The sequence below is a fragment of the Schistocerca gregaria genome, chromosome 2 (genome assembly GCF_023897955.1).
Source record: "Schistocerca gregaria isolate iqSchGreg1 chromosome 2, iqSchGreg1.2, whole genome shotgun sequence".
Taxonomy (NCBI): domain Eukaryota; kingdom Metazoa; phylum Arthropoda; class Insecta; order Orthoptera; family Acrididae; genus Schistocerca; species Schistocerca gregaria.
Window position 1 is genome coordinate 891103130 of NC_064921.1, and position 144179 is coordinate 891247308.

At 40.5% G+C, this 144179-nt stretch overlaps 1 protein-coding gene across 1 annotated transcript; it reads left to right on the top strand.

Moving 5' to 3' along the window:
* Positions 1 to 13118: 13118 nt before the first annotated feature.
* On the top strand, positions 13119 to 94094 carry LOC126335333 (tetratricopeptide repeat protein 39C-like). The gene is made up of 10 exons (XM_049998490.1): positions 13119 to 13808; positions 22107 to 22244; positions 40570 to 40774; positions 41035 to 41221; positions 41447 to 41650; positions 42239 to 42407; positions 63550 to 63748; positions 70313 to 70564; positions 83108 to 83328; positions 92387 to 94094. The coding sequence occupies exons 1-10, from the start codon at positions 13653 to 13655 to the stop codon at positions 92498 to 92500; spliced, it is 1845 nt and encodes a 614-aa protein (XP_049854447.1). The 5' UTR covers positions 13119 to 13652; the 3' UTR covers positions 92501 to 94094.
* The last annotated feature ends 50085 nt before the right edge of the window (positions 94095 to 144179 follow it).

The window sequence follows — 144179 nt, forward strand, 5'->3', positions numbered from 1 at the left end:
TATGGGAAGTGGATTACTGTGGAATCATTGAAATTCTCTTTCAATCTTCAGAGTGAATTCCACAAAAGTTTCAGTTTCATTAAAGACTCACTTTCTTTCCTGAAATAGTTATTTGAACAATTAGTTTACAAATGTGCTAATTTTGGGTGTTTGCATTTACTTCTATAAGCAACATATCCTGCTCGTACCTCTAACTGCTCGATATTTTGCGTCAAATCTGCAACATTTTCTCCTACATATTCAGTGTAATTCTCAAAAATTTCTTCCATCTCTGAAACAATCTCTTCAACTTCCTTGCTGTCGCATCCATTTTCCTGTAGAAAATAGGTGTCTTCCTTCTCAGATGGTTACAGTTCCAGAATCGTAGCTCAAGTTTCTGCCAATATGTTAGCACTTAAAAGTATAAAATTATTTGCAAATCTCGCATGTACAAACTGGTAGGATTCGCTCGCATTATGGCTCAAAAATGTCACAATTCTTTGGGGAATGATACGTAGGCAAAGAGTGGTCGTAGTTAGGTAATGTAAAGTCACTGCCTTTGCAGTTTCTTAGATAACTAGTTAGTACATAATCCTTTCATAGCTGCTTGTTGTTGACAGTCAGAATAAGAGCCATAAATCACTTTTTGAAGCGTTTTAATTTTAGTAACTGAGTACTAAATCGAGAGTCGATCCTGTAAACCTGCATTATTTTGCCTAAGGTCTTTTATTTCGGTTCTTGTAATTTCTAATTTGTAATTATGGCATGACCACACATTGTAACATTTACAACAATGTTTATGTTAATTTTTAACGTTTTGTCTACCAGTAATTTCTACATTAGATGGGAATATATTACCTGTTAAATATTTTCTTCATAACAATAGCTTCATTCTTGTGCCTGTATATTTCTTTCACTATTATGCTCATTACTATGCCCTAAATCAGCACCAGGGGATGACAGATTTAGAAGTGAAACAACATTTGTCTTCAACATGTGTTTAGAGGGAATATTTAACAGTTCACTTTTCAAAACCATTTTTTTATCCGAATCGGTAAATGTATTGAGCAGACACGAGCATTTTCAGCTGAAGACAACTCTGTGTATTTACAAGCATTTATCTATTTTCATTTTGTCTCACTGTTTTTAGGAAATCCAAAAAACCCTCATTTCTACCTTACTTGTCTGCTGTGGTTAGTACAACTGCCAATAGTGCAGAAAACCATTACTTTACATTTAAATACTTACTCTAAAAATCCGTCAATAAATTGATAATTACGACATAATCTGTACTCTGTAGCCAGTCACTAACAAAACTTCACACTGCCATAAACAAAATATCGTTTCCGCTCGTAAATGCAATTACAACACAATGCACTGCAGCAGTTGTGGGCTACAGAGCTCTAATTGGGTTTATTCTAATGTCAGTAGCGTGACCTGTTACTATGTGATCCCTACTATGTATTCTGATATCTGTGGGGAGACATATTGCAGAACATCTACATGCACCAAAACCATCCAGTAGTTATCAACCACTCTGATGGAGGAATGGAATGCCCTACCACAAGAACTCTATTGGACCCTCAAGACCAGCAAATCATGTATCGTTGTTTGTGGTGATCTCACACCATATCAAACATCATGTCTCGTTTTCTGTAATGTCCAGGAGACCATCATAAATCATAGTGTCAATATTCCCTTTTAATAAAAGTGTTAGTGTGTATTTATTTCAGTTACCTTCTGTACTAAACTGCAGCAGTTCTTTCTATGTATGGTCTACGTTCCATCAAGCTATATCACATGAGAGTGACACTTCATGCAAAAGTTAAATTAGTTCTTAAGTTTTGCACACTAGAGTATTTATGGAAGTAGGACTTTGTGTGAAATACTTTAGGTATTTTCAGCTGTTTTTTATAGTGTGAATAGTAAGGTTTCCTAATTTTTAGGAACAAAATAATTTTCAGATTTTCTATTTTTTAAATATTTTGTACCAAAAAATATTGTAAAAACTTAACTTTTATGCTGTGAGGAGAGATATGATATGTAGCTTTATCTTCTACATTGTTGACACAGCAACAGTTACTTCCTACATTGTAGATAAAAATGAATATACTGTCCTGCACTCTACTGTATGGACAAATTTGTGAATGCATTTTTGACAGCTGATTGATGTTATTGTACTAGAATATAATGTCTGCTCACATAGTGTGTGCAATAGTGAGTAGACTTGTACTACTAAATGTATTTGTTTTCAGACTGCTGGGAACTACGTTTCAGCAAGCTACAACTTCGTACAGTGGGCTTTAACATGCCACATTGCTTGGCAATGACAAAATGTAGAAATTGCAATAGCAACAAATACTTATAACAACCAGGGTGTGGAATGCCCTAATTATACTAAGTCTGTCCTCATCAAAATGGCTATAACATTATCCTCACAAGGAATGTGAAGCTATAATTGTAGGACTTCATTGGAGGAAGGAGGACTATATATATACATCCCATTTTTATTTTCGTACTAACATGTTCGATTACTGATGCTAAGCTTTTTGTTACCCTTATTGCACACTTGACCAGTTGTTACATAGCAAGACTGCGAAGAATGTGTATGAGACTACTATTGGTTACATCCATGTTATTTATTTTTTTCACTTAAGATTATCTTGTTCTTCCACATTGAAAATTTGCCCTGAACTTCAGTGAATTTATTACGAAATGTGTCTGTATTTCCACTAGGTGATTGCTACAAGCAAAGAATGATTATTCACTTTTTTATAACTGTCAACACTTGTTTGTTCAAAACCTGATATTTCAAACTGTCTCACATCACTAAGGCCATGAATTAGTTTAATATATATATAAGACAGATTGATGAATTACTTGAATAAATACACTGTACAATCACAGTGAAGTGACGAGCTGTCAAATGCCTGAATAACCATCTTTTGCAGCACATACCACTGGGAGGTGTTACATAGAGAGCCAGTGAGGTTCTGGGAGGTACTGAAGGGATGATGAGCCAGCGCCGTGGCCAGCTACGCTAGGTTTCGCAACTGAGGGTAGCACAAACTGCTTGATCTAGATGGTCCCATAGATTATCGATTAGGTTTCAACTCGGGGAGTTTGGTGGCCACAGCAGTACAGTAAACTCATCCAGGTGTTCTTCGAGGCATACACATACCTTGTGAGCTGTGTGAACAATGTAGTATCTTGCTAGAAGATGCCATTGTGCCGAGGAAAAGCAAACTGCATGAAGAAGTGGACATGGTCCGCAAGGATAGAAGCATACTTGTACTGATCCATTATACCTTCCAGAACGACGACATCACTCAGAGAATGCCACAAAAACATTCCCCAGACCATAACACACCTTCCATTAGCCTGGAACCTTCTGACAATTGTTGCAGCGTGTTTGCTTTTAGACATTTCACTTATCCGGTAGAGCATAAAACGAGTCATCTGAAAAGGTCACCTGTTGCCCCTCAGTGGACGTCCAGTTTCGGTATTGGCGTGCAAATTTCAGCCTTCATCGCTGATGAATAGCAATCAGCATGGGCACATGAACCAGATGCCTGCTGCAGAAACAGCAACAAGATTTGAATCGTCATTGAGGAGACACTTGTGGCAGCCCTGTGGTTCATCTGGACAGTCAGCTGCTCAACAGTTGCACATCTGTTCGCCCATACACATCTCCACAGCCATCGTTCAACCCTGTCATCTGTGGCCCACAATACACAACAGTGGCCTTGGTGCCATTTTACCATATATGGTTTACTTTAACCATGGTGGCATTCGAACAATTTTCAAACTTAGCCATTTTGGAAATGCTTTCATCCTTGACCTGAAAGTCAGTGATCATGCCCTTTTGGATGTCAGAGACAAATCGCTCAGTACCTGCTTTACAACAAATGCACTGCTTAGACATCCCAGCAACATGCTTTATACACCCTCCAATGCTAGTGCTGCCACCTGCCGTCTTATTGCTTGTTGACGCTGAACATAGGTGGTAGTCACATTACTGTGAAAGAGAGTTGGGTTTCCAGAGTAGGAAAAGTGTCAAATCAGCCTTACTTTTACAAGACTGGTACTTGATGCTGTAAACAAGGATTAATGTGCCACAAGTATATGTTTAGATCTACCAAAGGCCTTTCATACTGACAGCCATAAAATTTTACTAAAAAACTAGGATCTTTAGGAATAAGAGGAACCAGCAGTGACTGGTTGCAATCGTATCTGAAATACAAGTTGAAAAAGTTAGAGGTAACACAGGTTTCAAATAAAGCAAACTTTTTAGTACAACATTTAGCAGATCCTAAGTACACACATCAAAAAAGTTTTGCATGACCCCTGTTCTCAGAACTCCCGAAGATAGAGGTTGACTGTGGATTTTGTATCACAAACACAGTGCCTCTGACTGTTCAGAGATATCACTAAACCGACCCAAAGATGTAAACAACCATGACTGAGCAGCGCCTATTAGATGGAGGGGGTTAGACAGCTGATCGGTTCCAGTCATTCCACCAAGAAGGAGGTATACAGCTCGTGTTGTGTGTAGTTCAACCATTCCTAGACGTTCAATACCGCGGTTCGATCGCGTCCGCATTGTTACTTTGTGCCATGAAGGTCTCTTAACAAGGTAAGTGTCCCAGCATCTCAGAGTGAAGCAAAGCGATGTTGTTCGGACATGGAGGAGATACAGAGAGACAGCAACTGTCGATGACATGCCTCGCTCAGGCAGCCCAAGGGCTACTACTTGCAGTGGATGACCGCTGCCTACAGATTATGGCTCAGAGGAACCCTTACAGCAATGCCACCATGTTGAATAATGCTTTTCGTGCAGCCACTGGACGTCATGGTATGACTCAAACTGTGCACAATAGGCTGCATGATACGCAACTTCATTCCCAGCGTCCATGGCGAGGTCCATCTTTGCAAACATGACACTATGCAGTGCAGTACAGATGGGCCCAACATCATACCGAATGAACCGCTCAGGATTGGCATCACGTTCTCTTCACTAATGAGTGTCACATATGCCTTCAACCAGACAATTGTCAGAGACGTGTTTGGCGGCAACCCGGTCAGGCTGAACGCCTTAGATGCACTGTCCAGTGAGTTCAGCAAGGTGGAGGTTCCCTGCTGTTTTGGGGTGGCATTATGTGGGGCCGACGTACGCCGTTGCTGGTCATGGAAGGCGCCGTAATGGCAGCACAATAGGTGAATGCCATCCTCCATACGAAAGTTCAGCCATGTAGGCGGCATATTAGGGAGGCATTCGTCTTCATGGACGACAATTCGCGCTCCCATCGTGCACATCTTGTGAATGACTACCATCAGCATAACGACATCTTTCGACTAGAGAGGCCAGCAGGTTCTCCAGACATGAACACTATCGAACATGCCTGAGATAGAGTGAAAAGGGTTGTTTATGGATAACATGACCCACCAACCGCTCTGAGGGATCTACGCCGAATCGCCGTTGAGGAGAGGAACAATCTGGACCAACAGTGCCTTCATGAACTTGTGGATAGTATGCCACAAGGAATACAGGCTTGCAGCAATTCAAGAGGATGTGCTACTGGGTATTAGCGGTACCAGTGTGTACAGCAATCTGGACCACCACCTCTGAAGTCTCGCTGTATGGTGGTACAACATGCAATGTGTGGTTTTCGTGACCAATAAAAAGAGCAGAAATGATGTTTGTGTTTATCACTATTCCAATTTTCTCTACAGGTTCCGGAAATCTCGGAACTGATGTGATGCAAAACTTTTTTTATGTGTATATATCAACATAGAGTCCCTCGGGACAGTATCTTAGGACCTATATTGTTTATGATGTACATAAATGACTTTGCAGATAGACATTTGGAAAAAAATTCTTTTAGCTGATGTCAGAAACATTGGAATTTCAGATAAAAAAAACCTGAATCCCTAGTAAGGAAGGAATATGAAACCCTAAAGGATATTTATAAGTGGTCGTTGTACAACAAATCTATACTGAACACAAAGAAAACAAACGACATAAATTCCTGCTGAAAGAAAGAAAATAAATCGGTAAAATTAAATGCAGATGAAAACTACATAGGTTGTATAAAAAACACAAAAATTGCTAGGAACCAATGTTGATTGTAACCTGAAGTGGGATGAACTCAAAAGTACGCTAACAAAGAAAGTATTATCTGCCCTTAGTGTCATGGCATCAGTGTGTAACAGACACTGCATTATTGCTACATTCTATTCTTATATGGAGCTACAAGCTGGATTTAGGCACTGAAGAAGCAGCTGCGAGCAAGTGCTCACACAGACACTGGTTACCAGAAAAAAACAAGTTTTGGGTAGTTTTCGTCGACCTGTCAGCAATATCTTATAGTGAGGGGCTTATACTCAAGTTTTTGAAAACAGTACCTTGTAAGACTAAAGGTAAACTCTCAAGCAGCTCATAGAGCAATTGGTGATTTAAAGTGCACCATGGCGAAAAGAAGAGAAGATGGCATGCACTCGGTGTGGCTTTCCTCAAGGCTCCATTCTTTCTCTGGTGATGTTCAGTCTCTGTCACATCAGACCTGCTGAACTTGACCAGGCAGAAATTTCAGTGTACAAATGACAAGGTAATGTCATGTCAGAGTGAAGTTCTATCCGAATGTCAAGAACACCTAAACTCTTACTAAACTCTATGAATATTTTAAGATTGGGACTTGATATATTATGCTCATACAACAGAAGTACATTTGTTCCACCTTTCTAACAGTATAGAATCAGCAAAGATCAACGCATGATAAGCCAAAATGTTTTGGTGTGACATCAGACAGTATACCAACACAGCAAAAATACCTTTACAACACAGCTAAGGTTCAACTATGAGTAAACTTAGTGAGGAAGCTGGCAGGTAGTACATGGTTAGGAAATACATCAGTTTGTGAAGAATCCCTTCTGTTGGAGTATTCTGCATCAGGATATTTGCACACCTGTTTGGCTCTGCAGCTCTCATGTGAAGAGACCTGGTGTTCATTCGAATCTAGCTATGGTAACTATCAGTGGCAGCATCAGAACCACACATACATGCTGGCTGCCAATAATATGAAACATATATCCAGCTCATATTGGTCGAAATTTAGTCCTGTTACCTAAATCCATAATACCAGTATGTGAAGAAGGAGTCCATATGCCCTCCAGTAGATTCAATTGGGATGCTGAATAGAAATGTGAGTGGCAAACCACGAAAAACCAGAGTAGCAAATGTATTGGCAACCCAACTGTTATATACTAGGGAGGTACAGGTCCTGCTTAACAGAAGATCGAGTAGAGAATGTATGTGTAAATGCAACACTGACAAGTGGGGCTTTACACTTATAGTACATGTGGCTGTCGTCATATTCAGACAATGAGCCACATTTTACTGAGTGCCCTAATAAAAACTACCCTGGTGATATCAAGAGTCTATATGAAGTATACAGCAGTGTACTACATTGGTTCTTCCAGCAATTGTGTGTAGTTTCAGCCATTGAATGTTTATACAATGCGAATAGCTGCACATATATATTTGGTATTGGTCTAATACATATGGAATTTGTTGTTGTAATTGATGCATACTGTAACAATAATAGTTCTTGTATGCACTCCATCTTTAGCTCCTGTATGAAATTACTTTGGTGGTCACATACACAGACTATGGATGCAGTCTTTAAACTACAGGAAAGAGCCATTAGAATAATAACTAAAAATAAATAGTAAGTGTGTTCACTCTAAAGATCTGTTTAAACAGTTGGGGATTCTAACTGCACCAATCTGTTATACACATGTAGAAGAACATCACAGTTTTCTAACAAACAACAGCATTCATGATGATAGTACAGTGTCAGACTAAACTTACATTTAGCAAGAGCAAACAGATAAAAAACAAAGCAATATTTTCTACAAAGGAAGAATACTGTACAATAAATTGTCCAAGGAGATGAAAGAGACAACTGAAATTCAAATATTTAAAAAGACAGTTAAAGCTCATCTCTTAAATCATTCATACTACATAATCAAACATAAGTTAGACAATACAGAGCAAAGAATGGTAAGAAATAATATTACTTAATAATAAAGAAATTGTTATTTAATTGTCATCGATCAGTAGTTCTTAGTGTAAAATCATATGCCCAGGATCTGTAACAGAAACTTCTATCTTCTTTCCATTTTCTTGAGCTCAGCATCTTGTGACAGTGATACATCTTTGTACTTGAAAAATGTCATGAGAATATCAAGATGTACATGTGAAGTCTGTGGCATGCTTAGTTTTGTTACCTTCGAGAAAATGTTGAAGTCTGGAATCATTCACCAGTCTGACAACCCTAGATTTTCGCCCTTACATGTTGCCCACAAGAAAGATGGCTTATGTGGCCATATGGCGGTTACTGAGCCTTAAATGCAAGAACAATGCCATACAGGTATCTGGTGCCCAATATACAGGATTGCACACGAGCAAAGGTTTTTAGTGCCCTCGTCTGTAAAAAAGCATATAAACAGATAGCAATGCCAACTAATGATATTCCGAAGATTGTGATAATCACTCCATTCGGTTTATTTGTATTTTATTCATGTTCTTTGGCCTAAAAAGCACCACCCGGACAAATAAACTTTTGTGGATAGGGTACTCAAAGGATTTTCATTTTGTTTCACTTGCTTTGACTACATCTTGGTGTCCTCCTCTTGAGCTCAAATGTGTGAATAACACTTGTGCAAGATACAACAATGACTGTTTGACGGCGAAATAGTGTTAACAGAAAACAAATGCGTCATTGGAAAGACTCAAGTAACTTACCTAGCCCATACTGTTTTGCCTGACGGCATTCACCAATTGGCAGAGAAGATTACAGCACTACAATCTCTGCCAAAGCTAGCAGACGACAGCAACTGAGATTATCCCTGGATATGGTAAATGTTTACTGCTGTCACTTCCCAGCAATTGTTGCTGTATACAGAACACTCGTAGATGCATTCATGGGCTATGAGATCATTAAATACAGACCTGTTAAGTGAACACCCAAAATGGGCAAGGCATTTCCTGACCTGCTGGTGAGTTTATGTGAATCAGCATTACTCACCCACCTGATATCTCATGCACACCTGGCCATAACCGTCGACCACAAGTCAGTTGGAAATCATCAACAACTGTCCACCAGCTGACAACATTGGCAGCCACACAAGTTTTGCTCTAAGAAGTTGTCGCCAGTCCAACAGAAGAGATTTGCATACAATACAGACTTGTTATTAATTAACAAGACTGTCAGATACTTCTGACCACAAATAGAAACTCGACCAAAGACTATTTTTACAGGTCACAAACCCATTACTTTGGCATTCAAGAACATTAGTGACAATTGCTCACATAGCTAGTTTTACATATTGACTTTATAAGCCAGTTTATGGCAGACATTTGACATTTAAAAGGTGTTGAAAATTTAGTGGCTGACTACATTTCTCATACACAGGGTGAAGGGAAAATGCCATACTTGGTGGTCAGCAAGCGATTACTCATCCCAATTCAAGACAAAAATATATTTAACAAAATCTAGTCCCGCCAATAATTTTAATAAAAATTCGATCTGAAATAATGAGGCTGAGGGAATGCTGTAACTGCATACAGCATGGCCAAGAACAGGTAGCAGAAAATGTGCACTATAGCCAGAGCTATCTCATTAGCTCAGTGAAACGAGGCAACGCTGTGAGGTATGATATGCAGAGACTCGCTGATGATCGAGCCTAGTTCACATCAAAGATATTTTTTTCTCAGTTAACGTATCAAATTGTATCCAAGTTATGCCTCCACAATGCAGTACCTCGTGTGTTTATTTCCATTATTGTTACATTTATGTAAATATTAAGATGTAACATAAACTTCTTAGAGATGTAAATGACCACTTTGTTCTGTCCATGACACAAATAAAGCCAATAAAAAATAATAGTGGATACAGTAACATGGTCTATACCCAATGAGGTACAAAAACACAATAGGTAAGCTAAGCTAAATTGCACCTTACGCTATGCACAATAATTCCATTCTGTATGCTTTACACCCAGGCTTATCTTCACAGAGCCGGTACATACATGTACGAGCAACGTTTGCTTAAGAAAAGCTGTTGAAACTGACCACATTGCATCTGTAAACACTTCGGCTCTCGCTGGATGATACTTTGCTCGACCCCATGCCACATAGCTGCATCCACCATTGTTTGAGCGGCATGCACGTTAGCTATTAGGTCGTTTTCATCCATGGGTGAAGTACTACAATCTTATTTCTTTAATTGTTCCTAAATAAAAGTCTAATGGGTTAAGATCTGGGGAAAAGGGAAACCAGTACAGAGGACCTACACAACCAATCCATTTACCTGGAAATGCTTCATTTAAATAGTTACACGCATTCATTCCAAAGTCTCGGAATGCATCATCATGCTGAAACCATAATCATCACCAAACACCAAGTGGTACGTTCCCTAGCGTTTCAGGTAAAATGTAGCAGAGAAACATACAATACAGGAGTGCATTCAATTTGTCCAGCTATAGGTAATGACCCGAAAGCACCCCTCCCACGATTCCAGCCCACAGGTCTATGCCAAAGCATCCCTGAAAGCCACATTTACAGGTAACATGTCGTTTGTGCTCAGACAAAGAACAGCTGATGTGGAGATTTTAAATATCTTCAGGAGTTAAGCTAGATTCGTCAGTACATGTCACGTTATTTACAGAATGTTTGTTATATTCCATTTGGTGCAAAAGACATTCACAAAACTGTACTCATCAAATATGGTCCTCTGGCAGCTGGAATTGAGTTAATGTGCAATCAGATGGGTGCAGTTCTTCATTGCACAACACTTCAATAATCAGTCTCTGAGATATCTGAAACTGCCTTACAATATCAAGGGTACTTTGCCGAGGTGACTGGTGAATGGTTTCAAGAGTCACATCCCTTATTTGTGGAGTACATCTAGTGTTGGAGGACCTCTGTGCATTATTTGTGGATGAGGATTACTGGTTTCCCAAAGGCGTTGCTCCAGGTGGATGGGGCCTTTGAAGGTACCCTGTAGCATACGTACAAGCAGCAGCAGCTGCTCGTTTATCGGATACGCCCAGCACCAAAAGGATATCAACGTATTAATTGTTTATACTCCATGTAGAAGTCACCCTACATTAAGTTGACAGGACCAATTATAGTCGTGCTCTGTGTGGTCAGTAGACACATGCATACAGTTTAATGGATCTCACTGACATGTGATAGGCTATTGGCATGTGACAAAACGATGTCGCGCTCATAAAAGACGAGAAGTAGGGAACAGACGTCTAAGAAGTAAAAAAGGATCCTGAGGAGGATTCGAACAACAAACTCACATCCATGGTGGATGTGGGTTTGATGTCTCAGACGTCAACGTATTGTGCTGCGATAGGTAGTACAACAGTGTGGGGTGATGAACGTTCCTTTGTACATTCCGATGCGCTCCACAGTGTGACATAGTTGCCAGCTCCTCGTTTTCATATGGTTGTTTTCAAAATGCACCCAGTCTGATTTTGCTTGATAAACTTTTGTCTTGAATCTGGATGAGGAATCACATGCCAGCCTCTACGTCCAGCATTATCTTCTTCATCCTGTATGTGGTGTGGCAGAGTTTATAGATTACAAAGAATACACTTGAAAGCAGGCCACAGAACCACCGCTATGACAGTTGTCGAACAACTGATTTATGGGGTTACACCAGACCAGACACCTTTGCTCAACTCTAAGTTGAAACTGCTGTGTTACATCTCTCGGAATAAACCATGCCCATACATTTCACAGAACTTTTACAAATCAGCTTTCGACAGCATCAATTGCTTATCCCATCCAGTGGCCAACGCTTTGGGCAGATTGCTTACAGACAATTTTGTGTGGCCTTCCATGGAGAAAGACATGCACACACGTGCACATTCTTGCAAACTGTGCCAAAAGAGTAAATTATATTGCCACATACTTGTTGACGCCAATAACTTTCAAGGGCCACCAGACAGACTCGCACACATTCGCAACGACCTGGTCGTCCTCTTCCACTATCAGACGGGTACATATACATGTTCATAGTCACAGACAGATGTGCACAGTGAGCAGAGGCACCCTGATCACTGACATCTTTGCCAAAACTACCCCAAAGACTGTTATGGGTACTGTACATGGGTTGCTGCCATCTCCATGTTATAGCTGATCAAAGTAGCCAGTTAGAATCCACTGTGTTGCAAGAATTGGTCAAATTGTGCAGCTTTAAGCCACACCACACAATCAGCTATCACCACACTAGTAATGATGCGGTGAAATGGTGGAACGGAACATTAAGGGCGTTGCTAATGTGTCACCAAGAAAAATGGACGGAAGCATTTTCTTTACTCAGCTTAGACCTCTGAGTGACATACAACCCTGGTATTGGTGCATAAATGGCTAAAATGGTTTATAGGGAGTCTCTATGCATTCCAGTGGAATGCGTAGAGCTGGCATCACTATCTGACACAGCCAAACTTCCACAGTTGGTGAGCAGTTACTAAACCCTTGCACCAATATCCACTGCCCGTACACTTCATACGACGGCAATCATCAGGTGTTTGTGTACAGACTTGCACAGCTGTTCACGTCAGATTGCCACTATAGCCGCCGTACACTCACTCTTTTCCAGTGTTGGAGATCACACAGGGGATGGCCTATACAATGGCACACGCTTGGAAGTATCCATCCAACATGTCCTACTGATATCTATTTTACCCTTACAGTTACCAGGTACCTCATTGACACGTCACATCACAACAAGTTGAAATTCACTAGATCATACTTCCCAAACACCAATCAATCTTGCCTCACAAACTTGTGGACGTACATGTGAACTCTCTGTAAGGCTTAGTTTTGTTATCTTTACCACAATAATTTAAGCTCAGTACGACCCCTTTTAGTTTCTTCCGGAGATCGTTCTTGTTTGCATTCATGAAGAATAAGAAGTTAATTCTGTATGTTCTAAAGCTATATGCATATTCGTCGGTGTAAACTAAGATACCACACTCTCGGCTTTTTCTCAAACGAACCAAGGGGACAACATAGAACTTATATAGAACGGTGGAACTATCGTCAAGGTCCTGTAGCTAGCCGAAGGAGACAATGTGTACGTGTGTATAAGAGTAAGATTTTGTAAAGGATCTACTGATAAATAATGAACTAAAATATTCTGATAGTGATCGATAGTATCAAAGTTATAGTCTTACTGTTCTCCAATGGTTTTATCTACGTTTGAATAGCTTTGGCAAGTTTATGTTACTTTGGCTTGTTTGACAGAAGAGTATGTCAGGCTAAGTAAACAAACGTCGTTGGAATATGTCACCGTAGTGTGATACATGGTTATGTTCACAAGTTTGAGGTCATACATCGCACAGTACGACATAAATTCTATGTTTGTTGACCAGCAGAAATTAAATGCTATTATGAGTTGAAGACCACTTGCCGAAATGATCAACGTCTATGTAGATTTTATTGGTGAACCTCATGCAGTATACTAATATTGTATTCATATTATTAAGAGTACCATTTAACACAGAAAACAGTTAGCGCTACCAATGTCTTAATCAAATCTATATAGTTTGACAATAATTCGATCCCCGTAGCTGGTAAAATACAACGGTGCAGAATGCAGGTGAATGGTAGGAGTGATTACAACTGGAATTTGGCGAGGGAAGGCATTCAGTTGCTTCTAAATAATCGAATTACAGAAGCTGAACAGTTGTTTGGTGAAAGGAAAGACAATGTGCAGATGGCAGCGGGCTATTGTTTCGTTACTTTCATGGTGAGTACTGATCTGTAAAAGAAGCCTGCCTCTGGCCTTAATTTTTTTTGTAGATGTCATAGCAGCAGCGTTCCGTCGTGTAGTCGATGTTCATCGAATAATTAATAAACATCTGATTTAGTGACACAGTTCATCCAGTCGTGACTGGCCAGTGACGTATCATTTGCCATAAACAGTAGCAATAGAGTTCAGGTACATGCGTATACGTAGACTTTGATATTGTGACACTAGTGCAGTTACTTAAGTTATCACGTTTACAGTTGATTCAAGACTATCTTGATTTCATTGTAAGAATTTTTGCTAAGAAGAGGTTGAAATCTTAATCCAAGCTCATTCGAACCATGAATATTAGTCCCCACGCCAGTACGAATTAAATAAGAGGTTGTGTTAATAGAATGACAGAGATAAAGATGCATTTGGGACGATTAAATGAACATTTGCATTATGTTGCTGTGGTAGATGATTTAGAAGGAACAGATCTGTAGAAACAATTAAATTAAATTAGGTACATGTGTGTTTCCAGGTGTTCATTGTACAATAGGTAATGAAATAAATCTTTGAACAATTGGATTTTAGTGCTATAAGGGCATATAAGACACTTTTGCAGCCATCACCAGAGCTTTTTGGCGTTTTTCTGGATAAGTTTGTTCCAGTCCATGAATAGGAGATCGTTATGTCTGAATAACTACAATGAAAGCTGCTTAGAATAACACAGTAGGATTTATATCAAAGTGTTAAATTGTGCCACACTGTAAACCTACAAAGTATTTAATGCAACTGCATACAAGGACACTTTTATATTATGAGACAGTGTGGATAAAATTACCAAAACAGCACTGGGAAGATTTTATCAAATAGATGAAAAATAAAATTAGCATGGGAATTCCAACTTACGGATGCTGTAGAAAAGAATTTTAATTCCTGTAGCATTTTGAAAGAAAGAGTTGCCTTAAGACAATTGAGTTTAAGTATATGATGGGGGGTGGGTAGAAATGCAGGAAGCTTGTCACACATGATTACAATATTGAATGGCAGGAAAAAGAGAGACTGTGTTTAACAAAGATGATTAAGTTCTAAATTGTGTAATTACACACAGACCAACATTATAAAAAGCAGTGTAAAACCATAAACTCTTTATTTGAAGGGGAAGAACACTTTCTTTTGATCTCATTTAAATACATCCAAATTTTATTTTTTCTCCTTGCATCAGGAAAGAAATAAAGGGTATTGATATTAATTTGGAAGGTAAGACAGTTTTCTTAATCAATTTTTGTTTTGCACCACACTTAACAAAATGCAATGAAAGGTTTTATTATGAAGCCCTAATGAGGAAGTATTGTATAGGATCGGGGAGAAGAGAAGTTTGTGGCACAACTTGACCAGAAGAAGGGATCGGTTGGTAGGACATGTTCTGAGGCATCAAGGGATCACCAATTTAGTATTGGAGGGCAACGTGGAGGGTAAAAATCGTAGAGGGAGACGAAGAGATGAATACACTAAACAGATTCAGAAGGATGTAGGTTGCAGTAGGTATTGGGAGATGAAGAAGCTTGCACAGGATACAGTAGCATGGAGAGCTGCATCAAACCAGTCTCAGGACTGAAGACCACAACAACAACAACAACATTATTGATCACCAAGTTTCTCAAGTCTAAATATTCTTAGTTAGTACCTGACCAAACTGTATTATAGGGAGAACTTTTCTAAGGTTCCTGTTGTTTATAAATTAAGAACTTTCAAAAATCTGTGTCAGCCATAACACAGCAAATGACAGCGACTAATAATCCACAAGAATTACTTTATCATCATTGTGTTTGGTTTCTTCTTTGCTAAAATCAAATATATAACAATTCATTTTGATAATATTGGTGATAGATATTAATAAAACAATAATCTTTTCAAATTTAAAGATGAGTTCATCATCGCATGTGGCTGCATACTGACCGACTGAACCAGATCCTGGGAGGTATCAAGAGTATCTGAAAAATGAAAGACACATGCCGAAAAAAGACAACAATGAAAAATTAATCTTGGAAAGAACACCCCACAAAGCAAACAGCAAAAGGTAAAATTGTATGAAAGGGGGAAAAAAACGTAAACATCGGGAGAGGAAGAAATAATCCATGATTAAAGTCAATGATAATGAATCTCCTAACAAAGTTTACCCACGCTGACAATCATTAGACAAACAGTGAAAAAAAGTCACGAAAGCTTTACCTAAGAGCCTTAGTAAATGGGGAGCTGTGGTCAGTCAGTTAAATTTAGAAATGGTACGAGATGCAAAGAAATTTTTAAAGAAAAAAGTAATTGTGACATCAAGTTGCAAAGAAATAGATGTGAAAATGATAAATTTGTATCAGAGAGATGACATTAGTCATCAAGAACCAGCGAAACATGGTTTGTGTTCAGTCAAGGCTTCTGCATTAGCATCAGTGAAGAAGCATTCTCCTTATGCATATCTCAGAAGCACTCTCTCTTTTCATTGAAGATATCCCTGGAGTTACAAAGTGACGAAATCCACATTCTTTACATGAAGTTCTAAGCATGTTTCGCCATATTCAAAAATGCCTCACAGTGTCTCTGAAAATATCATGCAAACATGGAATTTTTCCTTTCATGCATTTATTGTGCATTAACAGAAAAAACATATTCCAAATAGTTGCAATGAACTTAGTGCTGGAATATGTGATCCAGCAAATAAAGATTTTATTGATGATCATTGTGAATATTGTGCTACATGTGTATTTCAAACAATTTTTGAAGAAAGCAGCTTGGGAAAGCCTACAACTTTATGCCAGTGGGAAGCAAATGATACAGGTTACCTGGAAAATCCTCAAATGTGAGGCATCCAGTGCTAGAAGTCTCGAAACAACTTCCTTTCTTTAAAAGACATGTTGTCATAAAAAAAGTAAATTAAATTTGATGAATAATGAAGTAGTTTTGCAAGTGGACTTTGCAGAAAATTATTGATTTCTCAAGGTGATATCCAGACTGTTCACTAGTCCGATGACCAACTTACTGTTTTCACTGCAGATGCTTGGCATAAGAAATTATCCTGTTGTAGCTGATGATTTGGAACATGGTAAAGTAGCAATTTGGGTATATCTGCAAGTAATTCTTTCTTCCTTAAAAGAAGAGTATCCTTGTCTCAGAACAGTGAAAATTTTTTGAAGCAGTGCAGCTGTAGGAAATGTGGTACCAGTGGCAGTGAATATGTTATAAATGGTACACAGAGCACGATAGACAAACCTTTACTTTATGTGCTGGATGGAATTACATTGTGATCTACACTGGTCAGAGGTTTGATGATACTAAAATGGTCACAGATACTATAATTCGCTCTACTGCACAGGGCAGCGATGTCTTTTTCTTCAATCAGAGATGACGTATAGTCACCACATTGCCATAGATCCCCCCTTTGACCGTAGTGCAGAGCACAGGAGAAGGGAAAGTGTTGCAAAGAGATGAGGTGTCGGTGTTGATCTGTTGTGGGGCCATGATGCCCGAGACCGTGTAATCTCTGAGGCAGACAGGAGGCCTCCTGCGGAAGGGATCATCAGACAGGTTGTGCAAAGTGTTAGCCAGGGGGCAATGATCCATGTAAACAGTAACGGGTGTATACCCTGTACTCATCTTGAAATTAGTGGACAAACTCGTACATGGCAAGTAGCTCACAGTCAAAGGTTCATCACTTATACTGTGTGTCTGAAAGTTAACAAGAGAAAACTGCAGACGTTGGGAAATGCTGGTTACTTCCTGTTGTAACGTGGCACTGATAGTGAGGTCACCCGCATCCACTGTTACAGCAAGGTGGGCACTGGGAGACAGATGAGTCAGTGTAATAGTGTGTAGTAATTCATCCTTGATTTTCTCAAAGGTGGATTGCATAGGAAATGTATACTCGAGGTGGAGTCTGGCATTGAGGGGTTCGTCCTTGTGTGATAGCAATACAGTCTGGGTGTATGTGGGAAGTTTCAATGGCCACAGTGTCCAGAATATGCAGTCAGGCATCAGTGTAGGATCAATCTGGATTTGTAGACATCACCAGAGTGAGGATGGCGGTTTTTCTCCGAAGGTTTCTTCGTGCATAACTACATGTTGCTGCTGTTCCGGGGCGCATGAGAGGCACTGGAGCAGCAAAGCCTTAGTCATCTCGTATTTGTTGTGAATGGGTGCTGCCAGGAATAGGTCGCTGTTGAGGTGGCCAAGTGAGGTAATAAATCTTGCGTCATCACCATCAATCTCGTGGGCAGACATCAAGAACTTGCATATAGCAAACCATACTTCCTGACAGTTGGTATAGAACGGAGGCAATTAAAAATGAGGCAATGAGGCCGAATGGTGTGGAGATTGTCCATGGTCTGTACAAGCAAGACTGGCCAGAGCTGACTAACACAGCCAGCCTAGGAGTGACAGAGCATCTAATATGCAATTGCTGCATCTTCGTTCAAATGCCTGTCTGGTGGCGATGTGGATGGCACGGACGTCACATCATACAGAGCATAGACCTTGGGCAACATGCCATACTGATGAATGGGTTGCAGAAGCACTGCTTCCCTTTTATGCATGCCCCTCAACTATGTTTGTAACTATGAATACAAAAAGAGAGAGTGAGAGATTCTGATGAAACATTTTTTCCCTTGGAACTCCAACCAAAACTGTCAACTTCGAATCTAACCCAGGCAGTAGCTTATGCTATAGGACAGTATGTCAATACAAATATTTTTTAACAACAAAAGCTTTTTGCTGTGATAAATATGATGGCATTAACGACCATCAAACTTAGTTTTAACTTACATTGCTTCTCTCAATGATCACTATCTCCACAAAACCTCTTTAGGTGTAATAAACAATGACACCATTATGTCAACTCGCAACCAAACTGTCACCTTTAAACCTAAATTAGTTCTTGGTTACAGTACAGGTTAGTACAGCATGGCAACTGAGATTACGTGTTCACATTCTTTGGTGATTTTCTAATTGAATTCATTGGCTTTTTACTAATGAATTCATTGGCTTCACCAAACTGTGGTCTATCAACCTAACCTAGATCTTGGGCTACAGACTGCTACACTGTCCTGTTACCCCAACCAACTGTTCTGTTCTTTACCTGTGTGCACTTGTATGATGTCACATACCACATCATCATCATGTCATGGAATGAAACCAACACCCACTATTGGTTGTTCCAGTTCACCCAATATTTTTGTGAGTAAGTAGACACTGTAGTGACCTTACATATAATATGCATTTAATAAAATATATTGTATGTAGAGAGTTTAACTATTAATATTATTCTCACCTGATGTGAGGATAAAATGAACTTGAGGCATGTTGAAATATGTAGTCTATCATCATGCTTATGAGTGTATAGAGAAGTACCCCCCCCCCCCCTCCCACTCCTCCCTGTCCCCACTTATGAAGCAAAACTGAAAATGATTGCCGTTGTAAGATCATGCAGTGCTACCACTTACAATCGATGACTTTCATTAACTTGTAAATTAATGTGTAATACAAAGAAATAATTTTCATAATTTTGTTTGTCGTGTTTCTTCCTGGTTTCTCATGTGATTATTGTTATTTGTGGCAGATTTTAGTTAAATGCATACAACTTGTTAGAAATACAAGAATGTCTTATACTAGCCATCAGCTTTGATTTTTGGTCTAGCCATCAGCTTTGACTTTTGGTCTATCGAGATGGTGGATACAGCCATATCACCTCTATCCAATTTGGCACCCATAATGTCACAAATTCATTGCAATTAACAAAAGAGAAACAAATTCAAAATTTAATCATAATAATTTTAAGACAAGCATGAGACTAACAGGACATTCACAGAAATTGGGAGGGCAGGAAATTGGATGGGGAGAAACAAAACAAATGACATTACATAACCTGGCACATGCGCTCAAACAAAAGAATATGCAAGAAATTATTAATGCCAATATTACGTAAAAACCACACAATTCAGTATTGTCACCTTCAATTAATTTGATTATGTGCACTGAACTATACTCAACAGGATAACCACAATAGGCATCGAAAAAATGTCCCACATAAATAGCCACAGATGTTAGTGTGCCGCTTCTGCAATTCACGTGGTGCACCAGCTCAAGGTCAAATCAGCCCGCCCGATTAAAAATTCCATTCTGGGGAGGGGGGGAGGTTTACAGGGATGGTGACAGGAAGGGCATCCAGTCCCCCAATAAAATTAAGAACGTCAATGTTGACCCCATGTGGGTATGGAATAAAGGCAAATAAAGAATTAGGTGGGAAGTTGAACTTTACAATCCCAGTGAACAATTGAATCTGCAAAAGTGGTATTGAAAAAGTCGGTAGAGAAATACCCAGACCTTGCTGTAAATGCTGGTATCAAAATCTTCACTTGATCTGTATAGCTGGAACAAATTTCACAATACCCTTATCCCTAAGTAAATATTATTGACTGCCACACCCAAGCCACAAATTCATATGTTGATTCATTAATATTAGTTACATATAAAACCAAATCACAAGCTACTACACCAAATAAAAGTATATGAAACACTTTGAAAGAAACAAAAAAATCAAAAATACGTACTTGCCAACCAAAATCTTCCATCACACACAAAAAAAATCCAGACCTAAAAAAAGAAAAAAAAAGAAAAAAGAAAACTTAAGAAAACATCTGGACATGTACTACAATCATTTGTAAGGTAGTGAAATGTGGGTAAGAAATACATCTACTGGTATAAATCATAAAAATTGCTATACAGTGTGCTTAAAATTATATTTTAAGAGAAATATATGAAATATGTAATAGTTGTTGGCAACGGAGGTGTTGACTGATGAGACAACATGGCAGAACAAATGAGAAAATTGCATTTGATTAACATTGTCATGACAAGAAAATAAATAAATGCAGTGGCAAAATGAAATATAGTTAAGAATTCAGTAATATAAAATGGGATGTTCTGTGAAATGTAAGTTGTACTCTTAGTTCTTGGCTAACCACCACCTCTGAAATCTGATCATTCAATAGGACCCCACCAAATATTGTGATTCCTGCTTGTGAACAGCCAAACTGTCACATCTGAACCTTATAGTTAGACTTTGCGCTATGTTACAGACCGATCCATCACCACTCCCAGTTTTCTTCCATTCACATTCATTGGCTTCACCACCTCACCTAGACTATAGGATGTGCTACAGATCAATCAGGCACCATATCCAATTTTTTTCTATGTTAGTTCATGCATTACTGAAAGAGGCACCACTTCCATCAGTTTTTGACACTAGTTCTTACGTAATCTGCAAGAATTGCTTCTACAGTCCCCATTTAGCATTGGCAAATTTTCTTTGACCCTGATTTATACTTAAGTTTAGCCAAAAAGCCACTACTCATTAATGAAAAGAACACTAAAACACAAAACAAAAATACCCTCTATCCTAACCTCTCTGTATCACAAGATGCCCATCAAAAAACCACTCACCCATCAATGCCCAACACAAAATACAAATAAAAAATAAAATTAACATAAATTAAATCATACACTCCATCAAAATAAGCAAGAATAAAACAAAATCAAGCAGCAACTTTTGTCAGCTTCATGTATTTACCACATTTGTGGCATTATACAAGTCCATCCACAAGCCATATAGTTGCAGAATGTCAATGGTACTGGTCATATCTTGACCCATAGCAACATTCAGTGAATTTATTTGTCATATCCATGACAGCTACTAACAGTTCCAAACCAAAACAAAGCATTCACCACTATCTAGCTTCAATTGCAATCAGTCAGTAATAACAACACGATGAACAAGTTTTGAAAGATCGTAGTTGTGATTGGTCTTTTTTATTTCAAGTGACCAATCACAATTACAATCTTCCAAAATTATAATGTCATGCTCAGTGAGTGGCAATGATAAAATATAAATGATTCCTCACAGCTAAAGCACACCATTACACCTAGAACAAGGCCATTGTTAACAGTGGCCGAAATGTTGCTTTCTCCATTTTTATACATTATGATGTGGTACAGTACTCGGGAAAACTTTTATGGCAACCAGTTCTGATTGCAGAAGTACACATAATTATGCCTGTATATTTTGAAACATTGAAATGCAATACTAGAGTGCCATGATGTACTACCAGATTCCATCTTCATGTGCAACTCTTATCCATAATGTCACAGAACACAGCATTGTTACATCATGGGTCAAAGTTGATGCCTGTATTGTATGTTTCTGTTGAGCCATGTTTGTAAACATATTTAGGTAACTAATTTGTTATGTTCTTTTATCTCTTGATGTAGAATGCACTGATGACATTTGAAGAGGAAAAACTGCAAGAGTCCTTACAAACTTTGCGTGATATGGAGAAACGCTGTGCTCAGGACATTGGGTGGCTGAAGACTGTAAAGAATAAAGTTTTTGGCAGTGATACAGGAATGGTAAGCTTATGTAATATCCCTTTACAATTTTGAGCCTTGGAAACAAGTACAATGCCGGGTAATAATAATAATAATAATAATAATAATAATAATAATAATAATAATAATAATAGCTTTGTTCAACATTGAATGGTACACTGCACATGTACAAAGAAACATAAATGATTAAAGTTATTTGTACAATACACAAGACACATTCTTCTGAATACGTCGTTAATTTACAACAAAATTACAATAAGATGTTTACTGATTTCTATTCACAAAGCATTTGTTGTTCTTCATTTAAGTATGGTACTCTTCTAATGAGTAGAAAGGGTGCTTTACTAAAAATTTCTTAAGTTGGTGTTTCAGTTTAATTGTAGGAAGAGCCATGACTGCACAAGGCAGTGCATTAGCTAATTTTATACCTGCGTACTGAGGCCCCCTTTTGTAAAGTGCTGTTCAGTGGCTGCCAGTGTAAAATCTTTCTTTATTTCTAGTATTGTACTGGTGGAAATCTGAATAAATGTTTGGGTGCAGTCTTTACACAAGCAATATGGCTTTTAGAATGTATGTATTTATAACAGTTAACACCTCTGTTTTTGGAAACAAGTTGCGACAAGATTCCCTATATTTTGCTCCACAGATTATTCTCACACCCCCTTTTTTTAAAGAATGAGTAGCTTATCTAGATTAGCTTTGGTTGTTGCCCCCCAAATTTCAATACCGTAGCTCAAGTGAGAGGAGAAAAGAGCATGGTATGCAGTCTTTAGGACTACGGTGTCTCTACAGAACTTGCTAATAGTAGTGATTGCAAATATATTTTTTGACAACTTAGTTGCTAGGGAGTCAATATGTGTGTCCCATTTCAGGTTGCTTTGGATTGTTATGCCAAGGAATTTTACACTAGACTCTTTCTTTACCAATTCGTTGCCCATGTATAATTTAATTTCAGTATTCAAACTACTTTTGTTAAACTCCATCAAACATTTAAATGGCTTTCATTAAAAAACTGAACAATTTCTTTTGTCACATTATTGCACTCAGCCTCTAGTTCATTACATGATTCCATTTTACATACAATGGACGTGTCATCGGCATACAGAACAATTTTGGGATTTATAGTACAGTATTTAATATAATTTACATAGATCAAAAACAGAAGGGGGCCCGACACTGAGCCCTGGGGCACACCATATTTTATGCACGTGATCTCTGATTTGTAGACAGCACTTTCTGTTTTAAGTAGAACAAATTGTTTTCTATTGCTCATATAACACTTTATTAGGTCATAAGTAGCGCCTCTAATGCCCATTTTCCATAGCTTGTCTAATAGGATGTCAACGTTCACACAAAGGCTTTTTCCAGGTCTAGGTATACACCTGCCACATGTTCCTTGCTTTTGATACCCCCTATCACCTCTTCAATTAGTTGAGCAGCTGCAGTGCTAGTTGATTTACCTTTTAGGAATGTAACATAAATCAAATGCAATCAATTTACTTAGATGGACAATGCTATGTACACAGCAAATGTATTGCAAACATTTGATGACACAATTGAGGAATAAGATGTATGTACATTATTATTTAATTACAAAGAGTGCATAAGAATCTAAATGCTATTTGTTAGTGCTGTTGTTTTGTTAATACAGGCACACTTATTCAATTTAAATGTGTGAATCGGCAAATTATCCTAATTATGTCAAGGGAAGTCTTTGTAGATAGAAATGAAACAAAATAAAAATTGAAAGAATTAATAGCGTCAAAACTGTATGGAAGTTAACAGCGATTATTACATAGTTACACGTGGTGTCCCACAGGGAATGGTCAGTATTCAAGAATAAGACAGGAATGGTCATTCAAACTGAAAGAGCCTAGCAAACATGGGCTGTTAAGTGCATGACTTAGAGCTATGAGCTCTTGTTCATTTTTGCTACTGTGAAAAACGTCTCTTCTACTAAACAAGTGCTTGTAGCTCTTAAGGTATGCATTTTAGAGACCATGTTCGCTAGACTGTTTTGTTTCAAATTATAATTCCTGTCATATCCCTGAATATTGACCATTTCTCCTGGCACAGCCTCTATATTTCAGAGGTGAATTTTGAAAATGTTTACTACTTCAACAGTGTCTAGTCATTGAGAACAGAACAGCACTAGGCAGAAGGTACTTACAGAATGGAAGAGTGAAGAGGCCATTGTGAATCTGAGCCTGAGAAAGAGTTGGAGGACGTAATGTAGAATCGTAATTTTACTGTCTCATAACATACATAATTGGCTTAGCGTACAGGAGACTCAGCAGCTTATCATAATTCACTACTGGCCATTAAAATTACTACACCAAGAAGAAATGCAGATGATAAACGGGTATTCATTGGACAAATATATTATACTAGAACTGACATGTGATTACATTTTCACACAATTTGGATGCATAGATCCTGAGAAATCAGTACCCAGAACAACCACCTCTGGCTGTAATAACGACCTTGATACGCCTGGGCATTGAGTCAAACAGAGCTTGGTTGCATGTACAGGTACAGCTGCCCATGCAGCTTCAACACAATACCTCAGTTCATCAAGAGTAGTGACTGGCGTATTGTGACGAGCCAGTTGCTCGCCCACCATTGACCAGACATTTTCAATTGGTGAGAGATCTGGAGAATGTGCTGGCCAAGGCAGCAGTTGAACATTTTCTGTATCCAGAAAGGACCCGTACAGGACCTGCAACATGCAGTCGTGCATTATCCTGCTGAAATGTAGGGTTTCGCAGGGATCGAATGAAGGGCACATGGGTTGTAGCACATCTGAAATGTAATGTGCACTGTTCAAAGTGCCATCAGTGCAAACAGGAGGTGACAGAGACGTGTAACCGAGGCACCCCATACCATCACGACGGGTGATACGCCAGTATGGCGATGACGAATACAGGCTTCCAGCGTGCGTTCACCGCGATGTCGCCAAACACGGATGTGACCATCATGATGCTGTAAACAGAACCTTGATTCATCCGAAAAAATGACATTTTGCCATTAGTGCACCCAGGTTCATCATTGAGTACACCATCGCAGGTGCTCCTGTCTGTGATGCAGCATCAAGGGTAACCACAGCCATGGTCTCCGAGCTGATAGTCTATGCGGCTGCAAACGTCGTTGAACTGTTCGTGCAGATGGTTGTTGTCTTGTAAACGTCCCCATCCGTTGACTCAGGAATCGAGACGTGAGTGCACAATCCGTTACAGCCATGTGGACAAGATGCCTGTAATCTCAACTGCTAGCAATACGAGACTGTTGGGATCCACCACAGCATTCCGTATTACCCTCCTGAACCCACCGATTCCATATTCTGCTAACAGTCGTTGGATCTCGACCAATGTGAGCAGCAATGTTGCGATACGATAAACCGCAATCACGATAGGCTACAATCCGATCAGAAACATGATGGTTTCTCTTCCTTATATGAGGCATCACAACAACGTTTCACCAGGCAATGCCGGTCAACCGCTGTTTGTGTATGAGAAATCAGTTGGAAACTTTCTTCATGTCAGCACGTTGTGGGTGTCGCCACCGGTGCTAACCTTGTGTGTATGCTCTGAAAAGCTAATCATTTGCATATCACAGCATCTTCTTCCTGTCGGTTAAATTTCATGTCTGTAGCACACCATCTTCGTGGTGTAGCAATTTTAGTGGCCAGTAGTGTAGATTATACATAGAATACAATAATTATTATAACATAACTACAAAACAAGAATTTATTTTTCTATGCTGCTCAAATGGCCAGATCTTCATAAAATAAAAACCCCAACAGATTAATAGCATTTTTGTATCAGAGTGCTATACTATTTTCTTCTTGTTGACTCAGTTTCAGCCTTTGTTGCATATTTTCATTCTCACATATCGGGAGATGTGTGCAAAAAGACTGAATCTGTGTATAGGAAACATGAAACTTTCCTTGTTCCTATTTTGATACCTGTACTGGAAGCTATTTGAAAGGAACAGATCATGATTATCATTTGTGAAGAGAACTGTTTCCCCTATAAGTATAGTGAGGGGACACTTGTATATTTAGATCTCTTAATAGTGGCTGACAAGATTCTCTTGGCCTTGGGAACATACAATTCTGATTTTTTTTTTCCTATAAAAGCTAAAATTTTTGTCATGTTGCTAGCAGTTCCCTAAAAGGAAATACTGTTTCTCACAGTTGCCACAAAGTAACTATAGTATGCTATCTTCTTTTGTTACTTTGGATAAGACTGGTATAGCAAAGGCTGATTTATTTATTAAATAGTTTGTGTGAGGACCATGATAGATTTCTGTCCAACTGCATTCATAGGAATTTAAAAAGCTCTGCTTCATTTAGTTTGTGACATCTGTGCATAATCAGAATATAATTTATTTTAGGCTGTTGTGCCGTAAATTGCATCAGCTGTGTGTTTGTAATATTGGGTTGGTGCATAAGTTCTTAGTGTTTTTTCTGCAAGATTAATAAAGACAGCAGATACACATAACAGAGTCTTTAGTCACCAGTAATATATTCTCCTTCACTCTTTACAGCCATCTGCTAATACTGGGGCACCTTCTTGTGATTTTGGCTTAGAGCATGTAGTACCTATATATCCAATTATTGAACCTCCCCCATTGCATAAAGATGTTGCACGATGGTAGAATGATCACAGTGTGTCACATTTGTGAATACTGATGTAGATTGTAGATTAAAGTCTTTAAACAATCTTAAAGAAACACTGAAGGTCTTCGTGAATGTGATGAGTCACTCATGTCAAAACGCCTCTTTACAATGAGAAAATCATTTTTTTTTTTTATGCTCTGTACTGTGGTATTATCCTCGTACATAGCACAAAAGTTTCTGGCTGCCTCTGCTGCTTTTACCCCTGTATTGAACTCAAACAGGAGAATATGTTGGAAATGTTCTGATTTCTCCAATTGGCACTCCGTTTTCTAGCAACCACAGCTCCACTGTCTCCAAATGACATTATGTAAACTCAAATAGTAACAGTGAAGTACAAATTAAACAATGACAAACAGTAAATAAACCAATAGCAAGCAGAATACCATTGTGCAAAACAAAAATGCTACAAACTTATGCACCAACTTGATATTTAGCTTTATACCATTTAGATGGAACCAGGCAGATAGGTTTTGTAGAGCGTTAATGACATTTTCAGGCATTTCTTCTGTATTTTTATTTTCTATCTGTACTGATGTATCATCAGCAAATAACACTTAATGATAATGTATGTTTGTGAGTAAGTCATTTATGTAAAAAAAGAAAAAGGATTGGGCCTAGGTTTGAGCCTTATAGTAACTCTCTTGAAATACTTCTCCACTTCAAGAAGTACTTTCCTTTGCTGGATATTGTGATAATCCTTTGCTTTCTCTTTGTAAGAAATGACTTACACTGCTGCAAGGAACTACACGTAATTCTGTATTTTCATTTTATATAATAGTAAAGACTGGTTGATACAGTTGAACACTTTGGATAACTCACAGAAGATTCCCACAGGTTTTTTTTTTGTGAGTTGTCTAAAGTGAAATTAATCTTATTCAGGAATTAATTGATTGCATAAATTATACTTTTGGCATTTTGGGAGCTAAATTGAATTTTTGAGATCACACTAAAATATCTTAGCACTCAAAAAGCATTGTCAAACAATGGAAAGTCCAGGGTGGAATGATGATGACACTGAAGGGATAAATTGCTACTCATGCTGCAGTTCCCTCTTCTAGCCTACAATATATGATCAAAACTATCTGGACACCTGGCTGAATTTGACTTAAAAGTTCGTGGTGCCCTCCATCGGTAATGCTGGATTTCAGTATGGTGTTGACCCACCCTTAGCCTTGATGACATCTTCCACTCTTGCAGGCATATGTTCAATCAGGTGCTGGAAGGTTTCATGGGGAATGGCAACCCATTCTTCATAGTGCTGCACTGAAGAGAGGCATCAATGTGTGTTGGTGAGGCCTGGCACAAAGTTGGCATTCCAAAACATCCCAAAGATGTTCTATAGGATTCAGATCAGGACTCGGTGCAGGCCAGTCCATTACAGGGATATTACTGCTGTGTAACCATTCTGCCTCAGGCAGTGCGTTATGAACAGGTGCTTGATTGTGCTGAGAGGTGCAATCGCCATCGAAGTATCTAGCGGATTGTGAAGTACATTTGTGATGTGAGTAGTTTTTCTCAGAATTTGCTTGGATTAAAAGTGATTCATAAAGGATTTCTGCACCAAGGCATATCCCTTACAAGATCTACTCTAGGGAGACACCAAATTATCCTTTACTGATGCACAAGAGAGATCTTCCATTGTCTTTAGAGACACTAATATCACCTTCAGTTCTAGCATTGTACGGCGATAATGCTGAAACAGAACTTCACACTAACAGTAGCGGTTTTGGGATGAGACCTTTCAGAACACATTAAGGACAGTGTTGAAAAGATGATAGATTATGCTTCCAGAGAACTCTCAAAGTCCAAAATGAACTCCTATACAACTGAGAAAGTGGCATGCTGTTTTTTGAGTCATCAACAAAATTCCAGCCATATTTATTCAGCAAACCATTCATTGTTGTGACGGAGTGCCATCCTATACACTGGCTGACTAGCCTCAGTTGTACACAAAAGCAGACGTGAACCCAAGAGTGATGACTACCTTTCAAGGTATGCTTTGGCAGAACACAGCACCATGGATAATCTCTGTCATTGCTGCATTAAATGACATTGCTGCTGAACAGAGGGTAGGTGTAGCAGTGCTGAAAACCATACAAGCCTTGAAGAATGAGAAACCGACCAGAGGAGGATTTGAGCTAATAAATAGAGCATTGTGTAAGAGTAACTATGATCCAGTGGGCTGGACACAGGTGCTCCTCATGCCGGCTCATTTGTAGCCAGTGCCAGCTCATCTGTAGCCAGCTGTCCTGAAGCATTTCCATGACACTCCAACAACTGGTCACCTGGTATTTGTGAAGACTATACATAATCAGATACAGGTCACTGGCCAGATCTCTGTTGATCGTTAGACTTTATGTAAGTCATTGTAAGGAGTCCCAAAGACAGAAGCATGTGCTTTGGACTTAATTTAGTATCTGTTACTAATCTTGCCTGCCGCATCATCATCTCTGCATCAAATCAGAATCAACCGCTTGAGAAAGTTTCTGAACTCAACAAACAGGCATTGGTGGATAAAACTCTGCACTGACTACTTGTCCTCTACAGTGTTACCTAAGCTGCGCTGACTGATGAAGCTCCAGAAATCGTGAAGTTCCTTTGTAGAAGACATCATTTTGAAGCATGGCACAGTCAGTGTGCTGATCTCTGACCGTGGAAAAATTTTTCAGACGAGAATAGTACCAGATATATTTTCATGTTGCGAAATCATATACAAGATGACAACTTCCTACAATCTGCAATGAAAGGTCTTGCAGAACACGCCAGTAAAACATTTGCAGCTATCCTCTCAGTCATGTTGATCTTGAACAGAGAGATTGGGATATAATACAACCTGTTGTGAATTTGCATAGAAGACAGAGAAGCCAGACTCTATAGACTTCACACTGCTTGATGGTCATGAGGCTGAAATGACAATGGATGTACTGTTCCAATTTCAACCAGATGATATTCAGGATGACTACATGAAACACCTCATCACCAGGACCAAAGAAGCAATGCAGCTGGCTTTGTATACAGATCCTGGATACCCAGGACAAAGACTGAGAGTGCTGTAATGGCAAACACCATCCAGTGAGATGGAGCCAAGAGGACTTGGTATGGACTTTTACGCCTGTGTATAAGTTATTAAAGCACCACTTTGAGCCTGATCATGCCCTTCATTGCTTTTTGGGTGTCACATATAAAGTTAAGGATTATGACCCTTCATCAAGAAGCCAAGAGCACAGAGACATCATCAATACAATCTGTACGAAGCCCTACTACAGCCCAAATCAATGATGCAAGGTTCAAGGAAACTTAAGACCCGCTCAACAAATGTGAAACTTTGATAGAAGGGGCTACATTTGATGCTCATCATAGTGAAAAGCATGTAACAACACAACCAGAGCAAGAGGATCCACCAGTAGTGCCATACAGAGGGCCATTGACAAGATCTAGATCCAGGGTGCTGTAGTTGGCTCCGGTGAGAAGAGGACTACTGAAACAGTGGGTTGCTGGTACTCCAGGACAGGGAGCAATGCTGCAAGCTGTGATGCATGTAGTGTGATGCGCTGTAGCGTAGTGTAGTGGTTAGTGCTGCCGCCTAGCGTGCTAAGGCGTCTCGGTAGTTCAAACTTGACCACCAGCAATTATTTATTATTAAGTATATATCACATCTGGAAGGTTCATGAAATATCTTACATTTGTAATGTTCTTATATTCTGTAGTGTTTTATGTTGGTATAAATACCAGCATTCTGGGGTATTCGATGTTTGTTTAAACAGTTGCACTCTCTGTCCAGGGGGTCAGTTCTATTCTGGCTGTGCATTAGTGTTCATAATAAATGTACTTTCAGTGTTAAGTGTTGTACTTTATTGACAAACCTGCTTTCAGATATTGACTTGATTCTGGTTATAATGTGACAATATCAGTAAATTGCTGTCTCAGATTTTTAAGATTTGTGTGCAGGAATGGGGAAAATTTCGCATTATTTTGTAAAAAATTATTGACTTTCCATTGATAGCAAAAATCACTGAGTTCACATTATTTGGCACATTATAATTTACACAAAACTTGCTTGTCCCTAGCTGAAGAGCTATGGAGATAGTGTGTTTGTTAAATAGAGCAGAAACTCATAGTCCACCGAGATTGAAACTGATGGTGCATGTGAGATTGTCTGGACAAGAGTCAGTATCAACAGTAGACATAAACATAAAATTGGATCTTTCGAATGGCCATCAGGCTTGCCCCAGATCTAACGGAAAACTTGAGATGAAACCACAATTTTCTCATACGTGTGTTCCCCAATCATTCTGTCGACACTGGAGAAGACATCCTGTGAATGATACTAAATGCTTTCTCTGAAAACTATGTGAAACAGATAGTACAGAGGTCTGTATCCTGTGACAATAAATAGACCAAATGTCATTGAGGATCTCGTACATTGAACTGGAATCAGTGGCAGTCATAGTAACAATGATAATTAAAATAGTAATTTTGCTCAACCATGTTGTAATTAGGCTTGTTGAAGTAAGATTAAACTGTATCGAGCCCACATAAACTGACATGCTTCATTCCCACTGAATTGTGACCTTTTTTTCTCCTCTCTTTTTGACTCATATCCTTAAACTACTGTCATTGCTGAGCTTCACAGTGAAATTATAGAATGCTAGTTTGCGATTGCATTGCCCAGTGACTATCATGAAATGGTTATTAAGACTCTCAAAAATATTCTGCAAGGTAAAATAAAGTTACAGTTAGTGTTGTCTATGGTCAGATCCAGCTACAAGTGCTGTTATGTTTAAAATAGCAGTCTGTTTTACTAGTTACACCTCAAAAAGTCCCTTGTGAATTATGTAGTAGCCTACAGGGGTTGTTAGTGTGAAACTGCCGAAAAATAAACTCTGAGGAAAACACACCAACTGCAAGATACTGCATAAAAATTCCATTTCATTCTCACCTAGGGTAACCTCTTCTTGTTATTTTGATTTCTTTCTTACTTAAGTTGTCTGAAAACTGAGAAGCTCATTCATCAGGCGCTTTTTGCTATTATTGACGAAGCATCACCAGCAGTTACATTGTAATCATTATGAGTAGACGATACTTTTCATCTCTCTGGTTTTTATAGAATGAATGACAGAAAATGCAGCTTATTTTACCATTTACATTGATATCTCTTTCTTAGCCATCATTGGGACAAGCGAGCACTATTTGATGCAGTTTTATGCTACCTTAGTGTTACAGTGTGTACCGATGCCTCTTCTTGTAGTCGTCCTCTTTTTTGTCCCGGCTTTTTGAGATCTGTTGATGAAGAGACACAATATAAAAAGTTCCTTAGTGATACAATGAAGTTACACAACAGTTGATGATTTAACTTTTGAAACTGCCAGTTTATTGGCATTTATGGAAAGAAAAACACTTTCATGTTCTCATGCGGTCACGTCTAACATTTTGTGTGTGAAATGGGACTTATTAATTAAGCTACATTAAAGTGTTGCTAGGCAATGTGATCAACACGGTGATATGTGTCTCAATTTAAACTGAACCTCAATATTTTAAATAAACTTTCAGTTCATTTTTGTCAAAATCTGTACTTGTCTCAAAATTAACTTCGAACTTAATGCATTAAGACCAAGCACATTGGAAAATATTGTATGCGATTTACAGGACAGCCCGATTACGCACTGGCATGTAACATATTTTAAATCGAGGACGCAAGTTCGTTTTCCCTATTGGGCTAAACGACTCTTTTGTAAAAACGTGATCTCATGTAAAGTCTAACTAGAACTGTCCCCCCCCCCCCCTGCCCCCCTGCGGGTCCGGGAGTTAGAATAGACCTGAGGTATTCTTGCCTGTCGTACAAGGCGACTAAAAGGAGTTCACACATTTTGGACTTTATGTGATGGTCTCCTGTAGGGTTTGACCTCCATTCTTCAAAATTTTTCCCGAAGAGCTTTCCAATTGGGGAAGGGTGCCTTACAAGGTGCATTGTGTCCATTGTGCATTGAGATCTTTAGCCCAGTTTCTCGTTGTCGCATTGCAGTCCTGCCCAGTCTCCATCTCTTGGGCGAGGACACCTTCCTGGGTACGTTTTCCACCATGCACTATGTATGCAATGTCGATTTCTGCGTCGACAGTGACCATGGACATCTTTGCACCTGATACCCAGCATGGTAGCCAGTCCATTATGATAGGGCCACCATGTACCCTGTTAGTTGTAGCCCCCTGACCACACAGGGATCGCTCTGCTGATGCCTGCACCGTTAATTCCCCACGTATGCCAAGCGGCAAATGCCCATCCCCCTGGGGCATGGGGACTCCCAACAACGGCCATCCTGGCAGCTGGCTTTTGCCGCGGCTGGGTGGTGCCCGTGTGGAGGGCCCCTGGTCGAAGTGGGTGGCATCAGAGTGGATGACACGCGATGAAGCGTAGTCTATCATCTCTTGCTGGTGGTGAAACACCAGCAGTCTCTAAGCGATCACGAGCTCAATTCAACGCACAGAAGTATGACCCCAAATTGTTCCCCTCCCTGGCCACATCATGGGAGGAATGTCAGGCTAAGAATGGCAGTAGATCTTATTCACCCCAGCACCTTGTATGTTCGAGAGCTGATGGGGAATCGTTCTTGATGATGAAGCCTCAGTTTTTTGTTGAGCATTTAGAGGACAAGTTTGGGGAGGGGGAGGGCTTGTCCAAAATGAAATCTGGGTCAGTCTTGATCAAAACAGCATCCTCTGCCCAGTCATGGGAGTTACTCGCTTTTGACAAGCTGGGGATGTTTCTGTAACGATCACGCCCCATAAGGGCTCAAATATGGTCCAGGGTATCATATTTCACAGAGACCTTCTTCTGCAGTCCGACGATGAGCTGCATGCCAATTTAGAGTGGTGAGGTGTACATTTCATACAGCATGTCCACCGGGGTCTGAAGGATAAACAGGTTGCCACCGGTGCCTTCATCTTGGCCTTTAAGGATAATATATTACCCAAGAAGGTCAAGGTTATGGTCTAGTGGTGTGATGTAAAGCCCTATATCCCTCCCAGGATGCGGTGCTTTAAGTGGTGGTAGTTCGGCCATATGTCTTCCTGCTGTACTTCCAGCATCACATGCCGAAATTGTGGATGCCCATCATATCCCAGTACTCCATGTGGCTCGCCTCCCATCTGTGTCAGCTGTGGTGAGCATCATTCGCCATGCTCGCCTGACAGGATTCTCCAGAAAGAAAGGAAAATCATGGAGTACAAGACCCTGGATAGACTGACCTACACTGAGGCTGAGAGAAAGTTTGAATGCCTGCATCCTGTGCATATGACAGTCTTACCCCACCGCTACAACAGTTCTGGCACCATCAGCTCCGCCAACTCAGATCACCTCTCAGAGCCGGGAGGCTGCACCTGCCCTCTTGATGGTGGAGGGCATTTCCCCCCCTGTTGCTCCTACACCATCCACTTCAGGAGCAACCCCCCCCACCCATCAGGGACATCTGTCCCCACTTCTAAGCCAGAGAAGCGTAAGTCTTCTTCGGCTTCTCTTGCTAGGAAGGAGTCCCTTGGGTCACTCCCTTCCCAGGTTTCTGCTAGTGGGAAAGATGACACCTGCCAGTGGCTGAAGAGCCCAAAAGCAGCTGGTCGTAGGGTTCATGCTCATCCTCAGTCCCGGAGACTGAGCCAGTGAAGTCCTCCCAGCCAGGGAAACCCAAGGAGCAGCGAGAGAAATCCATAAAGAAAACCACTGAGACCACAGAAATTGCAGTGGCACCCACACCACCACTACCTACAAGCTCTGCAGCTGAGAATGGACTGGAGATTTTGGCGTCTGCTGAGGGCCTAGATCTTGCCAGACCCTCAGACACAATGGATATAGACTGCTCAGGCAATAAATCAGTGACAGCAGGTGACTCTGAGGCATAAACTGCCTCATTGAATGTTCCATGCCTTCCCAGTCTCACGATGTCATCCTCCAGTGGAACTGCGGTGGTTTTTGCCACTGCCTGGCTGAGCTACAGCAACTGTTAAGCTTTACATCTGCTATCTGCATTGCCCTCCAGGAAACCTGGTTCCCAGAAATGCAGACCCCTGCCATCCATGGCTATAAGGGATATTACAGGAACCATGGTGACTATAATCGAGTGTCAGGTGGAGTTTGCGTTTATATTCTAAATGCAGTCTGTAGTGAAACTGTGCACCTTCAAACCCCACTTGAAGCTGTGGCCGTCAGAATAAGGACGACACAGGAGATAACTGTCTGCAATGTATATCTTCCACCAGATGGTGCAGTACCCCTGAATGTATTAGCTGCACTGATTGATCAGCTCCCTAAACCTTTCCTACTTTTGGGAGATTTTAATTCCCATAACCCCTTGTGGGGTGGCACCATGCTTACTGGCCAAAGCAGAGATGTCGAAACTTTACTGTCACAATTCAACCTCTGCCTCTCAAATACTGGGGCCACCACACAATCCAGTGTGGCTCATGGTAGTTACTTGGCCATTGATTTATCAATTTGCAGCCCAGGACTTCTCCCATCTATCCACTGGAGAGCACGTGATGACCTGTGTGGTAGTGACCACTTCCCCGTCACTGCCCCAGCATCAGACCCATGGACGCCTGCCCAGATGGGCTTTGAACAAGGTGGACTGGGGAACTTTCACCTCTGCTGTCACCGCTGAATCTCCCCCACATGGTAACATCGATGTGGTGGTTGAGCGGGTGACTAGCACAATTGTTTCCATGGCAGAAAACGTGATCCTTCACTCTTTAGGGTGCCCAAGGTGTAAGGCAGTCCCTTGGTGGTTGCCGAAAGGTGCTGAAGCAATTAAGGAATGTCGGTGAGCTCTACAGTGGCATTAGGGCACTCTTCCCTGGAGCACCTCATAGCCTTTAAACAGCTCCGTGCCCGTGTTCGCCACCTTATCAAACAACAGGAGGAGGAGTGTTGGGAGAGATACGTCTCCAACGTTGGGTGCCACACGTCACCTTCCCAAGTCTGGTCAAAGATCAAGCATCTTTTCGGATACCAGGCCCCAACAGCTGTCCCCATTGTTACCATAAATGGCGAGTGAAGTACCGACGCAAACACAATTGCCGAGCACTTTGCTCAAGCCTCTGCATCGGAATATTACCCCCAGCCTTCCGCACACTCAAACGGCGGCTGGAAGGGAATGTCCTCTCATTCACTACACAGTGCAGTGAATCCTATAATGCCCCATTTACATAGTGGGAGCTCCTCAGTGCCCTTGCACATTGCCCTGACACAGTTCCTGGGGCTGATCACATTCACAGCCAGATGATTAAACATCTCTCATCTGACTACGAGCGACATCTTCTCATCATCTTCAACTGGATCTGGTGTGATGGCATCTTTCCATTCCAGTGGCAGGAGAGCACCATCATTCCAGTGCACATCAGTGCTTGATGTGGGTAGCTATTGGCCCATCAGCCTTACCAATGTTCTTTGTAAACTGCTTGAATGTATGGTATGTCAGCGGTTGGGTTGGGTCACGTGGCTTGCTGTCTCCCTGTAAGGGCTGCTTCCACCAGGGTTGCTCTACCACTGATAATCTTGTGTCCATCGAGTCTGCCATCCAAACAGCCTTTTCCAGATCAACACCTGGTTGCCATCTTTTTTTACTTACGTAAATCATGTGACATCATATCCTAGCCACATTATATGAGTGGTGTCCCTGGGGACCACACCTGATTTTTATCCAAAACTTCCTGTTGCTCCGTACTTTCCATGTCCGAGTTGGTGACTTCCTTAGTTCCATCCATATCCAGGAGAATGGAGTCCCGCAGGGCTCTGTATTGAATGTCTCTCTATTTTTAGTGGCCATTAATGGTCTAGCAGCAGCTGTCGGGCCCTCCATCTCACCTTCTCTGTGCGCAGACAACTTCTGCATTTCGTACTGCTGCTCCAGCACTGTTGTTGCTGAGGGGCACCTCCAGGGAGCCATCCACAAGGCGCAGTCATGGGCTCTGGCCCACGGCTTCCAGTTTTCTGCTGCAAAGTCGTGTGTCATGCACTTCTGTCGGCGTCATGACATTCATCCAGAACCTGTACTTTACCTTAATGACGATCCACTCACTGTAGTGGAGACATATCACTTCCTAGGACTGGTATTCGATGCTCGAATGACTTGGCTCCCTGATCTTCGTTAGCTTAAGCAAAAGTGCTGGCAGCACTTCAATGCCCTCTGTTGCCTGAGCAACACCAAATGGGGTGCAGATCACTGTAAGATGCTGCAGCTCTACAGAGCCCTTGTCCAATTCTGAACCGACTATGGGAGTGTGGTTTATGGTTCGGCAGCACCTTCAGAATTGCATTTACTTGACCCTGTGCACCACCGTGGGGTTCGATTAGCGACAGGAGCTTCTAGGACGAGTCTGGTGGCAAGTGTACTGGTGGAGGCTGGTGTCCCTCTGCTGCAGATCAGACGTGTGCAACTGCTCGCCAGTTATGCAGCACACATTCACAGTTCTCCTGATCATCCGAATCACTGTCTCCTTTTCCTGCCTGCGTCAGTCCATCTCCTGCATTGGCGGCCCAGATCGGGGCTAACGATTGCGGTTCGCATGCAGTCCCTTCTCTTCGAACTGGAGTCCTTCCCTTTACTACCTCTACTTGCGTTCCATTCGCTTACACCTCCATGGTGTATGCCTCGGCTGCAGCTTCGTCTGGACCTTTTGCATGGCCCTAAAGACTCTGTTAACCCCACTGCTCTCCACTGTCACTTCCTCTTGACTCTTGACGTGTTCCGGGGCTCTGAAGTGGTTTACACCAACAGCTCAGTGGCTGATGGTCATGTAAGCTTCGCATATGTTCATGGAGGACATATTGAGCAGTTCTTCTTGCCAGTTGGCTGCAGTGTTTTCACTGCAGAGCTGGCGGCCATATCTCGTGCTCTTGAGTTCATCTGCTCATGCCCTCCCGTGTCATTTCTCCTGTGTACTGACTCATTGAGCAGCCTACGAGCTATCGACCAGTTCTACCCTCGCCACCCTCTGGTAGTGTCCATTCAGGAGTTCATCTATGCCCTGGAACAGTCCCGGCATTCTGTGGTGTTTGTGTGGACCCCAGGACACATCAGAGTCCCTGACAATGAACTTGCCGACAGGCTGGTCAAACAGACGACGCGGAAACCACTTTTCCAGAGATAGGCATCTCCGAAGCTGACCTGCGTTCTGTCTTACACCGCAGGGTTTTCCGGCTTTGAGAGATGGAATGGCATAACAGTATGCACAGCAAACTGTGTATCATTAAGGAGATTATGAATGTGTGGAAGTCTCCATGCAGGCCTCACACAGGGAATCAGTTGTCCTCTGCCAGCTCTGCATTGGCCATATGTGGCTAACGCATAGTTACCTACTCCGTCGCGAGGACCCACCTCGGTGTCACTGTGGCTCCCAAATGACAGTCGTCCACCTCTTGCTGGAGTGCCCACTTTTAGCCGCTCTGCAGCAGACTTTTAACTTTCCCAGAACCCTGCCTTCTGTGTTGGGCAACAATGCCTCCACAGCTAGTTTGGTTTTACGTTTTATCTGTGCGAGTGGCTTTTATACTTCTACGAAGGTTTTAGTGCACGTCCTTTGTCCCTCTGTGTCCTCTCCCCTAGTGCTTTGAGGATGGAGGTTTTAATGTATTGCGGAGTGGCTGTCTTTCCCTTTTTGTTCTCGTGATTGGCCAGCCACTGTGATCTGCTTTCATGTTTTACTCTCTTCCGTTTCTAGTGTCTCTCTGTTGTTTTCTTGTCCTCGTTTGTTCCCTTTAATGTTCATTGCCTTCTCTTCATTCTCGTGGATTTTCCTTTCTTTCTGTTTTATGTTATATATTTCGTCTGTTTTATTCTCACACTTGTGGCATTGTTTCATTAGGAACAAGGGATCCATGACCTCATAGTCTGGTCCCTTCTCCCACCTTTAAATCAACCAACCAATCTAACTGGAACTGGATTTGTGTCTATCCAAGTCAAAATTAAAAAAATAAAATTCACATAGGTCAACGAACTGCACACATGCACTTTTTCACTCTAAGTGATAACTCGTCTCAGAGTAAAAGCCACACATAAATTCACCCTTTTTTTATGAATACAAAAATCAAAACACTTTTATGTTAAACAGATAGGTTATGGCATGCAGTTACTAATTAAACATTTCTGATTCTGAATAGACTTCAAGAACTTGTATTTCATAATCAATAAAATTTATCCTGAGAGAAACTATTAGTCTGCTAAAACAGATTCAGATTACAGTCAACTTGTGTCTGGACAACGTCACGAATTGACACTTGTTTGGAATGAACAAAATACATGTACTGAAAAATACTGTCCGTTGAGTGATTTACTGACTTTTATAAAAAAAAAAAATTAGGTACCCCTTGCATTGCTACAAGTGTTCACCCTTCAAGTGAATAGTGTGTTAGTTTTCGATACTAATCAGGCTGGAGACAAGACTTTACCCATTCTGAGAAAGGGCCACTAGCAGGCAGATCAACAAACAGTTAAGAAAGTCTTAAGACAATTTCTCTTCCATAAATTTTGTTACTACCTTTTTTCTGTACTCTGTTGATCTAAAGGTGAAAACGTTGGTGAATAACACACTTGCTAGCATCTGCTTTCTTTGTGTCTGTTATTTGTTTTGACTTAATGTGGCACTGAATGATTTGTTATGACTTTCTTATGTGTCTACCCCTAACACGCATTTGCATACTTTTGTGGTAGTCCTTCCTGTAATGCTGTTTCATAAAGACTGTGGATTTCATCTGTACACAAACCATTTTGAAGCCAAAAGTGCATATTATCCTGCTAAATTATAACAATTTGGAATACTTTGTTTTATTTAAAAACTGTTTTGTAACATTATGAAAAGTTGTAATTCATTTGTATTAGTAAGGTGCATACTAAATAGAGTTTTCTCATTAGTTTATTGAACATACCATAGATAAGATAGAAACCAGTGCCCCACATGATCTAAAACAGTTTCACAATTTTCAAATAGTTTTTTGATACCACACCTATAGTCAATATGTTGGCAGGACTCTGTCGCCTTGTCTGTTATGCTGTGTTAACAGACAGTAAAGCTGTGCAATTCGGAATAACAATGAGGTGAAGGGCCTAACGAATACTGTTACCCACAGACATATAAAAGTAAAAGTGGCACACAACCCAGCTTTTGGAACTGACAGTTCCTTCCTTGGGGAGGAGAGAGAAATAGCTTGATGCTGGGCCCCCTTTTTTTTATTGTGACCAGCATTTTTGCATAAGGTGCTTCTGGTGAAACTCTATAGCTATCTGCTAATAGCTGTGCAAGATCGATTATCACCATATTTTCTGTATTGCTTTCTGATGGGTGATATTAAAATATCTCAAATTGATTTGTTTTAACTGCACTTGATGATGTGTTCTAAAAGTAAATTGAAAGTAGGCCTGTGGTAGACATTGTTTTATTTCCAAGAGTATGGAAGGGAAAATAAAACATAAAATTATGGTGTACTACTGCTCTCGCCTTATAATTTTATTCTTCAGTTACATTTAAAATAATTGTTGAAATGGTGGCATGAGTTTTGAATCTCAAGCAGTTCATTTGCAGTGATGAATAGTTATTTTTTGTATTGAAATCAATTATTATTATTATTATTATTATTATTATTATTATTATTATTATTATTAATGTTAAATTTTTGCATTGCAGGAAAATACAGCTGACAAGCTGGAAGAACAAATTATTCTCGCAGACTCTCAAGTGTGTGTGGCTTTACTGACATTCTTACAGCAAGATATTACAGGTTATGTGAAAGGAGGTTGGGTATTGCGCAAAGCCTGGAAGGTATATCAGCATACATACAGTCAAATTTTGCAACTGTATCGAAGAACATTTGGTAATGATGATGTACCAGGTAAGAAATTTTTCACAAACTTTTTGTTCTGTTAATGTGTAGAATTGTTTTGTGCTTGGTAGATATCAGTGTGTGCCAATCCACAACTACTGTAGGTGTAACCATTACAAGTTTAAGGTTAAAGCGAAGAACAGATTGCATGTTTTTTTAGATATAAGGATGAAATAGTTATTAACATCAAAACTTTTATTCGTTTACCTGCTTTAGTATGGAACTACATACAAACATTTCACTTAGCTTAGTGTTCAATATTATTATAGGTTCGCAGTTTCCTTCGTGGAAAGTTATTACACGTGGATGCAGCAATCCAAACTTGCAAAGTCCCGGGTCAGAATGGTCAGTGCCATCATACAGCAGCTCATCCTGTTCACCAAATGGTCGCAATGGCTTTAGAAATTCATTTCTTGCTCTTTCTTCAGTTTCATCACATGCTAATTGTAAACCTACGTAAGTTGTTACATATATGATAAATTTAGAAAAAATGTATTTTTTAATTAGTATTGTAAATGAGACTGATTTTACTGTAAGCAATTTATTGTATTACTAAATTTGAGGTAGTATGAGAAGACATAATTAAATTCAGAAATGGAGTAAAATGTGTGTATTGTGTATGCCATGACAAGCTGTGTAGCAGGATTGTAACATATTTTAACATAAATGTTTTTGTTCCAGAAATATTGTTCCTCCAGATGTAGTATCTCGTTTGATGTCTGCAGTAAGCTTTGGCTATGGAATATTTCAGTTATGTATTTCATTGCTCCCTCCTTCATTGTTGAAGCTGATACATTTTTTGGGATTTGAAGGTGATCGTCAAGTGGGCATCTCTGCACTTATGTTTGCTAGACAAGGCCATGACATGAGGGCTCCACTTGCATCGTAAGTCTAAGCACTGTAAATTTTGTACTTGATATTACTTTATTGCGAAGCTGGATTATTAAATATGCAATGATCTGCATTCAGCTGTGTCTTTATTTGTAACTTCTAACAACTTCTCTAACCCAGAATTGCAAGGAAATTTTGTGACAGATGTGAAGTAGATGTCTGCCTGGACTGAACAGCATAGCTGGTGGAGCCACTGTAATATCTGTTAGTTCGTATCCATACTGCATTATTTTTTATCAGTCTATTCTTCTCCGCACTTCTAACCACAAAACTACTTGTAATGTGACGGGTTACTCCAGTCTCGGTACTTTATGGGAGAGATATTAATTAATAATACTGGAGACAGGTCAACAATGTAGAGTTATTCACTAAGAGAGTGCTGTGAACAAATACACTCATGAATGTGCTGATATATGCTACTCTAAGAATCAGTGTTATCATTTCCTGAATCATACATAAATTTTTCCTTTTTATTAAAATGTCTGTTTTCTATGTAGTATGATGCTCCATAAACATGCATGACTACAGATGCTCCATAAACATGCGTGACTACATACACTAACTTTACCTGCTATATTACAGACTTGCTCTTCTCTGGTATCACACAATAGTCCGTCCATTTTTCGCACTTGATGGCTCAAATGTACAAGCTGGTGTAGAAGCTGCTCAGTGTTTAATCATGGAGTCACAGGATGACTACGGAGAATCTGCATTATTTCTTTTTTTCAAAGGGAGAGTAGAGAGGCTAAAGGTAAAATTATCTTCTCCACAGTATTGAATTGTTTCAGCTCTTGTTGTTACATTTTGTATTTCTTTATTAATTTTTTTAGTTACGATGTTTGCATATGTCTTATTCAGTGTTAAAGTCCTATTTATGTGCACAGCCTCTGATTGGCACTTCATTTACTTTTGCAAATGCTCTGATTAAGTCTGAGAAGCAGGCTGATACTCTTTCAGTGTAATTATATTCTAACTGAGCGATAATGGAACCACCTTTGTAGTGTATCTTACGCTGTCAATATTTTTCATAGTGTCCTTCATACCTACAGATGAAGAATGTCATAGGTGAAAAATGTATGAATGGCATATAATAAACTGACGGAAAAAAAATTGCAACATGAAGAAAGAGTTCCGTGGCACAAGCGTAAGTTAGTAGTTGTGTTTCTACATTTCAAAGATGATGTCTGGTTAAATTTCACACAGGTCACATAAGAGTGGTGTTAGTACACTGTAATGGTCATGAACATTAGTTACCCTTGAGACTGGACACAGTGAATTGAAATTAGTCAAGAATGCCTTTAAGGTGACAAAGATGCCATTATCAGCACCTCACTGAGTTTGAATGAAGTTGTGTGAATAGGCTACAATAAGCTGGATGTTCCTTCAGTGATACTGCAGAAAGACTTGGCAGGAATGTAGCCACTGTACATGATTGGTGGCAGTGATGGTCATGAGAATGTAGGGTCACAAGATGACTGGGCTCTGGATGGCCATGTGGCATTACCGAAAGGGAAGACCATCGTGTTTTACTCACAGCTCTGGTGCATCATACTGCATCTGCAGCAGCAATTTGAGCAACAGTTGCCACCACAGTGACACAACAATCTGTTACAAATCAGTTACTTCAAGGAGAGCTCCAAGACAGATGCTCTGTAGGGTGCATTGCAATGATGCCAAACGACTGCCATTTGCAACTTCAATGCTGGCTGCAGTGGCCGAGTGGGTCTAGGCGCTTCAGTCTGGAACCGCGTGACCCGCTACGGCGCAGGTCCGAATCCTGCCTTGTGTGTGTGTGTGTGTGTGTGTGTGTGTGTGTGTGTGTGTGTGATGTCCTTAGGTTAGTTAGGTTTAATTAGTTCAAGTTCTAGGGGACTGATGACCTCAGAATGAAAGTTGTTTCTGCCTTGGTGCCAGTGATGGCAGTGTGTTGGTTAGGGGGAGGCCAGTTGAGGCCCTGCAACCAGCCTGTCTGTGTGCTAGACACACTGGACTTACATCTGGAATTATGGTCTGGGATGCAATTTTGTATGATGGGAGTGCTCTCATGGTTATCCCATGCACCTTGACTGCAAATTTATATGTCAATCTGGTGATTCGACCTGTTACGCCTGCCATTCATGAACAGCATTTGAGAGGGTGTTTTCTAATAGGGTAACACTCGTCCACATCCACTGTTGTAAACCAATGTGCTCTATAGAGTGTTGACATGTTGCATTGGCCTGCTTGATCACCAGTTCTGTCTTCAATTGGCCACCGCATGTGAGGACATCATAAGGCGATAACTCCAGTGTCCACAACCAGCATTAACTGTCCCTGTATTGATCGACCAAGTGCAACAGGCATGGAACTCTGCCCCACAAAGTGACATCTGGCACCTGCACAATGTGGGGCAAAAAGATTGCTGAGCCCGAATAATTTAGACTCTAAGAACAGAGCACTGTGCATGCCCAAGTTCAGAAGAGCCACTTTTCATGGCTCTTGGGATCTATGGAGCTTTTACTTAGTGTTACATCATCAGATAGAAGCAATATAATAGTCTAAATACAGTATGTCTCAAGGTTCATTGCAATTTAACTCATCACATTTCTTTTGAAAGTCATTATTTGAGCATGTAGAAACAGTAGAAATATAAGAACTCAACATTGGTAGAATAACTACAACAATGAGTGTTTGACATCTGTTTCAATGGCTGGGTAGATAGGCTGATGGTTAACAAATGTAAAGGAGTTTTGCAGTTTTCTAGGTTCCGCATTCTTTCAAAAGATTACATTTTATAGTGGTCTAATCTTTAAACAAACAGACAAATAGTCATAGTAATAATGTTGAAAATGGATGTATTTATTTTTAATTACTTTGACTGCCAAATGGTGTCTCTATAGTTTTCAGCTAAGACCAACATATCAGCTGTTTGGCATATGTTATAGGTCTGCTTCAAAATTGCTGATGTATGTTCATGAGCGAATAATTGCTCTCTTTGAAAATATCAGAAAATGGTGTTAGTGAGAAAATGGTGTTAGTGCATCTAAGGAACGATATTGTAATGGTGTTGACTGTCAATTCTATGCTTCGAAGGCCTCCAAGCTATTCTTGATGCTGATGGGATGTGGGCAAAATACTGAAGCTGTACGTAGCCTACTCTTCATTTTAGTTTATTTCATTTTTCTGTGAAAGGCGTACATAATTATTAGGGCCAACAATATTACTTTTGAAACACAAATCTACTTGCTACTATATTATTTGTATATTTTATGGGATGTCAAACAAATATCTTCCTCCAAGGAAGATTACTTTTATAGTTATGGGAGGTCAGATAAATATTACCTTCCAAGGATGATTATTTTTAGACATAAAGTTCATAAACAATAATTAGTTATTTACTGAAGAGAATATTTAAAAAAGTAAAAAAAGAAAATATAATTTAATAACAAAAAATAAAGCATGAAACATTTGGGATGCAATAAAAAGAGCTGTGGTGAGATTCAATCTGACATGTTCTACAGGTACCAGTACAGCTACCAGTACAGGAAGCTGACACACTACAGAGGCACTACCAATCTCTTCTTTTTGACATAATCATGAAATAACCCTACCATAGTTGAAGAACTAGTATTACACTGCAAACAACAGATACTGGAAGGCAAATCCACTTGCTTGTGTAAACCACATTTAAGGACTTAGGAAAATATGCCAGTAAGCTGATACATTACTCTTAGCTGAAAACTGTACACACAGATTTGAACGCTCGTCCTTTACATTCATAACTGTCACACTATCCACTCAGCCATTGAAACAGATGTGACTAATTGTGATGAATCTTGACATATAATGTATCCTAATTATTATATTGCTTCTATTTGACGATGTAAACACCAAGCTAGAGTTGTGAATACTGACACTTCTGAACTTGGGTATGTGCAATGCTCTGTTCTTAGAGTTTAAATTATTTGAGCTGGGCAGTCTTTTTGCATCTCAGTCTAAAAACAATGCACGTGCACATGCATGCTTGCATTCAACCTTTTGGCAGTTGCATTGGTTATTAATGTAACAGCAGTTCAGATATGCAATGGCTTATCTCATGATTGCATTAACCTGTGATCTTGCATTAGTCACTTAAATATGTTCCCATAATGTCATTATTCTACATTAATAATATTTTGGTGTTGTGATTTGTGTCTGGTTGTGTATTAATAGGACAAAGATTTTCAGATCTGCATCATTCTTGATATGAAAACTGGAGCACACCAGAAACTTAATAATCATTTACATTGCTACTCCGAGAATATCTGTTACTGTGATGACTGACTTAGCAGCTAACTAGTGCTGTCTTTGGAACAAACTGAAGAAAAACTTGTGTTCTTGATTAATTATTGATAAAAATTGTCATAATGGCAAATTAAATTACATTTCAAGAGAATTTTCACTGTTTTCTTTACCACTGAGTCTTAGAAGGACATCAATGATTCTTGAATTTTCATGATGGGAAGGTTCAAAAGGAAGTACAGGTCATGCAGACTCCAGGATGAGAGGGACCTACTTCCTTTAGATGGACCCATCTGCCTTATGCAAAAAAGGATGTGTTATTTTTAACAGACATGAAGTGGTTGTTAAATATACTGTATAGATTGATGTAAAACAAATAAGATAGCAATGAAATGGGAGAATTTTTTTTCTGCCAGATACAGAAATGCAATAGCCAAATAGGAAAAAAAATTTGTGAACCAAAGAAGGGAGGTCCCGAACAGTGAGGTGATGTTGGCAAACGGAGAAAGTGTAATGTTCACCTGTTTTATTTCCTCGTTGATTGTCCTCGGTGTTGACATACTGCGTTCCTATACTGGCTGAAAACTGGTGGTGGTGAGAGTTAGACCAAATTATTTGTTTAAATGATGAAATTAACAGATATTATTCAAACAATACTTTTGACAAAACTGTTAATTACTTTGGAATTAATTAAGAGCTGCCATTGCTAACATGTTTTTGCATAGAGCCAAATAGATCCTTTAAGAATGCTATTAGTTGTTCCTCCAAATGTTCATAATTAGTACAGAATTTTTATCTGTTTATAAGTCAACAATAAAATTTAAGCTATGAAACAATTACTGATTTCACCCTAGAATGAAAGATATTAACTATGAATAGTGGAAATAAATTAGAAAATCCATTACTTTCATAAAAACTGAGCGAGGTGGCGCAGTGGTTAGCACACTGGACTCGCATTCGGGAGGACGACGGTTCAATCCCGTCTCCGGCCATCCTGATTTAGGTTTTCCGTGATTTCCCTAAATCGCTTCAGGCAAATTCCGGCATGGTTCCTTTGAAAGGGCACGGCCGATTTCCTTTCCCACCCTTCTCTCACCCGAGCTTGCGCTCCGTCTCTAATGACCTCGTTGTCGACGGGACGTTAAACACTAATCTCCTCCTCCTCCTCCTCCTCACATAAAACTAAGCACAAAATTAGATCTGGTGTTATATTCTTTAAAACTGAGGTCCAACCTTTCTCTTTTATAAAAATGCAGATTTATACTCACATATGTTAATGATAAATAGTTAACATTGAAAAAACGAATTTAAGGAGGCAGATGGCAAAACAAGAGGGGAAGTAAAAATACCCCATCTTGGTTCGTCACATCACCCCCTCATTTGATTGACCAGATAGATATTGTAAGTATATATATAGTCCTCATAACATCACAATAATTAGCACTAAAATTGAGTATAGCACAAAAGGTATGGACTAGTAAAAGTTTAAAATCAAGTGCACATTGCACTACCAAACATTACTCTTAAGTCATAACTCTCTCTGAAACTGGTTAAACTTGAAAGACTTTTGTTTCTTTTCCATTTACAAAATATCACCTTAGTGTCTAAAATATGTACATTACTCATAGGAAAAAACTCAAGATGTGTAATAGCATATATTTACTAATCATTACATTATTTTTTTAAAAAATAGTCACAATCACATAACTTAATTACTACTCAAATCAAAATTGAGGGGCTGGAAGTTGTACCAAATCATTGCCCCACTTCTCTATTCAACTCCGAGCACTACTATCATTCAGCCAAAAAATTAAATACTCACAAAATGTTACCAAATAGTTTACTTGTCATAATATTCACACCAGTCTAGCATCACAGTTACCAATAAATCAGCAAAATTATTGTTCAACATCCCAGTATTACAACATCAAGCTCATAATTCCTCGGAAGACAAATAGTAATTTACAGCCATCCAATAATGCAGCATTATGTGACTTGTACCTCACTAAAGTATTGCTCTTTCTGTTAAGCTCTCCCAGCTGCAGTGTCATGAATTGCACAACATACACAGTACCCAATTTTGCCTAGTTCAAAATTAGATCAGCAATACAGTTGCACCACTTTTGTTTGTATACAGTTATCTTTTTCCTTAATCATGTCTATCAGCTCCATTATTTTACTTACATTTCTTACCTTGTTAGCTAGTGGAGTGCAATCTCAAAAAATATCCCTACTGCAGAGACAGGCTCCCTAACCATTAACACCCTAAACATTATTCATCGTTTTATTATTTCATTATTACTTCATTAACTAATAAATAAATATCTGCTCTGCTTATCCAATGCAAAATCGATTCTACTGAAAAACATCCACTGTAACAGATCCTTACACTAAGGCAAACTTAACTCTAATTACTGATCAGACAAAATTTTCGCTTAGAAAAACTATTATTTAACTGTATTCCATCAAATTGCTTAATATTCTAGCCTGAAGGGTGATATACATACAAATCTTGCCTATTCTTTCCGTGCATCACTCCAGGCAACTATGTCTAAAGTTGGAATTCCTTAATGTTAGAAAAGATTGTACATGACACACTTCTAAAGGTAGATAGTTATCTTCATATACTGATTGCACTGAACACAAACACTTCTATTAAACCACAATTAATATTAAGACATAGTATCGAAGATGGTTTTTTCTGCATATTGCCTTTTCTGCTGCACCAAATTCTACTAATTTCACACATGAGCTGATTACTTCACATGTTAATTATAGTTTTCAGATAATCTCCAACTTCTCCTCCACACATGTTGACACCTTTCATTTTCTGTTTACCTTACTTCATTGTCTGATATAAATTCTTTAACCATGGTACCACATTACTTTCTTCCATTCTCTTACTCCCTTACTTATCACTAACATAACATAATATAATATATACGACATTGGAGAAACATTTTCTAAAATATCCCTATACTAAAGTATCCTACTGTACAAAATCACATGAAAGTTGAAGATAGAATATTTGTGATTCACTTATAAACTACAGATAGGATAGGGTAAGAGTTTGACTGTCTCAGGTAGCACGAAAAATGAGACAGACAGCTGGGATAAGCATTATCGCGAGATAATGAATCCAACAAAGTATGTTGAACTCCCTACTTGCTATGTAAACATGAAATTAGTCCCAAATATTACCTCAATGCTCAGATTTTGAATCACCAAGAAATCACACTCCAACAGCTGTCCTGTCAATGTCACAGTTAATAGTACCACTCGTTTCACACACTGTGATAGCTTACCAGTAGCATCAATAATTTCTATTCCAGAAATGAGCGTCACCACTGTACCCTCTGTGTTCTTAATAGATTCAAAAAATGCCTATGAAATGCCATTCAAATCACTACCACTGTCCAGTAAACACTTAACATGTATACCTTGTACACTTGCTGTTATCACAGGGTGCCACACTTCCCTTTTACTTACCACATTGCCATTATTATCGATAATAAATTCAAATACCCCATCCTCATCACTACTGGATTCGTCGTTGGTATCATCATTGCAACTACTGTCAGAATCAGACCCACTGTCGCTAACCTTCGATTTCACCCACTTCAGTACTGTTTTCGTTCATTTTGCTCACATCCCCACACAATGTAGATGATACTTTTATCATTTCATCTACAATATGACTTTCATTCTCTTCCTTCAAAGTTACATTCATGTCTGATTTTTAACCACTATCATCCACAGAACCAGTCCCAATTGGTCTTTCTGTTCACTTGAATTCTTTACCTCTACAGCTTGGTTCTCAGTCACACTTTCTTGTTTGTTAAGGCCACTCACTATGTATCACTTAAAATGGCTTTTGCTTTGAAATTACCTTATTCTTATTCACCCCCCTCCTGCTGCTCTGCTGCTGCAGTCATCATCTCAATTTGTCATCTACTGCAAGTTGTAATTCTCTCGGTGAGGCGCCTTGCTTATCCAGGTCAAATGTGTCCACCTGCATGCTGATTGGCTGTTTGTGTACTTCAATAGAACCCACTCGCTGATTGAATGCTGTCCTACTTTGACCACGGAACCCATGTGCTGATTAGCTGTTGCGTCTCCTTTATTAAAACTGTACTGTAAACCACTCGAGTTCACTGTACAAAGTTCGTGAGTCCTAATTTATTGTGCCCAATTACAATAGTCCTCACCCGAGGCACCAAATGTGACATTCGCCTGCTTTATTTCCTTGCTGATTGTCCTCAGTGTTGACATACTGCGTTGCTATACTGGGTGAAAAATGGGGGTGGAAGTTCAACATTGACTAATTTAAATGATGTAACCAACAGGTGCGCATTTACGTTTCACAGTTCTTTACTTTCACTGTTAACAACCCCCCACCCCACCCCACCCCCTCCCCCAATATACATATTTAATATAGCCAATTAACTGCTGTTTAACTTTTGATAAGCCTCATTAATAGGTTGCAGGAAAACATCCATATACAGCTACAATAGTTTACTGTTGAACATCTGTGAGCAGTAAAAACCTAACTCACATTTCACAGTCTTTCAAATAAATTGAACAGGCACTGTCATTGCTTTAACACATGGCATACTTAACAGTTAAGTTGATGCATTTTTTTTTTATCTAGCCAATATGGGTTCCTTGTCTGAAACTCGGCCATGAACTGACTGTCTCAGACCAAAGGCCCCAATACATCGTCACAATAATAGGCACTGAAACTACACATTGCAATTAAAACTTAACTTATGTAATTAACTGAATACATTGAAAAACTGTGTCTTTTTAACACTTTCTTCTACTGCAAGAGTTAGGCCAAATTATTTGTTTAAATGATGAAATTAACAGATATTGTTAAGCAAACAACACTTTTGACAAAACTGTTAATTACTTTGGAATTAATTAAGGGCTGGCTTTGCTAACATGTTTTCAAACAGTCAAATAGATCCTTTAGAAACACTATTAGTTGTTCCTCCAAATGTTTATAATTAGTACAGAATTTATATTTGTTTATAAGTCAACAATAGAATTTAACTTAAAAAACAGTTACTGAATTCACCCTATAATGAAAAATATTAACTATGAATAGTGAAAATAAATTAGAAGATCAATTATACACACAAAACTAAGCACAATATTAGATGTGGTATTATATTCTTTAATACTGAGGGTCAACCTTTCTCTTTCATGAAAATGCGCATTATACTTATGTATGTTAATGGTAAGTAGATGAAACTGAAAAAAAAAAACGAATTTAAGGAGGCAGATGGCAAAACAAGAGGGGAAGTAAAAATACCCCAGCTTGCTTAGTCACAAAGAGAGGTCCCTGAATTGATTGAGAAGCTTGCCAGACACACAAATGTCACCAAACAACTAAGAAAGTTTGTCAAAGAAATAAGTTTTCTGAACGCAGAGGATGCCTAATTAAAGAATGAGGATGACTAAGTACAGAGAGAGGTTACTGAATATGAAGCAAATCACTAAACATGTAAAGAAGATTGTCAAACAATGAAATGAGATGAAGGTCCTGCACACAGGTAATTTGTCCTCCGGAAGAACACGAGGAGAATAAATGGTCACTCTGATCCTGTGGTATGAGAGATCAATAAATGGTCTGGCTTTGAATTTATCCCCTATTTTGAGTGGCTACATATTAATGCAAAAGCCCCAGTTTTGATACAAAAAATGTTTGGAAGAAGTAGTTAGTTTCTCTGTCAAACAGATTTCACCACTCTCAGTCTTTAACACCTTATGGCAGTTTTGCAGTTTTCTTTTTAGTGTTGTCAGTTATCACACATTTTATTGCTCCTCTTAATTAATTTTAATTTATTGTTATCCTGTATTTTCTGTGCTAGGTGATTGTCACTGATGTCATGCATGTTAATTTTAAATGATGATAACCACAGACTTTTGTGAGGTTTGGAAGGTAGGAGATGAGGTGCTGGTGGAAGTAAAGCTGTGAGGGTAGGTTGTGAGTCGTGCTTGGCTAGCTCACTTGCTAAAGTATTTGCCTGTGAGAGGCAAAGTTCCTGGGTTCGAATCCCAGCGTGGCAAGCAGTTTCGATCTGTTAGGAAGTTTCATCCCAGCGTGGCAAGCAGTTTCGTTCTATTAGGAAGTTTCATATCAGCATGCACTCCACTACAGAGTAAACAGCTCATTCCAAAAACAGGTACTTTAAAATTTCAAATAATGTTCTCTTCTCGTGTGGAATGCTGCAATTTTGTCCTCATTGTGTGTCTAGTAAACTGCAGAGGTTTTTGGAATCCCCATCTGATGGCATTCTTAATAAAAGTAGGATACCTTCTTTTCCTAAACTGTCCCACAGCTGATTAAGTTGGAGGGGAGGGACTGTAAGTTCTAAATGATGTCCTTCAACTTTGTTCACTAGACGGGCACACAGACACCCCACCGCGCGCGCGCCCACACACACACACACACACACACACACACACACACACACACACACACAGAGAGAGAGAGAGAGAGAGAGAGAGAGAGAGAGAGAGAGAGAGAGAGAGAGGCTTTCTTGATGAAGAGTTTATCTGAGATTCATTTTGGTTTATTCCACAGAGATGAAGGGAACACAGACTGACTTGTGTTCATACCTCTATGTACGTGACAAATACCCCAACTTCAATGCTATCTATAGAGATGTGTAAGACAAAATATAGAGTTACATGAATGTGCATACCAACAAATGAGAAAAGTGATGTTTTCAGTCATGTTGGTAGCTATCATGCAGACCATGAAACATTTATACTTAAAGTGCACCAGATGATGCCTCCGGTCAACAGATCATGGTTACATAATGGATGTGTATCAAAGTGCTTGCTAGTCATGTGAGTATCCCACAAGGTAAACATAAAGACCAGTAGGCCGAAGAAGCCTCCACAAGGGTATTACAAGAACACAAAATCTTCAGTAATGATCTGTGCCTTCAGGACGGCACTTCACTGTAAACCTGTCAGTGTGATATGACTGAGCAACATCCCACTAAACAAATTAAGAATGACTGAGGTAATCACAGTTACATGTACATGTAGATTTATTCTCTGAAAGTCAATATACAGCTTATGTGATGAATAGAGGGTCTTCAGTGTATACCACTCTTATTCATCCCCTGTTCCTCATTTGCAGATAAGATCCACTGCCAGCTTGGAACATCATTTGTTGCCAGAAACATGTAGTGGTTTTTACAGTGTACCTGATAACTGTCAACAGAGCTCTCCACTTTATAAAACAGGCCTCCCTTGAATGTGTTTTAATGTGTAGTGACTCAATGAACAGAGTTCAGGACATTGACTGATGTTACTCCTGTCGCCTAGCTATCATGACCTTCTCACGGATCTTAGTCATACTGGCTGCTCGATTGTCTTTTTCTGGGCCCCAAGTCATATGGGTATCTCAGAGAATGAACTGGCCGACCATGTGGTGGTTATTCACATTCCCCCAATTCTCTTTGCCAATGCCAGAGGCAGAGTTGCGAGTGCAGATAACACCACTGCTCACTCAGAGATGCAGTAGCATCTGGTTTGCTACTGCCTTCTGTAATGAACTCGGCACAGTCAAGTAGACTGCTGCTGCGTGATACTCTTCCTTCCTTTCCTCCGGAAGGAATCTACCGTCCTATGTCATCTTTGCATTGGTCATCCAAGGCTGACACACAGGTTTGTTTTACATAATGAGCCACCCCAACATTGTAGTTTTGGGGCCTTGCAGGCAACAGCTCATATCCTAGTGGAAGGTCACCTCCATCTGGCCCTCCTAACTAAGTAAGGCTTTCCTTTCATGGGTGGTTGAACTGGTTCCCCATTTTCTTTGTGAAAGTGATTTTTATTTTCAGATGTAATATTTTAAGCTACCTCCAGTACTGGTCATGGTGGTTGGGGCATGTTCCACTGCTTGCTGGGTCTGGGGGACCCCCAACCCTAATTCATTGATGGGAACACTCTTTCATCCCTCTCATACTATTTTTTACTGCTTGTAGATTCGGTTTGTCTCCCTTTCTGTCACACCCTATTTTAGAGGTAGCACCTTGTTGAATAGTGGATTGTTCTTTAACACCTTGACTACACTGAATGATGGTTGGGATGCTGTGAATGGGACGATTCCTGTTATATGCAGATTCTCAGGGATGTCTATATGCTTCCTAACGTATTTCTCTCTTCTTGGTTTTATTATTGGTGGTCCAACTGATATCCACCACATTTTTAGCCTTCTCAATTTCACTGTTCTGAATACACCGATTGGAAGACATTCTTGCTCTGTAACAGTCTTTGCGCTTCATCAGAATCAGGGAGGAGAGGCCTTTTCTCACCATTGGATGAGCCTCGGGAGACCTCTCGTCTGCTCCGACCTAAGTACCAGCCCATACGCTTATCCGTAAATTCCTTTTTAGCTATGGCATTAGCATTGTCCTCAATGCCTTGATCTTACCCCTCCTTCATTCTTTCATCATTAGAATATGTACTACACAGATGTCACAAATTCCAGAGAAACTACCTTTGGATTGAGGTACTGACGAACCAGCTGTTTAGGACCTTAACCCCCAATCAACCTACCAACTATTTGCAGAAGGTGCATAGCAGTATTGACTGTTTGGGGGCTACTGAAAATCCTCAATGATGACATTTATAATCAAACACAAATTGACGTCGTTGTGGATATCATTAAATCTTGCTTCATTGTTCTTCTTGCTGTGGACTTCAGTCCAGAGACTGATTGGATGCAGCTCTCCATGCTACTCTATCCTGTACCAGCTTCTTCATCTCCAAGTAACTGCTGCAACCTATATCCTTCTGAATCTGCTTAGTGTATTCATCTCCTGGTCTCCCTCAATGATTTTTGCCCTCCACATTTCCATCCAGTACTAACTTGGTGAACCCTGGATGTCTCAGAATGTGACCGAGCGAGGTGGCGCAGTGGTTAGACACTGCACTCGCATTCGGGAGGACGTCGGTTCAATCCCACGTCCGGCCATCCAGATTTAGGTTTTCCGTGATTTTCCTAAATCACTCCAGGCAAATGCCGGGATGGTTCCTTTCAAAGGGCACGGTCGACTTCCTTCCCTGTCCTTCCCTAATCCAATGAGACCGATGACCTCGCTGTTTGGTCTCCTTCCAAAACAACCAGCCAACCATCTCAGAATGCGTCCTACCAACCGATCTCTTCTTCTAGTCAAGTTGTGCCACAAATTCCTCGTCTCCCAGATTCTATTCAGTACCTCCTTATTATTTACGTGATCTAGCCGTCTAATCTTCAGCATTCTTCTGTTGCACCACATTTCGAAAACTTCTATTCTCTTCTTGTCTACACTGTTTCACTTCCATACATGGCTACACTCCATGCAAATACTTTCAGAAAGTATTTCCTGACACTTAAATCTATACTCAATGTTAACAAATTTCTCTTCTTCAGAAACGCTTTCCTTGCCATAGCCAGTCTACATTTTGTATCCTCTCTACTTTGACTATCATCAGTTATTTTGCTCCCCAAGCAGCAAAACTCATCTGCTACTTTAAGTATCTCATGTCCTATTTTAATTCTTTTAGAATCACCTGATTTAATTCGACTGCATTCCATTCTCCTCATTATACTCTTGTCGATGTTCATCTTATATCCTCCTTTAGAGACACTGTCCATTCCATTCAACTGCTCCTCTGGCAGAATTACAATGTCATTGGCAAACCTCAAAGTTTTTATTTCTTCTCCATGGATTTTAATACCTGCTCCAAATTTTTCTTTTGTTTTCTTCATTGCTTGCTCAGTATCCAGGTTGAATAACATCTGAGATACGCTCCAACCCTGTCTCAATCCCTTGTCTACCACTGCTTCCCTTTCATGCCCCTGGACTCTTATAACTGGCATCTGGTTTCTCTACAAATTGTAAATAGCATTTCACTCCCTGTATTTTACCCCTATTATCCGCAGAATATGAAAGAAAGTATTCCAGTCACCATTGTCAAAAGCTTTCTCTAAGTCTACAAATGCTAGAAACATAGGTTTGCCTTTCCTTACTCTGTCTTCTAAGATAAGTTGTAGGATCAGTATAGCCTCATGTGTTCCAACATTTCTATGGAATCCAAACTTACCTTCCTCGAGGTCAGCTTCTACCAGTTTTTCCATTCATCTGTAAAGAATTCATGTCAGCTATTTTGCAGCCCTGACTTATTAAACTGAAAGTTCGGTAATTTTCACACCTGTCAACACCTGCTTTCTTTGGGATTGGAATTATTATATTTTTCTTGAAGTCAGTGGGTATTTCACCTGTCTCATATGTCTTGCTCACCAGATGGCAAAGTATTGTCATGGCTGGCTCCCAAGGCTACCAGTAGTTATGATGTAATGTTGTCTACTCCTGGAGCCTTGTTTCACTGTAGTTCTTTCAGTGTTTGGTTAAATTCTTCACGCAATATCATATCTCCCATTTCATCTTCATCTACATCCTCTTCCATTTCCATAATATTGTCCTCAAGTACATCGCCCTTGTATAGACCCTCTATATACTCCTTCCGCCCTTTCTGTTTTCCCCTCTTTGCTTAGAACTGGGTTTCCATCTGAGCTCTTGATATTCATACAAGTGGCTCTCTTTCCTCCAAAGGTCTCTTTAATTTTCCTGTAGGCAGTATCTATCTTGCCCCTAGTGAGATAAGTCTCTACATCCTTACATTTGTCCTCTAGCCATCCCTGCTTAGTCATTTTGCATTTCCTGTCGATCTCATTGTTGAGACGTTTGTATTTCTTTTTGCCTGCTTCATTTACTGCATTTTTATATTTTCTCCTTTCATCAATTAAATTCAATATTTCTTCTTTTACCCAAGGATTTCTACTAGCCCTCGTCTTTTTACCTACTTGATCCTCTGCTGCCTTCACTACTTCATCCCTCAAAGCTACCCATTCTTCTTCTACTGTATTTCTTTCCCCCATTCCTGTCAATTGTTCCCTTATGCTCTCCCTGAAACTATATAGCATATTGGTAAGAAATTTATGATACTTCTCATAAATCATTCTGTTGCTAATTATGTATTCTAAAGCATGTTAAGAACACTTATTAAGACATTGGACTAGAATGGCTTTCGCTCTTGGCTGAACTTGATTTTTTTTTTTCATCGAATTATGAGTGATTTTCTGCCTAAAATACAAATAACAGAGGGAGGGAACTGTGGGTGGATGTAAAGCATTGTGAAGTGTTTCTGTATTGTTCATATTATTAGTGAGTGGTGGGAGAGGGTGATATGTTACACACTGTGTGGGTCAACATTATGTTCTAGTGAGCAAGTGTCTGTAAACAATATTCTTTGTCTTGCTGTAATACAGTGTAAGCACATTTCAAATTGAACTTAGAATTTGTCACACTATCAAATGTACCATAGGGTCTCTCATTTCCCTGTTGGCTGCAGTCCACCACACTGTGCATAAAATTATTTTATTATAATTATTATTTTTATTTGAAGAAATGGGGTTGATTCATGGATACCGCAATAGTTCACGCACTGGGTTGACATATGGCTAGATGGTGCACTTCCTGTTGTTGTATTCTAACCGGATTAGATTTTCATGTTTATTCATCATCATTGTGTATGGATTTTGAAATTACTCTATAATATATTATTGCAGAAGAGGCTGAGTGGTGCAGTCACCGTGGTGTGGTGGTTGTGATGCTGGACTGTTGCATGCATTCAAAACTCACCTTGACTGTAAAATTTCAATTTCTATGTTTGATTAGAGTACATTCTAGAAGAATCCACAAATGTCAAGAATCATTGTACTGGAATGTTCTGTAACTGTATGTACAGAGTGTTACAAAAACGTACGGGGCCAAACTTTCAGGAAATGTTCCTCACACACAAAGAAAGAAAATATGTTATGTGGACATGTGTCCGGAAACGCTTACTTTCCATGTTAGAGCTCATTTTATTACTTCTCTTCAAATCACATTAATCATGGAATGGAAACACACAGCAACAGAACATACCAGCGTGACTTCAAACACTTTGTTACAGGAAATGTTTAAAATGTCCTCCGTTAGCGAGGATACATGCATCCACCCTCCGCCGCATGGAGTCCCTGATGCGCTGATGCTGCCCTGGAGAATGGCTTATTGTATCACAGCCGTCCACAATACGAGCACGAAGAGTATCTACATTTGGTACCGGGATTGCAGAGACAAGAGCTTTCAAATGCCCCTATAAATGAAAGTCAAGAGGGTTGTAGTCAGGAGAGTGAGGAGGCCATGGAATTGGTCCGCCTCTACCAATCCATCGGTCACCGAATCTGTTGTTGAGAAGCATACAAACACTTCGACTGAAATGTGCAGGAGCTCCATTGTGCATGAACCACATGTTGTGTCATACTTGTAAAGGCACATGTTCTAGCAGCACAGGTACAGTATCCCATATGAAATCATAATAACGTCCTCCATTGAGCGTATATGGACGAAACTAAAATGAGCTCTAACATGGAAATTAAGCATTTTTGGGCACATGTCCACATAACATCTTTTCTTTATTTGTGTGTGAGGAACGTTTCCTGAGAGTTTGGCCGTACCTTTTTGTAACACCCTGTATACTGTATGTGTTCTGGCCAGAGGCAGTTCACTCCACGCTCTTGTATGTGCAAGTGCTGAATAAACATTCGTTAAGTGAAGTTAGTGTTCACCAATCATTGAATTACACCTTCTGTGTGAAATTATTCTGGTGGAGGCGCTGGGTATTGGAACTTCTGATAGCGCACATTATCAATGGCACAGTGGCTCCCATCAGGCCGCGACAGAACCAATGTTTACATGGCGAGAAACCCGAGTTCGAGCCATATTCAACAGTTTACAATCTATCAGAGACAGAAGAAGAAGAGGATGTTACGATAACATCAACTGTGTGTCACCACATGAGCCATCTGTTCGGGTTCCCTGGTAATGATGGCCAAGATCCAAACAAGTGGCTGAAATTATATGAGCATATAGCCAAATTTAACAAGTAGGATGACACTGTGTATTTGGCTAATGTATTTTTCTACTTGGAGGGCACTACCAAGCAATGGTATGAGAACAACGAGGAGAAGTTCACAAACTGGGAAGTATTCCAGGCGGAACTGCGCAAGTATTTTGGCGACACACGACAACAGAAGTGCAAGACTGAAGATAAATTAAAGTGCAGGGCACAGCATCCATGAGAAACTACAGCATCCTACATTCAAGATGTCTTGAAGCTGTGTAAAATAGTGGATCCTAAAATGAAGGAGGAAGATAAGGTTGCACATCTCGTGAAGGGTGTTGCCGAGGACATGTATCGAGCCCTACTCCTGAAGGAGACGACTTCATAAAATGGTGCCAGTATATCGGGACAATGCATCAACAAAGAATTACACACAAGAAGGTTGAACGGCTTCCAACCATCGTATCAATGTCTCTGATGGAGGAAGAAATTAATTTCACAAGTGTTCATCATCAGATGGTGAGAGAGGAAGTTCAGAAGGCACTTGGATTGAATGACGAGCAAAAATCTGAGACGCTTCAAGAGGTCATAATGGAGGATGTGGAACACACATTGAATCCAATCTCTCGTCCTTCATTTCCCTTTAAAACAGTGAAAAAGTCGAGACCCAGGCAGAGTTACGTTCCTACAATACCGCATGAGTAACCTGTTTCGGCGCCAAGGGAGACTGATGTCTGGAAGACCCAGGATAACCAACCAGTATGTTTCCACTGTGACTTTATTGTCGAGAAAGGTTGTGGATATTTGATGATGCCCGTGCCAGAAGACAGCAGTCTGATCTTAGCCGACACCAACTCTAGGACAACGAAGATGAACAAGAAGATGGTGCACGACAATGTAGGTCACCATCGACACAAGCTAGCCGCTGAAGAGGGCGCTCCCCAACATGCTGAACAAGGTCTCCATCGCCGTTTAGAAACTCCAGCCGATCACCTAGCCCCTGCAATCTGGAAAACTAATGGGTGCGACCTTCCTTAGAGGTGAGGCCGCCAGAGAGAGAAATCCTCTGCCGTCAATCACTACAAAAACGATAGGAAACTGTTAATATCCTCATGGATGGCCGGCCAGCCCAAGCTCTTGTGGATTCTGGAGCATCATATTCAGTCATTTTGGAGAAGTACCATTGCCAGTTGCGGAAAACCGTATTCGTCATCAACAACAAGACATGTCTACTGAAGGTGGCTAATGGGAAATACGTAAAACCTACAGGAAGATGCATCATTCATGTTGGTATAAGTGGCCATACACAGCCCTTAGAATTCATCATCTTACAAGAGTGTAGTCATGACATCATTCTCTCGAATGGTACTTTTTGAAAACTTCTCAGGCAATTGTAGAGTGTGGTCACTTGAAGATTATGCTAGACAAGATGAGTTACTGTGGACAGGAAGATGCGCATCAGAGTGTGTGTAGACTGTGTGTGCTGGATGAAATGATGATTCGTGCAGTCAGTGCCAGAAAGGTAACTGCCATGTGTCATGCCATGCATCAATCCATGGATCTTGTAGTGGAATGTAAGAGAACCATACCACTGCAGAATAACTTCATTATCCCAGCCTCTGTCATCTCGTTTAAGAACGGATTTGGTGAATTGTGGATAGTTAACTGTCGCCAAGCACTGCAGGTCCTTCCAAGATGCATGTGCGTAGCAAACACTGAGCCTTTAATTGAAGAACAGCTGCGCGTCATAGAAACCTCCCATGCTGAGTCTGTGGGCGAAATTAGCACTACCACAATGAGACAAGATCTTCTAGCTCGACTATCACAAGATCTCTCTAGGGAACAACAGAAGAAGCTACCTGCCATTCTTCAAAAGTTTTCTGAATGCTTAAATCCTGAATGTTCAATCAATGGGTGAAGAACAAATTAGACAAACCGACAGTGAAGCACCGTATTAGCACTGGAGACCATCAACCAATAAGCCAGAGAGCATACAGTGTGTCAGCAACAGAACGTAATTTGTGACGAGGTAGAGAAAATGATTAAGAATGACATCATTCAGCCTTCACAGAGCCCATGGTCATCACCAGTGGTTCTCGTTAGGAAGAAGGATGTCAGTTGGCACTTTTGTGTTGATTACAGGAAGCTTAATAAGATAACTAAAAATGGCATTTACCCTCTTCCACAAATTGACAATACACTAGATTGTCTGAAGGGTGCTAAGTTTTTCTGAACCATGGACGTGTACTCGGGATAATAGCAAATCGAAGTAGATGAGGCTGATCGTGAGAAAACTGCATTCATCGCGCCTGAGGGCCTGTATGAGTTTAAGGTAATGTCGTTTGGTTTGTGTAATGCACCAGCAACTTTTGAATGGATGATGGATAATCTTCTAAGTCACCTGAAGTGGATGATGTGTCTTTGTTATTTAGATGACATTATAGTGTTCTCAGAGACATATGATGAGCATATAAAAAGACTGAGGACTGTTCTTATGTGTCTCCAACAAGGTGGACTGAAACTTAATCCAATAAATAGTCTCTTTGGAGCAAAAGAAATCAAAATACCTAGACACTTTGTGTCAAACAAAGGTGTGCAGCCAGACCCAGAAAATGTGAGATCTATAATGGAATTTCCTATTCCTAAAAGTGTTAGAGATGTGAGAAGGCCACTCCAAGAGTTGTTAAAAGCTGATGCTAAGTTTATCTGGGGTGGTGCTCAACATGATTCTTTAGCCGAAATGCCTTTCCAGCGTGTTGGGATTGACCTCCTCAGATGATTTCCAATGTTTACTAGTGGCAATAGATGGATTATTGTTTGCACTGATTATCTGACACACTATGCCATTACAAAAGCTGTGAAAGTGGCCAAAGCATCCGAGGTAGCCAAATTCATCGTAGAAGACATTGTATTAAAATACGCCCCAAGGTAATTAATTACAAGTCAAGAGAAAGTTTTTCAATCGAATTGTGACAGAGATAAACTATGGGTGCAACATTACTCATCACATGACGACTGCCTAACATCCTCAAACTAAAGGGCTTACCAAACACCTTAATAAGACCTTGGCTTACATGAAATCAGTGTTCGTCAATGTTGAGCAGAGCAACTGGAATGAGGTGCTACCTTTCGTGATGTTTGCCTATAACACCGCCAAACAAAACACCACGGGATACACCCTCTTTCCTTGTGCATGGACGTGAGGTGACTACAATGATGGACACTGTGTTTCCATTACATCCTAATGACATGAACGACAACTACATTGGCCAGGTGTTACCCAGAGCTGAGGAAACTCGGAAATTACCTAGACTCCACATGCTGTAGGCTAAAGAAAACAATAGCCAAAGGTACGATGCGAGCCACCGCCCTGTTGTCTACCAGCCTGGTGACCTCGTCTGGCTCTTCACTCCTGTTCGGAAGGTTGGTCTCTCTGAGAAGCACCTCAGGTGCTACTTTGGACCTTATAAGGTTGTTAAGACAGTTGTCTGATGTTACTTATGAAGTTGAAGATTTTGACCCAGACACAAGCTGACGAAAGATCAGAGATACGGTCTACGTCCTTCGAATGAAGCCCTATAAGGATCCTGCAACCCAGCGTAAATTTGGAGCTCCAGCGATAGGCAACAAGTAGAAAGGTGATGAAGAGCGTAACGGCAAAAGAAGTTCTAGGATCATCACCACCAGGGTGAACATTAGTCATTGGGAGTTGGAGTATGCAGGACTGATGACTTGTTCCCAGACTAGAAGGATGTAACACCGAGACACTGTTCTGAGTGGTGTTGTCACCGTGGTGTGGTGGTTCTGATGCTGGACTGTTGCACAGAGGGTTGTGAGTTCAAAACTCACCTTGACTGTAAAATTTTAATTTCTGGAAGTATCCACAGATGTCAAGAATCATTGTACTGTAATGTTCTGTAACTGTGTGTGCTCTGACTGGAGGCAGTTCACTCCATGCTCTTGTATGTGCCAAGTGCTGAATAAACCTTTGTTAAGTGAAGTTAGTGTTCGTCATTCATGGAATTACACCATCCTCTACATGACAATATATAGATGCAAATAAAATAGAAAGAAACTTCCACATGGGAAAAATATATTAAAAACAAAAATTCCAAGACTTACCAAGCGGGAAAGCGCCGGTAGACAGGCACAATAAAATAACACACAAAGTTTCGAGCTTTCGCAACCGGCGGTTGCTTCATCAGGAAAGAGGGAAGGAGAAGGAAAGATGAAAGGATGTGGGTTTTAAGGGAGAGGGTAAGGAGTCATTCCAATAGATATGCTTACAGAATACAAAATGGAAATGCTTGAAATGAAATGTGGGTAGAAAAAGTAAGAAATAATTAAAAGAATTGAATGGGAAAGCCAATAGACACTAATTATATTGTAGTTACTTTAATTTATGAGTGTATTTGTAGTAATAGATCTTTTAGGTATCCATTTGGCATTATCTATTTTAACTTCTTATTAGGGAATAATTATTATTTCTCCTCACTACATTATTAAGTTACTGGATGCAATGAATCATGATTTTTAACAGATGACTTTATAAATACATAATGGTAATGTCAATGCAAGCCCCTTTTTCAGTCTTGATTGGGAAATACTCTCTAATAGCTATTTGGTAATCCAAAATCAAGCCCTATTTAAAGGTACATGGTCTATTTTTCTTTCAACAGTCAAATATTGATGGAGCTCTTGAAGCCTATCAAGCTGCAGTTACGAGATCACCCCAGCGAGAAATACAGCTTCTCTGCCTGCATGAAGTGGGCTGGTGCCACCTGATACAGCTGGACTGGAATAATGCCCATCGCTGCTTCATGCAATTGAAAACACGGTCTCGCTGGTCTAAAAGCTTCTACACATACCTTGCAGCAGGTAACACACAGGCCATAGAGTATGGGTATTTAGTAGCATTTTGTAAATGAATATTATGATAACATTTGTTTGAAGAACATATTTTTGTTAATTCTTGTATATTTGAGCATGAAATTTTCTGGAAAGGCCTTACAGCCAAAGCTGTGCCAGCCATTACAAAAGTCGCACATCAACTGCCTAATGTCACAAAAAATTGTCACCACCTCCACAAACTCTGTCATTTTGATTCAACTGAACTGAAGTAAAAGGCAGCAGACAATTGCTGTAATAAAAATTTTGTGTGGCTCAATGACCTTGTTACAAGTTGTTCAGTTGGTTGCCACTTTGGAATCTTGTGTGTTGCTACCTACCCCAGTAATCCTAATAGCTAAAAATGACCTATAGTTTCACATGGAATCCAAACCACATGCCATTTCGAGTAAATCTTCATGTCACAAAGAGGTGAAGGCTAAGTTAAAGGCAGATTGGAAAATTTCCGTTGTTCACCTGGGATTCAATCCCGCAACCTCTTGGTTTCCATGTGCACGATTTATTGTTAAACCAACAGGCCTGACAACAGTTGTTGCCAGTTTAGTCTCTCAGTACAGTGCTGTGCACTTTCACAACTCTTCTGTAGGCATCTGCCTGATACTGTTGTTGACTGTAACAATTATCCACTTGAACTTATTAATATTAAATATTTTTCCATTGTCCTCACGTTTTTCCTTGCGTGTTTACCCATCTGTAGTCAACGCCATCTGGTGTAGTGTAATGTTATACTGCTGCCTATTACAGTGATGTAGATTGGGATAATGCACCTTTTACTCTTACTTTATTCCTTGTATCTTTTTCTCCTCTCCTCTCTCTTATATATACATTTAGTGTAGTTTGTTGCTAATTCCCTCTATGGCTTTCTGATTTTGTTTTCCTGCTTGTGGTTTAAAACCCAATCATTCAAGTCACTTCAGAATGGTCTGGCCTCGGCAGCCAGAGACTGTGGTCATATGTATGTGTTGCGTTTGCCTGAATGTGTTGCATGTTCATTGTCTAGTTTTGATGAAGGCCTTTTTGGCCAAAAGCTCACTTGTTTGTTGTGCCTATATGTGACTCAGCATCTCCACTATATGGTGAGTGGCAGTCTATCCTCTCATAATATTGTCATTATTCCATCCTGGACTGATATAGAATTAGATTTTTATCTTTAGATAGGTGGCTCGGTAAATCTATGGGTGGTTTCTGGGCTAAAATACAAAGTTCCAGGACTGAACTCCCAGTTTGTAAAAGGATTTTTTCTGTTACCATTCCTTTCACCTCTTACAATGACTTGTGTATATGAAAAATGCCAAGCTGTATAACAGTTCACTGCCTGTTAAACCAACTAGGTAAATCAGTTCAAAAGTCAGAAGAAGGTAAGGGCATACATCCTCCAAGAGAATCACAGCACTCCAGTGTTCTCACCATCCCTCAGTTTAACGGCAGATTTACCTTCTTTTCAGGCACAAAAGTGAATTGCTCTCCAGACAAAATCCCACCCTTCTTGTCCAAGCATTCTTTGTGATATCAGTTGTGAACTGCAATGTGTATCAGGCGAAGTAATTTTTATTCTTAGCTATAGTTTATCCTGTTAATTTCTTTTGCGAGATTAATGTGTAGGCCAGAATGCTTGCTTGCCAATTTCCTCAATATGTTTTCCGCTGATACATGTGGCATCTGTATGTTTCAGATGATTTAGCTTGTTTCGTCCTGTGGTGAGTTCATAATTATTTCAGTTACTCTCCTAAATGCATGTTCTAAAATGACTTTGATTAAGGTAGCCTTGATTACTTGGGTGTTAAATTTTTTGCCTCATTTATTAAATTTAACTTTTGCCTTGCTATTTTAGATACCCTGTACTTTGTTAAGATAGTATACTTTGTCAATATTTGTGGTTATTTGAAGTATTTCTGTACAGTATTATGAAACTGAGAACTTCAGTAGTGTATATAAGGCATTTAAGAACAAAAAGTGATCAATAAATCACAGGTTATTGATCACTGTGGTCTGGTGTTGAATGTAATGTATGTTTATTTCTGCTCAAGAGAAGCAGCAGGAACCTCAGCTTTCCCTTATTGTTGATAAAATAAATGATCGAACCATGTTTGAGAGTAGAGCATTGGATTCTTTAATGTTGAAATAATGAACTTCTTTCTACCCAAGGTTAAGGTGAGGGAAGCCAGGCAGATAAAGACTTGGAAACATGAATCAACATAGGAGACCGAGACACTAGCTATTGATAAAGTACATAACATTTTCATATGTTATATGTAAACCTGATTTAATAGAAAAAACAGTAAAACTATTTATGTGGACGGAAAACAAAAATACTGACTGTATTGACGACAAAAATGTCTCCTCAAAAGAGCAACTACTAAATCAGGCCTGACAAACACTAGATTAAAAGTACAGTTTAATCTTGAACTATCAGTCTTTGTATACTTTGTTCACCTAAACAAAGGAAAGGGAAGAAGGGAAAGGAAGGAAATGCACTATTAACAAATTTTACAAAATGCCAAAAAACCTCCGGTTTCAATCAAAATTGACATTTTAGATTTGTTAGCCTTGCTGCAGTAGTTCTTGCTTTGACGGCTCGTTAGTAGATGCTCCTATTTTGATGACAGGTTAACAGTATAAAATATTTGCTTTGGTAATGAAAAGTCCTTGGTGGAATATAAATAATTTAGGAAGTGATGGTAACAACTCACTGAATAACTGAGGTCTTAGTAGTCAATAGGCTCATGCACAAGACTGAGAACATTGCTAGTTTTCAGATGAATCCTTCTTTAGAGCTGTATAGTACACATACACATTTGTAGAAACATCTGTGTGATTACATAGTACCAGCACTGCAGCTTGTCTAGGATAATGGTTTCTCTAACATGAGTTGGATGAGGGGAGGAAGAAGTCAGGGATTAGGAGGTACAGGGTGTTTCAAAAATGACCGGTATATTTGAAACGGCAATACAAACTAAATGAGCAGCGATAGAAATACATCGTTTCTTGCAATATGCTTGGGACAACATTACATTTTCAGGCGGACAAACTTTCGAAATTACAGTAGTTACAATTGTCAACAACAGATGGCACTGCAGTCTGGGAAACTCTATAGTACGATGATAAATTCTTCTCGGGTTGACAGCTGAGTCAATGCGTTGTTCTCCAGCAACATTTCAGCAAGTTTCTTACTTGCCATCTTCAGGCGAAGTGTCGGGTACACGTCTCCTCCGGGTCTTTATAGCCGCTGGACCACGGGCATCTCTGCATCCTTGGCGCGGGTCGGGCCAATCAGGCGCGAGCGGAATCGGCGCAGCGGCGCGTGGTGGGGGGGAGCCGCGGGCACCGGGTCATGGCGTCTCGTCTCGGTGCGGCCTGTTTATTCCATACGCCGCTACCGACCAACCTCCATCGGAGCGCTCTCGTCTCATTCTTGATAATGTTGTATTCCACGCGCTGCTGAGTTGGAAGCCACTGTCCCGATTGACCAGCTTGTCACTAACCCGTATCTCCACTGCCTCTTTAATAACTGAGTCCCAGAAACCTTTCGCTCTACACAGTCTCTTGGTTTCTTCAAACTGAAGCGTGTGTTCTTCACTGAGGCTGTGCTCCGCTACCGCGGATTTTTCTTTTTGTCCGAGGCGGACATATGGAATAAACAGGCCGCACCGAGACGAGACTCCAGGACCCGGCGCCCGCGGCTCCCCCCCACCACGCGCCACCGCGCCGATTCCGCTTGCGCCTGATTCGCCCAACCCGCGCCAAGGATGCAGAGATGCCCGTGGTCCAGCGGCTATAAAGACCCGGACGAGACGTGAACCCGACACTTCGCCTGAAGATGGCAAGTAAGAAACTTGCTGAAACGTTGCTGGAGAACAACGCATTGACTCGGCTGTCAACCCGAGAAGAATTTATCTTCAAGATTCGCCAAGAAAGCCTGCATTTTCATATATCTATAGTACGATATTTTCCACATACCCACCATGCATAGCAATAATATGGCGTAGTCTCTGAATGAAATTACCCGAAACCTTTGACAACGTGTTTGGTGGAATGGCTTCACATGCAGATGAGATGTACTGCTTCAGCTGCTCAATTGTTTCTGGATTCTGGCGGTACACCTGGTCTTTCAAGTGTCCCCACAGAAAGAATTTGCAGGGGTTCATGTCTGGCGAATAGAGAGGCCAATCCACGCCGCCTCCTGTATGTTTCGGATAGCCCAAAGCAATCACACGATCATCGAAATATTCATTCAGGAAATTAAAGACGTCGGGCGTGCGATGTGGCCGGCACCATCTTGCATAAACCACGAGGTGTTCACAGTCTCGTCTAAGGCAGTTTGTGCCGCCACAAATTCACAAAGAATGTCCAGATAGCGTGATGCAGTAATCGTTTCGGATCTGAAAAATGGGCCAATCATTCCTTTGGAAGAATAGGCGGCCCAGACCAGTACTTTTTGAGGATGCAGGGACGATGGGACTGCAACATGGGGCTTTTCGGTTCCCCATAAGGGCCAGTTCTGTTTATTGATGAAGCCGTCCAGGTAAAAATAAGCTTAGTCAGTAAACCAAATGCTGCCCACATGCATATCGCCGTCATCAATCCTGTGCACTATATCGTTAGCGAATGTCTCTTGTGCAGCAACGGTAGCGACGCTGAGGGGTTGCCGCATTTAAATTTTGTATGGATAGAGGTGTAAACTCTGGCGAATGAGACGATACGTGGACGTTGGCGTCATTTGGAGCGCAGCTGCAACACGGCGAACGGAAACCCGAGGCCGCTGTTGGATCACCTGCTGCACTAGCTGCGCGTTGCCCTCTGTGGTAGCCGTACGTGGTCACCCTACCTTTCCAGCACGTTCATCCGTCACGTTCCCAGTCCGTTGAAATTTTTCAAACAGATCCTTTATTGTATCGCTTTTCGGTCCTTTGGTTACATTAAACCTTCGTTGAAAACTTCGTCTTGTTGCAACAACACTGTTTTCTAGGCGGTGGAATTCGAACACCAGAAAAATCCTCTGTTCTAAGGAATAAACCATGTTGTCCACAGCACACTTGCACGTTGTGAACAGCACACACTTACAGCAGAAAGACGACGTACAGAATGGCGCACCCACAGACTGTGTTGTCTTCTATATCTTTCACATCACTTGCTGCGCCATCTGTTGTTGAAAATTGTAACTACTGTAATTTCGAAAGTTTGTCCGCCTGAAAATGTACTGTTGTCCCAAGCATATTGCAACAAACGCTGTATTTCTATCGCTGCTCGTTTAGTTTTTATTGCCGTTTCAAATATACCGGTCATTTTTGAAACACCCTGTACGTTGGGTAAGGGTGGCTGACAGCTGGAAGGAAGGCATCACGTCCATGGGACAAAAATGTGACACTGGTGAGCTCATTCTGGCTACTGGCTGGGGAACATATTGCATAGCAAAAAATGATGTGGCGGAGTGGATTGGGAGGAGATACACACACTTCGCCAAAACTTCAATTACATGTCATCACCCTTGAAAATGAGGAACACCTTACCCGCAATCCTTCTCACCTCTCCCAATGTGGTATTCTGTCACCCTATCTAAGTAATATCCTAGTCCAGCCTTATACCAAACGTATTCCCATTCCCGTGCCACATGGTTTGTATCGCTGTGGATGGCCAAGGTGCAAGATTAGTCTCATATACCCATCTAGCATGTCCTACCCCAGTCCACCAGCTCTGTTGTAATATCTGCACAGCATTTCTTGTAGGCATGACCACCAACCAGCTCTCCACCTGAATAAATGGCTACTCCCAAACTGTTTCCTTCAACAGAGTTGATTACTCAACCACAAAGCACATTGCTGAGCACAGTATGATCTGTTTCAATAGTTGTCTCAAATCCCCATCCCCTGCCAACATCAGCTTCAATAAATTGCATTGATGGGAATTGTCCTTGGAACACATCCTTTGACCCTGTAATCCTCCTGACCTCAATCGCCCCTACCCAACTTTGCCGACTAATCATAACTTCACTCATCCCGCACTCCAACCATTCTTTCCACAGGCTGCCTCATTATTTCTTCTAAATCTTCTTAATCTAATCTAATCTCCACTTACCAGTCTACTACTCCATGTCATTGTGCACTGTATGTTACTCACTTGGCACTGGACCAGAGCAAACTAACCAGTGCCACATCGCTGTTATGTGCACCTGTTGCCTCTCCTACCTAGCCATCAGCCACTATTCCCCAACTGTCTCTACCACTCCCTGCCTACTTTCTCCCCTTATTCACTCCACCCAAAATGCCCTCACACCAGTCTAGCTGCACTGCAGGCACAATGTAGTCAGCCAGGATGTGGGTATGTGTTTGGAAGGAGAAGGGGGGGCACCCATCTTTTGACCTATGCAACTCAGTACCTAAATCTTTCAGTGGGTTTTTACCTTTACTCCTTAAACATTTCATTTTGATTTTTCATTCCATTTCCTTATGTAGTTTTCTCATGTATTTTTTATATCTTTGAATGTCTGCATTACATGTGAGAAAAACTCTCCATCTTTCAAGTTTTCTCTGTTTATAGTCTGTGCAGGTGCAGCAGGGCGCTTGGAAGAGGCTGCTCAGTTGACAGCAGAAGCTCCTTTGCTGGCTTCCTCTGGAAACCACCGTTCAAGTTCCCAACTTGAGATTTTCATCATACGACGGACACATCATTTTAGTACAACTACGCCAGTATTTGATACTGCCTACTGCTGCCTGCTGGCATTTGAGCTGCTCTTCTTGTGGAATGCTTTGCCATCTTGTGATCAAACCCACATTCATCAGCTACTGGAAGGTAGTTATTTCTGAATGTCTCTCCAGCACAGTAGCATTTACATTCATGGAACAAAGCTGTGGGTAATTATGAGTAAAATTGGGATGTCTGTAGCTAATTGTCGAACAATTATTATTGTGTGTGAATTTTGAAGCCATTTCTTCTGATACTCTTTTTTCACCTGCTTTTGTAGTGAAAAATTGTTGCCTTTGTCTAGATAATTATGTCTCTTCCATAGCCATTTATGCCATCTGAAAGATCTGCTTGTGGCATTAGAAAATAAATTTGTCTTTCAAAGCATTATTTAATTTATGTATTCTCAGGTATCCAAGGAATATGATTTATTTTAATTTCACTTGCATTTCTGTTGACAGTAATTCAAATGGAAATATTTTAAAAAGATGACTGCCTAATGTAAGATAATGAAAACTGAAGTATGTTGGTGAACTTGAATTAGTTGAAATTATGATACGGTTGGAAACAACAGACTGAAATTTAGATTGCTACTCACCATATAATGGAGATGTAGACAGGTACAGCTAAAAGACTACTAAAAAAGTAAGCTTTCAGCCACAAGGCCTTCTTCTGAATTACACACACACACAACCACTGTCTCTGGCTGCCAAGGCCAGGCTGTGAGCAACTGCACATAATTGGAAAAGCATCTGTGGGGGGGGAGGATGGGGGTGGGGGGTGGAGAGGGGTAAGAACAAGGCTGGGGTGAGGATAGCAGAGTAGTGGTGGGGGACAGTAAAATACCACTTGTGGGAGCATACAGGGGTGAGGTGGAAAGACGTTAGGGCAGCTAGGTGCATTCGGAAGATGAAACAGAGGGAAAGGGGAGGAAGGGGAGAAGTGAAAAGACTGTGGGTGCATCGGCGAAATAGAAGGCTGTGTAGTGCTGGTGCTGGAATGGGAACAGGGAAGGGTACAGGTGGGTAAAGGACAATAGGTGAAGCCAAGTATGGTTACAGGACCATAGGACATATTGAAGGAAGAGTTCCCAACTGCACATTCAGAAAAGCTCGTACTGGAACAAAGGATCTATATGGCACAATCTGTGAAGCAGTAATTGAAATAAAGAACATTGTGTTGGGCAGTGTGCTCAGCAACTGAGTTGTCCACATGTTTCTTGGCATGCTGGTGACCATTCATGTGGACAGACAGCTTATTGGTTGTGATGCCCACATAGAACACAGCATAGAGGTTGCAGCTTAAATTGTAGGTTACATGACTGGTTTCATAGGTAGCTCTGCCTTTGATGGGATAGGTGATTCTTGTAAATGGACTTGAATAGCTGGTAGTGGAAGGATGTATGGGACAGGTCTTGCATCTAGGTCTATTGCAAGGATATGAACCATGAGGCAAGGAATTGGGAACAGGGGTAGTGTAGCTTCAGTGGGTGGCAGAATAGCACTGGGGTCGGTGTGGGAAGGATGGTGGGTTGGACATTCCTCATTTCAGAGCACATTGAGAGGTTGTCAAAATTTTGACAGAGAATATGATTCAGCTGCTGCAGTCCTGGGTAGTACTGAGTGCAAGTATGTAAATTATTGGTCATGCTGGCTGCTTCTGCCATACTTCTGCTGCCTGAAGTGTAAAAGCTGATGAACTCAAAAGTTGCCACTGGTGGGCAGCATTACCATGGATGCCACTGCTGCTATGTCACCATCAAGATCTCCACTGCTGGAATAATGTATTGAAATTACAGCTGCAACTCTAGAGGGATTATACTCATATCCCAGATGAGAAAATTCCAATTGCAACTGCTGCTGAGTAGTTGCTCTTCCTAAAAGCATCCCACATGAACAAACCAGTCGAGACTTTGCCTGATATTGCTCATTGCTTAGGTGTTTGGACAATCAGTGGCGTTGTATGAGAAGAATAGCTCAATGTAGCCATAGGGTCAAGCAGCACATGTCTGCTTTCATGTCACGTAACCAATTCATTGAAAATAATAACCTGTATCTGTGATCCTTCAGTCCAATAGTCTGTGCATCGGCTAGAATTGCAAGTTAATAAAATACACAAAAATACAAAATAAAAGTTAAATGAATAATTTAATAACAAGGGTTCTATTCTAACATCTGTAATTGATGTAGACAACAGAGAATTATGTTGAATAATGTTTATTCAAGAAAGGACATCGCAGGTAAAAGGGAAGTGGCCATATGATATTCAGACAAAAAAATTCCTTATCAAGTGCAATAAAGCTATGTTGAAAGAGTTATGAGAATGGTAATAAAATCTCCAGACTAAACAGTCCTTGAAGATACACAAAAGCTATGTGCCCCCAGACTAAACAGTCCTTGACGATACACAAAAGCTAAGTCCATTTCATAATCACAATATATGAAATATTCACCAGCTCAAAACATTCCAAAGTTTAACTTGATGATTTACAAATTATCACATATGATACAAAAAATAGTAATTCATTCTCTGTCTATTATCAGTTCCATAATTCACATGGAAATAGATTAGAATCCTACTCTGGAGCAGTACATTCAGACCTCTTGTGAGTTCAGAGTCTCTTCAAAAGTTAGAGATTTTGGGAGCCATTCACCACCCAGAATCAATCACTTAAATGACTGAATCATGCATGTTACACTCAACACCAAGTGTTCAGAATTGTTCCCTTGAGTTCCTCCCTCAAAAAGTCACAGTCTCCTCTTGACTTTTGTAGTGTTCGGCTACTGTTTGCTTCTCCATTGGCTGAAGGCCATGCCCACAACATTCTTACACTCTGCAACCATGATTTGTCTCATCATGACCACTTCCTCACATTAAACTAATATATTACAACAATATTCAAATAAAAGAAATAAACATTTGATTACACTCAGATCATTTACGGTAAATGTAAGTAATAGTTTGTGCATAAATAAATAACCCAGCATTCTTGCACAAGTGTGTTCATGTTAAATTGACAAATAATTGTAGTTAAATCTTGTTTAAACAATTATTTATGCCCCTCAACTGAAGCATCTTTTAGTTTTCTCTTCAGTTTTGGTGTCTACTAACAAAAGCAATTTACCACTTTTAAACAGCACAGCTATTTTTAATAGCACTTGCAAATAACATTTAAATAAAGTTACTGGCAAAATAATAAACTGTTCATTAAATAATGACATGATGATGAGGTCCCATACTCTGAGGAGTGTAGGGGACGATGGGAGACGCGCACCACTGTACTAGCCAAGGTCCTAGTGGAGGTGTTTCGCCATTGCCTTCCTCTGACCGTAATGGGGATGAATAATGATGATGATGATGATGATGACGACGACGACGACGACGACGACGACGACGACGACGACGACGACGACGACGACGACGACGACGAAGAAGAAGAAGAAGAAGAAGAAGAAGAATCACCACCCAGTCATCTCGAGGCAGGAAAAATCCCTGATCCCGCTGGGAATCGAACCCGGGACCCCGTGCGCAGGAAGCGAGAATGCTACCACAAGACCACAAGCTGCAGACATAATGACATGAGTACGGCAAAATATGAGGTGCTGATGCCGTCTTCATTTGCTGTGTAAATGTGGATAATACGATGTTCTGACAAACTTTTATGTAATAAAAAAGATATAAAAAGACAGTGTTAGTCAGTATATAAAATGGTTACAAATGAGTGGCTTTCAGGGATGATAGCTATCTTGCAGAGCTGTTGTCTGAGATACCATTTGTTGAAATCGCTTGAAGCATTTAAAAGTTGTTAATGCAGAGGTTGATTGTGAAAATGTGTATAAGCTATGAAATGTTAATTTCTGTCATTTTAAATATATTGAAAATATTGTTGTGTCATCAGATGTGCCTAATTTTTCTGAGATTGCAAATGTATTCAGGTGTGCTGCATTAATATTTTACTGTGAGTTGTTGAATTTCAAAGAGCCCTGTAACTTAGCCACGTTTAAGATTCTCTGTATGTCAACCTTTCGACAGATGGTTTGTGGGACCTTAACTTTTCAGTACTGAATGTCAGATCAAACCCCTTTCAGCTGTCTAAATTTTCAAATTGTTGTTTTATTGGGCTACCAGTTTCTGTGATGTATTATGCCATCTTCAGACTCCCTGACCAACATGCAAGAAGATGCAATCATTTGATCCAGTCAGAATAGGGGCCAGCATTTAAAGACTGGTATCCGTGAATTTTTTTGAGATAGCGATCACTTCAAACATCACCTGCCTCATAGCCCAATGAAACAATTTGGAAATTTAGGTGGTTGAAAGGTGTTTGATTTGACATTCTATTTTTGAGATTGTCTGGCACTACACAGTTTCTTGGAGCATTGTCTCCTGCACAACGGCCATCCATGTGACAGCTGTGCCAATTCCCAACTCCCAGGATTTACTCATACCCAGTGATGCTAGCCGGAAACAGTCATCATGCTAACCAGAAACAGTCATCTAGCCAGGCTGGCTGCAGTGCACCCTGAGCCGTGGACCCACTGGTGTTCAACTGTGCAACAAATTCATCTTACCTCATAGCACTACTGGGCAGCCGATTAGCTCCCCTAAATGCGCGTAACGTTACATGGTCCTTACGTGAGGTGTATGCTTGTCTCAGTAGTGTTTCACTTAAACAATGTCTTCTTCCCTCCAGGAATTCCCATTTGAGTTCATGAAGCATGTCTGCTATACTCAAGTGTTGATTAAGCCTACCAGTACAGTTCCAGTACCAGATGTCTTCCTTTAATCTGAGTCTTTGAGGACCTGAAACACTTGCACAGTACTCAAAAATAGGTTGCCCAAGTGTTCTGTACATATTCTCTTTTATAGATGACTTACATTTTTATAAAATTCTCCCAATAAACTGAAGTCATTTGATACTTCCTTCTTTTAACATATTTTTTACTTTGCATACTTCCTGCTCATTTGCCTTCACAAATTCAAAATCAGTATATTGTGTGGGGTGAAATGGAGTCCTGGCATGAAGGTGTATTAATATAAGTTGGTTGGGCAAAAAAAAAAGTGTAATTGTTGTGTTCATTGTTTTGACAGCTTCACATTCATCAATTACTTCCCAAGATACTTAGATTATCAGACTGGTTTAGCTCTTTGCTGTGCTCTCATTTCCCAATGTTTGATAGTTCTATTTTAAAGGTTTTCTTACCTTATTAAATTTTTCATTAAAAATCTGCTGATTAATTACATTATGGTGAAGGTTGATCATATATACCTGCCTGGCTCCATTCATGAGTGGAAGTTTCAGCCAAGCATTATTTCAAGTTTTGCAATATCTTAAAACCATCTTGATGTCTCTGACAGGACAGCAGTTATTGTAGCGTCTCAGCAGGGTTCGATGGAACTTGTTCATTATTTGATGGACCTTTCCACCTAGTAAAAAGTATTCCAGTACTCTTGTGTTGGCTTACTTTTAAAGGTGGTGGTATTACAGCTAATCAGAGTTTATTTCTATTGAACAGTTTTATTATTTTTGGGTTGGATAAATTTAGGGACTCTGTCATGTGACAAAAGTGGTCAGAAAATTTAAATCTGAGCTACTGTAATTTAATATTTCTTCTGAGTTTTGCAAAATCTGTTGTGATAGAGCTTGTCTCAATTATTTTGATACCTATGCTCATCATATTTATAAAATTATGAGCGCTTGATACATCAGTGAGGTTCATATTTATTGTAGTAATATGTAACTTACCAAATATACTGTAGAATTCACAGTCATGGCTGTACTTCAATTTAGTTTAAAAGATTAAAAAAAGACAACACATGGACACACAGTTCAGCACTACATGTCCTTTGTGTTGATGCTTTTTTAAGATCTGACAGTGACAATAAAAATGGAACCAGATGACTTTTCAAATGAATTGAAATGTTACCAAGAATGTAAATTCTACAGTTCATTTAGATAATTATAAAGATCAGTCTTCCTTCAAGGTCAAAGCAAATTCATTTCATCACAAATACAGTATAATATCATCAGAATCAATCTGACAAACTACACTATGGCTCCATTTCAGTTGTACCTACTTTGTAGTAATGTTCAAGAAATTATTATTATTATTATTATTATTATTATTATTATTATTATTTTTTGTTCATAAACAGTCGTCATTGTTCTACCTTTAGTAAATGGTAGCGAGTAACCTTTTAATCTATATTACATCATTTCAGGTCTTCAGTTCAAATTCAGCTATCACTAACATGTGTGGTTGAATGTTCTTCCACAAATAACTACAATAATTCAAGTTTGTTTCTACCATATTGTATATTTAAATGTATAATCTTCAATTATTTTATCCCTTCTTGTTGGTCTACCACTCCAGGAGTCATATGTATGTGAGTTATTGTGTGTTGTATAACCAGGTCCTTCAAAGTTGTGCTCCATAGATAGGTACTTATTTTTAAGAGTAATTAAAGGAAACTACAAAAGTTTTATTGTAATCTGTAGTAATTGGATCCTCCACTTTACCATGTTTATCATCTGGGTCTCTTAATATTGCCTTCTCTCCCTTTTGTTCATGTTTACTACAGTCTGTATGTTCGCCATAGTTCATTTTAACAATATTATGAAAAGTATAGTTTCTACTTACCATATGGTAGAGGTGCTGTGTTGCATGTAGGCACAATAAAAAGACTGTTATAAAGTCAGCTTTCAGCCAAAAGGGCTTCTTCCAAATTAGACATCACACACACACACACACACACACACACACACACACACACACACAACTTAGATGGGTAAGAACAATGATTAATGAAGTTTGATGTCAGGAGGGTAATGAGAATCACATAACTGGTTTCACAGGTGGCTCTGCCTTTGATGGGATAGGTGATGCTTGTGACTGGACTGGAGTAGGTGGTGGTGGGAGGATATATGGGACATCTTGCATCTAGGTCTATTACAAGGATAGGAACCATGAAGCAAGTGGTTGGGAGCGGGGGTTGTGTAGGGATGGTCGAGGATATTGTGTAGGTTTGGTGGGCAGCAAAATACCACTGTGGGAGGAGTGGAAAGGATAGTGGGTAGGACATTTCTCATTTCAGGGCATGACAAGAGGTAGTCCTGTGAAACCAGTCATGTGATATACAACCTAAACTGCAACCACTGTGCTGTATTCTACATTGACAAACTATGGCCAAGAGACAGCTGGACCACCCCATTGCTGATCATGGTACCCAACATAACGTTCTTCATTTCAGTGACTGCTTCGTAACCTCTGCTATCTGGAGCCTTCCTACTAACACCAACTTTTCTGAATTGTGCATATGTGAACTCTCCCTGCAATATATCCTACATTTTTGTATCCCTTCTGGCCTCAACCTCCGTTAGTCATTGTCCTTACCATTCCAGCTCTACACAGCCATCTATTCCACTAATGCACCCTCAGTATTTTTACTTATCTCCTTTCCTCCTCACCCTCCACTCCCTGTCCTCTGTCTAACCTCCCAACTGCAACTAGCTCCCCTATCCTCTCTCCATCTCATCTTTTAATGCTCCCACAAGCAGCACTTTATCATTCCCCACCCCTAACCTGCCCTCCCCCTCACCTCCCCGGCATCCTCCTTATCACCACCACCTGGTTGCCACTCCCATCATGCACGTGTGTGAGAGTTGCACTTGTGTGTGTGTATGTTGTGTAATTCAAAGGAGGCCTTTTGGCCAAAAGCTTACTTTCTGACAGTCTTTTTGTTGTGTCTGTCCAACACAGCGTCTCTGCTATATGGTGAAAAGCAACTATCCTTTTCATAATATTGTTACACTGCATCCTGGGTTTTCCATTGTTTGATTTTGCATGGCAGTTCATTTTTAGTTACATCGAGCAATCAAATTTATAGCACAGTTGTATGGCTCTCACCTTTAGCTTAGTGTTTTTTTTTCCTATTAATATGTGTGGTGACTGTTGTAAATCATGTCATTCTACCACGTTTGCAACACCACACACCACTTGTATTACACAGTTCAGGCAGTAAGTTGTTAAATCTTTGAAGTGCAGCCTTGCTGTTGTTTTTATAAACACTATTGCCATTGATTTCAACAAGATCATCTTTTTTCATTTTACTTATTTCTACAGTGAAACTTTCTACTACTGCATTTAACATGGCATTGGTAAACACAGAATGCTTTACACATCTATTTTCACAGATGGTTGGAGATAGGTCTTTTTAGTGGCTGTTGGTATAAAGTAGGGATGTTTTTGTGCCTCTTGGTATCAGAATTTTCTTATTTGAAGCTTTGTTACTGCAGAGACTAAAGTTAGAAATTTACTTTATAGTGGTATCTCTAGAACTATACTTACCCATTGTGTTTGCTCGCATGAAGTTCCAGGCATTTCTTTCCCAGATAATTGATATGTTCTCAAAATTCTTGATATTTGTAATAGATGTTTCATTTCTGGCTGCTCTGATATTGCACCGACAATCTCCACTGGTGACTGAGTGTGTTTAAAGTGACCATTCTCAGGTAGACTGCCAGTACTTCATTGCACAACACTCATTAAGACAGTCTGAGCAACAAATGAAAGATCCCCTTGATCAGATAAGAGTAACAGAATCAGATTCCAATATTACGAGAAGAAAAGTTGCTAATAGTGGAAATGCTGAGTCGCAGGTAGGCACAACAAAAAGATTACACGGTGACATCAGTCTTGATGGTCACTAGGACAAGTAGACAGACAATGTTCTGCTGTAGTAATACCAGTTCCATTGTGGAATATCACCCCTGATTGCTGCTGGGGTTATGTCCAAGGTGCCTGCTGGAGTGACGTCATAGTGCGGTTTGTTGTAGAGGGGCAACCGAGACATCACAGGAACGGAGTCAATTGATACGAGGGATCAGAGTTAGCATGACTGGCATACTCATCGAGAGCTCAGTGTGTCATGGCATGGCCAGCTTCAAGCATGGAACTGATCAATAAGCAGAGTTGCCTGCCCGAGCTCGTGTCACGGTTTAATTATGTAGCAGCCGGAGGAAAACCACGGTGGCACTCCATGAACGCACGTTAGTCACTGCACAATTATTGATGTGTGCATTGCTTGTGAGCATGACAGGTTGTTTGAAATCAGTATAGTGTCCAGAGCATTTGATGGACTTGAGATATTTGTAAACAATCTCTGAAGGAGGAGAGCCTGTGGTCCAAGGAGGACAGGCTACCACAGGGCATGGACGTTGAGCAGGAAAGCTGAAGTGGCCAGCAATGGATGTGTGTATTATCACTTCCCCATTGGGGAAAAGATAGAGAAGCCGTCTTGATGGAGGATACAGGATCTTGCCTCCCCTTACCCCATGGAGGGAGACAGAAATACCAAATCGATAAACCATTGACAGGGCTGATAGGTGTCCGCAAAGAAGGGATGTGTCCCTCACTGCATCAGCATGTGGGGAAGCTCGGCAGCTGTGACTTAGGCAAGGAATCCAGTCCCAGAGGTTGTGAAGTGGTTCCCAAAGAGGCGTGGACAATTTGAGTTTGCCTACAAGAGGACATCGGTGCCGAATGTGCCTGAAAAGAAAACAAAACAAATGGCAGAATCATGGCTGCAGTGCTTAGGGCACAAGGTGCTGCACCACATTCAGGAAAAGGACTGGCTGTAGCTGCATTGTCCAAGCAAAATCGTGAAGCGGCATGCAAGCATCTGGCTCGGTAGGGGGAGGATGGCCCGAGGTGTGATGGTGCCGGCAAGGGAAGGGAAACATACTCAATTGGTGGCGATAAACTCAAGGCAGCGGAAATGCCACACTAGTTGAAAACTGGTGTGCTCTGGAGCACAAGAATTTGTGTGCATGGGGACGTGATCTAAACCACAGGAATGAAAACACAAGGAGACATGCATTGTAGCATGAAATGATGGACACTGCAGGAAAATTAAAATAATGGAGGACAAAACATCAAGGGAAGTGAGGAAAACTATATAGAGGCCCAAGTTAACTAGAAGTAGATGTATGGAGTGTTTCACTATCCCTGTGAGGAAGGTTGCATCTTCCTGAAGCGGCTGGGAGAGCAACGTGTGGGAAGGACATGGCGGTAGCCTGGTCTGGTTGCTCTGATGCCAGATGACTATGGGCCAGTGCCACTTTTGAGAAGAGAACCTGCCATGGCTGCAATAGTGTCAGCCACAGCTAGAGGAAGGCAGTGGCAGATGGGCGGCAGATGGTAATAATACCAGTCCCATTGTGGAGTATTTCCCCTGGTGGCTGCTGTAGCAACATCATGCTGTGAAGTGTAGAAGCCATGTATCAGAGAGATGGAGCCACTGGATGTGGCAGGACAAAGTTGGCACGAGTGAGCAGCGACCTGCTTCTGCTCGACATCACCTCCAGTTGATGAGTTGTGGTGTGGCTGGCATTGAGCTCAGAACTGAGGGGTGAGCAGAGCTGCATTCTGGAGGTTGTATCATGACCTAAATATGCAAGTACAGAAATGTCACAGTGGTCCTCGGTGACCATGTGACGGCAGATGCAATGTAGTCTCTGTGGTGGCGGTGCCACTGTTAATGCTTTTGAGTGTGACAGTTACCCTGTCAACAGATTTTTTGTAATCTGTACAGTGTCCACAACATATGATGTACTCATGATACTTGTAAACAGTCTGCAGAGGAGGAGCACCTGAGGGCCAAGGTCAGGCAGCCGTAGGGCGATTGATTCACTCATTCATTCGTTTGAACTTGGTTTGTAATACAGGGTGTTCCACAGTTCTTTTTACACACTTCTAGAGGTTGTAGAGGGGACTTAGTAGATCTCAAGTTTTACGTATGAACTCGTGTCTAGAAACATCATCCAACAAGGCTACAGAGTGTCAAAGCTATAGGTGTCTGCTAATGTGTTTGTGTACAGAGTGATTCCGTGATGATGTGACAAACTTCCCAGGATGATGGAGATGGATAAATGCATCAATTTGAGGCAAGGCCCCCTGTACCAGAAATGAACAAGTTGAAAGTTATAAGCAAAAATCCATTCTGGTACTTCTGATAGTGGAATACATATACTGGTACTGTTGTTGCTAAGACTGTCGGGAAGGCAACTTTCAGAGGTGGTAATATGGACCAAAACAAGAAAAAAAGTCCAATAAACATGGGCTCTAAAATGCTTACCTGAGGAACGATGAGAAGTTTTTCATCTTTGCTGCTGTGAAACACATCTCCTCTATTGTGTGCTCATAACTCTTAAGGTGTGCATTTTAGAGTCCATTTTATTGGACTTTTTACCTTGCTTCAGTTCATACTACCACCTCTGAAAGTTGCTCACCCTACATTCTTAGCAACAACAGTACCAGTACATTATTACACTGTCAGAGGTATCAGAATGGTTTCTGCTTATAACTTTCGACTCTTTTGTTTCCTGTACATGGACCCTTACTTCAAATTCATACATTTACACTTCTCCTAGAAAATCTGTATCATCGTCATGGAATCACCCAATAAATACATACATTTACAGGTGCTGCCATGTACAACTCTGATGCTGTATAGTGTCACTGGATGATGTGTCCGGAATGGGTTCCTAAGTAAAACTTGAGCTACTAAGTCCCCTCTACAGACTCTAGGGTGTGTAACATGAATTGTAAAACACCCTGTATATCCTATCATATTCACAAGATAACAGAAAATTTCAGCCAGATAAATTTTCTTGTTTAGTTCTACCAGAACAGGTCATATATTACTTTCTGCGTAGAAAAGTCATTATGGAAGCCAAACTGAATTGTTGTTATAAGGCTATCATAAGAAATGTGATGTACTACTCTCTTATAAGTTTTATTCTAAAAAAAAAAAAAAGAATTGGAGACCCATGAAGGATGGAGATGAGTCTCTAATTTGAGACTACTCAAAAATTTCCACTTTTGTGAATATGTGTTACTACTGTGCATTTCAATCTTTCGGGAAATGTAAAGTGACTCAAGTGAGTCACTAACAAGTCCACAAAAAATCTTAGTATTTTGGTTGAAATACCTTCTTGACAAAAAAAGATAATGTTTTTCAATGACCTAATTGTTTTTGCGATCTTAACAAGTTGATATGTCATAATTGATGTCAGCAGATGGAGTATACAATGTATTACAATGGAATTAGGAGCCAATTATTTGAATCCAACATCTGTCTGTCTCACTGCTATCGTCATGGGGTTAAACATTCCCCCGTTCTCAGTTTAATCATATCAAGCATATGCCAGATTGTCTCTACAATGATCTGGTCTTGAAATCTGGCATTTTTTAGCTTATTGTCTTGTTTTTGCATATTTATGTCATGGTAGACTATGCAGAATTGCAGTGTGCCTGTAAGTATTGATCTGCAGTAGCCCTGTGCATTAAATAATGCCCCATCTTGTTGTCACAAAATTCTTTGACCCTACATGCTTCCTTTCTTCTCTTTTTTTTTTTCCACTCTAATTATTCATGACGTTTTGTAAAAGAAAACTGGATTCATTTCTTGTAAGAATACTTTTAATAAAGAATTAAATTTCTCACTATGTGTCCTACATAACTTCTACCTGTTATTTGTATGTATGTGTCCATTTGAATTGCCTCATAATCACATTAATATTGAGGTATTCTCATTCTGTTCAAATTATGGTATAATTTTTTTTCCCATTACGATTTGTTGTTTCCCCAGACTGCCAGTCAACTACAGGCCTGGAACCAATGACTGGTCTACGGCATCTGGTGATGGGTGCAGCACAGTGTTGTTTGGGACACACTGAGGAGGCTATAGCCAACTTCCGAACTTGCTTGGCCCGACGTAAGAATGTTGATGTCGACAATCTGGTGGGAGATCATCACATTTCTGCCTTTGCTCTCTATGAGCTGGGAGTGCTGCTGTGCAGGAATCCTGAGGTAGGTATCTTATTATCCCTTAACTCTGTGATATTGTTTTCTGGATCAGAAACTGCTAGAGAATTTGGGAAGACTGTGGCTCAGACTGCCATTGACCTCTCTGATTTAGGAAATCCATTGTTTTCTTGTATCACTTAAAATAAACATTAAGATGATGGTTATCAATGGATGGTTATAAATTAATATATAAATACCTAAGACACTGACAGAGTTCCTTTTCCTTTGTGCAAGTGATTCACTCATTAATGACTTTGATGTTGATAGGATGCTGGGACTATTTTCCTTCCTTCTTCATTGAGGTAACATGCTGTTCTCGTAAAACAATGGAATAGATGAGGTTGGCCAGAAGCAACATTTTTAACTTACTTTAAGTTGTTGCTTTGCAACCAACCAGTAAGCTTAAAGTTCAAAAAATTTTGTAACTGCACTATTCACATCTTTTTGGAAAAAAACAGCTTTAATGAAGGTAATTTCTTATGCTAATTTTGTAATAATAGACATCTTTATTCCCTCACCTTTTAATACGTTATGTACACTGAAGAGCCAAAGACGCTGGTACATCTGCGTAATATTGTGTAGGGCCCCAGGAGCATGTAGAAATGCTGCAACACGACATGGCATGGACTCGACTAATGTCTGAGGTAGTGTTGGGGGCAATTGATACCATGAAACCTGCAGGGCTGCCCATATATTTGTAAGAGTGGAGATCTCTTCTGAACAGCATGTTACAAGGCATCCCAGGTATGCTCAATATGTTCATGTCTGGGGAGTTTGGTGGCCAGTGGAAATGTTAAAACTCAGAAGAGTGTACCTGGAGACACACTGTTCAGGATGTTTGGGGTGTCGTGTTATCCTGCTCAAATTGCCGAAGTTCGTCGGAATGCACAATGGACATGAGTGGATACAGCTGACATCAAACAGAATGCACTTCTTAGAGTTGTATCTAGACGTATCAGGGCTCCCATATGCACATGCCCCACACCATTACAGAGACTCAGCCAGCTTCAACAGTCCCCTGCTGACATGCAGGATCCATGGATTCATGGTGTTGTCTCCATAGCTGTACACATCCATCGGCTTGATACAGTTTGAAGCAAAACTCATCCGACCAGGCAACATGTTTCCAGTCATTACCAGTCCAATTGTGATGAAGCAAGCTGGGATAATTTTAATTCCCCTCTTGTTTTTCCATCTGCCTCCTTAAATTTGTTTTGTTACTTTCAACTATTTACCATTAACATATGTGAATATAATCTGAATTTTCATAAAAGGAAAATATTGGTCCTCAGTTTTAAAGAATATAACGCCAGATCTAATTTTGTGCTTAGTTTTATGTATGTAATTGATGTTCTAATTTACTTTGACTAGTCCTAGTTAATATTGTTTGTTATAGGGTGAAGTCAGTGATTGTTTCATAACTTAAATTTTATTGTTGACATATAACAAAGTATAAATTCTGGAATAATTGTAAACATTTAGAAGACGAAGTACTAGTAATCTTTAAGTATCTATTTAGCTCTATTCAAAAACACGTTAGCAAAACCAGTCCTTCATTAATTCCAAAGTAATTAACAGTTCTGTCAAAAGTGTTGTGTACATAATTATATATGTTAATTTCATGATTTAAACAAATAATTCACCCTAACTCTGGCAGTAGAAGAGACTGTTAAAAAGATGAAATTTTTCTATGTATTCAGTTAATTGAGTGAGTTAAGTTTTAAATGTAATTCCTGTAAATTTCACTTCAAACAATGTGTAGTTTCAGCACCTATTATTGTGATGATATATAAGGGCCTGATTTTTGGTCATGAGACAGTCAGTCCACGGCCGAGTTTCAGACGAGTAACCTGTGCTGGTTAGAACAAAACCAATGTTTCAAATTATCTGTGGAATAAGTGTTAAACAATTAGGCCGTATGTAAAAACAGTGACAGCGTCTGCTCCATATGTACCTGTTTATTATTCAAGAACTGTGAATTTTTTGGTTAGGTTTTACTGTTGTTAGATGTTCAACAAGGAACTATTGTAGCAATATGTGGAGTTTTGCCTGCAAATTATTAATGGGGTGTATGGAAGGTTTAAACAATAGTGCACTGGCCATACACATATAACTGTGTATTATTAGTGGGTTGTGAACAGTGAAATTAAAGTACTGTAAAATGTAACTGTGCATATGTTGGCTAAATCATTTAAAGTAGTCAGTGTCGGAATCCACAACCAATTTTTTCAGCCAGTGTAGCGACGCAGTACGTCGACACCAAGAACAATTATCAACAAATGAAGAACTAAAAGCATGTGGAACTGATACACATGTTGACGGGCCCAGGCAAGGCGTAAAGCTTTGTGTCGTGCTGTCATCAAGGGTAAAACAGTGGGCCTTTGGCTCCAAAATCCCATATAAATATCGTTTCATTGAATAATTTGCACGTTGAGACTTGTTGATGGCCCAGCATTGAAATCTGCAGCAATTTGCAGAAGGGTTGCACTTCTGTCATGTTGAATGATTCTTTTCAGTCGTCATTGGTCCCATACCTGCAGGACATTTCTCCAGCCGCAGCAATGTCAGAGATTTGATATTTTACCAGACCTGATGTTCACAGTACACTCATGAAACAGTCATACGGGAAAATCCACATTTCATCGCTACCTTGGGGATGCTGTGCCCCATCACTCGTTGACAACACCACCACTTTCAAACTCACTGAAATCTTGATACCCCTCAGGGGGTTCATGGTTCTCTCATGACTTTGTACACGACCCCAAACTGTTGCAGCCAAAGCTTCCTTCCCTGGTTGCATTTCCTTCACGCTGCCCTCCCTCTCTCTCCTTGCTCCTTCTCTGTTGCCCCCTCTTTCCCCTCGCTTGGCATTCTGATTTATGTCAACATGGCTACCCACCAATTTTCCTGTATTGGTTGCAGTTTTGTTCCTTTTTCCTGTTCTGCCCTGTCATCCTTTTTTGGCATTTAGGTCTCTGCTTGAGGTTTGACCTCCAAATCAAAATTTCCTATTTTTAGTGGGAGCCACTTGGGGGAAGAACTCCCTCCCTAGCATCTACAGTGTGGATTCCTCCCCTCCTTCCTTCTCTTATATCTCTCCCACTGTAGCCCCCTTCCACTCAGCTAGGTCACCAGCACATGTAGCCAGTCGGTGTGGTGGGCTGTTATGTACTCATATGGCTGAGCCCCCTGACAACTCGGGGATCACACTACTGATACCTAAGCTGTTCCCTACCCATGAATGCCAAGGAGTGGATGCTTATCTTCTTGGAACATTGGAACACCCAGCAATGTGTGCCGTGCCAGGCTGCCCTTGCTGTGGCTGGATGACGCCCGTGGGGAGAGCCCCGGTCAGAGTGGGTGGTATCAGGGTGGATGCTTGGCGCATGAAGCGTATCAGGCTGCAAAAATCCGGTTGTTCTCACACAGCTGTATCTTCGAATGGTGAAGGATCATTGTATGCTGCTTCATATGACTGTGCAACCTTCCTTTCCCTGGTTACACCATGGGAGGAGGGCCAGGCTCGCCATCTTGGGATGAAACACTTTCCCTGTTACCTCATCTGTACTAGGACAGATGGCGACACATCCACTGCCACAAAGCCATTGCTTTTTTGTGGAGAATGTCAAGGAAAAGTTTGGTGGAATGGAGAGTCTTAGTAAGAAGTGGTCGGGCTCCATGTTGATCAAAGCTTCTTCTGCCACCCAATCCACAGCTCTTCGTGCCTGTGATCGTCTTAATACACCTCACCAATCTCTGAGTACGGTTGAGGGAGTAGTTTTTCATAGGTACTTCATCCTGCACACAGGTGAGGAACTCTGGACTAATCAGGAGTGGTGTCGTGTTCATTTTGTTTGACGTGTGCAGAAGTGTCACAAAAACAACCGTGCCGATACTGGCGTCTTCATTCTGGCTTTCAAGGGGTACCCACCCAGAGAAGGTCAAGGTTATGTGCTACAGATGTGACATGAAGCTGTACATCCGTCCACCTATGCGGTGCTTGTGTTTTGAACATATGTCTTCCCACTGTATGGCAGACCCCCTGTGTGGTGACTGTGGCCACCACTCCATGAGGGAGGCCCCTGTGTTCCACCACCTGTGACAGCCACTCCTCTTGTTCACCAGATTGCCCGGCTTACAATAGAGAAAAGAAGATCCAAGAATACAAGTCCTGGATCACCTGTCTTTTGATGAGGCTCACCAAAAGTATGAGAGACTCAATTTTCAACTTTTGCCTCTGTTACTTTGTTTCCTCCTCCTACCTCTTCCTTACCCCAACCCCGTCCCCTTCTCCCCTCCCTCCAGTTCCCACTACCTCTAATCTGGGTGCCACTCCCACTCCCCATTCAAAGAAGGGCCCCCTTCTTTGCCAGTGATGGGCTCCCTCCCGAGACCCCTCTCCCGAGTGTCTCTCAGGCTGGAAGACTCCTGCCACCACTCAGCCACAAGAAGCACCATCTGTTTGCTTCAAGGTCGCCTGCTCTCCTTCAGTTCCAGATCTTGCAAAGCCTGTACTCTCCCTGTGCTCTGCTCTCCTCACATTGCACTGTCTACCTTAATCCAGCAACTCCACCTCCATATCTCCTCCTCGGCGACTTCAGTGGCCACCACCCACTGTGGGAATGTGTCACTTCAATGGGTAGGGACATCCTAATTGACCAACATATTATGGATTTTGATTTGTGTCTCCTCACTGATGGTTCCCCTACCCACTTCAGTGCTGCTCATGGTCCCTTCTCTGTTATCGATCTCACAATCACCTCCACTGCCCTCATGGTTTCCCTACATTGGTAATCTCATGATGACCTTTGTGACAGTGACCACATCCCGGTGATTCTGTCATTCCCCTGCTGCCACCAGGCAGACAGGCCCCCACGATGGGCATTCTGCAGGGCCAGTTGTCCTTTATATACCTCTACTGTACACTTCAACACACCCCTCTCAAATTCCATTGATGTAGTAGTGCAAGGCATCACTGCTACATTCTTCATGCTGCTGGCACTGCTATCCCCATATCCACAGGTCCCCCTCGTCATCAGCTGGTACCATGCTGAACCAAGGATGTTGCAGTCGCTCTCCAGGACTGCCTACAGGGCCTGCAGCAATTTAAGTGACACCCTTCACAGACCAACCTCCTTGCTTTTAATCATCTCCTTGCTAAGGCTTGTTACCTTATTAAGTGGAGTAAAAAGGAATGATGGGAGCACTACGTTTCCTCCCTGCAGACATGTGCCTCTTCATCATGGGTTTGGTCCAAGCTCCATAGCCTTCTGGGCCATGAGCAACAGTCAACTGTCCGAGGTCTTAACCTCCAAGGTGCTCTGTGCACTGATCCACTGGTCCTCAGAACAGCTTACGACACATGCAACACACTTTACGACATGTTCTGCGACGGCATCGGTGTCCTCTTCCTATCCTACTACCTTACTCTGGCAGAAACACAGAGTTGGACCAGACCCCCCCCCCCCCCCCCCCACCTCCTCCCTCTGTTTCATCCAGCACCATGCTGAGCCCTGTAATGAACCCTTCACTGAATGGAAAGCTCTTGCAGGCTTGCCTCTTCATGAGATACGGCCCCTTACCCATATTCCACCTACAACCAGATACAACACTTGTATGTTCCCCAGAGGCAACATCTCCTCAGGGTCTTCAGCCGCATTTGGTTCATGGGTTCTTTTCCGTCACAATGGGTAGACAGTATAGTATCCCCATCCTTAAACCCGGGAGGAACCCAACGTGTCTTGACAGCTACCATCCAATTAGCCTGACGAATGTAGTTTGTAAACTGCTCGAGAGGATGGTCAGATTCAAATTATTTTGGGTACTCAAATCTCAGCAGCTTTTGTCCCTGTACCAGTGTGGCTTCCGTGCAGGACGATCTCCAACTGACCGTTTACTCAGATTCGAAACCCTCACACAGGCTTTTACTCACCACTGGCACCTTGTCGCAGTCTTCTTTGACCTTCATAAGGCATACGACATGGCTTGGTGCCATCACATTTTAACTACCTTCCATGACTGGGGCTTCCATGGTCCCCTTCAGATTTTTATCCACAAGTTTTAATCTCACTGGTTCTTCCGGGTTTGAGTTGGCACTTCACTCAGCACCCCTCAGATTTGGGAGAATGGTATCCCACACGGTTCTGTGCTAAGTGTCACACTCTTCCTTGTTACCTCTGTTGGGCCTCTGATCACCATGGCCTTGTACATCGACGATTTTTACATCTGTTGCAGCTGTGCTCCACAGTGGCCTCACACGGGCCTCTGCGTGGCCCTCCCCCTTGACTTCCAGTTTTCTCCCTCCAAAACACAGGTTATACATTTTTGTCATCGACCTACAATACACTCCAATCCAAAACTTAATTTAAGCGACCACCTCAATGTTGTAGCACAGTCACATTTCTTGGGCCTTATTTTTGATAAGTTGACGTTGCTGCCCCACGTTTGCTACCTTATGACTACATGTATGCAGAAGCTTAATGCTCTCCGTCTCCTGGCCCACACACCTTGGGGTGCAGACCGTTCCACTCTTCTTCATCTTTACTGTGCTCTGGTCTTACTTTTTAAAATATATAGCTTCACATTCACTATGTCGCACCCTTTTATTTTGCTGTGAAAATGTTCATGGCTGTGCACTGAGGAGTCTGAGCACACAACTTGAAGCAATGTGAGGTGAGCATCAAGTTTCCTTTATTTCATGTGTGTTCAAAATGATTTTCTTTGAATAGATCAGCTTCATTGCATACGAAATCATCTGAGAAGTGTATAAAGAGATGGCAGAATGTTTTTAGGTCTTTAAATAACAGTTTACATTATGCCCTTGCCTGTGCAGTTCACATTACGAATAATTCTTTCTTGCAGCTTCAAGATTTGTATAACATTTCTTGAGTTTTGCCAAAACATTATGCCATATCTAATAATGGATTCAAAATAGCTATGGTATGCTAGTTTCCTGGTGTCTACATGAGTAGCATTGACTGAAATTTCCATGGTAAATGTAAGGCTGTTTAATTAATTTGCTAGATATTGTATATTTCTATCACGTTTATTCCTATGAGTTTGATGGAGTTAAGTTCTTCCATTTTTTATTATTATGAATAATACAGATTTCTTCAGTCTTTTACTGTTTGGTTTTAAAACTCATCACATGGGTTTTTGAAATGTTTAACATTACTACATTTAGACTAAACCATGTTTCCAAGTTACTGAATATATTCATGGTACTGTGTGGTATATTGTCAGCATTTTCATTCTCAATTTGGCAGATGCGAACAAGGTTAGATGAGTATTTATATTGAGAGGCGAGACATTTATATAGAACAGGAATAAAATTGACCCAAAGATTGACACTTGAAACACCTTGTGATATAGTTCTCACCAATGAGAAGTAATCTGCTCCATTTTATGTGATTATTTGATTCAAACCATTTCAAAGCAATATTCGTTATTGTACACATATTGAGACTGAAAAGCAGCAGAGCATGATTTACAGAGTCGAATGCTTTTGTGAGATCGTGGAATATTCCTGCGACTTTAAGTTTCCTATCTAAACATTAATTAACTTTTTCAATAAACTTATTTAGGGTGTCTACTGTGCTTTTACCTTGTTGGAAGCCATATTGGCTACTTGAAATGATACCGTACTGTGTAATAAAACTTTATCCCTGTGAAGCAGCAATTTTTTTAGAAATATTTTTGACGTGATTAGGAGTAGAGAAATTGGGCAATAATTTTTTATATCTTCTTTTGAAACTTTTTTAAATCATGGTTTATGTCTGCATACTTTAAAAGATTAGGGAATTAATATTCTTCAAACAATTTGTTTATTATGAGAGAGAGAGAGAGAGAGAGAGAGAGAGAGAGAGAGAGAGAGAGAGAGGATGAGCCATTATGCTATAAACTTTTTTAATTGATTTGGTGGGTATTCCATCCCAACCTCCAGAAGCCTTTGTTTTTAAGGGACAATATGAGATTTTCAACAACTTTTGTTGAGACTGTGTTGAATTTTTTAAGATATTTGCTGATATTACTTTTCAACCCAAAGCTGTTTTCTTTCTGCTTGTAATTGGCTACATTTAAATGAGATCTTGCTATGTTTATGAAGTACTCAAAATATTTGAGCTGCGGCTCTTGGTCTTGCGGTAGCGTCTCGCGCACGGGGTCCCGGGTTCGGTTCCCGGCGGGGCCAGGGATTTTGTCTGCCTCGAGATGACTGGTTGTTGTGTGTCTTTCATCATCATTTCATCCTTATTCACTCGCAAGTCGCCATAGTGGCGTTAAAGAACTTGTGGAGCGGCGGCCGAACAGCCCCGCGTGGGATCTCCCGGCCACCAATCCCATACGCTCATTAATTAATTAATTTATTCTCTTTATCCTGACACGTTCCACATCATTAAAAAGTGTCGTCTTCATTCTCTATGAAACAAATACTAATCTAATCTAATCTAAACCTAACACATCTAATATTTTAAACACTTGCCTTGAAGAAAACTTTAGTGAAAACCACAAATTGTTCTTATTCTGCAGTTTTGTACAGTGTAAACTTACTTTCTTGAAGATGAGATATTTCTTAATATAATTCCATATAATTCAACAAATTCAAATGATATTTATAGTGTTTAACCATAGCAGGCTATTTAGTTGTTTTTACTAACACGTCAACATCTCTCTCTCTCTTTTTACAATACAATCTTTACCCACTTGCGGCCCGTGGCTTTTTAGTGTTCTTCCTAATTACCTTACCAGTAAAAGTTACTTTCAAATCATAACTTGAACTAGTAATGAAGTACATTAAATTGGACATGAGTATATGATGTTTTTATGAATTTCAGCTCAGTCCATCTCTGTTAAATTGTTGTAAAACCATGTAAGTGCTATAATAACAGCTGTTAGATGCCAATAGTGTGGTAGCTGTATTTAGAAACATCACTTTGTTGTTTTGACTTTGTGCACTGTTTTTATGTACAACATGGATTTATTGAAGAATGAATGTTTAACTGTGTTCTATTTTTTTCTTTGAAGAATGTTTAAAAATATCTAGTGTTTTCTTGTTTTGTTTCAGTCATTAGAGGAAGGCAAACTGTTGTTACATCGAGCACAGACACAGTACAAGGCGTATGATTTTGAGAACAGACTGAATGTTCGGATTCATGCAGCTCTCAGAAGCCTCGAATAATAAAGTTTTGATTGTATTCTAAAGAATGAATACGAGCACTGAATCTGTCCAAGTATTAGTCATTGTAATTTACGATACTGATTCACTCTCAATGTGCTTCCGGTTTTTATTTTGTGTTTTTTTCCACTAAATTGTGCACATGGGAACTAAATCACACTTACACATTACCAATCTTAAAGGAAACCTGTGTACTCAGTAGTTTCATGTTATCAATATGTCATGAATTTTAGTAATCTTAAATTTCAGTGTGAATAGTAAACCCTCTCATGTTAAACTGAACTCCGTGTTTGTATTTAGTAAAACTTTACATGAAAATCTGTCGGTCACCTTACATAAACAGTTTCATGACTATTGACAAATGAACTACATATGTTGTGGGTGCATGATATCAAAGCTGCTACTGTTTATATATTATGGGCCTAAATGTGATTTTACATCAGAAAATTTTGACATATTTTCCTTTGGAGGTATTTATATTATCCAACTTTGTAATTCTTTTGCATTGTGTTGTCAAATATTCACATTTCATGCCAACTATAACTTACTACAATGTTGACATGTAATTAAAAATTGTGCAGAATTCCAGACTATGTGACATTTTAACTGAAGGAAGACTTGTTTTATTTATTTTTTACATAACTGTACTCTGTACTGTTGAATGCATTGTAATTTGATATGTGTTGTTTATAATATTTATCAGACAGTTTTACAGTATTCTATGTAATTCGGTCCCTGTTATTGAAATTAAATGTTACATCAACTATTTATATCTTTTCAACAGTATTAGTTTTTTTATTTATTTATATTAGTAAGATGATTGATAATCTCTATATTACATGTGACTTGTTATCCTCATTTACTATTTATAATACTGGTTATACAGTAACGCATCTCTGTGCAACTGAAGAAGCTGAGTATATATACTACTTTATTCTGAAACATTTTCAGCAGCAAAGTACATAGCGTAAGCTCCACATGTCTTCTGTTTTCCATCACTACATACAATTATTAGTACAGTACATGAAATGCATTTGCACTTTTCCACCATTAAAATAGTTCCAGCAACAGTAATGGGCACATGTAGTGCATAAGCAACACACTTTGCCACTGAAAATGTCCCTTAATAAAATGAGGTGCATGCTTGTACAAGAATATAAATCGTTGTTTCTTGTTCAGTACCATGTAGACATACCTGCATATTACCGGTGTGTTGTCAATAATATTAACATCACAAATCCGTTACTGTTTACAACTGTGATTGTTATTATATACAATTGTGATATGGTCTTTACCAAAACCATTGTTATTTAACATCTTTTTCTACAATTGACGTGTTTTTTGTATGATAAAAAATGTAGGCATCCATTTTTTTTGCACATTTTATGTAATAGTTTAATCTCTAGTCATATCACGGTTTCTGAGAAGAAGTACGTGTCATTCCTCTCATATATTTGTGTGTGTTATTTATTATTTTTGCTATCCTAATTTTTATGATTTTACTTTATGAAACAAAAAAAGTGAAATGACATTTCCTTAACTTGATGTTCCCATTCATAACAGTCAATAAAAATTTGTCTGAATGTAGAAATTGAGATAACAGTGTTCATTTATTAAGAAAGTATAATCATATTAAGAATTAATACAAATCATAAAAATAAGTTTTTGACTTCTCCACTGCAGTTGCTCTTGGACTGGACTCTGGAAACTTTTGATACTTTCTGCTAAATAATAGGAAGTAATACTTCTAATAATATCGATATTGCATCTTCCATTACAGTTTGGAAAAAAAAACTGCCAATACAGTTAGTGTGTATACTCAACATGGTATTGTACGAACTCTGTACAACAGTAACAACTGACAGCTGAGGCTGATTTGTCAGATAATTTGACAGAAATTGAGTCTTTCTTGTCTTTAATTGTGTCATCTCCATTGCAATGGCATGCTTTTGATCTGATGTCACACTGTGTCTCTCCAAGCCAAGACACCACAGTATGGCCAAGATAGTAATTACCACAACGTGTAGTGAAGTGCCACTGTTGTCCCATCATTAAGATGTACTAGTTCACATGCCCAAATAATAACAAAACTTTTAAAGAATTTGCCGTTCCAAACCAATAAAATACTTTAACTGCTGAGATTATCATTCTTCAGTTAGGTGGACATTGGTTAATATGCCAATTTACCAAAGTGATATATTACACCACAATACAAATGCATCAAGAACAGCTTTAAAATAATTTCATTAACCTTTTTCTCCCTATAGATTTTGGGAAGCCACTGAGCATTGTCAAAATACAGGGTGTTCCACTTACAGTTGCACATACTACACCTGGCACTGCAAATGAACCAATAATAAGGAGGCAGGCACCGATCAGCACATATGTCTTAGCCCACTCCTCAGACATTGACGGCTAAGTTTTGAATATGACTGAACTAGATGAGTTACAAGTAATCTTGGAAAGAAGCCTAAACTGTTGTGCCACTTAGCATTTAGGGCTGATGTCAGTTGCATCTGCTCATATAATTGTCAAAAAACTCAAACAGAAATCATAGAAAGTAACAGTACTGCATCAGCTTACCAATTCAGATACTGTTGCTCAATATTAGTGCTTTAGCTTGCTACTGAACTGCTCTTTTTTCTGATGCATTGTTTCATTTATTGGCCTACATAAACCCGCAGTACAATCAATGCTGGAGTTCAGAAAATTCATATCATTGTGTGAAAATAGAATAGTGCAAATACAAATTATTCCTTTTTCGACCAAACTAGTTCTTCTGATATCCCTTATTATCTTACTCTGTGTAGGTAGAAATGCAGTTTATGATTAGTCGCCCCGGTGGTAATGAGGAGACCGACAGAACACAGGCAGTTCTGGTGGTGATCACAAGGGGAATTAATAACCACACAAGCCCAGAGCATAACCGATTCATCTAACCATTTATCACAATTCAGAGAAAACTCCAAGTCGCAAGAAACATTAACCAGGCAAGATCAAAATACTCTGTTATCCAATGGCATGTACATAAGGCTTCAGTGGCTTGCAAGAGACTGGCTGCAATTGCCAGGCTGTGGTATACCAGTAAACAGTTGTCAGAGCGCATCAGCACCTCATGTGCTTACCGCAGTGGCTGCAGCTGCATGCATTGTGGGGATGCTATATCCCTTGTCCCCTTTCACCTGAACATAGGGTCAAAAGTGCCTAGCTGTTGCAAACTTCATCGAGGAAAGGGAGAGAGGATTGTCAGAATGCCTGCCAAAGGTACCCTTGGAGGGTCCCTATCGTGACTGGCTGGGATGGGAGGCAGTGCCATCTGTGAGTGTCTTGTCAAATTGATAATCTCAGGCATAACTTTTACCAGCCTGCATGGGAGTGGCTGCTGGAAGTGTCGGGGGTGGGACCAACTGACCGCACTCCATGGGCACCACAGGCCAATAATGCTCAACCTCCACTGATGGTGAGGTAAAGGAGCGACAGATGGCGGGAATGATGAATGAGAGCTGGAAGTAGCATTGGAGGGGGGGGCGGGGGGGGGGTGACTTCCATCGGCTCCTAATTCTAATCATTATCGACTTCCTTCAACTGCCTAATGCAAGGATGGAGTTAGTAGTAGTAGTAGTACTAGGTAGGAGTAGTGGTGGTGGTGGTGGTGGTGGTGGTGGTGGTGGTGGTGGTGGTGGTGGTTCCTTGGGTGGCCACAGGCACCATGCCCACCTGGCAGTGGAGAATATGAGGGCGTGGTATGTCATTTTGCGGGCGGAGCTGATTACGGTGCTGATCCAGCTGTCCCATCTGGCATCAACCTCATACATCTGCCTCCCCCCATTGCTATTAACAATGACTTGTGTTCACCTGAGGGGCTGGCCATAAGTATGAGCCCAGACTGGGGTACCTACATAGTAACATGGTTGCATGCGTGCACAGGGGACATGCAGAATTGTGCACCACAGTTTGAACAAAGTGCGGGGTCTGTGCCCGTGTAAAATTTTAGCCATGAAATATTTAGACCAATAGGAATCGAGGAAGCTGGTGAGTGTTTCCCAAGAGTCAGCTGTCATCAGTAGTTTAGGCATCTGCATCTTGGGAAGGAACATTGTTGGGTGCTCAGTGCCACTGTGCCAACAAAAATCCTGCAATGCCAATGCTGTGAAAGAGAGCCACTATCAGAAACTAGGATGGAAGGGGCAGGGTGCAGACAGTAACTGCCATAGTAGTTAGCCATCCATGCAACATATGGAAAGTTAGAGTGGGCACAAGCTATTGTATCACTCCCCAAAATGGACCAGAGAAATCAACGTGCCATGGCTGGTCAGGGTTCTGCCATGGGTTGAACTGCTGCAGTGGGGCAGACTGGTTGTGGGCGCAGAATGGCAGTTCAGAATATTGTGTTCAATGACGGTGTCAACACCAGTCCAGTACATGACACAGTGATACTGCCTTCATTCTGCATATTTTCCAATGCACAGTGTGGAGGAGCTTCATTATCCGGGACAGAGCATGGGAGGAACTACCGCCCAGAATTCATCACCATCCGTAGCTTGCAAAATGGCTCCCTGGGTGACTTTAAAGCCTGTGCTGCAAGGGAAAATAGGTGTGCCATTCTGGGCGGCCACTAGATTAGATTAATACTGAATATGAGACTTCATGATGTGGAACAGGTCAGTTTAACAAAAGATTTCTTTACATGCCACACTTCAAGTTTTTTTATTTATTTCTTTATTTTAGTTGTAACATTACTACTTCATATTTCAAATTTCATCTATTGAGTAGAAGGTGTTGTCATTCAGAAATTCTTTTAATTCATTTTTAAATGTCGATTGGTTATCTGTCAACTTTTGATGCTATTGGTAAGTGACCAAAGAGTTTTGTGCCACCATAATTCATCCGTTTCTGGGCCAAAGTTAGATTTAAACCAAAGTAGTGACAATAAGCCTTTCTCCTAGTGTTTAAGCAATGCACATTGCCATTGTTTTTAAATTGGGGTGGGTTATTAGTAACAAATTTCATAAGTGACTGTATATATTGCAAAGCCACTGTGAATATCCCTAGTTCCTTAAATAAATGTCTGCAAGATAATCTTGGCTGGGTTCCAGCTATTTTTCTGACAATGCTCTTTTGTGCAATGAATACTTTTTTCTTTAATGATGAATTACCACAAAATATGATGCAATATGAAAGCAGTGAATAAAAATAGGCCTGGAAAGCTAATTTGCTTATATGTTTATCCCCAAAATTTGCAATAACACTAATAGCATAAGTAGCTGAACTCAAAAGCAGATAAAGCAGATAATCAAAGTGTTCCTTCCACTTCAATCCCTCATCAGTGCACACACCAATAAAAAAGAGGAACATTCTGCCTTGCAATAGACTTTCTTTCAAACTTTATATTTATTAATGGGGTTATTATAAAATATTTAGTAAACAACTTCAAAAATATGAACCACCAACACTCATGCAAAAGATACAACTGGAAAAATAGCACACAACAATAAAGATAATGCCCAAATTCTAGCAGATGCATTCGATCAACTACTGAATGGTGAAGAACCAAAAGAACGGCTTCATATAAACACAGAAACACCCATTAAAACTTGAACAGAATACATAGGTCCACAAAACATTAATGAAGTAAATCAAGCCATTAAAGAATTGAAAAATTATAAAGCTAATGGCGAAGACCAAACATTTGCAGAGCTGTGGAAATATGCATCAGAATCAAGTAAAGAATCACTTCACCAAAGTTTAATTAAAATGTGGAATGATGAAACATTGCCGGAACATTGGACAACAGCAGTAATACACCCTCTACACAAGAAAGGAGATGGAACTAATCTGGACAACTATAGAGGAATCTCTCTCTTGGATTGTACATATAAAATATTTTCTAGAATAATTTATAATCGATGCTAAGGTGATCTAGAAAAAGAATTAGGGGATTACCGAGGAGGATTTCGACCATGGCGCAGCTGTCCGAAACAAATCATAACACTAAAATTGGTAATGGATATTTACAAAAGAAGACAGAAACAAATGATTATAAATTTCGTGGACTTTAAAAAAGCATATGATAGTATTCACAGACCTTCAATGTTGAAAATACTACGAAATCTTGGATTACATCCTAAACTAGTGAAGATGATAAGCTTAACTTTAACAAATACTAAATCAAAGGTGAAGTTCAGAAGTGAAATGTCTGAACCCTTCACAATTAAAACAGGACTAAGACAAGGTGATGTATTATCACCCCTTCTGTTCAACTGTACTCTGGAATATTTAATGAGAGAATGGTATAAAGAAAATAAAAAAATATATCAAAATTGGGTACAATAAAGACAAAATTAGCCTAAATTGTTTGGGATTTGCAGATGATCTGGCACTACTAGCCAACAACACTGAAGAGGCAAAGGATCAACTCACAAATCTCCACAATATTGCAGGAAAAGTAGGATTAACAATTTCATTTGAAAAAACGAAAATAATGGCAACAGACCCCCTTGTAATAAATAGTGTACAGATGTGTGGGACTGATATAGAAATTATAAAACAATTTAAGTACCTTGGAGAAAATATAACCTATAACTTAAATGAAAAAATGTCCTGGACAGAGAGAACTAATAAATTATCAAGAGCCCAAAAAGTATCCAGAAACACATACAACAAAAAATGTTTGTCAATAAATACAAAATTAAAACATTACAAGACTGTTGTCCAACCAGAAATAACCTATGGAAGTGAAACCCTGTTTAAGCTAAATCAAAAGAACAACACAGACAAAATTCTAAAAATAGAAAGAAGAATAATAAGGACATGCATCAATAAAAAGTACCAAAAAGCAGGAGAATGGCGTATTGTCCCAAATGCAATAGTATATCAGGAGATAGAACCAGTAACGGATACCATGAGAAAGAAGAGAATATCATTTTTTGGCCATCTATTGAGAACACCTGAAGACAGATTAATACGCAAAATTTTGGAGAAACTCTGGAAACAAAAACAACAACCTGTCTGGATAAAGGAAATAAAAGAAGACATGAAATAACTAGACATAACGCTGGAGGACTTGAAAACCAAATCAAAACAAGTAAATAAATTAAAAAATAGAAATATTAGATTCTTGCCAAAAATTGATAAAAGAGAAACAACTAAAAGGGTATTTTCAGAAGAGGAACGAAAACAAAGATCGGATAGAATGAAGAAATACTGGAAAGCCAAGAAGGAAAAAACAATGAGAAATCTTAGGAAGACCGGAAAGAAATTGACTGAAGTGGTCCAATGAGGCCGTAAAAGCACAATAATAATAATAATAATAATAATAATAATAATGGTGTTATGTCATTTACTGTAAAGAACAGTATGTACAGTGTTTTATCAAAGTTTAACAACAGTCCATTTGCAGAGAACCCCTTAAGAATTTTCTAAAATAATTTTCTGAACCACATTATTTACAATTTCCTCAGCCAATTCTTGTTTGTTGGGTGTGATTACTATACTTGTACCATTAGCAAAAAGAACTAGCTTAGCATCTTCATAAATGTAGAGTGGCAAGTCCTTAAAATATATTAAGAACAAAAATGAACCCAAGACTAAACTTTGTGGAACCCCATTCTTGGTATCAGAGGTTGAAAATATCACTATAGTTGTAAGGTTCTTTCATTTAATACATGATCAGTTTCCAGCTCTTATACGCCCATCTTCGAGTGTTGTAACTTGGTGCTGTGATCCCAAGCGCCACAGTGGACAAGTACAAGAAGCGGTGTGCTACCAATGGGCGCAAAGCATGCTCTGCGCTCATTGGTAGCACACAACATCTTGTACTCATCCACTGCGGTACTCAGGGTCACAGTATCAAGTCATTGACACCTGAAGATGGGTGTATAAGAGCCTGTGTGTTAAATAAAAGAACCTTACAACTGTAGCAGTATTTTCAACCTCTGGTATAATGCTCAGTTGTGGATGTTCCTCCAGCAGGATTGTTTGCATTCTTGATACCTCACCGATTTGAGGAACCAGCTGATATTTGTGCATCATGTGAACTGATTATTTCAACTTTCTGTACCCTTCCCGTTAAGTAAAAATTAAACCATTTGTGCACTGTTCAACTCTCACCAGAATACAAATCTTATCAAGAAGAATTCCATTATTTACACAGTCAAAGGCCTTTGGGAAATAACAGAAAATCACAACTGCTGATGTTTGATTATTCACAGCATTTAATATTTGATCAGTGAAAGCATATATATATATATAATTTTCTGTTGAAAAGCCTTCTCTGAAAACGAAATTAGTATTTTGTTACTACTTTATTTTTTCAAGTATGTGAAGCTACTTTTGAATACATTACTTTTTCACAAATCTGTTAGAAGTGAGATTGGGTGGTAGTTGTTGGCATCGGCCTTATCTCCCTTTTTAAGCAATACTTTAAAAATAGCATATTTCAATCTATCAGGAAAAATACCGTTTCAGTGGGCTATTACATAGGTACCTGAGAATCCAACTTACCTGTTCGAAACAAGCTTTTAGTACTTTGCTAGAGATGCCAACAATTACAGCGAGCTTTTGTATTTGAATGAGTTTATTATTTACCTAATGTCAGGAGAGGTGGGTAGAATTTCAGTCTCATCAAATTGCTTAGGTATTTCCTCTTCCATATATAGCTTTGCCCTTACTAATGAGCATCTGGATCCTCTTTTCTCCACAACATTTAAAAAATGATTTTTAAAAATGTTTCAACCTCTGACTTTTTGCCAATGAAACTTTTATTCGGTTTGTCGGTAATACAGTTGTCCTGTGTCCTCGATTGCTGTGTTTCCCTTCCAACAATATTCCAATTGTTTTAATCTTATTACCAGAGTTGTGAGTCTCAGACATAATACAGGGTGAGTCACTAACTATCGCCACCAAGAATAACACTGAAAGTATGACAGAAGCTGAAAAGTTGCATGGGACAAAGGGGACCACATTATGATGGTTTTTTGTTGCTAGGTGGGGTTGGTTCAGAGATATGAAGGTCAACTTTTTTTAAAGTTTGGTACTTATTTTCTGATAGAGGCTATTGAGACAAATCCAGTGAAGTGTAACAGTAAAGTCTTTGAAGGTCAACAAAGGTCACAAAGGTGGCATGAACATCCATTTACAGGTGGTGTTCGAAGTGATGACCATTGGTATCAATTCAGTGCTGCAATCTTCTTATCATGGATTGAGTGGTATTCCTTATCACATCACCACTTATCAAAGCACATGCTCTGACAATTTTCTCTCACATATCTTCAGGGTGTAGTTGGAACGTCTTTATAAAACAATGTCTTTTACAAATCCCCACAAGAAAACTCCAGAGGTGTCAAGTATGATGAATGAGTTGGCCACAACACATCTCCTCTGCGTCCAATCCAACGATTTGAGAATTGTCTCTGCAACTCATTTCTAGCCATCAGCGAAAAATGTGCCGGACACCCATTGTGCTGATACCACAATCTGTTCCTTGTTCCTAAAGGTATTTCTTCCAATAACAGACCTAATGTTTCTTGCAGGAATGTGGTGTACTTCCTACCATTAAGATTTCCTTCGATGAAATAGGGGCCTATAATTCTGTCCTCCAGATTCCCACACCATACGTTCACTGACCATGGTTTTCGGTATGCAACATGCTGCAGCCAACATGGATTTGCAGTTTCCCAGTCCTGCATGTTACACAAATTAACATTTCCATGGTTTGTGAATGTAGCCACATCAGTAAATAAAATCAAATTAATAAATGTGTCATCCTCTGAATCTGAAGTTGAGCCCATCAGCCGAATTCAGTGCGACATGTGCAGTCCGTACCAGTAATTCTTGGTGGAGACTGATATAGTAAGAATGATACTTATGGTGATGCAGAGCACAGACAACACTACTCTGGCTCATGCCAGATTCCCTTGTGATTTGATGTGAACTAACACAAGGATCTTAAACCACAGTGGCAAGAGTACCAATTTCTGTTTTCTCGTTAGTAACTTTCCTGTGGCCAGATATGTTTCTGATGTGTTACAGATCCAGTTGTCCTCAATTCATCATACACATATTTAAACGTAGGATGAGTATGTTGAGGATATTGTTCAGCGTATAAGTCTCCAGCCCTCACTGAATTTCATTGGCATTTTCCGTAAACGAGAAGCATATCGACTAGTTCTTTGAAAGAATGCATCATTCATGTTCACTAGATTCGATGATACTAGTCTTACCATTCCTATTAGTATTGTATTGCGAAACCAACGAATGGTGTTTACATTTCAATGGCACATTAGATGGATATGCCATATTCGGTGCATATTTAATATTTGCACGATACACGAAAGAGAATTGTCAGAGCATGCTGCAGTCATAAAGAATACCACTCAATCCATGATAAGGATATTGCAGCACTACATTGATACCAATGGTCATCACTTCGAACACCTTCTGCAAAAGGACATTCATGGCCCCTTTGTGACCTACGGTGACCTTCAAAGACCTTACTATTACACATCACTGGATTCATCTCGATAGCCGCTATCAGAAAATAAGTATGAAACTATAGCATCCCATTAATAAATAATAATAAAAACAACAACAACAAAGTTGACCTTCATATATCTGACGCAACACAACCTAGCAACAAAAAACCAATGTTATATTATGGCCCCCATTGTCCCATGCAACATTTGTCCCACAAACTTTTCAGCTACTATCATACTATGAGAGTTACTCTAAGTGGCAATAGTTAGTGACTTACCCTGTATATATACTTCCGGACTTTATTTAAGAACTTTCCTTCGTAGAGCGCAGTAATTTTCATAATATGTAAAGGTTTTTTAATTACATTATTGTTACCAGTCACAATCTTTGTCAGTTATTTTGTTACTTATTTATTTAGCAACATTGTTCAAGGGAATACCTCATCTTTAGGCTAAATGGCATTACAAAAACAACTTTACAATAAGGTCATACTTATGTTACTGGTAGCAGTAATTTAATTTAAAAAAACTACTTTACATATTTCTTGAGACGGTCACAGTCGAAAAATAGTCAAAATGGCTTCAAAGTTTTCATAATGTTTGACTGTTTCTGGGTCATTACTCTTTCTTGCTGTTAGATACATTTTTCTTTACTGGTAACAAGGCATTTTTATCCCTTTAGTAAGCCACAGTTTTTATGTGGTTTCTTACAATTATATTCCATTACTTTCTTAGGGAAACTGCTTTCAACAACTCTCACAAATTTATCATGAAATAACTTATACTTTATAAACTGCTACAAGCTTTCCCTAAAATTTGCAACTGTTAATTGAACACACCGTTTTGGAGGACGTTTTCCATTACTTTATGGAGCTACATCATATACTGTAACAAGCTGTGCATTATGATCAGAAAGGCCATTCTCAAACAGTATAAACTTTTATTTAATTAAATTTATCTTGGTCTATGAAAATATTATCTATTAATATGCTGCTCCCCTGTACTACCCAAGTAGGAAAATCAATAACTGATGGCAAATTGAAACAACGAAGTAATACTTCAAGATCATTCTTCCTGTCAGACTCTTTCAGAAAATCTAAATTGAAATCCCACAAATAATAATTTGCTTCCCTCTGTCCAACAGATAGCACAACAAGGAATCCAAGTTTTTCAGAAATAGTTGAAAATTTCCCAATGGGGACGTATACACAATTACGATTATAAAATTATGATTATACAGTTTAAAGTTCACAGGCGCATATGTTGCTCTACACAATATTTTTTAGTTTCTAAATTTTTCACACCATGATAACTTTTAACATATATGGCAACTCCCCCTTTTCCATGTTGTTCCTACTTACCTACGTTTACCTTTTCCACATATTGGTGACTATATTATGTTCAGACACAGTACATCTATTCCACCCTCTGTTTCTAAATCTTCTACGCAAAAAAGAAGCTAATCTACTTTGTTTATTAATGCTCTGGTATTCTGATGCAATATCCTAACATTATTTTTCACTGTACTTTTATGAGAATCTTGTGATATTTTAAAATATTTATTACCTGCTTCTCATTATGCTTGATTCCTTTCAAAATTGTATCTCTGGAAACTGATCTTAGCCTAAAATAGAATGCGTTCGGTAAATGCTCTGACCACCCCAACCATACAGCGGACAACACTGTAGGAGAAGTGGATCACAGGTCATTTCTGCCTCTACTTTATGCTCCATAATCTGAAATCTGTCTAGGATGTGTCATTGATTTATATGAAAGGCAAAACACACCACCATTTTCCTATTAGATGTGCCATCTGGGCCACACAGCAACCAGAAAACGTGTCTGCACTGGACTGCTGTATGGTGGGTTGTTAATGGATCTCTTAGGTATAGTTACTGAGGAACAACATCCATTATTGCAATTGCTGCACCATTTTATTGAGAAGTTTCAGACGGAGGCCAAACAATGACAAAAGAGACTCGTTTTTGGTGATCAGGTGAAACTTGCACCACAGAGGAACACATGAAACTTCTAAATGCCATGTCTGATAGCCAACACCTCCTCCTCAGTTTGTGAATAATTCCCCTAAACCACACTTAATGATTCTGATGCAAATGCAATGGGCTGTTCTGTTCCACAGGCATACGTGTGGGTCAGCGCAGCTTTCACGCCATGATCTGATGTGCCAAAGGCACTCATGAAGGCTCTCTGGCATGCCTCTGACCACACAAATGTAACTCCTTTTTCATGCATTTGATTGAAGGGATGAGAAATGTGGGTCAAACTTGGAATAAACTTGGCTTAATAAAGTATATTGCTGGGAAATGACTGTACTGCTTCGAGGTTCTTAGGAGCCAGTAAGTCAGCAATTGTGGCAATGTGATTCTGCATTGGGACAACCCCATGTTGACTTAATATACAACCCAAGTACATGACACACAGTGCAAAAGAACTATGTTTGTCAAGGTGACAGTGCAGACCAATTTCTTGGAGCAGCTCAACATCTTGAGATTTCACCAGTGTTGCTCCCACATGACCTCAATAAGTGATACATTGTCTTAACAAATGACACAGTTGTATGAGTTGTTTGAGGTATCTCGAAAATATCGCAGGAGCACTTGCAAACCCTAAAAACTGTTTTGTCTTATCATCTACTGGCAACTGAAAGTAGGTGTCAGTGAGATCTGTCTTTGAAAAATATTGACCTCCCCCCCCCCCCCCCCCCCCCGTCCAATTTAGTCAACAATCATCCTGTTGAGGAAAAGGTTACAAATTGATATTTGCTGGAGTGTCAACAGTAGACTACATCAACACAAATATACCTGTGCCCAATTGGAAATCCACCATTATGACATGAATGTCCAGTTACACAATGAGACACTACATCTCATCGGTTGCTGCCCTGGGCATCGCCAACATAACATGGTGACAGATGATGTTTCTGACACCTGCCAGCTGAGCCAAACACACACACACACACACACACACAAACACACAATGCCCAGCTTGGGGCAAGCAAGACAGGTGGTGTCACAGAAAGGGCAGTGACAATGTTGATGCTGTGGCCTATAATGTGAGCATGATTTGATAACACAAATGTTTTTGGGTCCATCGACAATACAGGGAATGAGCCTCTGCTAGCTTGGGGACATGCAGACGATGAACACAGCAATTTGATTTGTTCAGGCGAGGGCAAGGGATCACTAGCTACTGAATCACGTATTGCTGGGCTATCAGAGAAACAGCTCCACTGCTGCAGTTGTAGATTTTGCTGCAACTTTAGAAACTCGGGATCTGTGCTGCACTGGAATAGTTGCACAGTGAGAAAGTTCTCATACCATAACTGTGCAGTGCAGTAGTGACAAAGACAAAAATGACTGGACTTCATATTCAGCACACACAAAAAATGGCATATTTTATGTTTACAGTAGCTCTACTGATTTCGGATGTGGCCGTGTTTAGTATCACTTAATGTGTTTCAGTGTTTCATTTGAGTTGCTCTCCCACAAGCATGTGTAAAGATGAACTTATATAATTTTGAAATCAATCATGTGACTTACCTAGATTATTCAGTATTAAACGATGGAAATTCCAGGAAGGAATGTAACAATATTATAAAAAGGATAGTTGCTACTCACAATATAACAGAGATGCTGAGTCGCAGATAAACACAACAAGAAGACTGTCACAATAGAACCTTCTCTCTCTCTCTCTCTCTCTCTCTCTCTCTCTCTCTCTCTCTCTCACACACACACACACACACACACACGCACACACACACAACTGGCTGCAGTCTCTAGCAGCTGAGGGGGGAAGGATCCATGTGGCACAGGGTGTGAAACAGTCACTGAAATGAAGGATGTTGTGTTGGGCAGCTTGGTCAGCAACAGTTTCTTAGCCACAGTCTGTCAGTGGCCATTCATGCAGACAGCTTGTTGGTTGTCACACCCACAAAGAATGCTGCATGTTCGTTGCTGATTAGCTTGTAGATCACATGACTGGTTTCATAGGTAGACCTGCCTTTGATGGAACAGGTGATGTTTGTGACCAGACTGGAGTATGTGGTGCTGGGAGGATGTGTGGGACAGGTCTTGATCAGAGCATTTCCCATTTTACAGCACAATGAGAGGTAGTCAAAACCCTGGTGGAGAATTTAATTCAGTTGCTCCAGTCCTGGGTGGTTCTGAGTTACTAGGGGAACGGTGAGACTTTGGGAGGTGGTGGAGATTGGAAAGATAAGGCATGGGAGACTAGTTTTTGTACAAGGTTGGAAGGATAATTACAGTCTGTGAAGGCCTCAATGAGACCCTTGGTATATTTCGAGAAGGACTGCTTTGTCACTGCAGGTGTGACAACCATGGGTGGCTAGGCTGTATGGAACGGACTTCTTGGTATGGAATGAGTGGCAGCTGTCAAAGTGGAGGTATTGCTGGTGATTAGTACATATGACATGGACAGATGTACCAATGCAGCCATCTTTGGCAGGAAGGTCAACCTAGAAGGTGGCTTGTTGGGTTGAGTAGGTTTGGTTTGAGTAGAACCAGGTGAAGCAAATGGAGGAGAAACTGTTGAGCTTCTGGAGGAATGTGGATAGACTGCCCTCGTGCTCGATCCAGATTGCAAAGATGTCATCAATGAATCTGAACCAGTGACGGGTTTAGAAAGGATTCCTGTAGATGGCCCTTGAATAAATTGGCATAGGATGGTCCCATATGGGTGCCCATAGCCATATCACAGATTTGTTTGTAGATAACGCCTTCAAAGGAGAAGTAAGTGAGGGTGAAGATATAGTTGGTCATGGCGACTAGGAAGGATGTTGTTGGATTGGACTCAGTCGGGTGTTCAGAAAGGTAGTGTTCAATAGCAGTAAGGGCATGGGCATAAGGAATGTTAGTGTTAAGGGAGGTGGCATCAGTATTGATGAGCAGGGCATGGTGAGGTAAAGGGACAGGAAGTGTGGACAGTCAGGGAAGGAAATGGTTGCTATCTCTTACATAGGAGGGTAGGCTCTGGGTATAGACTGAAGCTGTTGGCCTCGGACACCAGAGATTCTCTCAGTGGGAGCACAGTAACTGACCACAATGGGGCGTCCTGGATGGTTTGGTTTAAGGACTTTAGGAAGCATGTAGAAGGTAGGAGTGGGTGGAGTGGTAGAAGTGAGCAGAGAGATGGACTCCAGGGAGAAGTTCTGTGATGGGCCTTGGGGTTTGAGGAGAGACTTGAGACTCTGCTGGATTTCTGGAATGGGATCACTGTGGCAAGGTTTGTAGATGTATGTATCTGACAGCTGGTGAAGTCCTTCTGCCAAGTAATCCTTGCGGTTCAAAACAACAGTAGTGGAGCCTTTGTCCACAGGAAGGATTGTAAGGTCATGATCAGTTTTTCTTTCTATGGATGTAAGATTAGTATGCACATTGAGGGATTTGGGGAATGATGGTGAGGCAAGGTTCAAGGTTAAGAAATTCTGGAAAGTTAACACGGGGTGATTTGAGAGCAGTGGGGGTCAATCACAGTCGGATGGAGGAGTGAACTGAGTCAGTCAGGGTTTAACACGGGTCTTTGGTTGAGTCTTATTGGTACAGTTGTTGGCACAAAAGTGTTTCCACTGTAGGGACCAGGAGAAGGAGAGAAGTTCTTTAACAAGTCCTGCATGGCTAAATTTGGAAGTGGGGCAAAAGGTGAGGCCTTTGGAAAGAACTGATATTTCTGTGGGGATAAGGTTTCTGGAGAAAAGGTTCATGACTGTGTTTTGGGTCTGATTAGGTTCTGGATTCTGTGTGGTTGTGGAAGGGAGTTTTGGAGAGTGAGGTTTATGCAGTAAGTTTGCGAGACAGGGTTTGTCAGCTATGAGGACTTATGGGGGTAGCTTGGAGGTGGTTTGTAGAGGTGGTGGACAGTGGTACTCTAAAGCAGAATAGGAAGTGAGCATGGTGGAGAGTTTGTTGAGGTGGCATTGTTATATTGCTCTAGTTCCTGGATGGCAAAGGTTTCGATGTGTGTCTTGGGCTCCAGGAAATTTGGGATTACATAGCATGAGAATTTTATGGATGGAGAGAAGATGTTGCAAGGAGGTTTGGGCTTGGTTGACATGGTTTTGCCGGACTATGTTGGAGAGGGCTAAGGATTTGCAGAATCTGAACAGGAGGAGGTCATTGTGGAAGGAGGGGTGGCAGCCGGAGATAGGTAATTTGATGGTAAGGCCACTTGTGGGAATTCCATGAGCCAAGCAACCATTTCACGTGGTCCTACTCAACTCAACAAGCCACCTTCCTAGATGTTGACCTTCACCTCAAAGATGGCTACATCAGTACCTCTGTCCATGTCAAACCTACTAACCATAAGCAATACTTCCACTTCGACAGCTGCCACCTGTTCCATACCAAGAAGTTCCTTTCATACAGCATAGCAGCATGTGGTCATTGCATCTGCAATTACTAGCAGTCCTTCTCAAAATATACTGAGGGTCTCACTGTGGTCTTCACAGACCATAATTATTCTCCCACCTTGTACAAAAACAAATCTCCTGTGCCTTACATTTCCAGTCTCCACCACCTCCTAAAGTCTCATCATCTGGCCAAAGAGAAGCATTCCCCACGCGGGACGGGAACAACTGAATTACATTCTTGGCTAGGGATTCGACTACCTCTCATTGTGCTCATGCATCCTCCCACCACCATCTACTCCAGTCCGGACACAAACACCCTCTATTCCATCAAAGGTAGAGTTACCTGTAAAACCAGTCAAGTATTCTACAAGCTAAGCTGCAACCAATGTGCAGCATTCTAAGTGGGCATGACAACCAACAAGCTGTCTGTTGCATGAATAGCCACCAACAGACTGTGGCCAAGAAATAACTTGATCATCCTGTTGCTGAGCATGCCGCCCAAGCCCAACACAACATTTTAATTTCAGTGACTGCTTCACAACCTGTGCCAAATGGACCCTTCCCACCAAGACCAGCTTTTCTGAATAGTGCAGGTGGGAACTCTCCCTGAAATATATCCTTGTTCTGTAACCCTCCTGGCCTCAACCTTCATTAGTCATTGTCCTCACCCATCCTGCCCCTTCCCTGTTCCCATTCCAGCACTACACAGCTGTCTATTCCACCAGTGCACCCACTCTTCTTATGTCTCTCATTTTCTGCTCCCCCCCCCCCCCCCCCCCCTCCAATCACAACCTCTCCCTTGCCCTTTGTCTAACCTACTAACTGCACCTAGCTGCCCTACCCTCTCTGCACTTCGTTCATGCATGCTCCTCAGCAGCACTTCACCATCCCCCACCCATCCCCTGCTAACCTTCCCCTCCCCACCCCATCTCCTTTTTAGCCCCTCCCCCCTTAGTTGCTTAGTTGCCTCTCCCATCACGCACTGATGCTGCTGCTGCTCGCAGTGTGGCCTCAGCTGCCAGAGACTGCAGTCATGTGTGTGTGAGCTGTGTTTGCATGGTGTGTGTGTGTGTGTGTGTGTGTGTGTGTGTGTGTGTGTGTGTGTGTTTGTGTGTGTGTCATCTACTTCTTGACTAAGGCCTTGTTGGTCAGGTTTTTATTTCATTTTATTTTGAGGAGCAAATCTCCAACGTGCCAGTACATGAAATTACAACATAAAAGTAATAACAGATAAAAATAAATCTTTATGAACCCAAAAAAAGTCAGTCCATAAGTTTAAGTAAATGCAGTCAACAATACGACAAGAATCAGCTTAATTTTTCAAGGAACTCCTCGACAGAATAGAAGATGTGACCAAAGAGGGAACGCTTCAGTTTTGATTTGAATTACTGCTAAGATTTTTGAATATGATTGGTAGCTTATTGAAAAAGGATGCAGCAGTATACTGCACACCTTTCTGCACAAGAGTTAAGGAAGTCCAATCCAAATGCAGGTTTGACTTCTACCGAGTATTAACTGAGCGAAAGCTGCTTATTCTTGGGAAGAAGCTAATATTGTTAACAAGAAATGACAGTAAGGAATATATATATTGCAAGGGCAATGTCAAAATACCCAGCCTCGTGAACAGGTTCGTGAACTTACACCACTTATTGCCTGAACTGCCCGTTTCTGAGACAAAAATATCCTTTTTGAATGGGAAGAGTTACCCCAAAATATAATACCATACGACATAAGAAAAGTAGACTAATTTTCATGTCGAATGATCACTCACTTCAGATACCATTCAAATAGTAAAAATGTCAGCATTAAGTCTTTGAACAAGATCCTGAATGTGGACTTTCCATGACAGCTTACTATTTATCTGAACACCTAGAAATTTGAACTGTTCAGTTTCACTAATCATATGCCCTCTCTGTCAAAATTAAAATGTCAGGTTTTGTTGAATTGTGCATTAGAAACTCTAAAAACTGAGTCTTACTGTGATTTAGCATTAGTTTATTTTCTACAAGCCATGAACTGCACTACTTGAAACCAAGCCAATGCTGCACATGTCTTTTACTACCCAGATAGTATCATCAGCAAACAGAAAAATTTTAGAGTTACGCTTAATAGTAGAGGGCATATCATTTATAGAAAGAAGGAACAAGAGTGGCCGCAACACTGATCCCTGGGGCACCCCTACTTCACTGTACCCAACTTAGACCCCACATCACTTATTTTGAGATCAACACAATCATATGCCATAGTTAAATAAAAAAATATGCCTAGCATTTGAAACTTTTTGTTTAACCCTTCCAGTACCTCACAGAGAAAAGAGAATGCAGCATTTTCAGTTGTTAGACTTCTAAAGCCAAACTGCACATTTGATAGCAAATCATATGATACAAAATGATCAATTATCTTTACGTACACAGCCTTTTCAATAACTTTAGCAAACACTGATGGCATAGAAATATGTCTAAAATTATCTACATTATCTCTTTCTCCTTTTTTATAAAGTGGCTTTACTACTGAGTACTGTAATTGCTCAGAAACTGACTATTCCTAAAGGAAAAATTACAAATATGGCTAAATACAGGGCTAACATGTGCAGCACAATACTTTAATATTCTGCTACGCACTCCATCATAACTGTGAGAATCCTAAGTTTTCAGTGATTTAATTATTGACTCAATCTCCCTCTTGTTTGTTTCACAGAGAAGTATTTCAGACATCAATCTCAGAAAGGCATTTGCCAAGAAAGTTATATGATTCCCTGTAGAAACGAAATTTTTATTTAATTCACCGGCAATGCTCAGAAAATGATAGTTAAATACTGTACATGTATCTGATTTATCAGTAACAGAAATATTTTTACTGTGAACTGACTTTATATCGTTGACCTTATGCTGCTGACCACACAATTCCTTCACAACTGACCATATGGTTTTAATTTTATCCTGTGAATTAGCTATTTTATTTTCATACCACATACTCTTTGCCTTCCTAATAACATTTTTAAGTGCCTTACAATATTGTTTGTAATGGGCTACTGTAGCTTGATTGTGACTACTTCTAACATTTCGATACAATTCCCACTTTGTTCTAATGATATCCTTATCCCACTACTCAGCCACCTGGGCTGCCTATTAATGCTAGTACCATATTTAGAACGTTCTACTGGAATGCAACTCTCAAAGAGCATGAGAAATGTGTTAAGGAAAGCATTATATTTATCATCTATGTTATTGGCACTATAAACATCCTGCCACTCTTGTTCCTTGACAAGGTTTAAAAAACTCTCTATTGCTGTTGGATTAAATTTCTTACATAGTTTGTAATTAAATGTGACATTTGTTTGAGTACTAAAGCCTTTTAGTGTTAAAATTTGTGCATCATAGTCTGAAAGGCCATTCACCCTTTTACTAACAAAATGTCCATCTAGTAATGAAGAATGAATAAAAATATTGTCTATGGCTGCACTACTGTTCCCCTGCACCCTAGTTGGAAAAAACACAATCTGCATCAGATCATATGAATTTATGAGATCCATCAACATCCTTTTTCTTGCACCATCATATACAAAATTTATATTGAAGTCACCACATATAACTAATTTCTGTTACTTCCTACAAAATGAATCAAGAGCCCTTTCTAGCTTGAACAAAAATGCTCTGAATTCGGTGTTAGGGGACCTATAAACAACAACAATTGGAAATTTAGTTTCACTAAATTCAACTGCCTCTGCACAACATTCAAATATCTGTTCAGTGCAGTGCCATGATACGCCTATGGACTCAAACGAAATACTGTTTTTTGCATACATAGCCACTCCCCCATCCTGCAACGAACTTCTTGTAAATAGCCAGCTAATCTGTGTCCTGGTAAAGGAAGCCTCTGAATTGTCAAATTATTTAAGTGGTGCTCTGATATACCAATACTTTCAGAGTCAACATCTATAAGCAGTTCACTAACTTTATCTCTAATAACTCTTGTATTTTGATGAAATATGCTAATTCCTTCTCTACTTGGAAACATGACATCCCCTGAAGGTGAGCCCTTAGTCAGAGGAACATCCTTTAAGCAAGTATACCATCAGCTGACTTCAATCTAAGAAAATGTGCAGCTCTAACACCAACTACAACAGGAATTTTTCCGTGAGTGATCCCACCACCACCCTACTCACTACACTGTCACCTATAAGCTTTGCCAGCCTCCCTTCCCATACCTATTGCTTATATTGTGTCAGTCTCTTTGTTGTGCTATCTGCAACTCAGCATCTCTGCGCTATATGGTGAGTAGCAACTATCTTTTCCATAATATTGTTATTCAGTATTGATTGGCACGTTTCCCATAACTTCTGCAAAGAAAAAGTTTGAAATGTGTGTCAATGTAAGTATGAACAGACTTCAGTACTGTCTACTACACTAAAGGATGTTCCTGATTCCCATTGGTGGGGCTTCGCAGCAACTCTTGTTTTGGCTTGTGAGTACACTGGTGGGCATTGATAAGACAAAATGGTAGCAGACAGGCATGGGCCATTGTGGACACTGCGGTTTCTCTGGACAGGAGTGATTGCTTCAGACATCAAAAGCCATAGGTGGGGAAACAGCACCAAGTTCCAGAGCCATGTCTTTTTGGATTCAGAATTCAGGGGCGGAAGGGACTGTGCTGAAAAATGCAAAAGCGCTGGGCATCCAGCAACTGCACTTAAACCAAGCAATGCTCAGTGTGTCAATACTTGATAATCACTTTTGGCAAACTACAGAAAGAGAAAGGTCTATCACAAGGGATGCTTCACACCACCATCCTTGAGGATTTGTAGATGAAGAATGTGTGTGCACAATGGGTGTGCCATTCCCTCACCAGTGTGAAGGAATGAAAGTGTATGGAGATATGCCAACAGTTGGTGCCATAATTAGTACAGTGCAGATCCAGCAGAATTCCTGGAGCATCTGGTCACTGTCAATGAGTTATGGTTCTTCTTTGAGACTACAGAAAAGAAATCTCAGTCTGTGGAGTGGAAGCATACTGGGAGCCCTCTTCCCAAGAAGTCAGGGCTAGGACTATTTTGGCAGATACAAATAGCAACTTTGTTCTGGGCTCAGGAAGGAATACTGCTTGTGGATTGGCTCCCTCCCAGTATAACCCTCAACAGTGACTGGGACTGCAGTTCACTGCACAGAGTCAGCCAATGCATTCAACAACACCGCCATGGAAAATGGGAGCGTGTCATTCTGATCAGACATGACAATGTGTGGCCACATGAGTCACCAGGCCATTACCACCATTTGTGAACTAGGGTTTTCTGTGTTGCCTGATCCTCCACATTAACTGGATCTGGCTCCTAGTAACTATGCTCCGTTTACTGCAATGAAAGGAGTCATACATGGTAAGAATTTCACAACCTATGATGACTTAATGCAATTGTCCACCAATGATCCAGGGATACCCCAAAGAATGGTTTCCTACACAAATATGAGAGCTGCAAGGAAGATGGAAAAAGTACATACACATTGGTGGGGAATACCTCTAATATAATCTATATTTGTTAGTACACTAAATGTTTCCTGTGAAACAAAAAAAAACAAAAATTGTAGCACCAGTCATTTTTGAATACCCCTAGTAAATACCATCAATAAAACAGCTCAATGGATTATCCAATAATAATATATTGATGGTTGCAGCTAACATCACTAAAGATTCATCAATGAAGATAATCACACCAAAGTGCTCTCAGCAGGCGTCATATCCAAAAGTCTTTTTTTAGCATGTGCAGCCATCACTTTCTGGCTTAGGTATTTGGTATATTTCTGCCTGGCACTAGTTGGTTGTCCATTGTTTGCACTTTTGGTAGTCACTTAAGATGTTTTCAACACATTAAGACTGGAATCCTTTATGCTTTTGTGATTTCAGCGGCCATTTCAGTATGGCTTATTTCTCAGACACCATTGAATGAACTGTGTGAACCATCTAAAGAATTTTTTTCCTGATCTAAGCTTGACTTTTGAGTACTCAGTAAATTCCAGAGGCCACATCTCCCTTAATATGATACTGTGACATGTTTTCCAGGGCATGTTCAAAAACCTTGACAGAGTTTCGGAGAAAATCAGTCATTTGATCAAATTAGAAGTTCTATATTGTAGTTATCATACTGAACTTCAGTGGTTTATTCAGTCTGATACTCAATAGGCCCCACTCTGAGGGTAACAACATGTAATGTTCAGGGACACACAACACTAATTCACACAGAGGTCATTAACAGCTGGCTGGATAACACAAGGGAGTGTCCGAGACAGAGTGTCCATTGGTACAGCAAAATCAGCCAGCTGATGGATGGTGTCCTATACTCAAAGTTCATGGAAAAGCAAAACACCTTTAATATGTTTTCATTTAGAAGTTATTATGTAACTTGTCACAAAACTAGTAAATGTTCAATAAACTGGGGCACATAAGACAATTCTTAGACATGCATCATCAAACAGAACACTTATTTACAATGATTGCATTACCACGCTGAATTTGTATTGAAGTTAGATTGTACCAATGCTTGCATTATTTGATATAATTAAAATTAAGAAATTCATCAACTGAAGTGTCCGGTTCCACCTGTGGCGTCGATAAGTCACATTGACCACGTAAAGCATGATCTTTGAACTCTATCTGCTCTGACGAGCAGCCATCTTAATGTTCCAGTCAGCCTTTGTACCTTGTACAGTGTACACGTGTATCTTTCTTTGTGCTGAAATATATGTATGTATAGACATCTATGGGAACAGTTTGTTGCATATACAGTTATCCGTATTCCTGTTTCCCATAATGCTGACCCCGAAGTTTCTACGTCTTCCACGCCGGCTGTGTGGAATCAATAGGGTTTGCATTCAGTGCCACGCCTGACTCACCCAGTGGTTTATACAAGGATTTGCAGGCTCAGATACTACTACCAGGCCACTCCAATCCCCTGCCCACAGTTGTTTCACTGCTAACGGACAGTGATTTGCGTTCTCCAATGAAGTTAACCTCAAACTTTGCAGCTCTACAATGGCCGAGTGTTAAACCGTTACTCAAACAACGGACTCAGGTTTCATGTTGCTGGACTGTGCACGACAATATGTAAATGGTGAAGTGGACAATTTCCAGAATCGTGTAATGATCGATTGCGCATGTAGTGTTCAACGGTACTCAAATTCACACACGTGCTTTGATCCTCTACGTGCCACAATGTCAGTTACAGTAATGCCATGTGCAATGCCACCATTTGTGAAAAACGCACACGTGGTCAACTGCTATCAAACTATGCCAGTTTTGCCTTCCTCACAATTTAATAACGGACATTTTTATACATCAAGTTCGCCAGGCTCAACCACCAGATCTGTCGCCCAGTTTCTCGACCATGTGGGTTTGAGCACACCCAACAGCGCTTTGCCATCCAGGAATGTTGTACCACAAAAATGTGACCACCAGCAGGTTTCACCAGTGATTTATGGTCCTACCATATGGGGTGCATTTCCGATGAGCACAGAAAACTCTTGCTGTTGCCACACCAAGTACCAAACCACTGCCCCTACCCCCTTCACTCACGGGCGGCCCCGATTCCAACCACACAGCCGCTCGCTCCTTCTGCAGTATCATCTGCACCTGCTATGCTGGCCTTCCGCATCATTTCCGAGGTGGACAATTTAAGTACTGTGCCTTTAACCTCCAGTCCAGTTTACGGGCCTACCTCACGTGGCGCTCATCTGTTTGTTCCCATGGTACCGACCATGCCTGGTATGTCGTGCTTCCGTGACTCATCAGGGACATTGCAAACTGGCCATTGTTCGTGATATGTTTACTAGTAACATGCCCACGCCAGTAGTGCCAGGTTACAGGACAGCCTATCCTACCACGGGACAGCAGGCCTTCCAAGATACGCCGAAGCCACCACCCCCCTCCCCCCCCTCTGCTATCTGCCTAAGCTACGTCCTTTATACGAGGACAACCCTGTTTCATAGTTCATGCTTGTGGACCACCTTTCCGAGTTACAACAGGTGACCAATGACAGCTCTAAATTTGTGTCTCGTCATGCATCTCCATGACCACTCAGATTTAATTTGTGACCTCCTCCTTTTGCTGCTGCCACCGCCAAAATACGAGTTCCCAAGAAGACAGTATTGGACCGACTCGCCTGCTCACCACAGGAATTAATAATCAAGATCGTGTACGAGGAACACCTGGGGGACCACACTCTGTAACAACACAATGCCGCACGTTACCCTGTGGGCGGTATGGTTTGCCAAGTTACCTACCGACCTACAGATACACCTGCTACCACACTCCTTCGAGTCTATCGGCTCTCCCCTTTGCACCATAGATCAGCTGTATGCACTAGTGTGACAAAAACAACCAGCACACCTCTCACCACTGGTTGGCATTATGCCGCCTGTTTACTGGCTATATACAGGCAGAGGCAGGGCTTGTTCCACCTCCATGCCATCTACACCACCGGGCACTACTCGCTCGCTCACTCCTCTTTCCAAGCACTCAAGAATCGAACATGCACCATACGTCCTGGTTTACATCCCGGAACAGATCAACGAGGACAAACCTCCTCCGCTGCCACAATCACCGCCACCGCCGGCTCATCCATACTGTTGGTACCACTAGATTTTCGGGGAAGAGGCCAAGAAGTGCAGATTACCTTGCCAGCACCCAAACGGCGACCGCAGGATCTAAAAGACGCTGAGTCCTGCGGGGAACTTCACAGGCGTCCTCAAACATTGCACTCTGTCCAATCGCACTCTCGGCTGAGCGGCCATTTGTACATGACTGACATTTCGTCACGGCTTGTTTTCCTAGTTGACACAGGCGCTGAAATTACCATCATACCTACATCGTTGGCTCCTCCCATTTTTTCACCATTGAAGTCACTTCTACATGCTGTCAACGAATCAACATTACAAACTGTCGGCTCTGCTAAAGTTATGGTGCATCTATCTTCTTCTCTACATTTCCCATGGACTTTTTACATCACCTAGGTTGACGAACCAATTCTCTGTATGGATTTCTTGTCCCATTACAAACTCTCCCTGAACATAGTCCAAGGTTCAGTGCTACACCACCCTTCTGACAATCAGATACCGTGCTCAGGCACTTATGCTCATCGTTCCTTTTCCATCGCGACATGTGATTTGGTTCGTGAGTGCTCCATCCTCGCGTACAAAATTGTGACCTGTGTCACTAATCAACTGTCAGAGTACAACGCAGCGGCGCAACTCTGTCGGCAAAATAACGAGTTGAAACAACGCATTACTCACACTTTCGACGAGCTCACCGTGGCTCATACCTCACTGTGGCAACTACAATCCACAGTTCATTCACCTGATCGACCTTCATCAGCAGACATCAGCATGGACACTCATCAGGTTAGTTCAAAAACATTAATTGCATGTGACGATTCGCGTTCAGTGATCTCTGCATCTGCCACATGCTTGCTATGTGCAGTGCCATGTGTTACAAACAGTGTTTCTAATGATAGTCGCACACGCGACCGCGAACATGCCCACCACGCAGGCAGCCGCCCCGCATGTTGGTAAACATTCCCCCTCTCTCGCGCATCAACCACATGACTCAGCGATCATCGCCGTTCCCCGCATAACGCGAACTCCTCTCTTGCCCGTGCCGGTTACTCAAGGCAAAACTAACAACACAGTCACCGAGCGCCCCGATCCGCTCCATGCTGCATGCGCAGCTGACCTCTCCAAACAAGCGCACGCCGCGCTCACATAATAAGTATGTGACTTTCATGCTGCCTTTTCCCACTAGCGCTCATGACTACGCCCCATCGCGCCCGACTTGTCCCAAAACTTCACGTCACGACATTTCTCAGCCTCGTGTGCACTTCTCAGTCTCTTCCATCACTGACACACAAGGTAATTACCACTGGCGGCCCTCCTATTAGGCACAAGGTTAGACACCTCAACCCCATTGAGTTGCACGTGGCCCAGCAGCAAATTAAAGAACTTCTGGAGGCTGGCATTTTACAGCCATCGGACAGCAATTGGTCTTCACCGATTCACCTCGTCACCAAACACGACGGTTCTTTTCGAATGTGTGGTGATTACAGACGCTTAAATGCTCGTACCATCAAGGACAATTACCCAGTGCTGAACAGAAACAATTTCACCCATATGTTATCGGGTGCCACAATCTTCAGTGTGACTGACTGTAAACGAGCCTATCACCAGATTCCCGTAGTGCCGGAAGACATTCCAAAGACTGCTATCATCACGCCACTCAGTTTGTTCCAATACAACTTCATGTCATTTGGCTTAAAGAATGCGGCACAAACGTGGCAACATTTTATTGATTCAGACTTACGACAGTTCGTGTTCTGCTTTGCATACCTGGATGAGATCCTCATTTTCAGCAAGTCGACTGAAGATCATTTCTCCCAGGTCCTCCAGACCTTGAACTCTAATGGTGTCGAGGTCAACAAAGCTAAATTCCAATTGCGCCAGTCCTCTGTGACATTTTTGGGTTACACTGTCTCCGCAGACGGTATACACCCTTCCAAATCCCGCGTACAGGCTATCACGCCTTTGCCACCCCCAGCTATATACAAGAACTCCGACACTGACATCTACTTTCTGCCACCGCCGTGCAGGCCCCACTGATGGACTCTGTCCGGCAAACAGACTTCAGACCTTAAGCCAGTCTGTTGGACTAAACTTATGCTAGAGGCCTTCAGGGCTCTAAAGACAGCGTTAGCTCACACCGTCATACTCGCCCACTCCAATCTGTCTGCCGAGTTGTTCATCACTACGGACACCAGCGACATCGCGGTCAGAGCAGTATTACAGTAACGCAAAGGGGACACAGTTTCACCCCTTCATTTCGTCTCTAAAATACTGTCTACAGCACAGAAGAAATATTCCGCATTTGATAGAGAACTTCTGGCGGTCTATGAAGCCGTCAAACACTTTTGCCTTGACATCGAGGGCCGTTCTTTCTTCATCCATGCTGACCACAAACCACTGGTGGACATCTTCTGCAACCCTCCCGAGGAACCACCCCTCGGCGTTTCCACCACTTCGACCTGGTCTCTCAATTTACTACTGACATACGCTACATCAAAGGCATGGAAAACATCCCCGCTGATTTCTTTTCACGGGTCAATACTGTCTCAGGCATTGTTGATTTATCAGACCTCGCCTCTCTCCAGGCCTTTGATGAAGAATTTCAAGCTCTCCTCACGTATACACAGACATCGCTTATGTTTACCAAAGCTAAGTTTCCCGGCATTTCAGATGAAGTGTGGTGCGACTCTTCTACTAGCACTTTAGGGCCGTTGCTCCCTCCCACGTTGTGCCGACAAGCCTTTGACACCTTGCATAACCACGCCCACCCTGGCATCCGCATCACCATGTGCCTCGTCACTGAGCGTTTTGTTTGGAAAAATGTTAAGCAGGACTGTCAAACCTGGACATGCAACAGGATTTCCTGCAAATGCAACAAAATCGGATGCCACACCTCTCTCCTCCCTTGGCAAGTTTGACATTCTGCAAGGACGTTTTCGTCATGTTCATATCGACCTTACCAGCCGACTGCCACCGTCAGAGGGCCACAGATATATCCTCTCCAAAATCGACCACATGTCTCGTTGGGTGGAGTCTGTTCCTTTATCCAACATCACAGCAGAAACCGTGGCCAAGGGATTCATCTCATCATGGATCGCTAGGTTCGGTTGCCCGTCCACCATCACCACTGACCAAGATCGACAGTTTGAGTCTGCACTTTTCACGATTCTATGTAACTTTTGCAGCACTAAAAAAATTCATACAACAGCCTACCATCCACAAAGCAACGGTTTAGTGAAACAACAGCACTGCACCCTTAAAACAGCACTCAAGATACCATGACTGCCTCTGGTCGGAGGCACTTCCTTGGGTGTTACTCGGTCTCCATTCAACCTTTAAACCTGACTTACAGGGAACCATCCCCGAATTCGTTTGTGGCGAGAACCCGGTTCTACCTGGGGAACTTATCCTGCCTCAAGCACCCAAGGATTTCCCCACCTCCCCACACTTTATTAGTAGAATGTGCACCCACTTTAGACACGCACGGCTACACCCGCCTGTCAGTCATTCCCTGCTGGACACTTATGGGCCAACCGCACTCAACACATGCTCCCACGTTATGCTCAGGGATGATTCTGTTAGACAAGCCCTGCAACCCCCTTACCTCAGCCCCTCTGATGTACTCCAGAGGGGTGAGACGACATTTGACATTCCACAGACCGTTTCGCTACACAGGCTCAAGCCTGCTTTTGTGGACTCTGATGCACCCTCTGCCATCACAGTCGCATCTTCTGGAATTTTCCATTTCTGAGCCTTATTATGAGTTAGCTCATCTCATGGTAGGGTCTTCTCCTTCTGATGATTTGTCACCGCAGTTTGCCAGTTTCCCCAGCATGTCATCATCAACCCCATGCGCAGATTTTGATCTACTGGAGAGACTTGCTCCCCGACTTTCAACCTGCGCTGCAATGTACCACCTAACCACATCGACGACGTGTTGATTGTCACTTTTGACAATTGTGTGCTCATGCTCCTTTCAGACACTGCAGACTGGACACTCAATGAGGAACTAGATTTCAAGATAGTGCATAGCCTGTCCCTCCCCCGAGAGTGTGATCCATCAAGAGTTCGTGTGTTCATTTCAGAGTTTAGGTGCTGGTTTTTTGGTACTGATAGCTGTGGTTTAGCTGTATAAGTCAAGGGAAATGTCTGATTCTAATTTTTGGACTTGTAGGTATTGGTTTTTTTATATCGATATCTGCAGTTGAGCTATAAAGATAAAGGGAAATATCCTATTCCTGTGGTTTTATTGGTGTGGCAGAGAAAGTATTTGTATGGTGTGTAGCCATGTATGGAAGTGAAACATGGACAATAAACAGTTTAGGCAAGGAGAGAACAGAAGCTTTTGATATGTGGTCCTACTGAAGAATGTTGAAGACTAGATGATTAGATCACATAACTAATCAGGAGGTATTGAACAGAAATGGAGAGAAGAGAAATTTTTGTGTACAACCTGACCAAAAGAAAGGTAGGACACATTCTGAGGCATCAAGGGATCAGCAATTTAGTACTGGGTGGAAGTGAGAGGGGTAGGAAGAACAAGAGATGAATACACTAAGCAGATTCAGAGGGATGTAGGTTGCAGTAGTTATTTGGTGATGAAAAGGCTCCCACAGGATACAGTAGACCACAACAACATTATTTGTATTGGGGTGGTGCAGTGTTTTTTTGTTGTTGCATATTTACCTCGTCTCTGCCCTAAATCCCCCCATTTTCTGCAATGGCCCTGTTAGTTTCATTTTATTTTTGGAGTGAGATGTTTTTGTGTCATTATGTTTTTTGTTCACATTTGTTGGTGTGTACATGTACTGATGTAATTGTCGTCATTTTGTATATGCTGGGAGTAGCCGTTTCTGCCATATTGATGTGTCATGGATCAAAGCAGATGGGTGAAACCAGATGCTTCTGTAATGCCGTGTTAGCCACACCAATAAATCTTTAGGGTTCGTCTCAAAATGACCTTTATTAGCAGTTCAACAATCGAAAATCCAGGGTGGAATGTAACAATATTCTGAAATGGATAGTTGCTCTCACCATATAGCGGAGATACTGAATTTTGAAAAATAGACAACGCGCACGCACGCGCGCGCACACACACACACACACACACACACACACACACACACACACACACACACACACACACACACACACACACACACTCATTCGAATGCCCACCCAAATGCCATTCACACACACGACCACAGTATCTAGCAGGCTTCAACTGCCAGAGACTGTGCTCAAGTGTGTGTGAGTTGCATTCACTTGAGGCTATGTGTGTTTGTGTGTGTGTGTTTGTTGTCTACTTTTGACATAGGCCTCGTTGGCCAAAAGCTTATATTGTGACAGTCTTTTTGCTGTGCCTATTTGCAACTCAGTATCTCCGCTACAAGATTGGTAGCAACTATCTTTTTCATAATATTATTAGTAGTCAACATTTTATGACTGCTGGAAAGTTACTAAAATGTATGTTTCTAAATAACTGACATCTTTCTGGACCAAAGTTACGGACTTTAAATCTTTGTCAAGATTATTTTTATTTGTACTGTCAGTTACATGAACTGAGCTGTTGGTTTGGAAAAAGAGATATTCTTTTAATATAAATTTCATTATGGAATAAATATGTTGAGAAGCAGTAGTTAGTATTCCTAATTCCTTAAAATAGCCTTTCTAGGGTGTTATTGAGTTCACACCACAAATACAGTGATTCTCATTGAAATGTTTGTTTTGTAAATAAATACTGCCTTTTCTTGCTGCAATATATTTTACTTTTCCAGGCACATTTCACTTTTACTTTAAGGCATATTCAGTGGAATACAGAATGAATCAGTTTTGTTTTCATATGCAATATTTGTCGATTATAGAACAGTTCACGTGTTTTATGTAAGTAAGTGATTACTAACAGTTCTTTGTGTTAGTCTTCCGTCACTAGTTGGATTAAAGTAAAAGGCAAAAAAGTCTGGAAGAAATAAAATAAATTGCAGTGAGAAAAGGTGGGTTTTATTTTTTTTAAAAATATTTTTGTGCTTGCTGCGGATGATAGCTACACAAAAAAATTTTAAGTTCTACAGTATTGATTTTGTACTGGAAAAGTCTACCTTGGTTTGATGAAGAAAATTTCTTCAACAGATGTTTCTTAGGCTATACATGATTTGCTGTTTGTTGTATTGTTTGTACCATCTGCAAACAGATGTATACATGTGACTAATGTGTCAGAAGAGGGCATTCTGCGCAGGTGGCACCATTCTCTTCACAGGTCAAATTTCATGCAGTGCTGTGCAACTGAGAATTCCACCGATAATGAGATTGCTTTGACTTCAGTGGATCTGCTGGATACAAGATCCCTCCATACTAAATTAAGTACAAAGTTGCCTAATTTGTATTTACTTCTCCAGGGAGGAGACAAGGCTGGTGATAGATCCAACAGTATCATCATCAGGATTGAGGCATAGCAGGATGGAACAGCACTATTTGTAACAACTTTGCTCCTTAAATAAATACACATTTTTTTGGTTTCTACATAACGCATAATACATATACCACATGTACATAAAATTGCCAAATTCTTGTTCATGTAGTATTTCACTAAACTTCTCCTTAAATAAATACACATTTTTTGGTTTCTACATAACGCATAATACATATACCACGTGTACATAAAATTGCCTAATTCTTGTTCATGTAGTATTTCACTAAACTTCATAAGTCAGAGGATAATTTATGGTCTGATGATGGCATTATGATAAATTATTCATGCAGAAGCATCTGTATACATCAGAAAATTAAAAGACCCCTGCCGTGTTTTCTCTGTCTGCATGTGGAAGGATTTTGATACAGTTTTCCCTAACAGGTACACTGATTCTTGAGGAAGGTTTCTGCATTGAAAAATTCCAAGACTGGGTTTGTTCCTGGAAGATGAGTAACATCAGCACAGTAACTACAGTGGCAGCTTTATCTGACAAATGAAAACAACAGATATGCTTCCTACCAGTTGGTTGTGAACAAGCAGTATTACCAAATCAGCTTTTTTTTAGAGCTAAGTCTGGTTTCTTTTTGATACCATTTAATTGGTAAATAAGTGATTTTGCTGGGGTCCAGAAGTATGAATTTTTTACTCAATCATTTGGCTATTTTTTTCTTCGCTATAAGAAAGCTTTAAAATCCATGTAGGTTTAGGAAAAATTATTTCCCGTAGGGATCAACTCCAAATTACAAACAGTTGAGAGCGTTACTGGAAACGATGTTGCAGCGTGGCTAACATCAGCAAACTATCGCAACTTCTCAATAATTATGGAAGGAAGCTGTTCTCATCCCAGGATCTATGATATTTCCGAACCGAGGCAAAAACTTGATGTGGTACCCCCATCCCCCTGAGCGTTTGAAATAGGACGTCAAAACTTTAAAACAAAGGGATCTTCAAAAATATTTTCACTTTGTAGCGCATATATTTCTGAAGAGTTTGATAAATAAAACATATATGATGGAGGAAATGTAAGACATTTTATTCGGTCGTAAGGGTGTCAAAGTGCAGTGCTGCGCCTCTTCACACAGCATTCTTCTGTCGCAGGTAACTGTATTTCGCTCTGTGGAATTGAAGCGTGGTGCATCTCCTGGCGCCAGTCGGCCTGTTTGACATTCTAGACCCCTTGAAAGAAAAATAAACTAACAATTAATACCGAGTGGGATTATTTGTGACCCGGAGAATGAGATCTCTTCAGAAAATCTGCATTCTTTATTGCCTATTAGCAAACAACTTTCTCTTTTGTGTGACATAAAATTAAATACAGGAAACATAAAACCAGTAGAGACAAAAGAGACAAGTAAGACAGTACAAATTTTTTTCAATCTTTAAGTCCCAGTAGTTTTGTTTCTCTCTAATCTTGCTACAGCTTCACACCACGGCGTGCTTTCCTTTCTGCGAAAGAATCTATTACCTCGTCAAACGTTTTGCTATGCGAAAAATCAAAAAGTCGTTGTCTAATACTGAAAAAGATGTTAATAGGAACAGTACCCAAGACTGTCATGGTTTCTCGATTTGATTACGTCCATTTTGTCACTGTCTGCTAGATAAAACGAAAGAGGCCTTTATAATATTGCAGCAATTGTAACACACGCCAAATACTTGAGGCTGTTTGAGCATAAATGGTCATTTTAATGTATCTCATTTACATAAACAACACGATTGAACATAATTCACGAAATACCAATATCAAACGCCTATCAGGCCTAAATTGGAATCTTCATATTCTTCCATACAATTTGTGTGATGTCCCATTTCTTCCCCTTCCTCGTTCTAACAAACTATCTTGTCATCACTAAGTCTGTAACTAATCCTGCCATTGTCAAAACTTATTCTCCGGTTATTTCACTAACCCTGCCAATATCACAGGTTCACTTATCCCGCGTTTATTCTCCGGTTAGGCGTTATTACGTGTTCGCACCACGCGTTTTCTGTCCTGTTCCCAGAATAGAACTTAAAACGGCTGCTAATAAAGGACTTGTACAACGGGCAGTGAAGCGATTGGGCGAAAATCTTCTGTCAAAATTTCATTTCCTTGGTTACATCGAGAAGATAATATTTAGTCTTTCTTACTAGTTAGTCGCTTATTTCTACTCTGGTAATTTGCATCTATGGATTCCGCTAACACTGATTACAATGCTGATCATTCGCTCACCCGATCAACCACATAAACAAACAGCAACTGGCACTCAACCATCCGCGTTCATTTGGCTCAGCTTTTGCAGCTCCTTCCCTTATGTCGGGGGTGAAGTTTTTCATTTAGCTAGATGCGACAGGGATTCCCCTGGCAGAGACAGAGAGACTTCTCGTATACTATGAAGGCATCCAAAGATCAACTTACGATTCCTTCAGAAATCAACATAGAATGTGTTCAAAAATGTTCCAAAACCAACTGGGATGCGTGTGTCAAAATCATACGAATAATCGATAAAGTAACTTGTGCTGGATGACAGGTGCTTTGTAAAACGAGGTTTTTTTGTCTTCAGGAATATGAATTTGCTGCTAGGTCAAGTTTCCCGGTTTGCCCCCATTAGATACAGGCCTGGCTGTTCTAAGCAAAGTAGACTTTGATTTATGCAGGATTAATCAGAAGTCATATGCTTCACAGTTGCAATAAACAATGTGCCAACGACTGTACTGAGGACAGGAATAGCAAACTTCTATTCAGTGAAGAGTTTGTTAAGTGTAAGAGAGAATGTAATATTACAGTGGAGAAGTTGTGAAGTTAGCCCTGTAAGTACCCAGCAGAAACATTACTTGCCTTTTTTTGTGAGAAAAGGAAGTTGTGCCAAAGAAACTAATATAAAGATGTGTATTTGAATATATTTTTCCATCAAGATCTCGAGATTTTAAAAAGGAGCTGATATTTCATATTTATATCGTAGAAATAGAATCTCAAATTGTTAGATCTGTATTCTCTACATTGTAGTACAGATGACAAAATGGTAGATATCGAAATAGACGACAGAGGGATAGAGAAACAATTAAAATCGCTCAAAATAGGAAAGGCCGCTGGACCTGATGAGATACCAGTTCAATTTTACACAGAGTACGCGAAAGAACTTGCCCCCCTTTTTGCAGCGGTGTACCGTAGATCTCTAGAAGAGCGTAGCGTTCCAAAGGATTGGAAAAGGGCACAGTTCATCCCCGTTTTCAAGAAAGGATGTCGAACAGATGTGCAGAACTATAGACCTGTATCTCTAACGTCGAGCAGTTGTAGAATTTTGGAACACGTATTATGTTCGAGTATAATGACTTTTCTGTAGACTAGAAATCTAGTCTGTAGGAATCAGCATGGGTTTTGAAAAAGACGGTCGTGTGAAACCCAGCTCGCGCTATTCCTCCACGAGACTCAGAGGGCCATAGACACAGGTTCACAGGTAGATGCCGTGTTTCTTGACTTCCGCAAGGCGTTCGATACAGTTCCCCACAGTCGTTTAATGAACGAAGTAAAAGCATATGGACTATCAGACCAATTGTGTGATTGGATTGAAGAGTTCCTAGATCACAGAAGGCGGCATGTCATTCTCAATGGAGAGAAGTCTTCCGAAGTAAGAGTGATTTCAGGTGTGCCGCAGGGAAGTGTAATAGGACCATTGCTATTCACAATATACATAAATGACCTTGTGGATGACATTGGAAGTTCACTGAGGCTTTTTGCAGATGATGCTGTGGTGTATCGAGAGGTTGTAACACTGGAAAATTGTACTGAAATGCAGGAGAATCTGTAGCGAATTGACGCATGGTGCAGGGAATGCCAACTGAATCTCAATGTAGACAAGTGTAATGTGCTGCGAATACATATAAAGATAGATCCCTTATCATTTAGCTAAAAAATAGCAGGTCAGCAACTGCAAGCAGTTAATTCCATAAATTATCTGGGAGTAGGCATTAGGAGTGATTTAAAATGGAATGATCATATAAAGTTGATCGTCGGTAAAGCAGATGCCAGACTGAGATTCATTCGAAGAATCCTAAGGAAATGCAATCCGAAAACAAAGGAAGTAGGTTACAGTACGCTTGTTCGCCCACTGCTTGAATACTGCTCAGCAGTGTGGGATCTGTACCAGATAGGGTTGATAGAAGAGATAGACAAGATCCAACGGAGAGCAGCGCGCTTCGTTACAGGATCATTTAGTAATCGCGAAAGCGTTATGGAGATGATAGATAAACTCCAGTGGAAGACTCTGCACGAGAGACGCTCAGTAGCTTGGTACAGGCTTTTGTTAGTTTCGAGAACATACCTTCACCGAAGAGTCAAGCAGTATATTGCTCCTTCCTACGTATATCTCGCGAAGAGACCATGAGGATAAAATCAGAGAGATTAGAGCCCACACAGAAGCATACCGACAATCCTTTTTTTCCACGAACAATACGAGACTGGAATAGAAGGGAGAACTGATAGAGGTACTCAGGGTACTCTCCGCGACACACCGTCAGGTGGCTTGTGGAGTATGGATGTAGATGTAGATGTAGATCCTCTGTTTCAGTACCATTTTGGTCACAGAGTGTCTGGACATTTTGTTTTGATCCACCTACCGCTTTAACATAAGACAAAATTTCTTAGGATTTTCTGCCAAGTCAGTACATAGCACTTTACTTTCGAATTCATTGAACACCTCTCGCATAGCCCTCCTCAAACTACATTTCGCTTTGCGTAATTTTTGTTTGTCTGAAAGTCTTTGGCTATGTTTATGTTTGCTGTGAAGTTCCCTTTGCTTCCGCAGCAGTTTTCTAACTCGGTTGTTGTACCACGTTGGCTCATTTCCATCTCTTACGTTCTTGCTTGGCACATACTCATCTAACACATATTGTATGATGGTTTTGAACTTTGTCCACTAATCCTCAACACTATCTGTACTTCAGACAAAACTTTTGTGTTGAGCCGTGAGGTACTCTGTAATCTGTTTTTTGTCACTTATGCTAAACAGAAAAATCTTCCTACCTTTTTTAATGTTTCTATTTACGGCTGAAATCATCTATGTAGTAACCGCTTTATGGTCGCTGATTCCCTGTTCTGCGTTAACTGTTTCAAATAGTTAGGGTCTGTTAAGTCACCAGAAGGTGTAGTATGTTATTGCCACAAGTCGGTTCTCTGTTTAACTGCTCAAGGTAGTTTTCAGATAAAGCACTCAAAAAAATGTCACTGGATTCTTTGTCCCTGCCACCCGTTATGAACGTTTGAGTCTCCCAGTCTATATCCGGCAAATTAAGATCTCCACCCAAAACTATAACATGGTGGGGAAATCTACTCGAAATATTTTACAAATTATCCTTTAGGTGCTCTTCCTGTGGAAAGAGTTTTTTCTCTAATGACAAGTGACAAAACACAGTCAAGTGCCGCAGTTTTGAAAGCCATTTTGATTACCAAGAATAACATCAACAAGTCATATGATAAGCTCCATTCCTACTTGGCGTCTAGGCATGACGTTTTGAAACTGATTTCCTTCTGCCAACAAATATAAAGTAAGTGAGTCTGCAACTGCAATATAATGTTGATTAAAGCAAATTGTATATAATTAATACATTGTTATCATGTCCTTGTTTTTGAATAATTTATAAATAGTGGTGTTTTTCCTAAACTCTGCAAACGTCCCACTCTGACAAAAAATAGATGGTCACATTATCTATAATACACTACTTAAGCCGAATGAAAGAACTTTTGATACGATTGTGGGAATTCAGGAGTATCCCACCAACTACCATAGAATCTGTTGAGTAGGATAAATATTCACTAATTAAGTGGAACAAAATGTGTAACAATATTGGATTTTGGAATGATATATGTATGTAAAGTGAAGTGGCTGGAGACCTCTTGAACGCACTGGTTTCTTTCTTATTGCACATGCTTGTTCTTGCATGAGCTAACATTTGACATTCGGGTCTGACAGAGTCCTTACAAAAAAATTGATTATATTTCCGCTGATTATCTTTGCTGTACTCATATCATCAATTCCGGAAATACCACACTGATGCCCGTTTCAAAGGTTCCCATCTGCTGTTAAATAGTGTGCTGTTTGAGGGCAATGGCGCACTGAACATTTATCTCAAACATGTCACCTTGGTACATTGAATGTCAGTTAACGAAGCAACGGTGATGAAAGCCCTCAGAAAAAGTAATATGAACAATAACAACTTACCGATGCATCGGAATTTACTGTGGTCTATTGCGACAGATTTCGGAGGTTGCAGACTGTGTAAAATAGATTTATGGGGACCACAATATCTATTAATCGATTAACTCTGCATCTATACTCTGTAATACCACCGTGAGGTGCATGGCAGAGGGTACATCCCATTGCACCAGTTATTAGCATTTCTTCCTACTCCATTCACATATGAAGCGCGGAAAGATTCATTGTGGAGCGCGGAAAGATTCATTGTTTAAGTGCCTCTATGCAAGCAGTCATTATTCTGATCTTATCCTCACGATTTCTGTGTGAGCGAAACGTAGGGAGTTGCTGTATATCCCTAGAGTACGTATTTATGGCTGGGTCTTGAAAATTTGTTAACAGAGATACTTGTTTTGCAAATAAAACCGCCTTTTCTTGCTGCAACTTAATTTATATCTGCCTGACGTGTTTCGCATTTTTCTTACTTTAAGGCATCTTTATTGGGATCTAGAATGATACAGTTTTGTTACTGTTAGATTATCGAACAGTTCACATAACATTTTTTAATGTAAATAATTAATTACTTACAGTTTGTTGGCATTGGCATTTCCTCTCATTTGGTCTGAAGGTCACACTACCCCTTCATTTCCGAAACAAAAGCACAATTTTGTATTCCGAACTTTTCCTTCCACACTGCTCACCAAGTTTCTCCTTCTTGTTTATGGTGCACTATCACTCTTTTGCCGCTAGTTACAGCTATTTGTTCGAACATTGCTTTTTTTAAACCGTAAATATTGTGAGTTCATTATGTGTTTCCTCCTATTTGGCTTGTTTACCTAAATGATGCCAACTTAACGAAGTATATGTTGAAAATTAACATCTGTTAATGATGTTGATGCTTTATTTACAGAACTAGTATTTCTGGGCTTGCTGTGGAGGATGGACTTTCTTGGGATAGTTTACGTCGATCTTGAAGAATCTGCCACTACATTTCCTTCAGTATCTCTCTGACAAGCTCCCATGGCATGAACAAATTTGTGGCCCTTCTTGCTGCCCTTCTCGTATACATTCAATATCCTCTGTTATACCTATCTGGTAAATCTGGTATGGGTCCCGCACACTTGAGCAATATTCTAGTATGGGTCACACAAAGATGCAAAGCAGGTACTTTTTGCCGATGATACAAGTATAGCCATCACACCTGACAGACAAGAATTGACTGGTGAAATTGTAAACGATGTATTTCAGAAAATCATTAAGTGGTTCTCTGCAAATGGGCTCTCATTATACTTTGAGATGACGTCGACGTCTGTGATGACGTCGGAGTGATGGCTCTGTCTGCCGTGGTCGTCACAACTATACGTTTGCTCGATTTACTCTTGATTAACCCAATCGCTGGTTCCCAAGCCTTGCTAATAATCTTAGTTGTGACGACCACAGTGGACAGAGCCATCACTCCGACGTCATCTCAGACGCCGTCGCAATCTGTTCCACCGCGCGACCATGGCGCGCTGCGCGGACAGCGGATGGAGCGCGCCGCGGGCGGAGGGTATTTAAATTGGCCGTCACCGCGACCGAACCCAGTTCCCTGTGAGCAGCGATAGCGTACGGATCTCCGTTCTGGTATGTTCACAGGAGCTCAGTCCGCCAGTTCACCTGATGATGGCGACATGTTTGATCGCCAACATATTGTGCCCATTGGACACTGTAGACTGGCAGTACACCCATGGCTATTTTGATTAAAAAATTATTGAGTGTCATGTAATATTTTGTCTAATGTGACACCTTGTATAGACACCTTTTATTAACCTGACATATTCCACATCATTACGAAGTCTCATATTCATGATCTATGGAACAAGTACTAATCTAATCTAATGACTCTTTCGTAGACTGATTGCACTTCGCCAGTATTCTATCAACAAACCGAAGTCTGCCACATGCTTTACCCACAGCTGAACCTATGTGATCATACCATTTCATATCAATACAAAGTGCTACAGCTAGGCATTTGTATAAGTTGGCCATTTCCAACAGTGACTCATTGATATTATAGTCGTAGGATACTACGTTTTCTTCGTTTTGTGAAGTGCAAAATTTTACATTTATGAACATTTAGAGCAAGTTTCCAATCCCAATCTCAGCACTATGTTGAAATCTTATCAAGATCTGACTGAACATTTATGCATCCTCTCTCAGGTAGTACTTCAATATAGATAACAGCATCATTTCCAAAAACCAGATTTTACAGTTAATATTGTCTGCAAGGTCATTAATGTGCAATATGAACAGCAAGAGTCCCAGAAAACTTCCCTGGAGCACACCCAAAGTTACTTCTACATCTGACAATGGCTCTCCATCCAAGATATCATACTGTGTCATCCCTACCAAAAAGTTTTCAACCCAGTCACAAATTTCACTTGATAACCCATATCATCATACGTGACAATAAGTGTAGATGCAGTACTGAGTGAAATGTTTTTTGGAAATCAGGAAACAGTGCATCTACATGGTTGCCTTGATCCAAAGCATTCAGAACGTCATGTGAGAAATGTGCGAGTTTGACTTCACATGATCGATGTTATCGAAATTCATGCCGGTTGGCATTGATGTTACCTTGCCGTTGGTGGGGAGGCTTGCGTGACTCAGCGATACAGATGGCCGTACCGTAGGTGCAACCACAACGGAGGGGTATCTGTTGAGAGGCCAGACAAACGTGTGGTTCCTGAAGAGGGGCAGCAGCCTTTTCAGTAGTTGCAGGGGCAACAGTCTGGATGATTGACTGATCTGGCCTTGCAACATTAACCAAAACGGCCTTGTTGTGCTGGTACTGCGAACGGCTGAAAGCAAGGGGAAACTACAGCCGTAATTTTTCCCGAGGACATGCAGCTTTACTGTATGATTAAATGATGATGGCATACTCTTGGGTAAAATATTCCGGAGGTAAAATAGTCCCCCATTCGGATCTCCGGGCGGGGATTACTCAGGAGGATGTCGTTATCAGGAGAAAGAAAACTGGCGTTCTACGGATCGGAGCGTGGAATGTCAGATCCCTTAATCGGGCAGGTAGGTTAGAAAATTTAAAAAGGGAAATGGATAGGTTAAAGTTAGATATGGTGGGAATTAGTGAAGTTCGGTGGCAGGAGGAACAAGACTTCTGGTCAGGTGACTACAGGGTTATAAACACAAAATCAAATAGGGGTAATGCAGGAGTAGGTTTAATAATGAACAGGAAAATAGGAATGCGGGTAAGCTACTACAAACAGCATAGTGAACGCATTATTGTGGCCAAGATAGATACGAAGCCCACACCTACTACAGTAGTACAAGTTTATATGCCAACTAGCTCTGCAGATGATGAAGAAATTGAAGAAAAGTACGATGAAATAAAAGAAATTGTTCAGATAGTGAAGGGAGACGAAAATTTAATAGTAATGGGTGACTGGAATTCGAGTGTAGGAAAAGGGAGAGAAGGAAACATAGTAGGTGAATATGGATTGGGGCTAAGAAATGAAAGAGGAAGCCGCCTAGTAGAATTTTGCACGGAGCACAACTTAATCATAGCTAACACTTGGTTTCAGAATCGTGAAAGAAGGTTGTATACTTGGAAGAACCCTGGAGATACTAAAAGGTATCAGATAGATTATATAATGGTAAGACAGAGATTTAGGAACCAGGTTTTAAGTTGTAAGACATTTCCAGGGGCAGATGTGGACTCTGACCACAATCTATTGGTTATGACCTGTAGATTAAAACTGAAGAAACTGCAAAAATGTGGGGATTTATGGAGATGGGACCTGGATAAACTGAAAGAACCAGAGGTTGTACAGAGTTTCAGGGAGAGCATAAGGGAACAATTGACAGGAATAGGGGAAAGAAATACAGTAGAAGAAGAATGGGTAGCTCTGAGGGATGTAGTAGTGAAGGCAGCAGAGGATAAAGTAGGTACAAAGACGAGGGCTGCTAGAAATCCTTGGGTAACAGAAGAAATATTGAATTTAATTGATGAAAGGAGAAAATATAAAAATGCAGTAAATGAAGCAGGCAAAAAGGAATACAAACGTCTCAAAAATGAGATCGACAGGAAGTGCAAAATGGCTAAACAGGGATGGCTAGAGGACAAATGTAAGGATGTAGAAGCTTATTTCACTAGGGGTAAGATAGATACTGCCTACAGGAAAATTAAAGAGACCTTTGGAGGAAAGAGAGCCACTTGTATGAATATCAAGAGCTCAGATGGAAACCCAGTTCTAAGCAAAGAAGGGAAGGCAGAAAGGTGGAAGGAGTATATAGAAGGTTTATACAAGGGTGATGTACTTGAGGACAATATTATGGAAATGGAAGAGGATGTAGATGAAGACGAAATGGGAGATACGATACTGCGTGAAGAGTTTGACAGAGCACTGAAAGACCTGAGTCGAAACAAGGCCCCCGGAGTAGACAACATTCCATTAGAACTACTGACGGCCTTGGGAGAGCCAGTCATGACAAAACTCTACCAGCTGGTGAGCAAGATGTATGAGACAGGCGAAATACCCTCAGACTTCAAGAAGAATATAATAATTCCAATCCCAAAGAAAGCAGGTGCTGACAGATGTGAAAATTACCGAACTATCAGTTTAATAAGTCACAGCTGCAAAATAATAACGCGAATTCTTCACAAACGAATGGAAAAACTGGTAGATGCGGACCTCGGGGAGGATCAGTTTGGATTCCGTCGAAATGTTGGAACACGTGAGGCAATACTGACCTTACGACTTATCTTAGAAGAAAGATTAAGAAAAGGCAAACCTACGTTTCTAGCATTTGTAGACTTAGAGAAAGCTTTTGACAATGTTGACTGGAATACTCTTTTTCAAATTCTAAAGGTGGCAGGGGTAAAATACGGGGAGCGAAAGGCTATTTACAATTTGTACAGAAACCAGATGGCAGTCATAAAAGTCGAGGGGCATGAAAGGGAAGCAGTGGTTGGGAAAGGAGTGAGACAGGGTTGTAGCCTCTCCCCGATGTTATTCAATCTGTATATTGAGCAAGCAGTAAAGGAAACAAACGAAAAATTTTGAGTAGGTATTAAAATTCATGGAGACGAAGTAAAAACTTTGAGGTTCGCCGATGACATTGTAATTCTGTCAGAGACGGCAAAGGACTTGGAAGAGCAGTTGAACGGAATGGACAGTATCTTGAAAGGAGGATATAAGATGAACATCAACAAAAGCAAAACGAGGATAATGGAATGTAGTCAAATTAAATCGGGTGATGCTGAGGGAAATAGATTAGGAAATGAGACACTTAAAGTAGTAAAGGAGTTTTGCTATTTAGGAAGTAAAATAACTGATGATGGTCGATGTAGAGAGGATATAAAATGTAGACTGGCAATGGCAAGGAAAGCGTTTCTGAAGAAGAGAAATTTGTTAACATCGAATATAGATTTATGTATCAGGAAGTCGTTTCTGAAAGTATTTGTTTGGAGTGTAGCCATGTATGGAAGTGAAACATGGACGATAAATTGTTTGGACAAGAAGATAATAGAAGCTTTCGAAATGTGGTGCTACAGAAGAATACTGACGATAAGGTGGATAGATCACGTAACTAATGAGGAGGTATTGAATAGGATTGGGGAGAATAGAAGTTTGTGGCACAACTTGACTAGAAGAAGGGATCGGTTGGTAGGACATGTTTTGAGGCATCAAGGGATCACAAATTTAGCGTTGGAGGGCAGCGTGGAGGGTAAAAATCGTAGAGGGAGACCGAGAGATGAGTACACTAAGCAGATTCAAAAGGATGTAGGTTGCAGTAGGTACTGGGAGATGAAGCAGCTTGCACAGGATAGAGTAGCATGGAGAGCTGCATCAAACCAGTCTCAGGACTGAAGACAACAACAACAACAACAACATGTAGCAAGATTCTACAATTAACTGATGACAAGGTTATTGGATGGTATTTTTGTGGATCGCTTCTACTACTCTTGTAGATAGGTGTGATCACTGCCTTTTTTCCAAGAACTGAGCATGGCTTTTTATTCGAGGAATCTACAGTACATTATAGTTAGAAGAGGGGATAACTCATCTGCAGATCAGTATTGAATCTGACAGGGATTCCATTAGGGCCTGGAGCTCTGTTTAGTTTTAACAATTTCAGCTGTTTCTCAACACCACTGACACTAACACTTGTTTCCTTCATCTCTTGTAAATTGGGGCAATTCTCCTGGGTTTTCCTTTTGTAAAACAGATTTTGCTTTTCTACCCGCAATTTCAGTTCCTGTCTCATTCGCTAGGGACTGGCCACTAACTTTGGTGCACTAACAGCCTTTACATATATCCAGACGTTTTTTTGGATTTTGTGAAATATTACTTGACAGTATTGTGCTATGATATCTTGATGGCCAAATGTGTTTCATTCAGCATCTCTCTATTTACAGCCGTACGCTTTGTTTTGCAGCTATTGTGGAGTCATCTCTGTGTCTTTAGAAGTTTCTTTACAGTGACTGTATACCATGGAGATTCTTTCCCATTATGAATTGTTGTACTGGGTACATATTCACCCAGTGCAATGTCAACTATTCTTTTAAACTTGAGTCAGACTTCCTCTATATGCTCACACCAGTGCTGAAAGTTACAAGTTCCTCACTGAGGAATAACACTACTGATTTTTTTATGTGCTTTACTGAACATACATATCTTTCTGCTAGTTTGAGTTGTCCTTTGCACTTTGGTAATGATTGTTGTCACAACTGCATCATTGTCACTGATACCAGTTTCAATGTGGATATCCTGAAATATGTCAGGTCAATTTGTTGTGATTAGCTCTAATACATTTCCATCATGAGTGGGATTCCTAACTATGTTCTAGGTAGTATACAGAGAAACCATTTAGTAAAGTCTCACAGGATGACGTATCACCCACACTACTAACACAACTAATTTTCCCAATCAATTGTTGGATGATTAATGTCTCCACCAATGATTACAGTATATTTGGAGAACTTATGCACTAGTGAACTGAAGTTTTCTCTAACGATTTCTGTTACATCAGGAGATGAGTCTGGTGGCCAATAGAAGGATCCAATTATCATTTTATGCTCACTCCTGATACTCAGTCTTGCCCAAACAAATTCACATACTTCTATAATTTATATCTCTTTCTTGTCTACTGCGACATATACACTACCCTCATTTCCCATTTGCCTGTCCTTTCGATGTACTCTTTTCCACAAAAAAAAAGCACTGCTATCAATTTCAGGTTTCAACCAGCTTTCTTCACCAGTATTATGTGAGCTTCACTGCTTTCGGTGAGTGCTTCAAACCCTGGCATTTTGTTGCAAATCCTTTGGCAGTTTACCATTAAGATTTTAATATTATCACCTGCGGGAGGCAAATCTTTCGTTCGATCTTCCACTGATACTTCTGGGTTTCCTAAGCTCTCGTTGTCTGGACTGGATGGAGAGTCGCCTAATCTAAAAAACCTTTGTGTGCACCTCACACACAGTCAGCTAACTGAGTAGCAGCCTCTTACATGTAGTGCACAACTGACCTATTTAGGGGACCTTACAGTTTTCAACCCTATGGCGCAAGTCCAGGAAGTCGCAGCCTAGCCTGTTACAGAACCTTCAAAGTCTATGGATCAGTCGTTCCACTCGACTCAGAACCAAAGGACCATGATCAGTTCTGGTGACAATGCTGCAAATTGTGAGCTCCATGTGCAAGGCTGGTCTTGTCAACCTTCTCTGCCATTTGCTGGAATGATCCAAGAATGACATCAGAGCCCAAACTACAAACATCATTTGTCCCAACATGTGCATAATATACAGTTGGTTGCATCCTGTTCCCTCAATGGCCACCGCAATAGTTTCTTCAGCATGTTGACGTCCCTAGGCATAGTTACTGAATGCAATAGGTGTCCTTTCCTGTCCCTTGCTTCCATTTCCCAATGTGGTACCACAATTCACCATACATTTGAACTGCCAACAATTAATAGACCCCACCCTTTTGCGTTTGCCTCCTCCTGATGCTGGACAAAATGTTTCCCTGAAACAGATGAAGTGAGTCCCACTGGCTTAGTTTCAGTTTCAATGAATGACAACACATCTAACTTGTTGGTTAGGGGGACTGGTACAACATGAAGAATCTTCCCTAGTCTCCATCCATCCTGTTCAAGATACCTAGATCTACCAATGACAACCCACTTGCAGTCAAGTGTATAGGTAATGACAGTTCCTGTACCTTATGCACAGGAGATAGGATCAGAAAGAGAGGACAGTATTTGAGGTGCCTCTGGTACAGATATCAAAGGTACATGAGTCTCTGGAGCTCTCCCAACATTCTGATTTGCAGCATTCCTGATTTATCATATGACTTGAAACACCTGGAGAGAACATAAAACTATGTAGGAATCTTGCATTTTTTTTCTTATTTCCATTTCAAGTACGAGGAACTGTAACTGTTTTACTGGAAAACAATTGTTTTATTATATTATTGGGATATGAAAGTATAAAATATGCACAAAGAGAGAAATCATATTATATGAAGAATGATTTTTTACGTGTAAAGACGATATTTAGTTTGTTACCATAGTTGAAAGAGCAGAACGAAAGACCATTTCATGTTATTGTAAAAACTGATATATGAAAGAACCACCTATGAGATCGTTTAACATCAAAGCAACATGGGCAATACCCTTATGAATACTAAGATTTTAAAATACCCAAGAAAACTCTGGCACAAGTGAAAGACAGTATGTAATAAACATTTCGTGATGTGAATCATTGGGCTGACAGTGTGGGTGTGAACTGCACAGACTTCGCCCAAGAGGGCAGTAAATCGTTACAATAAATAATTTCAGTGCCACAAGGAATAGTATGATCCCTGTAGAAAAACAGTAGATATGTTAAGTTTGATTTCGTTTTGTCACATTTTGATATCTTTACTTTTTTAGCATTGAACAGAGCTTGGGCAGAAGGGTGTATGTCCATTCATTATTTAATATCTACCATTCAAGTGGTTGGTATACGAAATTGTTATTGACCTATTCTCACTGTGGAGAAGGTGATGGAGTTCAGCAGTTTTTCGAGACTGTAAAAGGAGGTAAGTGAAAACGGATTTAAGGTCGATTCACACTTAAACGAACGTCTCCGTTACGTCCGTCACGTCAAAATATTCTCCGCTGCTTTTCTAATGGCGATGTCGACACTCGACGTCACCGGGTCGACGTCACCGTCACGAATTCTTTTGGATAATGTTTCCCGTTCATGACGGCGAGTCGACATGCATCTCTGGTTCTTGCGAAGGAGCGCCTCTGTGTTTGCTCGAGTCAAGTAAATATTTGGAAAGAGTGAGGTTATAGAGAGGAGAAGTATGAATGATTTGGTTATGTAAGTATCAATTTTCATTGCTCAAAGTTTCGCTTTGCTATTTATTATAATTACATGTATCTTCCTGTGCTTGTTATTTTATTATATTTCGTTTTTGTTTAGACAATGGGAAAATGTTCAGATGTGTGTGAAACCTTATGATACTTAACTGCGAAGGTCATCAGTTCCTAAGCTTACACACTACTTAACCTAAATTATCCAAGAACAAACACACACACACACACATGCCCAAGGGAGAACTCGAACCTCCGCCAGGACCAGTAGACAATGGACTTCGACGTGTATTTAATAGAATTTGTTCGTTCACACTCAGAGCCATACAACATGAGCGATCCCTTAGGAAAGAATCACTGTGGAAGGAAATTGGATTAGAGCTGGGGCGTCCAGGTATATGAAACACTTTCTAGTAAGGAATTTTAAATGGTACTTACATTTATCTAAGAAAGTTTTCAGTACAACGATAAATATCTATGAGTAGACTACCGTATGCAATGTGCCACGGTAAAAACGTTATATACGAACTCTTTTTTAAAGCTTTACAAACGCCATCAACATAAATACACAGTGTTAATTAACCGAATTTTTGTTGTATTGACTTGAACCTAGCATTTCAGGACCTGTTTAATTGTGTACTGCACGTGGATCCTGTTTAGAACAGCAGATAGTTTGTCAGATTTTTTGTGCTGAATATTTCCATTATTTTTCTGAGTGTGGTATTCTGTAATTTAGCACAAATTTTTATGTTGTACAGTGTGCAAATCCGAAAAGTAAAAGACATGCTTCATAAAATGTAACACTGTTCCTGTATTTTCGAAACATTCCACACAGTTAATATTTCTGTAAAGAACAAGCCATATAGAAAAGCTGGCAATTTCCAGTGAAGGAAAATGGACATGGGGCCGCACATATGTGCATATTTTAAATTACAAAAGTGTTATTGCTTTTTTCAACAGAAGGAAGCAGCACTTTTAATATATATAAAAGGCACATTTGTGGGGAATTAATTGTAATTTGAGATAGACACATGCCTGAAAGTCTTTATTACACTCCTGGAAATGGAAAAAAGAACACATTGACACCGGTGTGGCAGACCCACCATACTTGCTCCGGACACTGCGAGAGGGCTCTACAAGCAATGATCACACGCACGGCACAGCGGACACACCAGGAACCGCGGTGTTGACCGTCGAATGGCGCTAGCTGCGCAGCATTTGTGCACCGCCGCCGTCAGTGTCAGCCAGTTTGCCGTGGCATACGGAGCTCCATCGCAGTCTTTAACACTGGTAGCATGCCGCGACAGTGTGGATGTGAACCGTATGTGCAGTTGACGGACTTTGAGCGAGGGCGTATAGTGGGCATGCGGGAGGCTAGGTGGACGTACCGCCGAATTGCTCAACACGTGGGGCGTGAGGTCTCCACAGTACATCGATGTTGTCGCCAGTGGTCGGCGGAAGGTGCGCGTGCCCGTCGACCTGGGACCGGACCGCAGCGACGCACGGATGCACGCCAAGACCGTAGGATCCTACGCAGTGCCGTAGGGGACCGCACCGCCACTTCCCACCAAATTAGGGACACTGTTGCTCCTGGGGTATCGGCGTGGACCATTCGCAACCGTCTCCATGAAGCTGGGCTACGGTCCCACACACCGTTAGGCCGTCTTCCGCTCACGCCCCAACATCGTGCAGCCCGCCTACAGTGGTGTCGCGACAGGCGTGAATGGAGGTACGAATGGAGACGTGTCGTCTTCAGCGATGAGAGTAGCTTCTGCCTTGGTGCCAATGATGGTCGTGTGCGTGTTTGGCACCGTGCAGGTGAGCGCCACAATCAGGACTGCATACGACCGAGGCACACAGGGCCAACACCCGGCATCATGGTGTGGGGAGCGATCTCCTACACTGGCCGTACACCTCTGTTGATCGTCGAGGGGACACTGAATAGTGCACGGTACATCCAAACCGTCATCGAAACCATCGTTCTACCATTCCTAGACCGGCAAGGGAACTTGCTGTTCCAACAGGACAATGCACGTCCGCATGTATCCCGTGCCACCCAACGTGCTCTAGAAGGTGTAAGTCAACTACCCTGGCCAGCAAGATCTCCGGATCTGTCCCCCATTGAGCATGTTTGGGACTGGATGAAGCGTCGTCTCATGCGGTCTGCACGTCCAGCACGAACGCTGGTCCAACTGAGGCGCCAGGTGAAATGGCATGGCAAGCCATTCCACAGGACTACATCCAGCATCTCTACGATCGTCTCCATGGGAGAATAGCAGCCTGCATTGCTGCGAAAGGTGGATATACACTGTACTAGTGCCGACATTGTGCATGCTCTGTTGCCTGTGTCTATGTGCCTGTGGTTCTGTCAGTGTGATCATGTGATGTATCTGACCCCAGGAATGTGTCAATAAAGTTTCCCCTTCCTGGGACAATGAATTCATGGTGTTCTTATTTCAGTTTCCAGGAGTGTATTTTCTGTTACTGGATAGTGATCAAAAAACCTTTAAAGGGATCACAGAATATACAGTCACTGACTACATTAATTCATTTTAAAAATGAAGCTATGTGGCAATGAAATACATAGGCAATCATTCTCGTAGTTAGCATTTAAAGAATCTCTGTTTGTCCTATTCTAATATATATATATGGAACCAGAGGTATTCTACAGGATGCAGATATGTTTGTTTGTTGTTCTATACATTACTTCATTAGGCTTATAAAGTTTTTTCTGCTGTCTATAGGCTATAATTAAATTTTTTGTAGTGTGTGTTTACACATGAAATATTGTGAACAACATTATGTTTTTATAGAGACCCGCCAACTGCATTCCTTTGATAGCAACAACACTATAAAATATAGCAAAAGTTATGTTATGGTGTTGTTAGGAAATAACTCATTTCATTTGCAAAAGAGCTGCAGAAAATTAGCACATTATAAGAATATGTGCTGCTTAACAGCATAGCAAATGAAAACTACTCATATTCCTGGAAAACTGTAAAAATAGAAGAAAGCAAACCATAGTTGGTGTTCTCGTTAAGAGTTTGGAGTGTCCCTAAGTCATTTTTAAAATAAGCTTTTGACTACTCTATGCACTATATTAACGGTTGAGTATGTTCTCTGATTTCAGGCCCTGAATGCAAGTGATGATGGGTGTCACTGAGGGACCAATTTAGAAAATGTGTGAGTAAAAAGACGAAGAGTGGCCAAGGTGCCATACCCATGAAGCCGTGGAAGTATGAAGAGGTTATGGCTTTCCTGCGCCCATACATGGAGGAGTAGGAAACAGTTACTAATGTGATTGTTGACATTTGTTCAGACAAGAAAGAAAACAAGGATATGTCTTCATCACCTATTATGGGCAGTGAAATTGACAGTGATTTGAGGCCAAAGACAATTAATGTGCAAAAGGGAAGTGCAAGAGGCATAAAGAGGAGAACTGCAGAATCTGCATCAGCTTCTCTGATGAATTATATTCTAACAATGCAGCCAAAGGAAAATCGTACTAGCGATATTCTTTCAGGGATAAGAACCAGTATAAAAACATTGTTCCCAATGTGACAGATAAAAGCTAAAGATGAAATTTATGGAATAGTGTCTGTCCTAGAAAGGGAGCAATTACTGGTAGGTATAAATGGTAATTCACCTTGAACAGTGTTGTTTGTTACAACCTGTAATGTAGATTGTATGTATAAATTGAATTAAATAAAAAGTCTTTTGAAAATATAATTCTGTCTTTTTTTTTTTTTGGTCTTCAGTCTACTGACTGGTTTGATGCGGCCCATCACAAAATCCTTTCCGGTGCTAACCTCTTCATCTCAGAGTAGCACTTGCAACCTACGTCCTCAATTATTTCCTTGACGTATTCCAATCTCTGTCTTCCTCTACAGTTTTTGCCTTCTACAGCTCCCTCTAGTACCATGGAAGTCATTCCCTCATGTCTTAGCAGATGTCCTATCATCCTGTCCCTTCTCCTTATCAGTGTTTTCCAGATATTCCTTTCCTCTCCGATTCTGCGTTGAACATCCTCATTCTTTACCTTATCAGTCCACCAAATTTTTAACATTCGTCTATAGCACCACATCTCAAATGCTTCGATTCTCTTCTGTTCCGGTTTTCCCACAGTCCGTGTTTCACTACCATACAATGCTGTACTCCAGACGTACATCCTCAGAAATTTCTTCCTCAAAATAAGGCCGGTGTTTGATATTAGTAGACTTCTCTTGGCCAGAAAT

Coding starts and splice junctions, on each gene's coding strand:
- LOC126335333 (XM_049998490.1), top strand. CDS start 13,653: ATGCAGGTGAATGGTAGGAGTGATTACAACTGGAATTTGGCGAGGGAA. Junction 22,245..40,569: donor TTGGCAGTGATACAGGAATG/GTAAGCTTATGT, acceptor TTTGCATTGCAG/GAAAATACAGCTGACAAGCT. Junction 70,565..83,107: donor CATTCATCAGCTACTGGAAG/GTAGTTATTTCT, acceptor TTGTTTCCCCAG/ACTGCCAGTCAACTACAGGC.